We start from the raw sequence: 144,179 nt of genomic DNA on the forward strand, positions 1-144,179 counted from the left end.
CCTTTATCCCAAATAACAGAATCGCTAAGAAAACTGAGGCATACATACAATTTTCTCAGAATGATTTAGGAGAAACTAAAATGAGGCAAAGGTAAACCGTGATCCATCCATATTTAAAACCCTATGCTCTGTTCTGTGCCTTCCCACATTGTCTTCTCTCTTCAGAGAAACAAAAACATGAACAACAAAGCAATTATAAGAGAAAGAAGAGCATAAGCTTTATGAAGCAATAAATGTCATCAAAAGAAAATCCAAACAAAAAACAAATGGAAAGAAAAAATGAAACAGATTCAATGTGGATATTTGCCAGCACCACATGACTTGACATTTTGAATTATGACTACTTACAGGAAGTATTAGAAACTTTCCAAGAAAGGGATAGTTCACATAAATGATGGATCTAGTACATTTTGCTTATTTCTTAGCTTTGCCTATAAGTTTATATAATATTTTTTGGCCCTGATAATTTCTGATTTTTACAGACACAAAATACTATGCTGAGGTGAGAGCCCATAAAACATCTCTGGTAAAAGCATATTGGTGAGAAATATTTCCAAATACAGATCCAGTTGTTTCCTTCTAACCCTCAAGATATAGGTTCATTCCTCCAGAGCAGTTTTCTGCCTTACCAATATATCCCTCAGGGTGAACAAGGATATCTTTTTTTAAAATTTCTGTTCTTTAAATATGCTAAACAGTTTAGTTACTAATTGAATTGCATTTTTTAAAGATTAAGATATTTTGTATACATGCTTGAATCTCAGATCATTTCCTTTACAGTAGCCATATTTTATAAAAGCCCTATTTTATTTAAAAGGGAGTCTTTCAGTGAATCTGGGGTTTTCTTCTACTTCTTGTTTATTAGAGTAAAGAAAATGAAAGGGCACAGAAGTCACCTGCTCTTTGGAAATCCAAGCTTCTCCCTCTCAAGTATATTCACGGAATATACAGCATCTCACTATGTTTACTGTACCTTCCAATAATAAATAATAAATGTTTTAATAATAATAAATGTTTTAAATATATAATTTATAAATATTCCAATAATAAATGTTTTGAAACCCCCAACCTTTTTTTTTTTATCATTTTGGATATAGTAATAGGAGTATCACCAGAGATTTACCTTGCGATTATGTACTTTTATCTCCTAAGGTCAAAGCTGACCCGAAAGACAGAAAGCCACTAAGTGAATTCATATCATTGCCCATCCTGTCACAAAGACTATGTTAGCCAGAGCCAGATCAAAGAATCTGAGTCAAAGATGCTATTGAAGTATCCCCCAAAGTGGCATTAATGGACAATAATTTGTCATGGTATGGGGGAAAATATAAGAACTTTATATTTTATCTACACAACAAGAAAGTAAGTTTTATAACACAAATCAACACCACTTCCTTCATTCAGTCTGTATGTCAGAGCCCTCTGCCACATACAGTGAGGAAGGTATCTGGAAAAGAGAGAAGCCATTTGAAAACATGTCAGGGGTAACAGTGATATACTGCCTCATGGGCTTGTTTCCAGTGGGTTCTACTATGTTGTACTTTCTGTGGATCCAACTAAATGGGTTAACCAATTAATGGGTTTAAAATGAAATTACCCTTACAAAATGTCAAGTGGATTAAAAAGTTTCTACAAATAATCCACAGATCAAAAATGCGAGTAATTTAAACACAAAGCAAACCCCTAGAAAAATGGCAAAACTAATGTCTTAACTCCTAGTTCACATTTTTGCCAACCATATTATACACTTAAAAAGTCATCTAGTCATGTATAAAAGGATCTCAGTCTGAAAACTTCAAAATTAATCAAGAATACTATTTGCAATACGAATTTACCTTCACTATTTTTAACAATGAACAGCCATAACTTTTATCAATGAGAGCACAATGTACCATAAGATAGTAACTCATGATTATAAGAAGCAAGCTAAGATTTTAATAGAAGCATGTAAAATACAGCATAGTCATTTTATTCCAGCGGTGTTTAAAACCATGCTACACTCAAGCCAGCAATTTAAAACATTTTACCAAATGGAGTGATAAATATTTAGGAATCACTTCTGTGTTTCCTTAGTTAATAATGCAAGACACATCCCATTGGAGAAACTCTCTTCATAGTAAAAAATATCTGCTCTAATTTATAAAAGTCAGTGTACTGACTTTATCAACAAGTAGATTTAGACAGTACATTAAAAATAGCTGAAGATTTGGCAAAACAAGTATTAGATCAAATTATCAAGTATGTGAGGTTTGCTATAAGTTGGATGAACACAGTGATGTCCCCACATGTCTCCATTTATGGCATCTGTCAGATTTCATTTAGGTGAAATGCACAAAGAACTGCTTTATTCATCAGTTTTCAAAGAAGAGATGAAACAAAGAAGGTAGGTCCTCAACAGTATAAAAATTCTTTACTAAAATAATGCGTTACACAACTATGTAATATAACCATTGCTACAACCAGCATATTGACAAGACTATAAGAAATGGATTCAAAGTTAAGCTTACAGAGATAGCACCCTACAAGGGACGGCTTCCTGCATCACTCAGAGGCCAAGCAGGTAGGAAAGAAGTCAAAGCCAGAGATGCCCTTCAGGCCATAGGATGTCAATATTACGACAAGTTTTATAGAGTTGAGACCTTAAAAAACAGTAGAATATTTAGAATATTCTGAATTGGGTAGAAAAAGATCAGGAAAATTGTACCTCAAAGTTGTGCTGGTTAGCTCATGGCAAAGTTCTTAAAGAGAACTATTGAGCTTGGAGGTAGAATACATTTCTTTTAATTGTGCAAAATTTGCCAATCTTTGTAGTGCAGTTATAATAACTGCCCATAGTATCCTCCCAAGAAGAATTTTTTTAAAAAATATAAACACATCTAAGTCCTCTTTCGGATTTAAAGTCAGATGTTTCAACAATGAGTGTGAATGGCTACTTTTCCAAAGCAAGTCTTGCAATGGAGTGGCATTTTGAAAAAGAAATTTGAAACTGTTTCTACTCTTAAAGGATTTTGTTGCTAAATAAATAAATAAATAAATGTGTCTATTTTTTAAATTTCCCTAGATCTTTCCTTTACCCTTATGCTTATCAGACTGAAAATGGTATTGTCCATTCTATTTAAAGTCCTTCCAAACAGAATTTTCAGCAAGTTTCTCTTTTAAGATTTACTTTTATTTTAGAGAGAGAAAGAGAGAGTGAGCAAGGGAAGGGGCAAAGGGAGAGGGAAAGAGAATCCTCAAGCAGAATACCTGCTGAATATGGAACCTAAAGATAATTAATCCCAGGACCCTGGGATCATGACCTGATCCAAATCAAGAGTCATATGCTTAACTGAATGAGCCATGCAGGTGCCCCAATAAGTTCTAATTCCTGTTGAAAATGTTAAAATAGGGGCACCTGGGTGGCTCAGTTGGTAAAGCATCTGCCTTCAGCTTAGGTCATGATCCCAAGGTCCAGATCAAGCCCCCCGTGGGGCTCCCTGCTCAGTGGAGAGCCTGCTTCTCCCTCCCCCTCTGTTGCTCCCCCTGCTTGTGCTCTCTCTCCATCAAATAAATAGTATTTTTAGAATGTTAAAATATAACACTTCATTAGTTTGCAAGAACTTAACTAATGTCACAGAATACAGAAATACACCAAATTTCATTAAAAGATTATATAATTGGAGAATGCTATGTAAAACACAAGTATCCTATTTAGATAGCACAGCCAAATGTACTTCCTCCACGTGGAACCGTGTACCATCACGAAGTATCTTTTTCTACTCTAACAGCCATTAAATCTACCAGATTTAGCAGGCATTAAAAGCATCAGAAGTAACTTCAACTTGGAAGCCGACTATGGAAAAATCACTTCATTGCAAAGGGTTAAACCAAGATTTTCAAACATTAATGAAAAAGTTGATAGTAACCTTCAGGAAACCCAAACCTGTGCAGTCTCTTTAACTGTCAATGCCCAAATGCTTGTGAGGCTCTCAGGGCTTGCTTTGGTTTATTGGAAATCATTAAAATGGTGCATTCTCCCCAGCTGATATTAATAAGACCACACCATTCTTGCTGCCTGCAGCGCCTCTGTGTAATTCGCGGCTGCCCCCAATTATCTGTGGGCGATCTGCAGGCCTGTGGAGGGGGTTCCACACCGGCAGGCGCTTAATGAACAGACCGGCTTATAAACACAGGCTAATCTCTCCCACATGAGCACCTGAGGAGGATCACAAGTGACAGCTGTTTAAATTTTCAGGGAAATTAATGACCCCTAAAGAGGCAGCGCTTATCAGGCTCGGAGCAGGTTTGATAGAGGAGAGTCACCACGGGGCAAAATGTTTATAATCGTCCATAAGTGCCTCATTCAATGGCTTCATCTTGAGAACTTTTATTGACACAGTCCCCTCTATTAATGCTTGTGTTGGCAGAGTGACTTGGTTCAATCTGTTCCTGATATTGGTCTCCTACGGCCGCTAATGAGCATCTCCCTATCCTCAGATCACAAGGCATTTAAAATGATCAGGACTGTAGTTGGCATCCTGACCGCTTAGGGAAAATCCCATCAGACACATACATTGTTTGGTCCACAAGGCATTTGTAATGCATCAGCTCAGCCCCAGAGCTGGCCTCACAGAGGGAATGGGAATAGACAGGCCACACTGCTGGCCGTCTGGGGTATAGAACAGGAACAGGTAATTAAGTGCAGATTGGCCAAGGGGCCAGAAGTGACAGATCTGCAGAGAAACAGCACATGGCAAAACTCACCACCCTCTTCTCCCACTCGTACCCCCTCCTCTGCTCTGGTGTTTTATGGCTTTTGTGTGTCATTATAAGAGGACACACTACCTTGTTCTTGGTTGTCTTTACATTCTATATACCCCAGGATCACTTAACAGGAAGTGTTCTCATTTGCAAGGGGCTTTGCAGAGTCTAGTGTCATGTGAAAGGAGATATAATAGAGACACAGAGAGAGAGAGATGAGGAATAGACATGCTGGCAAGCAAATAGTATTAGAAAGGGAAGTCTTGAGCTAAACGAAAATAGAGGCTAGCAGTGTAAGGTGACAAAACAGAAGAATATTGTAAACGTCTTCTCGGGTATTTGTTTCAGGAGATAGAAGAGACAATAATATTAGAGAAGATGAGGTTAAGTTTCTCTTTAAAATCTATAAAACACTAGTTTTATTTTTGAATTTTTTTATTTTTTTAAAGATTTTATATATTTGAGAGAGAGAGAGAGAGAGAGCATGAGTGGGGTGGGGAGGGAGCCGGAGAAGCAGATTCCCCACTGAGCAGGGAGCCCAATGAAGGACTCTGATCCTAGGATCCTGAGATGATGCCCCGAGCCAAAAGCAGATGCTTAACCAACTCAGCCACCCTGTGCCCCTATGCTATATTTTTCATAAACAGCTTTCTTACATGGTTAAATAGTCAAATGCTCTGCAGAGATATGTAAATATATTCAAATTCAGGATCCATGGCAGAGAGTGGAGATTATCCTGCTTGGGTAAGATGCTCATATGTCTCTCTAGATGATTTCAGTGGGAATCTCCTATATTTAGCTGAGATTTAAACATGCCAGAATTCTGGAATACCAAAGCATGACAGTGCCATTCAGAAGGGGCAACCTGCTCTCTACAGTATATTTCTCTTCCCATGACTCTCCAAGGAGAATGGCACATTTGCCTGTTTTTTTTTTTTTTTTCCATGAAGCAACCACTGAAGCCCAGGTTAAGCCCCTATTGCAGAACTATGTTAGTCCTCTGTGAGTTTTTGTTAATTGCTATATAGCATATACCTAAGGATAAATATTTAAAAATAAATAAATGACTATTGTACACTTTGGCCCATTGAAAATATACATTTTTAAAGTATGAATTCAGATCTAAAAAAGAAAAAGTATGCTGGCGGTGAATAAGCTCATATATGCAAACAATTTCTTCAGCATTACTTTATTTTACTGAACATTATTTATTCTTTTTCTATCTCTAGTGAAAATATGTCCCAGATATATTATTCAATTACTGTAATATCTGCATTCCTAAAATAGGCAACAAACTCCATTTGATAAACATTTTATGTAGGAGTAATTATAATTCATCTCTATTTGTTATCATGGAAAGAAAAGTAAGAAAATTAATGTGAGCATAGAAGATAATGTTAGCAGATAATATGACTAATTTGGTGAAATATTAATGTTTATAAAATGTTCACTGACTATATACCAAATCATATCCTTAAATAATTGAGATTGGGATTAGCCAGATTTATATAGTTCTTTGCTTAAAATTCTATCTTTTGAAATAAAGTATTTTCTAATAATTGACAAAATAAATCCTAGTAAGTCATGTCAAAATTACAAATTTATTTTATACATTATTCAAAAGCCAATACATGATTAATAAAAGCACACACCTTCCCACTCTTCCTCCCCTTGTCTCATGGTTAAAAATAATTAACTTTTTTTGATTTATTGTATTATATAAATTCTGGTTTTGAATTTGATTTTCATAGAAGTCTAAAGGAACTAAGAGTTTCAGAGATCATTATTCATCATGTTCTTAAACTTGTTCAATGCTCCAAAGTGACACTACCCAAGGAAATGTCTTTCTCATTGAAAAGTCAAAAGCATAACAGACTCGAGAAACAATCATGAGAACAATCAGAAAAACCTTTAATAAGATCTGCTTTGTTTAAAACTTATGTTTTAGGAAAACATTTGGCTACACAGGCTTGACAAAACCATTCTTTATCTACAGTGTTCATTGATATAAGGAGAGGGTAGAAATAAACTTTTTCAAACAAACAAAGAGCAAGAGAGTCTGCTGGTATATCATGCCCATATATCTGGCCATGGTATATGGTATATCCGGACTTGGTCTTCCTGGAAAAAAAAAAAAAAAGGCTCCAATTACATTTGCTGGGAGAAAAACTCTGGCTAGTGCAGTAGTCAGCTTCACCACTCTCCTCTGAGAACAAAAGCAATAACAGAAACATAGTTAACGATTTGTTCCCAGAATTCCCATGACTCTTTAGGTCACAATGTAGACAAAGAAGGATAACATAGCGCTCTTGGTCGGGGAGGGAAAGGCAAACTTCCCAGATTCAAACTCTGGCTCTCCTATTTTCAAACAAGTTGCTTTTCTCTGTGTGCCTTTTTATTCATTTGTAATTGGGAATTATAAATGTGGTAGTCCAATATTTCATCTAATCACCAACATTCTGATTCTCCTATCAGGCATCAGGCATACATCTCTGCCTCTTGTTGTTAAACACAGCCACGTGACTTACTTTGCCCAGGTGAATGACTTCTGACAGAAGCATTTAAAAACCAAAACGTGATTCTCCATCATCTAAAATTTTACAAATCATGCATTTATGTGAATTTTGTAAGATGGGCATTAGGAGTGACAGGTGGCAGCTGTGTATGTAGGAGCTCAGACCATCTAGCAAACAATGTTGTAAAGATGACTGGTTCTTCTGGGAAAGCTATGACAGTAGTTGTACTCTCTGGTTCTTAGCATCTTCAAGGCCATGAGATCTCTGCTAGAACAGCCAATGTTGTACTGCTGGTAGTTTCCCTTTGTTGTAGTGTTTCCTGATGCAATAATTGTAGAATAATGTGGTAAGATGGGCATCTGACCTGGATAACTGAGTAACTACTATGAGGCCTCCCACTTGTTAACCATAATTGTACATGAAGCATAAGCAAGAAACAAACCTTCGTTGAGGTCATCTTAAGCCACTGGATTTAGGGTTTATCTGTTACCACAGCATTGCTTAGCTTATCCTAACTGACAGATCTATACCTACCTGCCTCATAGTATTTTTGTAAGGAAAAAATAAGTATAAACCACTTAGAATAATACCAAGAACATTATAAATGCTTCATTTATTCATTATTCAACAAATATTTATTGAGCTCCTACTATATACCAAATCCTATGCCAGATGGAAGGAATTTAATGTGAGTAAAAACAGAAAGTTCCCGTTCATGTGATATGGACCATGTAGTGGGAAAGGCCGTCATTAATCAAATGATGAAACAAATATAAAATTGCAACTCTGCAAACTAGAATCCCTAAAGGGCAAATGCCGCAAGAAAGCATATGAGATAATTGGCCAAGACAGGAAGGTCAGCAAAGGCCTCCTTAAGGATGTGCTGATTTACCTTAGATCTGGAGGTCACAGAGTAACGTTAACTAGGGAAGAAAGAGCCTTCCTTGAAGAAACTATCTTGTACACAAAGACCAGTTGTAACAAGCATGGCACCTACAAGAGACTAAAATTCTCCAACTGGAGTGCTTACAAAAGGCAAAAAAAAAAAAAAGTAAAATTAGGATAGAGAGTTAGGTAGGGGCAAGACTTTGTCAGCTTGGGATGATTTTCGTCTTTATCTAAAAAGTAATGGGGAACTATTGAATATTTTAACTTGGAGAGCATTACACACGAAAAAGATCATTCAGGCTGAAGAGTAGAGAACTAGTCATAAGGGAGCATGGTGGATGCAGAGATTAACCAGCTAAGAGGCTATTTATTGCTAGAGCACTTGGGACACATAATGATACCTTGTAACAGGATGGTTGTAATGACGGTGGTGGAAATGGAGAAGAAATGGTAGACTGGTTGGCCCTTAAAATATGCATCCATCCACCTAATCTAGTGTAAGGAGGATATATACATATCCAACAGAATTTCTAGAAGGGTCAAATCACCAAGATGGAATACTCCATAGCTAGAAACACTACAACAAAGGGAAACTACCAGCAGTACAACATTGGCTGTTCTAGCAGAGATCTCATGGCCTTGAAGATGCTAAGAACCAGAGAGTACAACTACTGTCATAGCTTTCCCAGAAGAACCAGTCATCTTTACAACATTGCTTGCTAGATGGTCTGAGCTCCTACATACACAGCTGCCACCTGTCACTCCTAATGCCCATCTTACAAAATTCACACAAATGCATGTATTTCACAGAACCTAAGTCTCATGAGAAACCTTAGCTACAAAAAATAAATAAATAAATAAATGTTATCTTCAGATTTTCAGCTTTGAAAGTATAAGGAAGGTATATTTGATAGAGTAGAGTAGATGTTGAGTGAATTGGACTGAAGTACCTGCCACAAATAAGTGAAATGAACTAGAATTTTGATGGATTAAGATTTAAAATTTGATGATGAGAGATAAATCTAGAAAAGGTATCAAAAGCTCCTAAGTTTTTTGCTTCCCAACTTTGGGGATGATAAATGCTACTTACTGAACTTGGCTTAAAAGTTATGAACATGAACTGAAAATGAAGTACCTTCATGAAGTCAAATAGACAGTTAGATATGCAAGGGAAGGTCTTGCTGGAAATATAAATTTATGAGTCATCTGGTGATAATTGAAGTCATGCTGTATTAGTTTTCTATTGCTGCATCATGAATTACTACAATTTAGCAGCTTGAAACAACACCCATCCATTATGTCAGTTTCCATGAGTCAGGAGTCCAGCCAGGGATAAACTGGGTCCTGTGCTCAGGGTTTCACAAGGCTGCAATCAAAGTGTCAGCCAGGACTGCAATCTAATCTGAGGTTAAGGGTCCTCTTCCAGACTCACTGACTGTTGGCAGAATTCAGTTCTTTGTAATCATACGACTGAGGCCCTCAGCTCTTAGAGGCCACCCACCATTCCCTACTATGTGACCTCTCCAGGATATGGCAGTTTACTTCTATATGTTCAATAAGAGAGTTTCCGATCTCTCTTGTTTCAAAACTCTTTCAGTTTGAATCTCTAGACCCTCTTTTAAAAGGCTCACTCAATTTGGTCATGCCCAATCAGGATAATAACCCTTTAGATTGTCAACAAAAAAGTTGTATTGTTAGGTATCTAAATTATATCTGCAAAATTCTTTAATCCCTGCCATTCAACATAACTTAATCATAGGAGTGAAATCCTCCTGTCATGTTCACAAGTGTCACCTACACTAAGGGGTGAGGATTACAGAGCATGTGTGTATGAACAGGTGGGACCTTGGAGGACAATTGGACTTCTGTTTATCACATATGTCTAAATAAGAAGATATCCTATAGACAAGACGATAGTGTCTAAAAAAAAAAAAAAAAAAAAAAAAACAGCCATGAAGATTTCCAGTATTTAATGATAGAAGTATTGGGGATTGAGATAGAGAAGTAGAAGCTCTGTTATTTTTACTATCACAGTTTTACAGTTCAATATGCTCAGCCATAATATACCCAAGTATTTGAAATAATTGATCTATTGTAGACTTCGCAGCTTAATAAAGAAGTGTGATGGAACCTGACAAGTTTATCAATATTTCAGACTCAATGCAGTAAAGGTTGTAGGTAGAGCAGATGTCAGAAATTATCTGGTAAAACTTCCATATTTTACCAATGATGGTAGAGATGACAGTGACTTTGCCAAAGTCATTCAGCCAGTGAATGGCTGAACCACAGACCTCTGGACTCTGAAATCCGTTTTGGTTTTTTTTTTTTTTTCTTCAACTATTAAGTCTGTTTCATGAGATTAAGGTTGGTCATGATGCTTTTGGCAAAAAATTATCATCAACAAAATTAATAAAATTTAAGAGACACGATTCTATCCCTTCTTTTATCCATATCTTAGGATACAGCAAGAAAGCCTTAGTATGCTCTATTTTCTAGAGACAATCCTCATAAAATCCCCTCTTCAAGTGGCATGCAAGGGGTCATATAAATATACAATGTTAAACCATTTTGTGGAGTTGTTAACATACTCTAAATTGACAATTTGAAAACATTGAAGATCTTTTTCTTTACTGCTCCAGGAACTTTCTCTCAGTAATTTCTTTTATATTCCCATCCAAGGGGCCATAAACATCAGTTGATGTTATATTGTTTGATTCTATCACAAGCATATTGTCTCCATTTCTGCTGAAAACTCTTGAGCTATGCTATAAATTCCTTCCTGTTGCAAGGATATTGTTTCTATTGCTGGTCAAAACACTTGAATAATGTTTTGAATTATCTATATTAGTCTTTCCCTACAAGTCCTTTGTGTAAACTGGCACTCAGTAGTTATTTATGTTGCTCATTCGTGAAGAATCAGAATGCTTCTTGGCTTGGGAACACAGAGAGTAGGTTTGCACCCAGCCCCTATTACATATCAACTGTGTAATTTTTGAGAAATTGTTTCACTGGATCTCTGTTTTATCTACTAAATACATATAGGAATACCTACCATCTTGTTTTTTTGATAACTTGATGAGGTAACACGTGAGGTAAATGTACCTCATACAGTACAGCATAGATTCTCGGTGTGTTGGCCACTTTTCTCACATTACTTCTTAGCTCCTTCATGGGCATTTCTACCCTTTAGTTATCCTTGCAGCATTGTTTTTTTAAGTGATGGAGCCATGTTGTCTTTGTTTGCATTATATATGCTTTGGTTTCCATATAAATTACTCCATTTTTTCATTGAAGAAGAATGAGCTCTCTTATTCCGTGTGAATCTGTTATCAGCTTTTATTAAAATTCTGTACATCTGAGGAACATGATACATTCCCATCGGTAACTATTGTTCCCTTATTGAGATTCTCATCTGAGAGTGGGACTTGGCATGGGAAAATATGCTCCCTAGAAAAGCATATGAGAAACTCCAAAAAGATTCTGAAAGCACCTTGAGTAATTTGAAAAGTCCTCCTAGGGATTTGGAGATCTATCCCTAAGTATAAGGCTGCTGCCTCTTCTTTTCCTCTTCCTCGCTGAGATCCCTAAATACTATTAGTAAATGTTCTGATGTATGTATTACTGAGAGTAAAATAAACTCCAGAGTACTTTTTCTTCTTTGTGGCAAATCATCACTCACCAACCATCCTTTGTTTCTTTTAAAATTGGCCTAAGCTGCTTTTCTTTTTCTATATTCAATCTTACAATGGTCTGACCTCATTTACTTTTTGAGCCAGAAAGATTTATTTTTCTAATTCTTTAATCAATGTCTTTAGTTTAAGCTTAATGTTCATTTTATGCACTTTGTATTCAAAATGTTCATCTTCGGTCAGACTTGTTGTGACAATAACTGTAATGATGACATTCTATTTTTCAGCCCTTTGGTATCACTTACTAATGTAATGCACTTGCTGGCAAACAAAAACATGTTCAGTTGTTCTTCAGTAATTCTGATTCTTATTTGCAAACTGAGTTAACACACACTGGCTACAGCATGGTCCTAAATACAGCAGCTTCAGTGAGATACCCCTTTACTTTACTTCTAAAGAAATGTGTGTGAAATATTTAACCGGCCTCTTGACAATTACAATGCTTTAGCCACCAACTCAAATTTTTTTTGAGTTTTACAAAAAAGGAATTTAATGGTCCATGAGAAGCTCAGAAATTTGAAAGAGTCAAAGGTACTGAAACTGTGCAATCTTCAGCGACTAGCTCTACTCCATGCTCCTTGCCCTGCCCCTTCCTTATCCACCCATCTTTCATCTCTGCTCATCTTTGAATGACTTTAGTTTTTTTTAAGATTTTATTTATTTATTTGACAGACAAAGATCCCAAGTAGGCAGAGAGGCAGGCAGAGAGAGAGGAGGAAGCAGGCTCCCTGGCTGAGTAGAGAGTCTGGTGCAGGGCTCAATCCCAGGACCCCGGGATCATGACCTGAGCCGAAGTCAGAAGCTTTAACCCACTGAGCCACCCAGTCCCTTTGAGTGGCTTTAGTCTCTTCTACTGGAATTAGTATCATCTTACTCTCTGATTGACCTTCCACCAGCTTCATGGCCCAGATGCAAAGAATCTTCACATGAAGCTCCATACAGAAGAATTCCCAGGAGCCCTCTGTTTAGCTCAGCCTGGGTCCCTTACCCTCCTTTGCACTAAATCATTTTACACTGGGGAATACAGCAAAAACAATTGGTCATGTGCTCACCAATGTGGGGACAAAATAGAGTATCACAGGAACAAAAGTTCTACCAGAATCACTTGATTAGAAGTGGGGAGAATCAATTCTCAAAGGAAGAAGAATCTACATTGGGAGACAACACTGCAGATCTTAAACATCATGGATGTGAAAGTTAACATTAAATTATATGGCATGAGGCCTTCAGCTTCTCCTGCCAAGAAGAACTAGAGAGACAAGAATACTTGGCTAAAATATACTGTTTTTATTTGCATCTTATTTCTTCATGGAAACAATTTCTACTTTGTTATACTCGAGTTACAAGTGTAGGTGTTTTCCAAATCAAAACAGAGTTTCATTCAAAGTTATGCTAAATTAAGGTGAATTTCCCTCAAAGAAATGACGAGTGGTCAAATATTCTCTCATCAACAAGGTAATCAGAACCTATTCACAAACAGCAGTGTGCTTTGAAGGAAGCCTATGCTTTAGTCTGGAGACAAGATCCAAGGGAGGCCTGGAGAGTTCCTTAAGTATTAGGAGTTCTGAACCAGCAACACTAGGCAAGTAACACACTGCAGATTAAAATTGGTTTCTCCACCAGTGTTATGAGCAAAAATATGATATGTTTTGAGGATTAGATGATTAGACACAGCCAGGCTTCATGTGATTCTTTCCACACACTAACCTTATAAGACACTGAGAATAAGATTAATAAAAGAACAGCTTTTGTGCTATGAACTAACATGGAGCAACCTAAATCTGGCTATTCATTGTGGTCCACAGACTGGTAGCATCGACGTTTCCTGCGAGTTTGATAGAAATGGAGAATCTCGGGCCCTAAAGACAGGATTCCCAAAAACAGTTACGTTTGGGAAGCACCGTCCTGGAGTAAAACTATGAGCACCAACTCAAAGGGAGGCTAGGTTATCACGTCAAGCAATATAGACTACATGCAAATACTGGAGATCAGATTTGGCCAGCCTAACAGGGAAATAATCAGCAGAATGGCATTTTCTAAGTGGGAGTGCAAGTCTTAAAAGGCAGAGTTCTAAACAGAAACAAATCCCCAAAAGAATAACAGTGGTCATGATTACTAAGACAGTTATTTTTATGGGGACACACCTCCAGACTGAAATGGGGAACCCTCGTTAATAACAGTATCTTTGAGTGGGAAGCTCGATTCCTGGATGTCCCTATGGACACATTCTCACATTCTCACATGTGATGCACATCTGAGTTTGTTATCCGTATGTCTGTCTGAGGTTTCTGCCACCTTCCTTTAGTGTTTCCCATCCACACCTCCTCGACGTTCTCCATAACTGTCTTCTCATGGTAACTTCCTTTTCGACCTCTCCTGACAGAATGAAATAGAGCCAAGGCTGGGTGGCTAAGCAATAGGGCTTCAGTTTAGACTTTATTACACTCAGGGAAAGAGGATAGGTGTTTTCCAAATCAAAACACAGTCCAATTGATTACAGTTCAAACCAAAGTTATGATAAATGAAGATAAATTTCCCTTAGAGACTAGTAGAAAATCACCTTTAAAATCTCATGCTCTCTTATCTGAATTTTTATTTTAATCTGGTTTTTTCACCCTTGGAGATCAAGAAAATGAAAAATGACCAAGTCTTTCTATTGTATCCCCTCTCCATAAATGCACTTATTTCAAATTTGTGTCTCTGTTCAAATCTAAACTGGGGTCCAAATACACTAGCATTAAAAGATACTGCTAATTACAATTTCAAAATAGGGTTACATCATTCATTTAAAAATACATATATATTTACTAAATTTCCTTAGATGCCTTTAGTTAAAAAAAAAAAGAAAGAAACCTACATATACTGAAAGGAAGGAGAAAATCGTCCCTAGTTATAAATATTTCATAGCAAACATTAACAAATATTCAATTACCGTGAAGATTCTATTGAAAGGTCAACAGGTTAGATATCTAGACCTGCCCCACTTGCTAACTAATCCCTGGCTCACACAGGTGTTGCTATGGCTATAGGCAAAAGATATAATATAAGATAATGTACATTAGTTAGTACATAGGACTCATGGTACTCCATAACATTGGCAGAAGTTTCCCTCAATCAACACCCAAGAAAATGAAATTTGGCCACTACAAGACAAGTCTGGGCTCTTGCCAATCTGTCCTATTAAATTGTGACTGACCTACGGTATCAAGATCTAATAGAAGGGAACACACACATGTAAGTACAGATAGGATGATTTTATAACTTTCAACCTTGTCACTGCCCTCTAAAGTAAGTCTCAGAGCTAAGCGAACTGTGTCTATCAGGATAGCCTACAGTGAAAGGAGAAACTGAAAAGATATAATGCCCATAGACCTTCTAGTATATACAGTAACTTCTCATTAGCCATGGTTGGGAGGAAGAGCCATAGTCTAATGGCAGAGAATGAGGATCTGGTCCTGAATTCTTTTATCAAACTGGCAAGCAATGCACCTCACAGATGGGGGCTTTGCCACTTCTCTAGCACCTTTATGTAGTAACAGCTGAGCTGATGCATCCTGCACTTGCACCTGCCCCAGCTTCTGGAGAAGGTTCCGAAGAAGGCCAGAGAATAGTAAATTATAGCTGACTAGCTAAAAGAAAAGGAAGATGTTTATAATCTCTTTAATGGTAGGAAAATAATATCCCATTGAAACTTCCTCTTTAACACATAGTTGTTTCTTCAATGCCTATTAGCTTATAAAGGAAAATAATAAGAAATAGTCTTCTTGAGCATGGAGACAAACCTCAGAAATTGTTATTTTTTGCTTGCTTTTTGGTTGTTGTAATATTTTTGCTCTACAAGCTCATTCTAGAAAAATTGGAACTATCAATGTGCTAAAACAAAACCATATTATCCCACCACCTAGAAATAAATACATTGTATTGGACAACTTTGTAAACTTTTTATCTACGCATAGATTTTTAATAGATCATAATATACATAATGTATTGTAATATGGTTTTTAATATTTGATAGTATACATCTACAATATCATATTAATGGCTGACTGATATGCCGTTGAGTAGCATATACTTTATTTGTTCATGTATAGATAGATATTTAGATCACTTTCAATAACTTACTATCAATAATTTACAATAACATTGTAATGAACTTGTTGTACATACAGTTTTGCATCCTCTGTCTTGGGGGTGGAATTGCTAAATGAATGGGAACTGATATTTCAAAGCTTTTGAGATGTCCTAGTGCAAGTTGGTTTTGAGGTAAGCCTTTCCTTATCACTATATATAAGTTGCTTTTCACTGCCCAAGACATGGATTGCTCTTAACCAGTGATGACCAGGGTGGGCTGAAGTTGTAAAAAATTTTCTAGTACATTTGGAGGGTCTCATATAAAAGGCTACACCTTCATAGATATGTTACTCACCGTTTTTGAATCGTTCTAATACTCTTAAAATGCTTAGGGAAAATCCAAGTAATCTGCCCTAACTTTGGAAATGGTATAAAGGGTAAGTCTTGTGCAGTACCAGCTAAATAATTTACAAGATACACGTGGGGGCCCTTGTTAAAAAAATGATTGTGAATGTCAAGATGTCAACAGCAGAGCATTAAACCAAGCCTGAGGTACTGTTGAATATGGTGCCCTGTGCAAGTGGAAAGTCTGAGGTGCAGGGTAAGGTCCTGGTTTCATGCTCACCCAGAAGGTATCTTCCATGATCACTCGGTCATACATCATACACCACCAGTTTTCAGATCTATTGGTTTATTGCTCAGACGTCCTTATTCATGTTGAAGAGTAGGCAAAATCCTTTATGTCCCTGCTGATAGAACCATCTGTTACTTTTCATTAATTATGTCCAACCACATTATCCTTATACTTCATATGGGGTGGGGGGAATATCACTCTAATTCTATAAGCAAATAATGTATTCATCTGTCAGTGAACAGTTCAAATTCACAGCAAATACATTCAACCTAGAAAAGAGGAAGCTTCCATAAAAATAACATTGAAACATAAACCTCATTCACAAATGCTATTTTTCCACACCCTGCAAGTTTGTGTATGTTCATAAGTACATGTTTTAAATCAACAAACACAGTATACTAAAAAAAAATATTTTTGTTATTTAAAAAAATCCTGGCTTGTGTGTTCACATCGAATTAAAGAAATCAACACAAAACTAAAGGGAAATCAGGCAATGGTCTGAAATTTGGCAACCAAGAGACATTTCTATACAATGCCTTCTTTTTCTATTGCCTTTGGGTTGGTTTCCATGGAAATGTATATTTGCTGCAAGCCAAGGTTTTCTGTGGTCTCAGCTACAAGAAAAAAGTGGAAATAAATGCAGATCGGTAGTCAGAAGAAATATTGATTTTAAATATGGGAGAGGCACACTCAAGCCTTAGAAAGTGAATGAATTCTGAGGGATCATTAAGTCCAGAACACTGCGAGTAAATGGTAGCAACAATATGCTGACACAGGCATCAGGTGTAATCCAGGGCTTTGATTATTTATTCATTAAACAGATCTTTATTGAGCACCTACTGCATACCAGACACCATGTTACGTGCCAGGGTTATAGAGTTTAGGTTAGTTCATTTCTGTGGCTGGCAAAAAGGTTGAAGAATGGTAACTTATTTAGCATTCAGCTAGCAATCACAGGGCATCTTCTCCATATTGGACTCAAGGGAATACACAAAGAGAAAAAAGAAATAAGGTTGTTCCTATGGGATATAAAATGGACTGGTGGAGGGGGATGTTGAGCCTCCCTAATAATTACAATTTAATTCAATATAATGAGGCTCCATTGAATAGGCTCCAAGTTTCCCAAGGGACATGCCACGCTGTCAAATACAGAATATAAAAGTACTCTATATTGGATTTTAATTATGGGAAGCCAAAAAAGATATAACTGAATCACGTGACAAAGGAATCTAAGAGGAAATGACAAAACAAAAGGGGCACACAAGTAATTCAGAGGAAAAAGAAAAGAAAAGAGAAAATATAAGGAAACAATGCTAGGAGAAGGGCAAGAAGAAGAAAAGGAATAAGGAGAAAGGGACCATGATATAAACTATCATGAGGACCAAAGAGATAGAGGGGCCAAACGCCTCCAGAAAGGAAGAGATGGAGAAAGAGGTCTGTGAAATATCATTTGAACAAAAACAGCACAGCAGGCTTATTCTATAATTTCCTGGGTCCATTGTGTCATTGGTAGAATTAAGCCCAATCCACAGGAAAGGACATCTGTGGAAACGCTCTCCCGTTCTTGGAAGGCAATGGTCCCATATGGAGTAAGCACGATGACGGCACATAGAACAGGCAGCGTGTAGGACAGACATTCTAAAGATCGCATTCCTTCCAGCTGCCAACTCTTCTACCTTTGCTTTATCTCAGGAAAGTAATCTGTCCAGAGAGTGCTTTAGAATAAAATTAATGTCAAATGTTCCCTATTAGGATTTTCTTTTTACTAACAGAAGCACATTTGAAACATAACCTTCATTATTTAAAAATCAATGGCCAATATTCAACACTTTTATGATAAGTGCTGTTGTAGCTATCCCAGAAGTAAAGAAGCACTTGTCTATGGACCAAATAGTTACCAAGGAGATTGAATCAATAAATATATCATTTGTTAATGATGCCAAGATTTCTTATGGAATAGGATATTGGCAGGCAGCTCATTTTGGATTGTTACTTGGGTTTGCATTTAAAACCACGTTAGCAGACAGATCTTCACAATCCCTGTCTAAACACTCCCCACTCTCAATGTTTCAAAAATACGTGTTTGTATCATTATCTTAAAATCAGTGCTTCACTGGGGAGACCTATTCCTTGTCAGAAAAATCAGGACAAGCCAATGATGAGTCAGTCTTTATTACTATATGTTAGACCAGATTGAAGATTTAAACACTCAAGAGTAATGTTTTATCACTATATGTTGCTTAGCAGTAAACTCATAACTAGGTATAAACTCCAGAAATTAAAATATGGTGGTGAGGTTTTCAAAGTTTTCTGACATGGTATTTTAAAATAACTTAACACTGTTGTTCTCTGCATGAGAAGAAGGTAAACATTAAGGTCAGAGAATATTCTGGTAATGACAGGCTAGCACACAATGTGGTTATCTTTCCAATTTCTGCCAGCCACACACATACCCAGTCTGCTGCCACACTGCCACCATCACTGCCCTTTGCTAGTTCTAGTTTGTCTTTGGTTTATAGCGGATTAGCTTCCCATAAGACATATCCATGTGGTCACTGTTTTCACTGAAATAAAGTTCTGTTCTGTGACAAACCAAATTCTGTAATTTATAACACACTTCAAGAGCCCTGGAGGAGTCTAACACATTTGGACTCAGAAAGCAATTTCGAATTGTTCCAGCTTGGGAGTGCAGAAAATGTGAACATTGGGGTGTGTATCTGATCTTTGACCAAAGCAAACATGATCTTTTGGGACATTCAAAAAGCAGCCCTCAGAGCCTCAGGCCTAAAGGTTGCAGAAAAAGAATCTCCCAGAGCATCTTTTGTCTAAATACAGAACTCAAACGGAAAGTGTGTCATCCCACATAGACACATGGATGCTTCCCCCACAGTGGCTTTCCTAGACGGCAGGTCCTCGTGACATCAGGTACTGCGACAGCATATTTGAAGTGCTCAGCCTTCAAGTCCTTTGCTGACTCTGTGCTCACATCTGTTTTTGAAACGCTGTGAAGCCATTTTTGTTCCCAGCTGCACACCAATTATTTAATGGATGTCCAGTTGTGCGAACTTGCTATAGAAAGCCATCCTTCGTTTCTCCTCCTGGAACTCAAAGTACTTTAAAGTCCTACTAGTATTATTGCCACTGGATCCAAAAGCACAAACGTTTTAAACATGAGGATGGTGAGTGAGCTGGAGGGTGGAGGTCAGGGAGAGGCTCCTTTCTGAGTAGTTTTAACTACACACATCAAGATTCTCGGAGGTCGCGGCACTTAAATTTTGGAAGGAAATGCTGTTGTGTTCTTCTCCTTCATGATGATGATTTGAAGCATTAACTGTAGAGATCTTTCACCCTGGAAAAATGTCCCTAAGGGCTTCTCAAAGAAAAACAGCTTACAAAAGCCAGGAGTTCGTTCTTTTTTTTTTTTTTTTTCCCACCATATCTCTACCCATAATGCAGAAAGGTCTCACGTTTGGTTTGCAAATTGCATTTGCTGAATTTCTGTGGCAGCCTGTCAGACAAAGAAAGAAGGGGTTTTGTACACTGAGATTAACTAAATAGTGTGGTCTAATCCTGCCCAGTTTGTGTTTATGCATGCTTCACTGTAGGATTTACAGCCTTGGCTCATGGAAAGAGAATAAACGTAGTGAACACAAAGAATTCAGGCTTTGTGTTACTGAGATCAGAATCAGGCTCAGGTGGGAATCCATCAGCCGATTTATCTGAAAACAAGATACCGAAATAGAGAACAGTAGAAAAATCAAACTTTCTCTTAGCTTTCATGAAGACCCATTAAAAATTTCCTCAAAAAAGAGGAATATCCTTGCATATACGATCACAGTAAGAACAGAGACACTGACCAATTTCTTTTGACCGAAAGCAGTCTCAGCCTTGTTCTTTCCCTACAATGGTTTCCTCCTTTTCTGACCCTAAGTTCCTGCCACCAGAAGCACCACTCCTGTGTCAGAGGTCTATTTTTTTCCTCTGCCATGCATCTGGAAGATTCTTGTACTTATAACCCATCAGGCTTGTCAATGAAGAGATGGCAGTAATTGACAGAGGGCAGTGACTGTGTCCTGAAAGGTTAAGAGTAGAATGTGAGCTATGTCTAAAATGTTCCCACCAAGTCGATTCTGCCTTATTAAGTTGTTTCAAAGACTGCATTCATTCTTCTCCACTCCAGATCAAGTTGACTGATAAGGAGCTTTTATTATTTCTTCTCACCTGGATAAGAAAGGGTCTACTTGTTAAGAGAGGCCCTTTTGTTAGACTGGTATATGTCCTTTGTGTTCATGTTTTCTTTGGTCCTTCATTGCCTCCTGGATTTTATGAGCTTTCACCTTGGGACAGCTGAGGGCAGCTGTGGAGCAGGACTGGGATACCTCTAATCACACAAAAGTGATGGGATACGACATTCAGAGGAAAGAAGTCCAAGTAAGAAAAACCCGAGAATCTGTGGTTTTATCCACATCCCTATCTCATAAATGAACTTCTCAGTAATATAATAAGGCTGATTTATGTGGAAGGAAACAACCAGAAGCAGGTCTGCTTTGTTTAATATAGTGAAAATAGTACCTAAAAGAAAATCTGAGGAACTTACAGAAATCTTAGGGATTGGGCACTAGAAATTGTACTGTTAACCTTCCATAACGGGAAATATTATGTAGCCTTTAAAATGTGTGGTAAACAAAGACATGCAACACTATGGAAAATGTTCCTATTTCATGATTAAGTAAAAAAATATAAATTAGGAAACAGTTTGCCAACTCTGAATGAAATATAGCAGTCTGAGAAATTCATTTATCTTTGTTCCAAAGTGAAATCCCATTCAACTTACAATGAAGCTTTTTTCTAAGACATAAATCCAAAAAGACAAAGCAAAACAACTAAGTAGAGATGTCCACAAATGCTGGAACTTGTAAGTGGACATTGGAGCAATACCTGGCCAGGTAGAACAGTGGGGGTAGAAATTCAAGTGACTACAGAGAACGGTGGCCAGGATCATCCAATTTTAAGGTGTGTCAAATTAAATAGATGTGATGTTAACAGATATTGATTGAATGATAGATGCACAATTCAACATAGTTTATATGGTAAATGTCAAAATTTTTGGCTAGTATATTCCATAAAATAATTCGAAAAATTATGTATCCTCTCACGTTTTTAAGTTGACATTTAACATTTTTATTGCCAGTTTCAAAGTAAATAATAGAAAAAACAAAGAAAAAAGTAGATAATAGAATATTATAAATATTTACATTATTTTTTAAAATTTTGCTCCAATTTTGACTATATGCAGTGGAATTTTAATACTTTATAATACTTTAATACTTTTTATTAATAAAGTATTTATAATACTTTCATACTTTATAATATATAGACATAGATAATTTTATAGCCACAGTCATCCATTTTAAAGCTTCATTAACAAGTTCTTTCTTAATAATTGTTCTTTTCTCCCTTGAATTTATATTTCTATTATGCCTCCTTCACAGCTATTGTAATGAATGTAATACTTTTATGCTTGAAAATCTTTTACTGATCTTCTGTCATACTTCTTGGCAACAAATATATATTAAACATTTTAAATTTTAAAATTAATTATCTGTTACCACAAAACAGCTCTAAGTAATCAAAATATCTTCTAGTTGAGTTTTAAGTCAAATATTATTACTACATAATTAATTAACCAAAATATCATAAAATTTTAAATTGTTATAAAATTTGATCATTATTAAACATAAAAAAGTAAAATTTTATTGTAAATGTAGTTCTAAGATAGATAAATGAGAGCTTGGTTTTGGTGCAATTAAAGGAGGCTTCTTGATTACACCTTAAGCAATGAATCAAATATTGGTAATATTTGGAACTGATGTGAGTGGTAAATCACTCCTTGGCCAAGAGAAAATAAAGTGATTTTTAAAAGAGGAGGTAGATGGGGCACTTGGGTGGCTCAGTCAGTTAAGCATGCCTTTGGCTCAGGTGGTGATCCCCGGGCCCTGGGATTGAGACCCGCCTAGGGCTCCCTGATCAGCTGGGAGTCTGCTTCTCCCTCTGCCTCTGCCCTTCCCCCCAACCTCATTCTTGTTCTCCCCCTCTCTCAGTCTCAACTAAATAAAGCCCAAGAAAGAAAGGAAGAAGAAAAGGAGAAGAGAGGAGAGGAGAAAAGAGAGGGAAAAAAAGAAGGGGGAAAGGAGAACCACCACACCATTGTCATTTCATGTGGGTTTTTTTTTTTTTTAAGATTTTTTATTTATTTATTTGGCAGAGAGAAATCACAAGTAGGCAGAGAGGCAGGCAGAGAGAGAGAGAGGAGGAAGCAGGCTCTCTGCTGAGCAGAGAGCCCAATGCGGGACTTGATCCCGGGACCCCGAGCCTCATGACCTGAGCCGAAGGCAGCGGCTTAACCCACTGAGCCACCCAGGTGCCCCTTTCATGTGGGTTTTAAAGGCCAATCAGTTTTAGGAAATTGTATTCAGAGAAGCTGAAAACTCAGAAATTGATTTCTTTAAAGCTAGCCTTGCCTATTTACCCCATGCAAAGCCCATGATTCTTCAGGCTACTGGCAATTAGTCTGAAAACCACTGGTTTAAATAATCAGATAATTTATCCCACTGGGCAAAAAGAGCAAAGATAAACTTTGTCTAGGTTGGTTAATTCAGCAACCTAATAATGTCATCAAAGATTCAAGTTATTTCTACCTTTCTGCTCTCAAGTTAGCATCCCCCCCCCCAATAACCCTCCAGTCCCCCCACCCTTGGCTGCAAGATGAGAACTATACTTACAGGCCACACAGAGAGAATGTTCCAAAAAGAAAGCCATCTCTTCCTGTGTGTCTCTCTTAGCAAAGGCAACCCTTTCTTTGAGGTTTCAAACAACTCCCTTTAGTGTCTCCTTCGTCAGGGTTCCATTGCATGTCTAAGCCAATCACCAGCAGGGGAAACAACCATGCCTGGCATAGATGACTCAAGATTTGCTAGTGGGGCTGATGATAGTGTCAGTCCCTCCCTCCAAAATAATGACCATGGAAGTGGGGGAAGCATCTTAACGTACTTGAGATTCTGAAGGAAGAATAAAGACAACTGGGGATGAACACTGGACAAAAAATCAACAGTGTCTCCAGAAATATACATTTCTAAGGCTTAGAAGGAAAAACACCAGGTTTACATCTGTGAGTGGCTTTTACATTCTTCCTTGTGCTTATTTCTCTTAATTTTTTTCTTAAAATTAGTAATAAGAAACAAAAGATGATAAAAAAAATTGCCAAAATACTTGATACATGACATTATCATGACAATATGTGAATATAAGCAAAACAGCAATTTATGTGTGACCATTTTAACAGGACAAAAGAAGATGATATTTATATTCTTTTCCCCTCCCTTCATCATGATTTAAATAAATTTTTACTAACCATTCAAAGAAACTTGTTTCTATTAAAAATAAAAACATGAACTTTTAAGGGAGAAAGAGATTTTCCAGAAGCCTAATGAGGTTGTGTGTAGCTTGAATAAATTATGAGATAATTAGCTTTCACTAAGAGTTTTTAAATATCACAAGTGAACAGGTAAATTAGGGTCACTGCCCTATGCCTGTGATCAAACACTCCAGTAAGTAAGTTTTTGCAGACCTGGTACAAAGTATACACCTATCTTTTATAAGGAAAACAAACAGCTTTGTTAATATTGATTCACAGAGCTGGAAACAACTGTGAAAAGTCACACAGTCCACAACCCAATCAACATTCAGGTCTAAATAAGTCCAGAGAAATAACAAATAAGTGAATTTTTAAAGTTGTCTGGAGCGTATTCCAAAGTTTGGTTGTCCATCTTAGGTTCTCAAATCTGTACAATCTGTTAATTCTGTTAATGTATCTGTGAATCAGTGAATAGTAGGGCTTGAAATGCATAAGGTAAGGTCTCAGTGAGTGTGCAAGAGTAGCCGGGGCACCTGGGTGGCTCAATGGGTTAAACCGCTGCCTTTGGCTCAGGTCATGATCTCAGGGTCCTGGGATCCAGTCCCGCATCAGGCTCTCTACTCAGCAGGGAGCCTGCTTCCTCCTCTCTCTCTCTTTCTCTCTGCTTGCTTCTCTGCCTTCTTGTGATCTCTCTCTGTCAAATAAATAAATAAAATCTTTAAAAAAAAAAAAAGAGTAACCAAATGTACGTAGAAATAATTGCCATACAAATGATCAGTGATCTGTACCATCAGTGAAATGGCAAGAAGCACAAAGGAGAGAGTTACCACTCGATATAAAGAGCTAGGGAAGGTTTGAGTCCTAATGTTTCCACTGCCTGGGAAAAAAGTCCTTAATATTAGGCATCAAAGCAAACAGACAATAAAAAAAGAAAAATACCATAAAAACAAACAAACAAACAAAAAACCCAGCTATCCTTTACAAAGTGCAAGCACCAAGTTTAGGTACATAAACTCATTTTGCCAAGCACCATAGTTTAGGTACATAAACTCATTCGATCCCCCACCCCCACCCCAAACCCTGAGGTGATGAAACTGAAGCAAAGGAAAGGTTAGGGGTGCCTGGGTAGCTCAGTCGGTTAAGCATCTGACTCTTGATTTCAGCTCAGGTCATGATCTCATCAGGGTCCTGAGATCCAGCCCTGCACCAGGCTCTCTCACTCAGCACAGAATCTGCTTGTCCTTCTCCCTGTGTTTCTTCCCCCACCCTCTCTTTCTCTCTCTCTCTCAAATACATAAATAAAATCTTGAAATAAAGACAGAAGGAAGGTAAGAAGAGGTTAAATGACTCCTAAGATCATGCAGCAGGTCTGCATCAGAATTGAGATTGGAACCCAGGCACTGTTCATGTCTCTTAAATGCTACAACACACGGCCTCAACCATGCTAGGATATTAGATATACACAGGCAATGTGGTACACTAAGCAAAAGTGATTTAATGACTAGGTGCACCAGGTTTTGGCACCAGGCTGTATCACTTATGACCTTGAACTATTCTCCTAATCTCTCCAAGAATGTAGTTTTACTCCTTGATAAAATAGAACAATAAAAACTACTTGAGGAAAACCTTCTAAGGTTTAGAGACTATGGCCTCCAATGAACTAATGCAAAAGCCTGACCCAGAGAAGACACCAATGAGCAACTCTACAAGAAGCACTTGAAATAATATAGTCCTGAGTGGATGAGCACTATAGAAATACAGATGGGATTCAATAGGATGTCAGCTACCACACAAGCTCTTCCATATGCGGGAACCTTTAACAAAAGTGATTTAAAAGATAAAGTGCTTACTGGGTATTTACCCCAAAGATACAAATGTAGTGAAAAAGGCCATATGCACCCCAATGTTCATAGCAGCAATGGCCACAGTCGCCAAACTATGGAAAGAGCCAAGACGCCCTTCAACAGACGATTGGATAAAAAAGATGTGGTCCATATACACAATGGAATATTATGCCTCCATCAGAAAGGATGAATACCCAATTTTTGTATCAACGTGAATGGTACTGGAGGACATTATGCTGAGTGACATAAGTCAAGCAGAGAAAATCAATTATCATAGGGTTTCACTTACTTGTGAGCATAAGGAATAACATGGAGAACATTAGGAGAAGGAAAGAAAAAGTGAATTGGGGTAAGTCGGAGAGGGAGACGAAGCAGGAGAGACTGTGGACTCTGAGAAACAAACTCAGAAAGAGTTGGAGGAGGGGGGGATGGAGGGATGGGTGAGTCTGGTGGTGGGTATTCAGGAGGGCACATATTGCATGGAGCACTGGGTGTGGTGCATGAACAATGAATCTTGGAACACTGAAAAAAATAAAATTAAGATGTCAAAAAAATAAAATAAAATAAACAGTGTTGTGCAATCAGTAAAAACATAATACAGTTGTCTATATCCCATTAACGATAATCATAAAAGGTATCCATGAATACCAAACAGTAAAAATAAATAATGAATCTTTTGAGAGGCCAGTGGGAATTTCAGATTATTATATGATAAAGTACTCTACATGAACTTATCTTGTAAATCTATCTAGTATGCCACCCTACCAGAACTACCCCAATCCTGCCCAGTCACAAAACGAAAACCGAAGAGTCAATGATGAGAACCACAGGCAAACTAAAATCAGTTTCACATCTATGAGCCATACAAAGAATAGAAACCTCAGGACCTGATGCAGATACCTGGGGCCTCCTTTTTCTTAGCTCAGGGAAACGATTAAGTAATCATTTTTTGATTTTCTGGAAAATTTTATCGGGAAACATTTGAATAACTAAAGCCAGAGAATGTTCATGGATTTATTTTTTTAAAGAAATACACTTTGCCTACAAAATTGACAAAGGTTATCTAGTGGTTTCACCATCATCTTCTTTAGGGATCTGCAGTATCCTTAATCATACTGATAAAGGAAAATTAAAAAGAAAACACAAATATGTCTTTGTGAGCGTATATGGACATAAAATCAAACACAATGAAAAGTCTATATTATAAATGTTCCATTTCAGGGACATTCTACTTAAGCTCCACTCAGACTTTTTGTATTCAAAACCAGTAATTTCTGATTTCTTCTTTTCCTGGTAAATATCATAGCAGCGAGCGCTGACATTCTTCATTGTTCCAATGACTTTCAAATTACATTCAAAATTAAGGACATCTTTCTCAAAAAACTTCATTGCCTATTTGATGTGCTTCCCAAAGTCTTTGAATGGGAAATGTTGGCAGAGAAACATTTTTCATGGTTATTTCTCCAATTTTCTTTTCCTACAAAATTACACACACACACACACACACACACACACACACACACACTACAAAGCTCTGAGAAAGAGACATCGGTCCTCACCAGAGCTGCAGACTGATTTAGCTGAGTAGCCATGGGTTTTGCCTGCTGGTCAGTTTTACCACGTATGAGGCACTCCAAATCAGTCATCCTCAAGTAACCTACTTCTTTACACGCTTATTCCTCTTATGTTGTGTTCCTTCCTCTGCCATGGCCACCTCATTCTGTACTAAGAAGTTCCTTTCTTTGAAGGATTAAAGAGCCTATCTTTACTACCTAAGTTAATTTAAGAACTGCCCATGCCCTAATGTTTCCATCGCACTTATCCCATTGTATTGTAAGAGTATTGGTTGGCATCCCCAGTACGTTATGAGCTTCTTAAAGGACCAAGTCTTACATGTTTATATGTTCAGTGTCTAGCAAAGTGCCTTGAACTTGGTAAAGTTCCCAAACTCTGCTTGTTCAGTGAGTGAATGAAGGCCAGGAATGACACACATGGGCAGACCACGAAGCTCCAGAATGTCCGTTCTTGCTTCCTGGCACATTTCTTAAATGACAGGCAGCCTTCCTCTCTACACCCTTTCCTTCTCTGGCTCATAGAGGCTTCTTCCTTGGCAAAGTCTCCCTTTTCAGGCCTCTCTCTTTTCAAGAGGCTAACTTACATCTCAGGAAAAAATCCAATCCTCACGTTCCTTCCCATACTCCTGTAGGATGTCTGTAATTGTAAAGATAAAGCAGCCGAATCTCAAAAACATGAAGTCATTTGTTTACGTGATGAAAAAGCCACAATAAAGCCAGTAATAGACTAACAGAACCAGAGCTGCTGTGCATACAAATCCAAAGCCACTCACACCACTTCCTAGTACAATGTGTCCCTAGGTGAACATTTATGGTTTTGTTTAGTCAGTCCTTAAATGTCCATCTGTGGCCTTGCAGAAAAAAAATACCTGAGTGAATGAGATGGAATTGGCCAACTCTGTGTGACTTTTTCTTTTTGGTAGAGAAAATGCCAAGAGAGAAAATCATCTGATAAATAATATATTATAATCATCAAAAATAAAATTACTATATTCGGAGAAGTATCATCTGGTTTTCTGGGACTGTATCAATTTCCATAGGCACACTTAATATTCCAAGAGGCTTTATTCATTTCTCATTCTGGTAAAATTGAGAGACTTAGTTTTCTTTAACTAATAAGCTTTGAACATTAATTGAGAGGCACAAGTTTTTCCTGGGAATTTACTTCTGTTTTAGTAGTGAATGTGCCTCTGACAGGCTACCAACCTCTAAGTACTCAACAAACTGCCTCAACTGTTAAGTGTCCTGCTCAGTTGGCCTTACCTAAGACTCTAATACTAATGAGAAAGCAACTTTAGTTAATAAGATTTGCAATTTAGTGAGTACTTACCATATGTAAAACATGCCCTGAGCACCTTCCATATGAAACCTAATTAAATCTGCACCACTGCCTATCATTATACAAAAGGTAATTGGGACCCATAGAAGGTAAGGGTGAGCAAACCAGCCTGCGTTCACCTGATTGCATTCAACTAAGCTGAACTCCGTCTGATCCCACAGTATTTCTTAACTCCTTCACCAAATCACCTTTTCAATCTTTAGGCTCTCAAAAGCTCTCTAAACAAGTAAATAAGTAAAATGTCAGGGTTTACAACTCCTATGACTTTCTTTCCTTAATCACACAGAAATAGAGAAGTGGTTGACTTTACTCTTTTATTTTCCACATTTCAAGTTAATGAGAGAGAACAGCTACCTGATTTAAATATAAGAGCTAGAGTTATTTAATGCCTTTCCTCAACTATAAAAGTAGCATTGATTCCAAGAAACCCCTTGGTGAGAAGATCAATTAAGTTGAAGTTGTCAGACTCATTTTGAAATTGTTGGTAAGATAACACATGTGTTTGGAGATCAAGGAAAAATGGTAAAAACTCTACCTATGCGGTGGATAACTTCATAAGGCCTCAGTTCATAAACCACCTCTGTGCTCCTTGAAGGCAAGAATTTTGTTTTAATCATTGTGAACTCTAAATATATCATTGCTAGATAAGCACATGAATGAGTAAACATTTTCTAGATTAAATTTTATCCAAAATCAAATCATTTGAACAGAATTTAACATGAACAGAAATTTAAACTAGTATCACAATAGTAGCAGTTGCTCCACATTGTTACCAATTTATAATTTGGGAAATGCCAAACTTTTTTATTTTATCCATACTAGTGGGTGTTAAATGATTTTTCATCATGGTTTTAAGTTAAATTTTCTAATTACTAACAATTTTAAGCCCCTTTTATATGTTTATTGGTCATTTTTATATCTTCTTTTGTGAAGTGCTTGTTCAAGGCTTTTGCCCATTTTCTATTGAGTAGACTTCTCATTTCAATTTATAGGAAATCTTCATCTATACTGCATGTGAGTCCATTGTCAGATATATGAATTGTGAATACTTTCTGCTGGTCTGTGGCTTACTTCTTCATTTTTTCTTTTTTTCTTTCTTTCTTTCTTTTTTTTTTTTTTTTTTTTTTTTTTTTTTTTTTTTTGGTGGTGGTGTCTTGAGTTAAACAGACTTAATTTTGAAGAAGTGTATTTTAGAAATTTTTTTCTTTCATAATTTGTGCTTTTTGTGTCATAAGAAATCTTTGATTATCTCAAGGCTGCAAAGACATTCTCCTATGTTTTCTTCTAGGTGATTCATGGTTCTAACTTTTACATGTATTCTATGATCCATCTCTTACTCGTTTTTATTTATAATATGAGGTAAAAGTTGAAGTTCACATTTTCCATATAAATAACCAATTGTTCTATCACCATTTGGTGAACAGACTTTCCTTTGCCTGATGAATTCCCCACTGACTGGGTGTCTGAAGGATCAGCAATTGATGGTATATGTGCAAGTCTATTTCTGGGCTTCAGTGACTTTACTCTTCACTTAGAGGTAAATCTTCATTACCAAATAAATATTTCAGCACAAATCTAAGCTATCTGCATAACATTTTGAATAGAGAACCCCCAAAATACCTCTCCTACTGACCTACCCCATTTTCTCCTACTTTTTGAACTACAACAACTATAATTAGAATCGTTCCTTTGAATTATAACATTGTTCCTCAAATTTCAGTGAGCCATGAAGAAGGAAATAATTTCAGGGACTCATGTTGATATTGAATATACTTAATGTTGTTTAAATATGTGTAAACATAAAGCAGTTGTAAGTATTTTAGAATTCATGAAAATATAGAGCCAAATAACATTACAACTAATATTAAGTTAAATGAAATAATAAACCAGTAAAAATCAAAGTTACAACATTAATTTCAAAGGACAGATGCGAATTGATAGCAACAACATCAATATCGTATTGAATCCTGTGGCATGTGTTCTTTTAAGTGCAGATGCCTAAAGTATAGGTCACTGAACAGTGATGCAATTTCTCCACCATTTATGTCCACATGAAGTACTGTGAAATCTTCTGTAGAAAATATTTATCTTCATCTATCATAACAAATATGCTAGAAATCAAAATTTTTCATTTCTATATCTTAAATTATTCTCTGACTCTAAGCCCCAGTTCCACCAGGATGAACATACAAGTAAACCTCAAACTTCCAGGAGGTCACTTCCCACCCCCAGAACTGTGCCACAGGGTGTGTTCTCATGCCACCTCATCAGGGAGTGAGGGAGGGGCCCAGCTCTCTAACATCTGTCCTCACAGATTGCCACTGGAATGTCCATCACTCCTTTGTCCTTGATCCCTGATTAGCTACTATCCCTGTGTCCTGCTTTGAGGCAAGGGAGTGCTTTCTGAGGCTCCCTGTAGCTCTACTTTCCCTACCTACTATGCCTCCTCTCAGTTCTCCACAGCAACTCTACCAAAGATCCAGGAACAATTCTCTCCCACTCTTAGAACCCACAAGTCCCACAGAAATCCTCCCCCAACACCTACTGGGCCTATAAACTTTCTCGGCTATTTTCCAATTCAGTGGGTCAAAAAGGGTATGAATTCTCACCTGGAGGAAGCACTGAGAATAAGATACATAGAGAAAGAAAGGTCAGAGAGATGAATGACTGAAACCCCAGGAAACAGGCAGCCTGAAGTCTGTATCCCATCTCTACGATATTGGTTGTGTGACTTGCCATTGAGCTTCCGGGTCTTCACCTTCAACATGAGAAACAATAAATGAGATAATGTACATATTGTTATGTAGCACAGTGTATCAGTTCAAAAATTTCTAACTATTATCAGTATTATACTCGACTTCAAAGTGAGAACATTGTCACCTAAGCTCCTAAAAGCTTCAGTGACTAATATTTATTACGCTGTGGTGAATTCCAGCCAGATACAGAATAGTTACATACTAGATACATAGAATGCTCTCCTTGCCTTCAAGTACTTCATTCAAAGAGGAAATCTAGACTATTTAAATTACAATTTTTGAGATGTGTAGAAAGAACTAGAAATCAAAAGACCTGGGTTCTTGCCCCAGTTTGTGCCACATGTTTGCTGTGGTTCATAAGCTAATTACTTGACGGCTCTGAATCCCCTATTCCTCCTTTTTAAGGCAGAGAGAATGTTTTCTATTATGCCTACTTCAAAGACTATTATAAAGCCAAATGAGATGTGTTAGGGCACTAGCAAATATAAGAGGTTACAAGTGATTTTTAAAAACAAAGTAACATCTCATTGTGTCCTCATTTTACAGATGGCAAAACAGGGCCCTAGAGAGGTTTCATGATTATCTAACAAGATCCCAGTCAGAGCCAGGATTTGCACTGAGAACTACAGATGTCTCTCTCCCAGCTTATTGGGATCAGTCCCCACCCACCCCACCATCTCCCTATCTTCTCACTGTCACTCTCTCCCTCTCATTAAAAGACAAAGCACCATGTAAAGACTAAGAATTAATCTAGAGTTCTTGTTTAAAACCCGGAGATGCTAGAGTAGGAAAGTAATGAGTGTTTAGGGGCAGGGAAGGTTTCACAGAGATGAGTGCACAGAGCAGGTGGTCTGTAGCCCACAGGACCTCATTTCAATTCCCTGTCTAGTGCCATTGTTTATGAGCATGGCAGTAAACTTCCCCAGCACTTAGCACTCCCTGGGACCTCTTTAAAGGGCTCCCCACTCTCCTATGTTACCCAAGAAGGCTAATTAATGAGCCTATCTCAGATCTTTTACTCATAGATCTCAGAGAGCTGCATACTTTGTGGACCTATCCCTTGTTTCCTACTTTTCATGAGGTGGCTCGTTTGCGTCAACACAACACCCTGACACCTCTGCCTACTCATGAAAACTCTTACCCCAGCTGGCTCAGGCGTTGTTTACAGGAGAAAGTTTTTACTCTCAGTACTTTTGACTTGGAGCCCTATTTGGAAAGACTCAGCTCATAAAGTCTTACAGTTCCTTTGTTGGCCTTATCATGACCTGATCATTTTGTTAACAAAGCACCCTGTTAATGTTTTGACCATAAGGACTAATGTGCTTGGGGCTGATGGTGTTGCCAAAGTGGTGCTTGCTCCTAAAAAGGGAAAGTTTTAATTCTATTTTCAAAATAAGTCATCTTACCCCTGCTATATTAGGAAATGTCATAAATCAGTTCAAGAAGTCTGCAGTGTGAGGGGGAGTAGTGTTGGGAGGGGGAGGGGTGTGTGAATTCCTTTGTTGTTAAGGCTTCCTAGTGACACCAACCTCACCTCCCTGTTGGGGGGTAGGTAAAGTGTCACTTGTACAGAGTACAACAGCCCCAGTTAAAAATGTGTTTGAAGTTGGGCTTTTTAATTACAGAATATACAAAGTCATTCTCAATAGGTGCAGCTGGGCTGATACCTAGTGACTAGGCAGAAACTACAAACAACAAAGGAGATCTGAGGGTCTAAAGACACGGGCAATGATTTGGTTCATGTCATCAAGACAGCCCCAGAGCCCTGAGAGTCCTAATAATGACTCTTCTAAGAGTGAATTTTTTTTTTATAATTTTTTATTTTTTATAAACATATATTTTTATCCCCAGGGGTACAGGTCTGTGAATCACCAGGTTTACACACTTCACAGCACTCACCAAAGCACATACCCTCCCCAATGTCCATAATCCCACCCCCTTTTCCCCAACCCCCTCCCCCCAGCAACCCTCAGTTTGTTTTGTGAGATTAAGAGTCACTTATGGTTTGTCTCCCTCCCAATCCCATTTTCTTTCATTTATTCTTCTCATACCCACTTAAGCCCCCATGTTGCATCACCACTTCCTCATATCAGGGAGATCATATGATAGTTGTCTTTCTCCGCTTGACTTATTTCGCTAAGCATGAATTTTTAAAGCTGTCTGCCCACCTGTACCAGGAGTGAAGGCAGAGATCTCACCTCAGGAGGAAAAGTATTGCCACATCATAGGTGCTCAAGAGAAAGAGCCTAAATCCTCAGCAGGGAGCCATAGTCCTGGTTGGGGTGGGGGCTCAAGCCAGGAGAGACTCTCATCTTCCCACAGGGGAAGATGACAAGAAGTGATTCAAAAGAGATTGCTGGAGGCTTCAACAATTAAACCCCATTAGCCCACATGAAGGCAAAACAATTCTGTGCCAGATCCCCTTGAGCGGTAGGAAGGACCCCAATTTTCTTAAAGATAAGACCACCAGAAAGTGGAGGGAAATAAGAAGAAAGGCTGCCCAAGCAAGTCTCTTGAGCACAGATAAGCTTCCTTACCCTTCCACTCTTTGGTCATCTCAGGATACTCCTGCCCCTCTAAAGAACACTTTTTCCTCCCTGCCCCACCTCAAACTCTTCCCCAAACCTGAAAAATCACACTTTTCCTCTCTTTTGTAGAAACTTTCTCAACCTCAGTCTGCTTTGATGAATGCATGAGTTCTAGAGTTTATGTCAGTATGTAATACTTCATTCTATAAAGTTACAAATGTTTTCATGTTTTATGTGCTTTATTTATGAGTCCGTTGTCTCTTCTCTTATCTCTACCAGTTTGTAAATTCACTGATAGTAGAAACTGTCTACAATTTCTTCTAAATTTCCCTCCTTACCCCAAGGAGTTCACTCTTAAAGTATCTGTTTTCTGACAGGATGACTTGGTACATTTTTAGCAGATCATATTGCTTGCCTCAGAGTGTTGACAAGAAGTCATTAAAATAAAGGAATCAGTGAAGAAAAGACATGTAGTAAGCACTTTGGCTCAGGAAGCCATCTCAGTGCCTCAGTTCTGCAAACAGGCCTAATCCCAGGACGCTCTCAACTCACAGGACACCAATGTCAATCCCAGTCTTGGGGAACACTCCATTCCCATCCCCAGGGCCAACATGGCTGACAATCTTTTCTATTAACCACATAATCACAAACCCATGGGAACAATGGTGCCCTTCTCTTTTAGGTCAGAGTTCACATTGGTCAATTTACATTCCTATTCCTGAACCTTTTAAAGTTAAATCTCCTTGCTTCATGGTCCAACCCACAAAACACTTTCATAGGTAGGAATCTGTATTAAGGTGAAAATAGCTGGTAATGAACCAAGCACAACCCCACATGCCTAAAATTGACATAAATTTCTCCCTTACTGGAAGGAGCCACAAAGAAGTTGAGCAACAAACACTTAGAAAGTTTACCGTCAGAAGAATTCAAAACTAGGGACAGAAATGAGACTATAGGTCATCATGTACACTACCAAATACTAAGGTTTGAGATTATGAATGTTTTGAACAAAAAGGAGATAAAGAATTTGGGCAACATATTTCTACTAGTTTGGTAATTAAGCCATAAGGAAATTTTAGCCAGACACAAAATCTAAATTCAAATTAGTAATTCCAAGCTATAACTGGAGTTGAAAACATTCCTATCATTAACCTTACAGAAAAGATTTGAAAAATAATCTAGGGCAAGATTCCAGAAACATCAAGAACTAAACGAGTTTCATGTTTTGAGCCAGAGGTAATCACTAAAATATTTCTTTTAAAAAAACTCATCTTTCTAAATGTGTGTCCTATTTATGGAACAATGAGCAGTTTAAATCTTGAGAAAATTGTGTTCTTATAAACACTTATTACGTAAATAATAAAACATAAAGTAAAATATAATTTGTTTAAAATTTCCCAAACAAAAGATTTTACTGCTTAGGGAATGCTCTTTGCGCTTTAAACTATTAAATTAAGTTTTATAATTAGTTGGGCTTTGTCATTAAAGCCATTTTCTATTACATGAAAAGACAATAGGACAGAGCTTTAGCGGTCAGATTAAGACAAGCAATTCCCATGACTCGTAAGCCATAGAACTTTGTAGACAAGTAACCGAAGCATCTGCACCTGTCTTAGGCTCAGACTGCTGCACGCATATACAATTTCTGAAGAAAAATAGTCAACTATTCATTTTACAATTGTATTGGAAGCATATGTATCATTCCTACTTCTTTATGTTGTAACTCTGGCCTAAATTTGTTATGTTCTCTAAAGTAATCAATCCAAGGATTTAACTAGTTTTAAGAAATATTTTGTTTATAACTAATATTAAATTTTCCTTGCTGAATGCTTCCTTGGTAAACATGGTAAACTATCCAATGAGTGAAAGCAATACCAGGTTCACCTAGTTAATGGCTACAAATACTGTGTTTTGGATTTTAAGGAAAAAAGTATTTACTAATTGTGCATAATACCTAGCTCTCTGGAAGAAATTCCAATTTGAAAAATATAAAATATACTCACGTATATTTTAAATTTCTGATTCATATTCACAATAGGTAATCTGTGTAGATTATCTAAAATGACCAAATTTACTATTTCTGAAAATGTGATTTCGTAGGCCAATGATCAAGAAATATAATCACTTAAGTTTTTCTATAAAATTGTAGTTTTCCTATTTTGTTTATTCCAAATTATCTTTAGTCATTTTACCAGACAGTATAGTCTTTTTTGAAAAAAGCAGGTTTAAAGTTTTATTAGTGATTCAAGCATATGGATTCTTATTTATTACAGAGTTTACAAAAATGCTGTTGCCCAGAAAATGGTTTTGACAAAGTTCTATAATCCACAGAAATAGTCTAAACTGAAAAGAAACTCAAGAAAAGCATGAATCTCCATTTGTTAATTTTTTTAAAAATTTCTTCCTTAATTATTAGGGCTTTGTAAATTAAAATGTGTTCATGTTTTTCAAGCATTTGCAATTCACAATAATATTTCAGAAAAGGAGAAATTTTAAACCCTTTCCCACTTGCTTGAGTCTTAAATAAATATCTTCAAAAATGTATGTGTTTTGCTTTCGTTTGTGAATTGTCTTACAGTTATTCTTTGTGATGTGTGAAATTTCATCTTCCAGCTATGTCATCTAAAGATTCCTGTTCTGGTATTAGCTCATAATTTTTTTTAAACTGTCATTTTGAGTTTCTTTTTATACTCTTTGGAGAAATAAGAGATTAAAATCCAGCCTGTAAGACTGAACAGCCCCACAAAGTCGGAAGAAATCAGGCAAATGTGTTGTCGTGGAAGCCAACAAGAATGTGTTTCTAAAACAGAAGACAGGATCAACGTTGCCACATGCCACTGATTCAGTATAGTAAGAGTACTCTGATTCAAATTAGTTTAAGCAAAGCTCGTGTGTATACCCATTCCCTTACTTAAATCACAATAAAGAAATAAAAATGAGATCTGAACGCACATAAACAAAGAGGATGAAAGCGGACCACAGCAGGTGAATGATACCAACAAAATGTTGAAAGATGAAAAGTAAAAGGAGAAGGAGCAAGTGACTTTGCTCCAAGCCTTTGCAGGGAGGAAGCCCACAAGAACACAATTCAAAGCCACAGCACAGTTCCTACTGCAGATCCCTAGAAGGAAGCAAGTATTGGAGATGTGCCTCTGAAGGGTGGGGCGCCTGATAACAAAGGAACTGGGTGACAATTTTTACAAGGAAAAGATAACATGGCCCAAATCACTTTCCAATTCCGCACACCCTGAGGTTACCCCTCCCACACCCTAGTAGAGAACACAAGTAAAAAGAATTCCCCATAGAGTTCAAAACAGAAGTTTGGTAGGTTTGCCAAGCAGAGTTGAAATTGGGGCTGAGATTCCAAACTAAAAATCTAGACTATTATGTAAAAATGTTTCTACAAACAGTGGGACCCCTAGAGAATTCTCCCGCTAGATCCCAGAAAGAGGCTGATCAGGTTTATGTTCTCCAAGCAGGAGAAAGGAGGAAACTGCCTGGGGCCAAGAGAAAAGATGTATGGACACCAAAGAAAGAGCAATTTCCTGATTTTTTCTACCTGGTGACCCTAAGAACACAGGTAGCACACATACTTAAGTTTCTAGTCAATTTCTCTTTCAAATGAGTTTGAATCAAAAACCGTTAGCATGGAAGTCAAAGCCTAAAAGGAATAAACAGAAGAAAGGTAACAGGAGAAACAAATAAATTGCATAAAAAAAAAAGAACAATCCCAGCTCTGTTTCCCTGGAAGCAGACTGTCAGATGGAGTTTACTTGGAAGTGTCCTTAAATGGCACAAAAGCAGGAAAGGGCATGGGGAGAAGTCAAACCGCAGGGGCTGTCCCTTGGTAGGCTCAGCCTCTGTCTCTGCAGCTAGAACCTCTCAGAGTTGACCCAGTGGAGCCAACATGGCCCAGAATACACGTCCCACACAGAACACTCACTGGATGTGGGTCATCCCAGAAAGGAGGGGATCTTCGGTCAAGGCAGTGCTCTGAAACTGAGACAATACACAATTCTCTGCCCATAGCACCTCTAGTAGTGGGGGCACCACGCCTTTCCTTTAAGGTGGACCTGGGTGGTGTCTCCCAGCGTTCATCACAAAAACTTCAGAGAAACTATAATAAATGTCTTCAGAGAGCTAAAAGAAAGTTTTGTTATCTGGTGAAACACAAAAGAATGCTATCTAGGTTTGGTTTGCTTTGGAGTTTTTTGTTTGTTTTTGGACATGGAGTAATCTGAGGACATAAAAGAACTCTTGAAATTTAGATTTTAAAGCAAAAAATAAACAATAATTCCACAGAAGGGGTGGAAGGTAAAAGTGGAAAAGATAATCCAGAAAATGAAACAAAAAGAAAAATTGGGGAAATAGCTTTAGTAAAAGGAATGTGGAAAATGGGAGAAACCATTCAGGTTTCATATCTGAATAATGGGAGTTCTAGAAAGAACAGAAAACATGAAGCGAAAAAATAATCAAGTAACTAATATACAAAAAAAAAAAAAAGAAAGAAAGAAAAATCCCAAAAAGCATGCGTTTCCAAATTGAAAAGTCCCATTAACTCTCCAATAAAATAAATGAGAGGAGAAATGACATCATGCTTTGTGAAATTTCAAAACTCCAGAAATAAAGCAAAGATTCTAAAAGCTGTCAGAGGGAAAAGTAGATCCCATATGCAAGATTAGGAATTCAAATAGCATCGGACTTCATAACAACAAAATGGAAGATAAAAACTAATGGAACTACATCTTTAGAAATCCAAGGAAAAATAATTCCCATCCAAAGTGCCAAGCCAAACCTTAATGGAATATGAAGGTAGAAAAAGATGTTTTCCTCTCATTCAACTTTCCTTGGGAACAGTTTGAGAATGAACTCCAGAAAAGGGGGAGAATAAACCAGGAAAGGCATGTGATTGAGGAAAGAGAAGCAATGACAGGAGAGGATAAAGAAAATCCAGTTTGATAGTGAAGGGAAGACCCAGGACAAGAATTGAGTAGTAGGCATAAGAAACACCTATGGTAGGGTGTCTGGGTTGCTCAGTGGGTTGTCTTCCTTCAGCTCAGGTCATGATCTCAGGGTCCTTGGATTGAGCCAGTGTTGGGCTCCCTGCTCAGCAGGGAGTCTGCTTCTCCCTCTCCCTCTGGCCCTCACCCCAACTCATGTGCTCTCTCTCTCAAATAAATTAAAAAAAAAAAAAAGCATCTGTGATGTGAGGGACTAGGGACATTATATGTGAACGCATTGAGAGGCGTTGTGTAGCTCTTTGAGATCTAAGGGATGAATCAGTCCGAAGTATATATAAATAAGCTAATGATGGGGTGCCTGGGCAGCTTAGTCTATCAAGCACCTGACCTACTCAGGCCCTGATCTCAGGGTCCTAAGACCAAGCACCACATTGGGATCCATACTCAGCACAGTCTGCTTAAGTTTCTCTTTCCCTCTGCCCCTCCCTATGTAACCACCTCCCACTCACATGTTTACTCTCTCTCTTTCAAATGAAAAAAAATCTTTAAAAAAATAAAAAAATAAAAATCAGTTAATGAAAAAAAGCATGCAATTTTTCATTTAGGAAAACAATTTCATTAGGAAAAAGAGAGATCAAATCACCCTGCTAAGCTCAGCTGTATACAGCATTTATTTAATCATAATCAAGTTAACATGGAACATAGGTTAAATTAAAATGATGACTGAACTGTATTTAGAGCATGAGGTAATAACATGGCAAGTAGTATGGGGATGGTGGCTAGGGCTGGATTCCTTTCTCCTATAAGTGGAATCAATAGAATGTATCTGAGGCTTACTCCACACATATAAGAAAGAACAGTATAAACAGGTTATTGAGACATTTGGAGAGATAGGCCAAAAGAAATAGCTAAACAAACTGGAAGTGTCTTTGTTTGTGCTGCAAGAGTTGGGAGATGACAAGTGGTAAGGCAGAATACTGCTGTTTTTCGTTATATATTTTATACGATTTGACTCTAGAGTATATATATTGGTACTAAATTTAGCAAAAAATAAAATATTAATTTAAAATTTCTATTTCTATAATAATTTGAAAAGTTTGACTTTATAATGCCACCCTTCAATCCATAAGCAATGAACCACACTTAAGCATATCCTATCATACCTGGGAAAAAAGAAATTCAGTGAACGGATGGTGTTTACAGCTAGGGTTGGCTTTAATGATTTAATTTCCCTTGGCTCTGATGAAGTACAATGGTTTTGCTGGAATTGACCTATTTTACCCTTCATCTCAGCTAACTTTTCTTCAGCCACCCTTAAACAAGAAGAAACAGCTGTTGGGAGTTTAAGTAAATGTAACTTTAATTTTGATTTCTTTCCAAATTCTACATTTAATCTGGGTGAGTGAATGCAATGTTGATGGATCATCACATTCTCATGTTATAATTTATGTTCATGTCAGGCAAGCGAACACTGTTCATATATCAATGTGTCAGGTATTGTCACCTTAATAAAGTAAACAATTAAAAAGAAGAATTGTAACAACCATTTTAATGGGCTTCTCGTTCATCTATTTCGTAGGAAAAAACTAAAACTGATTTGTGAAAATAAACTACCCATACTTCACCCCGTCTTTCTTTTTAAAGTGATCCATCAACTAGACCATAACAAGTGTTTAATAAATCTATTTTATTCCTCTCATTTTAATAGGAAAATTAGAGAATGGATCCAAGTAGAGAAAAGGCCATTGTCTGGGTTCTTGTGATCTCTTCTCCACAGGTCACAGATTTTCAAAGTTCTTTAAATTGCACATTATTAAAAATGAACTGGGTTCCTTTTTCCAAATAAGATAACCCACCACCTCCCTCAAGTGGTCAGTTGGATTAGTTTTCTCTTTCCAAAGCTGAGTTGGTTTACTTCCAAGAACTGCAGAGCCATGTATAATGGCTGGCCTAGATGGATTTTTTTTCTTGAATAAATTATTTGGTCTTTGGAGTGAAGGAGTGAAGGAAGCAGATTAGATTGAATTGTGCTGATATTTTAACTTCACTAGGCCAAGATAAAAAGATGCTTATCCTGGGCTAGCAATTGTTCATGATGCTTGCCAACTCAAGGTTGCTCTCCCTCCAGACCTCTCTTTTCCTGCCTACGGGCTTAACCAAACCTCATCATTTCTAGTTATTTAAGGCCTTGTACCATTTTTTTTTTAATTCACTCAAGTAGAGGTGCTAATTCCTGCTTCCTGAACTGGGCCTTTCAGTGATTATACAACACCTAGCAAAACTTATTTAGTAATGTTATTTCCTAACTAAAACTAAATACTTCTTAAAATGTTTCCTCAGTTAATCTGATTGGGAAAGGGGAAGGAAAGGAGACCAAGACTGTCTTTCTGATTAGCAATAAGGAGCAAATTTTCATGAATACCTATAGTCAAATCATTTCAGGGCATTTAGTACCAAAACTTCAATTCAAGAGACACATATAAAAGTCATGTCTCTAAGTCATTAGGCCAATTTCAGTTCTAACAATCCCCCAGAATAAAATATGCCAACAAGATGTCTGTGGGGTATTTACTTGAATAAAAATATATGAGTCGCTGTTACCACTTAGCTACCATCCGAAAACATGAACATTGCTGTTCTTGTTTTCAGATGGTAACTAAGTGAAATTCTTTTTTTATTATGTTCACTCCTCAGGTTTCTGGAAGGATTGAAAGGATCTGTGAAAGCAGTCAGTCTGGGAGTCAGGTATAAGAGTAGACACAACTGAATAGAGTTTTGTTGCCTTTATTGTCTAAATAATGCTTATCCAAAGTTTTCAAATTGATTTGCATAAACTAGCAATCAGCTAAATCTGATTTTTTGAGGGCATTTCTAAGCTTTTTCTCTTTGGGCCCCAATTACGAAATAAACAAACTCCTATGACAAAAATGGTAAGCCTCTTTGGTAATTTGGCTCCTCAACTGACTTCTCCATTGAGCCAAAAACTCAGGAATGAAAAAATGCCCACACGTGCACATGAAATTTACCAAACCTATGTTAACAAAAACAAACAAAAAAAAAGTATGTAGGAGTAGAATAGAGAGGATTCTAAAAACTCTAATCCCAAAATAGACCAAGCCATACCAAGGTCTTGTGCTTCTCTACCTTGGTCTACTTCTAAAAAAAAAAGCATCAATTATTCTTGAGTGGAAGACATAGGTTCATTCTTGCCACAAAGAGTTTGAGACAGTAAAGTTGACAGAAACAGGAAAAGTAGTCAATGATATAAAATATTGATATATTGACTGAAGGTATATGTGAATATCACAATTGTATAGTTTGAAACCAGCCCGAGAAAGCTGCATCATCCTTGCACATAACAGACTCCTTTTGAGACCATGTTCTGCAAGGAATCAATGATCTGTGCTCCCATCCCTACCACCAAGAGATGTGGTTGGGACTCACAGGGGCTTTATTCAGCTCATTCACTCTGTTTCTCACTCTCACGCTTCTCAATTCACTCTTGTTCTCGCATCCTTCTGAAAACCCAAGAAACACAATTATAGCATGAAAGTTGCCAGGGTGGCTCTACCTTTCACCCACAAAGAACTAAAAGGGCAGGACTGTATATAAGATACGCCATGAATTCTTACAATGTTCTCACTACTCGTATACTTGGCCAACTACCAACAGGTGAGGATATACACTGAAGAGGAGGAAATGTCTTCGGCTGGATAAAACCTTAACTGAAAAGTTTTGACTCCTACTCAAGAGATTTGTGATAATCAAAGGGACTGAATATTGTTCCTCTTTTATAAGAAGGAAACTTCATTTATATTAACTTTCGGAGAACCAATATCTTGGTTTATGTTTTTGTGTAAAATGCTATATAGGAAAGTGTGGTTGGGGATAGTATTGCTTTAGGGGCTTGGGGTTGAGACAAACACCAGCGTTTTCCTCATTATATGGGTAGAATGCCATAATGAAGTTTCCATATTTTGGTAAATTGAAGGTCATCCAGCCAAACAGATGTCAGGAAATACAGATTCAAAATTCACACCCTAAAATGTCTAAGGGCTTTTTTGTGGCCTTCCTGAGGTTTAACCAGCAAAGACTCTAGATCAGTGTGAAATGAAACCATTTCTTTGTTCTTTGTGACTCAGACTCTTCTGGGTTTGGAGTCCCAGTTTAGTAAAGAACTGAGTGTTGTGGCCTATTACCTCAAACAGGACCCACCAACACCATTCTTGAGGGTAGCCTATGAGGAACAAGAGACAGTGGGAGTGAGGCGTACTGAAAGAGAGGCAGGAAAATGCATTACCTAGGCCAGTGCTCCGAATTTAATCTCCTGATTCTGAGGTGGTTGTGGGGATCTGAGACCTGCATGTTCCCAACTAGCCAGGACCACATTTTGAGTGGTGAGTTGTGCATCAGGGCTTCTCACACTCTCTGTTGATAAAGAATATTTCACCCACTCACCCAATCCCAGGTAGAACTTCGCTCTGATTTTTCCCTGGTATTCTCCTGGGCCAGAGAAAGAGTCCACAGTGACACGCTAATCCCTTTGGCAGCATACCAAGGACAAGATGCACAGCCAGAATTCTGCTGGGCTCCAGGCGGGTGTTTGAGAAAGAAGACAGAGTGAACTTCTTGCTTCATTCCTTGAGGCCACACAATCTCCCTAACACATTGGGGAATGCTGGCTTCCTTTGGTTTTCCTGAAAACAGCCACTGATGCTAGCTTTGTATTTAGAGTCAGATTTAAAATCCATCCACAACCTATTCTTTTTAAAGAACCAAGTCATGAATTTGACTTTCCATATGCTTCTCATCTGTGGGGTCTGGTCACCAATTGACTCCTCATAGTGTGTTTGCCCCTGATGCCTTGCAGTCTCTGCACATGAAATTTGAGAATTCTCTGGTAACTGTAGCAGAACAACTCCTCAGACCAATGACTTTCCAAATAACCTCCTCAATTCTCTCATGTTCAGAGAATGGGAAAGAATTCCAGAGAGCTATGTGAGGGTGAACAAGGGGCCAGAACTGTCGTTTATATCTATGACTGGACAGAAAGGTGGAAATGGATAGAATGTAATTCAATGCTTTCTTTTTCCCCACTGTCCTAACCTCTTCTCAAGAATGTTTTGCCAAGACAAATAATATGTTTTACCCAAAGCATCTCCCATTTAAACTTCTTTACCATAAACAGGCACTTCAAACTTAATGAGAGCTGGAAAATCTTTTACTAAACTGTGATCTCCTTGAAGGCAGGAATTCTGTTACTTTATTTACTGCTGTATCTTTAGCACCCAGAATAATGCCTGGCACATATTAGGTGCTCATTAAATATCTATTGGTATTTGGGCAACCATAAGATTAGTGAAGGTAAACTCATTCATTTCCACGGGTCTCTTGTTGAGCAGCTCCAGCTCCTGTCATCACTGCCCCTCCGCCCCTGCCACCCCCGCAAGGCTTTGCCACTGCCAAAGCCACCTGCAGCGACTTGTTGCACCTGATTCTCTCCACTTTGTTCCCCACCAACCGCAACCATTGACGCCATGTCGAGTGACAGAGACCACAGCCAGGATCGAGGGTTTGGTGTACCTCGGTTTGGGGGAAGTAGGGCAGGGCCCCTATCTGGAAAGAAATTTGGAAACCCTGGGGAGAAACTAGTTAAAAAGAAGTGGAATCTCGATGAGCTGCCCAAATTTGAGAAGAATTTTTATCAAGAACACCCTGATTTGGTTAGGTGAACGGCACAAGAGGTGGAGACATACAGAAGAAATAAGGAAATTACAGTTAGAGGTCACAACTGCCCAAAGCCAGTTCTGAATTTTTACAAAGCAAACTTCTCTGCAAATGTCATGGATGTGATTGCAAGACAGAATTTTACTGAACCCACTGCTATTCAGGCTCAGGGATGGCCTGTTGCTCTAAGTGGATTGGATATGGTTGGAATAACACAGACTGGGTCTGGGAAAACATTGTCTTACTTGCTGCCTGCTATTATCCACATCAACCATCAGCCATTCCTAGAGAGAGGTGATGGGTCTATCTGCTTGGTGCTGGCACCAACTCGGGAACTGGCCCAACAGGTACAGCAAGTAGCTGCCGAATACTACAGAGTGTGTCGATTGAAGTCCACTTGGATCTATGGTGGTGCTCCCAAAGGACCACAGATTCATGATTTGGAGAGAAGTGGGAAATTTGTATTGCAACACCTGGAAGACTGATTGACTTTTTAAAGTGTGGGAAAACCAATCTGAGAAGAACTACCTACCTTGCCTTGATGAAGCAGATAGAATGCTTGATATGGGCTTTGAACCTCAAATAAGGAAGACTGTGGATCAGATTAGACCTGATAGGCAAACCCTAATGTGGAGTGCAACTTGGCCAAAAGAAGTAAGACAGCTTGCTAAAGATTTCCTGAAAGACTACATTCATATAAACATTGGTGCACTAGAACTGAGTGCAAACCACAACATTGTTCAGATTGTGGATGTATGTCATGATGTAGAAAAGGATAAAAAACTTATTCATCTAATGGAAGAGATCATGAGTGAGAAGGAGAATAAAACCATTGGTTTTGGTGAAACCAAAAAAGATGTAATGAGCTTACTAGAAAAATGAGGAGAGATGGGTGGACCACCATGGGTGTCCATGGTGACAAGAGTCAACAGGAGGGTGATTGGGTTCTAAATGAATTCAAACATGGAAAAGCTGCTATTCTGATTGCTACAGATGTGGCCTCCAGAGGGCTAGATGTGGAAGATATGAAATTTGTCATCAATTATGACTCCCCTACTCCTCAGAGGATTATATTCATCGAATTGGAAGAACTGCTCACAGTACCAAAACAGGCACAGCATACACTTTCTTTACACCTAATAACATAAAGCAAGTGAGAGACCTTATCTCTGTGCTTCGGGAAGCTAATCAAGCAATTAATCCCAAGCTGCTTCAGTTGGTCAAATACAGAGATTCAAATTCAGGTCATTCCAGGGGTAGAGGAGGCATGAAGGATGACTGTCAGGACAGATATACTCTGTGGACAAAAGGGGTGGATTTAATACTTTTAGAGACAGGGGAAATTATGACAGAGGTTACTCTAGTCTGCTTAAGAGAGATTTGGGGGCAAAAACTCAGAATGTCAGCACTGTTTACAGTGCTGCAAATTATACCAATGGGAGCTTTGGAAGTAATTTTGTGTCTGCTCGCATACAGACCAATTTTAAGACTGGTAATCCAACAGGGACTTACCAGAATGGTTACGATAGCACTCAGCAATATGGGAGTGACATTCCAAATATGCACAATGGTATGAACCAACAGGCATATGCATATCCTGCTACTGCAGCTGTGCCTCTGATTGGTTATCCAATGCCATCAGGATATTCTCAATAAGACTTTAAAGTATATGTAAATGTCTGTTTTTCATAACTGCTCTTTATATTGTATGTTATCAGACAAGATAATTTTTTAAGAAACATGGGAAATGCAGAAATGATGGCAGTACAGCAGTAATTATGGTGTACTTTTTCACTATTTAAGCTGGATATTTCTCTACATTCCTGAAACAATTTTTAGGGGTTTTTTTTGTACTAGACAATGCAGGCAGTGTTTTCACAAAAGTAAATGTACAGTGATTTGAAATAGAATAAAGGAAGGCAATGCATGGTCTTCCAATAAAAAATATTTGAAGACTGAAAATAAAAAGATTAGTGAAGGTACTAATTAGTGAGAACTCACAGTGTATCTACATACTACACACATGCTTATCAGATACATCTTCCCTACTGCTAGCTTCTCTGACTCTGCTCACATTTTATCAACTCCCTTCTCTTCTGCACAGATTTATTTCCACCTTAGTATCCTCAACTCTCCTGTATCCTTCCTTTGTTCTGCATTTTCCCCGATCTTGCATTTATCAGAAACCAATTTGAAGCACAAGTTTAGAAAAAGTGTACAGTTATGGTACCGCTATCCTTTCTAAGGATATCATGTCAAGCCACTGAAGGATCCTTTGTCTCCAGCAGGACAAACTAATTTAAAGACTGACTGAAGCAAAACCAACAAACACCTACTGATTCACTCTACCCATTCCCCATGTTAATGAAACCATAGAAAATCAAACTTTGTCTCAGAAGTTACTGCTTTATATTCATGATACCCACAATTACTCATCTATTTCATTAACACAGGATTTTTCCAAAATCTGACAGACACCCAATTATACCCCAGCTCAGAACCACTTCTGTAAGTGTCATAAGGAAGTCCTTATCATAGGTGAAGAACATGATACTTCCATGATGTATCAGAGCAGAGAAAGGATTGGGAATCACTCATTCTAAAAACGGGCTTCTGGGGTACTCACGGGCTGCCCATTCCCCGCTCTGACTACATACAAAGGGCAGATAGCATCCCATGTTTTGGTCTCTCCCTTTCACTCCACAGGCAAAATATACCTCTCCTGTGTGTGTTCGTTCCCTTCCTACAGAGCTCTTTCTAAGAGCAAAATAATCCAATCTATTAGTCCATGAACAAAAAAGTATTTGGCTCCTCAATCTTTTTGCACATTGTCAATGACACTAACTAGAAGTAAGGGCACTATAAGATGGGACTCTTAGGCCCTGTGGAATGGATGGGGGTAGAGGGACTGTATTGCTGTTTTCACTGTCTTCAATAGCACTAGGTAGTGCTAAGTAGCGTTTCTTTTCTATCCCAAGTGCAAGGAGCTTCTGAACATGGGAAAAGCTCATCCTGACGTGCCCGATAGGCTTTTTACTGGAGCAGAACTTCCTTGTTCAGATACAGAGTCAGAAGACTGTCCATCCTCTCTGCCAGCTCTGGTGCTAACAGTTCAGGCAACTCAATTATTCTGAATCTGACAACCAGACAAAAGATAAGCCTTTAGTTTCATGCTTTGGTTCCATTATTTCCTATTTCCCTCTGCAATCTGGAAATAGTGAGAAAATCCCACCAGCCAGTGGGGAAACTTGTTGAACTGGAGTAGTGGGTAGAGATTTCATTACCCCATAGCAAATTCCAAATACTCTCAGGAGAAATCACATTCTAACCAGCATCAAGCCTACTTCTGTTGTTCTTTAAAATTTCCACAGTACTAACAAGGGTATGAGAATTTTCATAAGTCTGGAGTATGTTCTAGCTGAAGTGGTCACACCACAACTTAGCAACAGCATCCAAAAAAAAAAAAAAAAAGGCCCTATGAGTAATTTCTATTGCACAAATCAGTGGATCAAACGATATTTGCTACATGCCGACATATAGGCTGAATCAAAAGCTATGAATATGAATGTGGAAGGTTCTAATAATTCAGAACCACAAAGATTTCATGAAAAAGTAATTTTTGAGAAGTCCTGCTGTTAAAATATGTAAATATTTTAAGATGAATATATATAAAGATAAAGGTAAGATGGAATTATCTGTGCTTTTTTTTTATGGAGCTAAATTTTAACATCACATAAAATACTTTCATCTGACATCATGGTTTCAAGGAGTAAGAACGAGGAGCACCTGGGTAACTCAGTAGGTTAAGTGTCCAACCCTTGGTTTCAGCTCAGGTCATCATCTCATGCGTTGTGGAATCAGCTTGGAAATTGGCAGGGAGCCTGCTTGGGGATTCTCTCCTTCTGCGCCTCCACCTTATGCACGCACGCTCGCTCTCTCTCTCTCTCTCTTTTTCTCTCTCTCACAAATAAATGAAACTTAAAAAAAAAAAAAAAGAGTATGGGGCGCCTGGGAGGCTCAGTGGGTTAAAGCCTCTGCCTTTGGCTCAGGTCATGATCCCAGAGTCCTGGGATCAAGCCCCACATCGCGTTCTCTGCTAGGCAGGGAACCTGGTTCCCTTCCTCTCTCTCTCTGCCTGCCTCTCTGCCTACTTGTGATCTCTCTGTGTCAATCTCTGTCAAATAAATAAATAAATAAAACCTTTTAAAAAAAGGTAAGAAAGATACAAAATGATTGAAGTTAAAAGATGCAAAAGGACTAAAGTAAGGAAAATGACTATTTCTGATTGGTTTGATTTCCAAGCTTAATCAATATTTCTGTACCACTCATCACTCAGTTACCCCCAATACCACCGCCCATTCATCGTATCCAGTGAAACCCTGGAAAAGACATTTCCTATTTGAAAAGTTCTAAGGAAAGGGAAAAACTGACACTTCTTTTCAGCTTTAGAATACAGATTGTTTTCTTTAAAGATGAGTGGTGAGCTTCAAGAAATATTCTGGGAATTTTTTTTTCTCCAAAAATCAAACAAAATATCAATACTAAAATGTCCCAATCAAGTTTTTGATGGGAAGTTTTCCTTTTAAATATTTATTTATTTGAAAGAGAGAGCGTGTGCACATGTATATATGCACAAGCAGGGGGAGGAGCAGAGAGAGAGGGAGAGAGAATCCTCAAGCAGACTCCCGGCTGAGTGCAGAGCCCAACATCAGTCTCCATCCCAGGACCCCGAATCATAACTTGAGCCAGAATCAAGAGTCAGCTCCTTAACCAACTGAGCCACCCAGGCACCCTGAAAGGAAGATTTTCAACTTCAACTTCCTCCCTTTTACAAAAGACTTAAGAAAGCTGAGAGGATGTAGCAAACATTGCAAAAAAAAAAAAAAAAAAAAAGATAACTTGTTAATAAGAAAAATATATCAGTTTAGTGATTTCTTTATCCAGGAAAAAAATGCATAATAGAGTGACTTGAAGAAGTTATTGCAAAGATACCATACATAGGTAGCAGCTATGAGTGGGGCAGAGATGGGAGCACAAGGGACAAAAATAGTACCAACAATAAGTAAAAAAGTTTCAATGAGAGAAAGACAGCAATTAGAGAGGAAGTTTCCTACTTCATAATGCTGACCAGGGCTAGAATAATTTCGGAGGACATATTTTTTGAGTCTTCATGTGATTTTGAGCAATGTGTGAAGAAAGACTCACATAACTTCTAGAGACTCTCTGCACACCTGATGAAATGAGGCCATGGCCCATCCCCAACTAAAGATTCTGCACAGGGATTCTGCTACACAGTGGGAAAGACAGATGTCCAGCCAGATTGATGTTTCTCTGCTCACATAACTTCTTGGACTAACACTCAAGTAACAGACCAAGGTGACATCTTATTCTAAATATCTCTCTTCTTCAATGTGACACCCCAGAAACCCCCTGCAATGACAGACTTTTGGCTCCTCAGCTAAACTTAATGATGCAGAAATAATTCAGGACATGGAAACGGAGAAAGAAAGTGCTGTACTAAGCAAAAAAAATATATATTTAAAAATGTTTAAGTAAAATACACTTTTTATTTATTTTAATCAAATAATTCAATCACACCAAAATGTAATCATTTGATTGTATTCTCATTAAGACTGAAGGAAAAATATTTAACCTTAAGAAAAAAAGCAAAGTTAATCTTTAAAGACACAGTTTCTTAAGCTCTGACTTGAAAAACTATAACATGAAAGCATTTCCCCATAGTGGTATTGTCACATCATATACTCTTGTGACAAACTCTCCTCTTACTATTCCTTCTCCAGTCCTCACAGTAAAGATACTATAATGGAAGTTTTAGAAAAAAATTCTGTTGGTTTCAATTTTTCTTAAATCAGCTACAGTTCAACAACCTGAAATACTTAAAAATAAATTGGAACTTAATGTTTGGTAACTCAATCATAGCATGTGCTCACCCAGTCAACATGAGCACCAAGTTGTGATGAAATGAAACCATCCCGCTAGAATATCCACCCCCCACTCCCCAGGACTCTCAGGATGCGATGTCATATCTATCACTCGCCAGGGGTTACTTCCTTCTTGTTACCACAAACACTCCCATTGTCAGAGGTCTGAGTGATACTTAAGTCAAAAAAAGGACTAAACCTTGCTTTTGCTCCCAAAATGCAATAAAAATACATACAGTCACCTTCAATAATTATCTCTTTACACATTTATCCTTCCCCAGAATAATTTTTGGTGGTTTTAAGTAGGTAAAATAGTTTTGACTTCCTCTCTTTCCACAGTAATGATTCACCTTACATCCAAAGAAAGCAGTGCTGATAGCATCAGAAAAGGAGGTAAAAGTTCAAATAGTATACCTGAGTGCTTTCTCAGTCCACTCATTAAAAATTAACTAGGATATGAGAAAAAAAATACAATCCCTGGAGCATCTCAATTAGTTGTTCTAAGGGAGGACCCAAAGTTGCTGGCATTTTATCAAAGATTTTGGGATGATTTTACCATGGCATATGAGCAAGGCAGTTTTCACTTTAGTTTTTCACTCACTTTCACTTATTAAGTTTTTTGCTACGTTCAGCAAAATTAAAGCTGGAAAAAATCTTGGAGATCATCTAGTTTGTGCTTCTCAAGCTTAGATAAGCATGCAAAGCACCCGGGGATCTTGTAAAATCTGTAGATTCTGTGTCTGGAAGGGTGAGGGGAAGACCTGACCTAACAAGCTCTCAGCTGACTTTGATGTGGCAGGTCTAAAGACCAGACTTTGAGCAGCAAGGAAGTTCTTCCCCCTTAGCTGTGAGAAAATAAGAAACTGAGATCCAGAGACACTCTTTTTTAAGGTAAGAGAGCCAGAAAATGACCAAAATGGCACCAGAATCTACATAATGACTTCTAGTCCAGCAGCTACTACATGGAAGAAAACTTTATTTCTTTAAAAAAAATTAAGAAAAATATTTGAATTTTCTGTAGAAAACTGGGAGCCGGGGTGGGGGGGGACTAAAGTTTGTTATAATGGGATTTTGGCAATTTAGAATATAAAAATGATTTATGGTGTGTGGTTATTGTAAAGAAATTAGGGAGATTTCTACAATTAACCAGTAAGAGTTCATTTTGTGTTTTTTGCTTGTGTGTTTGTATGCAGGAGGCCTAAATATATGGTAAGAGAAAAAAACAAACTGAGAGAGAAATAAACAGACCATGTACAATAGCACAAGAAAGCACCAAGAGGGAGAAAAGGAAACAATAACAGAAAATAAAAGAGACCAGGCTGACAAAAGAAAAATAGGAATAAAAGCAGAGAGCTAGAAAATTAAACACAGATTCTAGTATAAAAGGAAAACATAGCAGCAAAGAAGGAAAAAAAAAAAAAAAGAAGGAAAGAAAGGAAAACCCAATGGGATAGAAGGATTCCTGGAAAAAGACCATATAAAATAAATCATAGGAGAATAGCAATCATGGGAAGATAGGACACTTAAGAGAAACACAAATATATATAGAAAAATATCTGTCTTATTTGGTATTAAAAACCAAAAAAGAGATTATATTTCACTTATCATGGTTTTTATATTTTTTTATTATATTTCCAAAATAACAAATACCAGTTTCTCTATAACCAATTGGAACCTGAAAGATGGCCATGGTCTTAGACAAGGAAGCAAGAACTCTGGAAGAAGAAATCCTACAGGTAGAAGAAATTGAAGAGAGGACAAGGTTTAACTAAGTCCCAAAGCATTCCATTCTCCTTACCCAGAAACTTTCTTCCTAGCCAGGTGACCATATGTTTTACCATACAGTTCAGGATACAGTCTCCCTGAAAGACATAGTTCCAGCTTAACAGAATGCTCCAGGCAGTCAAGACCAACAGTACTGACCTTCTCCGGAAAGCATCTCCCCTTGACATGTATCTATGGAAATAAACACACCCTCCTTGCCTAGTACTGCCTATTCCGTCAGTCTTTCAGACATGGGCAACTCTGAACCCAGTTACTGTAGGAAGTATTCAGGTTGTGGTTCTCGGGAAGTCCATTGACTTATTTTCACCGGCCATTTCCATTCCCTGGCTGTGGCTCATTTCTAGACAAAAACAAAACTTGTAATCTCAAGGAAGAAAATTAAAATTGTTGAAGCTTGCTTGTGTATAAATCAGACATTGCTAATTCAAATGTCTACAAGGACAGGGAAGGTCCTGTCCATGAGTAAAGCTGGCCTACATTAAGAAGAACACCTGCCAGGGCACCTGGGTGGTTCAGTGGGTTAAGCCTCTGCCTTTGGTTCAGGTCATGATCTCAGGGTCCTAGGATCGAGCCCAGCGTTGGGCTGTCTGCTCAGCGGGGAGCCTGCTTCCTCCTCTCTCTGTCTGCCTCTCTGCCTGCTTGTGATCTCTGCCTGTCAAATAAATAAATAAATAAAATCTTCAAAAAAAAAAAAAAAGAAGAAGAAGAAGAAGAAGAACACCTCCTCCATGTGAACATGGCTCCATGCATCTGGCTCCAGTGGGTTCTGCCATGCAGAAATGCAGGCCCACTGCTGCCCCAGGTACCTGTTTTACAAGAGATACAAGAAATGCTGATTCCTATGGGTAATCTCCTGATTTCTAAATGTTGATAACTCATTCAACTTTGTGTTGCTGTTATTTGAAAAGAATGTTTGCAATCTTGTTTTAGAACCTGCTTTTTTTTTTTTTTTTTTTTTTTTTTTTAAGAAGATGGGGGTTGCCTGGGTGGCCCAGTGGGTTAAAGCCTCTGCCCTTGGTTCAGGTCATGATCTCAGGGTCCTGGGATCAAGCCCCGCATCAGGCTCTCTGCTCCACAGGGAGCCTGCTTCCCCATCTCTCTCTGCCTGCCTCTCTTCCTACTTGCGATCTCTCTCTATGTGTCAAATAAATAAATAAATAAAATCTTAAAAAAAAAAAAAAAACATTTTAAGGAAGATGGAACGTTATCTGCGGGGATCAAAAGATAAAGGGGGGGCGCCCAGGTGGCTCAGTTGGTTAAGCAGGTGCCTTCAGCTCGGGTCATGATTCCAGGGTCCTGGGATCGAGCCCCCCACATCAGGCTCCCTGCTCCGCAGAGAGCCTGCTTCTCTCTCTCCCCCTCTCCCTGACGCTCTGCTTACTTGTGTTCTCTCTCTAACTCTGTCAAATAAATAAAATATTTAAAAAAAAAAAAAGATAAAGGGGTAAACATGATGGTAGGAGACAAGTGGACTCACCACCAGTAGATCTCCCCCCGGAAGCAAGCATGCTTCGCACTATTAGAAGACATCGTTGCCTCCTAGGAAAGTGGCAGGACGGCAGTTCTCACAGGAAGGCTTGCATGATGAGATGCATACTGCAGACAATAAGGTAAGCTCCCTGCTAGCACTCGTTCTTGTACCTTTACATACTGGGAGCCTTTTCTTTCCTTTCACTTATCTGTCATTCATGTCATTTACAAGACTAAGTTTGGTTCTTGGATTTTGACTTGAAATCCCCTGGGTGACCCTTTCTCCCAGGAGTCAAAGCCTGATGGAGAAGCCACAGAAAAGTGCCTACCACCCTGGCACAGGTTTTAACTGTGCAGATTGCCTGGGAGGGGCAAGACTGCCTGTGGAGGGGGAAGATTTCCACGGCCTCGGTATTCAGCATTAATCTTCACTGATTAAGAGATATGTTTCTTCACACGATAATCTGCTCCTTGAGTTTCCTGAATGCCCTGCTGTGGCTGACTATCGTAAGGTCCGTGTCAGTCTTCCAAAACACATCTGAAACCATCCAGGACACATTCCAGCTGTAAATGGGAGGCACTGACCCAAGTCCAAACAAAAACAAAAATCATCCAAAACCTCCTTTCTTTCCAACATCACAGGCCTCTGAATGATATGTTTAGATTCTCCCAGGCTGGAGTTCTTCCAGACGGGGCTGCAACCAAAGTTACAGTGAATATCTCTGCTGATTGATTACAAATCAGTAAACCTACCTGGAAACACATGTCAGAGGTAGGAGGAAGAAGGCCGGCCTATAAGCATATGACAACAAAGAAATGAATTTTTGTGCTGATCACTTGCGTAAATTTAAGAAACAAAGTTAATGATTAAAAACAAGAAACATTAATGATGGTTGAACACAAACAGATACACACATGAATATCCCCTTTTCAAAATTCACTGATTCCTATTTTTCCTTTTTGATTTAGGCTGTCCATGGAAGAACAAATTAGTGGTTTAAGACTAAAATAACAAGTTTACCAGGTGGTGGCTGCCAAGGTATACCATACATAGATAAAAACTCCATCTTTAGACTCACCTTGGTTTATAACTCTGTTTCAAAATTTCCCTTGAAGGTAATTGCCTATGTCAGTTTCCTGACAGACAATTTTCAACCAGCTACTTCTGTTATGGTTCCCCTAAAAAAAATCTGTTGGTTGGAGATGGAGAAGTTGTTGTAATTATCATTTGTCATTAACACCTTTTATAGTTTAGTAGAAGGACAGCAAGCAGGGGTGTCTGTTGTGTTCCGGTTAGGATTAAGCATGTCTGGTCCTGTCTGTAGGGGGTGGTAGCAGAAGGGTCAGGAGAAAAGGAAGTGGTTCTGCCAAGAGTCCAGGTGACTAATGAGCCTTCTGGAAAAAGTTTATGTGGAGGGGACTGAGAAGAAATGCAGCTCTGCGGCCCCATGAACAGCAGGTAGAGCAGTGCTCAGGCACCCAGCCTGTCCATTGCTGAGATGGTTGTTATTTCTTAGCTTCCCTCACTACTCTGGTTTCTGTCTAGCCCCTGTGGCATGGAGCATGATTTCTACAAAGATGATGGCTCTTCTTTCAAGTGAAGAAGCTGTTTCACACACACCACACACATAATTCTGAGACACATCAAGTGAGATATGAAGGTGTGAAAAATACATTTTCCCCAATGAAGAACAGCACGCCACTGGAATATTGAGAATCCAGTGGGCCTCGGTAATAACCAAACTCTTCCCCAAGAATGAATAATAGCTTTTTGTTCATTGAATTGTATATCCCAAAAGATATGTTGAAGTCATAATCCCCGGTACCTGTGAATGTGACCTTATTTGGAAATAGGGTTTTGTAGATGTAATTCAGATGTAAATTATGGCGAGGTCCTGAATCCAGTATGACTACTGTCCTTATTGGAGAGGAAAGACACAGAGACAAACACATGGGAACAACGCCACATGTCAGTAGAGGTGGAGATCGGGATGTTAGAGCTTCAAGCCAAGACGCTGATGGCCACAACCTGACACTAGGAAGAGGCAGGGAGCCCCCCGCTCCACCCTTCCAGGTTTCAGAAGAAGCACAGTCCTGCCTACATTTGGACTTCTAGCCTCCAGAATTGTAAGATGATGAATTTCCATTATTTTAAGCCATCCAGTTTGTAGTTCTTTGTTATGGCAGTCCTAGGTAACTAATTTACAAATCAAAACCAATAAAAGTTGGTTCCTCCCTCATATAATAGCTGAAGGTGGGTTCCTAGTTGACAGGATCTAAGAACTTTCCATCTTGTGGCTCTGCCATCTGCTGGGGTAGCTGCCAACAAACTACATCCCTGTGCTTTTTTTTTTTTTTCCCCACACACATTGTTACATTAGTTTCAGGTGATTCAACAAGTTTATACATTATGCTATGTTTACCACAAGTGTAGCTACCCTCTGTCCTGTTACAATATCATTGACTGCATTCCCATGCCTCTCTTTTAAAATAAATTGTAAAGGGAACACTGAGGAATTTAGGCATTTACCCACTGTTCATGCCTGCTTTTATACAACAGCTGAACGGAGTACGTGGAACAAAGGACCACATGACCCTCAAGACCCACCATATTTACAGTCTTGCTCTTTCCAGAAGAAATTTACAGATACCTGCCCCAGAGCATCATCATCATTTGCATCTGACCAGCAGATAGGAGAAGAGAGTATGGAGGGGGCAAAGCTGTCCTTCCCAGCAACGGCACATTTCATACCCAAATAGCTAGCATTGTCTAGAAATTAATTACACAGTTCAAACAAATTGCAAGAATGGCTGAAAACGTAATAGAGTTATATATCCAAGAGGAAGAGAAAATGTATATTTGAGGGAACAACTGGCAGACTCAGCCCCTGGGCATCGATGAAAGATGTCACCTACATCAGTGCAGTGGCAGCAGCCATAAGGGCCACCTGTATGAGGTTTCATGGAGTCCAGAAGTTTTAATGAGGACATCACCAAAGGAAGTCAAAGCTAGTACAGGCACTGAGGGAAGAGACAGAAAGATGCCCCATTGTAGCCGAGAATGCTGTTTTCCAGAGCATACAGGCCACACTCCCTGGGGACTTCCAGTAGTAACTGATAAGAGAAAGCAGCCTTTCTGCTGAGAAGTTCCACATTAGCAGGTGGGGGATAAAGCCAGAGAAATTGTAAAACACATTTACAAGTTTTGAAAGTTACCATACCATTTGGGAAAACTCATCTCCGTTTTACCCACTGTTTTCTCAATCTTGCTTATATACTAAGGATCCAGAGTATAAAAGTAGTGCTAAAGAATCTACGATGTAATCCACTTGGGCACTAAACATCAACAATTGCTAAGATCACTAAAAAACAGACAATGAGATATCATGTGCCTCCTAATCATAGAGTCTAACTCTGATTTGCCTGGAATCTTCCCCTAACTTTCCCACATCCTCTTAATCCATGGAGTTCCTTGCTTCAAGAAAAGGGCAACACACAGCCAAGAATGGCAATCATCAGTCAGCTTACAGTTTTACAATACAAGATTTTAAACCCATAGCAAGACTGTTGCCTGAATGCTAAGGCTTTTGATTTAGCAGAAGTCAGGCTTTCTGGAGGAAGAAAGGGGCTTTGCTGAAACTTCCCAAGGCTGAGCATTTTGCATATAAAGCCAAACGCAAGGACTCAGAGCAATAGTTAAATGTCCTAGAGTAGAAAAGAAAGAAGATAGGGCCACAGTCATTTCTTAGAGGACAGGAATTAGAAAGGAAAAAACATTTCTGTGCTAGAGTAAGTAGCAAGAGCAAGAGAGGGTCAAGGTAACAGCCATGAGGGGTCTACTTCCCTCCTCTCCATCCAGGGTTCCAATCTCAGGGACAGAGAGGTCAGCCAGTAAGAGAAGCACCCAGAGAAGTTTAGGAGGATCTGAGGAGCCATTGTTGATGCTATGCTTTCCTGGGCAGAGACAGAGCCCATCATAAATCTTCCTGGGAAGTTCTGCATTTGGAATGGCACAGCATCCAAAATGGCAGCCAGAGGAGCTATGGACTACAGTCTCCACAGCTAAGGAAGGTGCCTCAGTGTGAGCTGAAGGACCAGCTCCCCAGAGGTTCACACACTCCAGTGAGGTGTGGAGCTCAAAACCAAAAGTCCTCATGGGCTCTAATGTGTAATGCCAAGGTGTTCAGAACCTGAGTCCTAAAGGGACCTGCAACACTGATGAGGAGTCTCAGAATCAAAGGGACACAAGCTTCAGTTATAGCAATTAGCAGGATGCTGAAAAGACGAGTCATGGACGGGGACAGGCAAGCCAGGCACTGCATGGTGAGATCCACAGGACCAAGAGGACAACAAATAAATCACTGCCAAGCCCCCATGCTACTGCCCTGATTGGACCTCCCACCTTGCTCCCAGATGCCACTGACAGAAATGGGAAGAAATCCCTCTGGACACCCTTTTTCAAAAAGTGATCAACCTTTGAAATGATAGATAACTAAGATATTTAATTTTTCAAAAAAAAATCATTGGATCGAATTGAGGCTACTGGGGTGGAAGAAATTAAGTTATCCTTTCTAGGCAGAGAGGAGGCCTGAAGAGTAAAACTGAGACCAATTCAAAAAAAAAAAAAAATCACATATCTGCCTTCCTAAATAGTGTATAAATTTCAATCTGCTATAATAGATAAAAATTTCCATACGTGGGTTAAAGCTGTCACCTGTCAAAAGCCACTTCACCTACTATTTAAACTTCTACTACACATATGCACACATGCGCAAGCTTTGCTACCCTTTCATACTGATATCTGACACTATCTGGACACCCACATGATCATAAAAATTGCTAAGACAATGAAATATGACACTTACAGAAATTCTTAATCTCCCAAGTTTTAGAATTCCATGTGTGAGATAATAATACATCACAAAAGTTGAAAGCTCATTTGACAAATGGAAAGATCTGGTTTTACTTAAAATTCCAAAATTTGATTCCAAAATGAGGGGGCTTTCAAGAAGAGGTGAATATCAAGAGAAAAGTTTAATTGCCAGGAACCTACGAGTGGTGTACACTCCTCCCTCGTGCTAGTCAGTGGTACCAATGTGGAATCAGCGTGCTAGGCATCTACCAGGCTGCCTCAAAGACATGAAATCGCATATGGGAGCTCCAGTGTCATTGAAGCCAGAATGACTCACTGACAGTAGCCCAGCCTGAGTATGTCACTGGAAAAGGATTTCTGGTCGCACATCGGGTCTTTTCAGCCCCACCCACACACATGGTTTACAATCATCATTCAGCACATCATTTAAAAATACAACGTGCAAAACATGCACCGTGGAATACAATGCTGAAAAAGTTAAATTAGACATTAATAAGACTGAGGTGGTGAGTGGATGCAGACTGACAATTTGAGTGGTCTTTTCCCACTCTATTATCTGTGATGTGGTTGTGTGCAGATTTGGTTTAACAAGTTTATAAACAAATCAATCTGCCCTTAGCAACCAAGAGATTAACCCAGCTAAATAAAGAAAGCACAACCACTAAGAATGTTTCCTAGTTGTTTTTTTTAATTTAATTTTTTTTCAATGTTCCAAAACTCATTGTTTATGCACCACACCCCGTGTCCCATGCAATATATGCCCTCCATAATACCCACTACCAGGCTCAACCCATCCCCTCCAAAACCCTCAGTTTGTTTCTCAGAGTCCACAGTCTTTCATGGTTTGTCTCCCCCTCTGTTTTCCTCCAACTCACTTCTATACATCTCCCAATGTCTTCTGTGTTATTCCTTATGCCCCGCAAGTAAGTGAAACCATATGATAATTGACTCTCTCTGCTTGACTTATTTCACTCAGCATAATCTCTTCCAGTCCCATCCATGTTGATACAAAAGATGGGTATTCATCCTTTCTGATGGAGACATAATACTCCATTGTATATATGGACCACATCTTCCTTATCCATTTGTCCGTTGAAGGGCATCTTGTCTCTTTCCACAGTTTGGCGACTGTGACCATTGCTGCTATGAACATTGGGATACAGATGGCCCTTCTATTCACTACATCTGTGTCTTTGGGGGTAAATACCCAGTAGTGCAATTGCAGAGTCATAGGGTATCTCTATTTTTAATTTTTTGAGGAATCTCCACACTGTTTTCCAAAGTGGCTATACCAACTTGCATTCCCAACAACAGTGTAAGAGGTCCCCTTACCCCCACATCCTCTCCAACACATGTTGTTTACTGGCTTATTGATTTTGGCCATTCTAGCTGGTATAAGGTGGTATTTCAATGTGGTTTTGATTTGAAAATCTCTGATTGCTAATGATGATGAACATTTTTTCATGTGTTTGTTAGCCATTTGCATGTCTTTTTGGAGCAGTATCTGTTCATGTGTTCTGCCCATTTTTTGACATGATTATCTGTTTTGTGCGTGTTGAGTTTGAGGAGTTCTTTATAGATCTTGGATATCAGCCCTTTGTCGGTAGTGTCATTTGTGAATATCTTCTCCCATTCTGTGGGTCTTTGTTTTGTTGACTGTTTCCTCTGCTGTGCAGAAGCTTTTGATCTTGATAAAGTCCCAAAAGTTCACTTTTGCTTTTGTTTCCTTTGCCTTTGGAGACATGTCTTGACAGAAGTTGCTGTGGCCAATGTTGAAAAGGTTACTGCCTATGTTCTCCTCTACAATTTTGATAGATTCCTGCCTCTCGTTCAGGTCTTCTATTCATTTCGAGTTTATCTTTGTGTATGGTGTAAGAGAATGGTCGAGTTTCATTCTTCCACACATAGCTGTCCAATTTTCCCAGCACCACTTATTGAAAATACTGTCTTTTTTCTACTGTATATTTTTTCTTGCTTTGTCAAAGATTATTGGACCATAGAGTTGAGGGTGCATATCTGGCCTCTCTATTCTGTTCCACTGGTCTATGTGTCTGTTTTTGTGACAGTACTATGTTGTCTTGATGATCAAATTTTTGTAGTAAAGCTTGAAATCAGGCAACATGATGCCCCCAGTTTTTTTTTTTTTCTTTTTCAATATGCCCTTAGTAATTCAGGGTCTCTTCTGGTTCCATACAAATTTTAGGATTGTTTGTTCCAGCTCTTTGAAAAATGCCAGTGGAATTTTGATTGGGATGGAAAACTTCTAGACTCTTTTTATGAAGCCAGCATTACCTTGATCTCCAAATCAGGCAAAGACCCCACCAAAAAAGATAATTTTAGACCAATATCCCTGATGAATATGGTTGCCAAGATTCTCAACAAGACCCTAGGTAAGAGGAACAAATAGCACATTAAAAAAATTATCCACCATGACCAGGGGGGATTTATCAATGGGATGCAAGGGTTGTTCAACATTCACAAATCAATCAACGTGATAGAACAAATCAATAAGAGAAGAGAGAAGAATCACATGGTCCTCTCAATTGATACAGAAAAAGCATTTGACAAGATACAGCATCCGTTCCTGATTAAAACAATTCAAATATAGGGATAGAGGAAACATTCCTCAGCTTCATAAAATCTATCTATGAAAAACCCACTGCAAATATCATCCTCAATGGGGAAAAGCTGACAGCCTTCCCTTTGAGATCAGGAACAAGGATGCCCACTCTTACTGTTCTTGTTCAACATAGTACTAGAAGTCCTAGCAACAGCAATTATTCAAATTGGCAATGAAGAAGTCAAACTCTCTCTCTTCACAGATGACATGATAATTTATATGGAAACTCAAAAGACTCCACCCCCAAACTACTAGAACTCATACAGCAATTCAGTAATGTGGCAGGATACAAAAATCAATCTACAGAAATCAGTTTCGTTCTTATACACTAACAATGAAAAAATAGAAAGGGAAATTAGAGAATCAATTCCATTTACTATAGCACCAGGAACTATAAGATACCTGGGAATAAATCTAACCAAAGAGGTAAAGGATCTGTATTCGAAGAACTACAGGACACTCACGAAAGAAATTGAAGAAGACACAAAAAGATAGAAGAGGATTCCATGCTCGTGGATCAGAAGAATAAACATTGTTAAAATGTCTATACTGCCTAGAACCATCTATACTTCTAATGCCATCCCGATCAAAATTCCCTAGCGTTTTTTAAAGAAAGACTAAAGTGACAGTATCCTGTTAGTTACATTTCTATATTATAAATAATAGTAAAATGTATAATTTTAATCTTACATTGAGTGTCAATACATAATCAAAATGTGGAGTTACTCTTACAGGAGTTCTGGAACTAAATAAAATACCTCAGATGAAACTATCAGACATCATTTCAGTTTATTTCAATGTCAAGAGTTTCACCTATTGGTTCCCACAAATGAGCAACATTTGGACTAAAACACACTTTAGGGAAATGTTTAAATGTTTTGTGTTTTTTTTGTGTGTGGTTTTTTTTTAAAGATTTTATTTATTTATTTGACAGAGAGAAATCACAAGTAGATGGAGAGGCAGGCAGAGAGAGAGAGAGGGAAGCAGGCTCCCTGTTGAGCAGAGAGCCCAACGCGGACTCAGGACCCTGAGTTCATGACCTGAGCCGAAGGCAGCGGCTTAACCCACTGAGCCACCCAGGCGCCCCAAAATGTTTTATGTTTTATATGTAAATTTGTTTTATTATTCTTAAGTAAATAATTATTGGCCCTTTTAAAATAGAGTCCCAATAAAGTGTCTGAATCTCATAAATGTTACAGCCTTAATGAAAAAAAATTCACAAACTCTCATCTGATATTTCCAAAATATAAAACCATTGAACAGTTGAATGAATTCCCAATGCTTCCAATTAATATGCTTGCAAATCTTTGATAGATACCTGTATTTTTAGCAACATCTAAAATTGTGAACATTCTCTAGCATCTTTCCCTCCATTTTCCAGGTGAAGTATCTGAGGATCTGAGAAAGTCACTCATATTATTTGGATCACAACTGGGTTTAGACTCCAGGTCTCTGAAAACTGGTGGAGGGACCTTGTACCTTCTTCCACAGCTTCCTCAGGTACAATTTCTACACCAGCTTCCACTATTTGAACTACAAGAGCAGCGACCAAGGAAGGGCAGCAAATGAATGTATTCAGACAACAAATCAAGACTGAGGTTGAAACAGCATCTAAATCAACACAACGCCATTTTGTCTCCTGAGACTACTGTGTAGAACCCAACGTTTTGGGGGCCAAGATTGGCAAGAATATACAGAAGCAACTCTGGCTCCAGCACCGCTCCACACTTGAGCCTGAGAAATAGTTGTTCTCATTTCTTTTGTAAAGTATTCAACCCTGGAAAAACAGTTAATACCACCCTCTATTCATTGTAATCTCTTAATTCCCATTGTCTTCTTCAAGCCTGAGGCATGTGTGTTTCAGTAATCCTTCCATTTAGTCACCATAATCTGCAATCTCTCCTCCTAATGCTAGTAATCCTTGGGTTCTACTCGAAGTGGAGGGCAAAAACTTCCCAAGTTAATGTCTTGTCTTTTTTTCAAACACATTATCAAGTTAAAGACAATTCTCTTTGGCCATCAGAGGGTGAAGTGCATTTGTGTCCATTGTCCTCTTCCTTGTTACACATTTTCTTTAAATGGTTTCAACAACTATAAGCATGTTGATTGATTTTTTTTCCAGCCACTTGATGAAATGCATTAATTCAAAATGAGCCAGCACAGCACAACCTAATTTGCATTTCAGAAAGTCATAAAGTTTCATTCAGCTAGCAGTCTTAAACTTTTCTGTGTGTAGACACACATTTTGCTACCACCCTTGCCTCACCTGTCCCCCCAGAAAAAGAGAGAGAAAACAAAACAAACAAAACCAGCACACATGGTGTCTACAGCAGGAAGGGGGAAAAAAACATGCTTTAATGAGAAAGGGTTATAATAATGAATAAAAGAGTAGGTGAAGAAAGAAGAAGGTAGACAAAAGTGGTCATTTTGTGTTTTTTTTTTTTTCCAAGAAATTGAAGGAGGGTATTAAGAATGTGGGAAACAAGGGGTGCCTGGGTGGCTCAGTTGTTAAGCCTCTGCTTTCAGCTCAGGTCATGATCCTAGGATCCTGGGATCGAGCCCCGTACCAGGCTCCTTGCTCAGCAGGAAACCTGCTTCTTCCTCTCCCACTCCCCCTGCTTGTGTTCCACCTCTCACTCTGTCTTTCTCTGTCAAATAAATAAATAAAATGTTAAAAAAAAAAAAAAAAGAGTAAAACTGAGGTGAGAGAGAGAGTGAGCAGCTTCCATGGCTCATCTAACCTACCTTAATCATCTACACTTGGCTCTACCCTGCCCTGCCCTCTTAGTCTAAGGTAATAATTATAACAAGAAAGTTGGCAGTTTCATGTCAGATGTGGAAGAAAGTAAATAATGAAGTCCCTTGAGAAAAAGAAAGAAAGTAAAAAGTAAAGGACAGGGAGAGAGGAAAGGAACGAGGGAGCAAGGAAGGAAGGAAGGGGAGGATGCTAAAGCCAAATAACTAAAGATCAAGAATGTTTGGTTCTTATTTTAAACCCCCAGCTTACTTGCCAAGGGACCTTAGGCAAGTCACATGACAACTGAAATCTCATAAATAAGATGGAAAATTACATAGTTCTTTCTCAAAGGCTTCTGAAGTATTATAATTAGTCATTTAAAAGTACCAGGGCACAAAACAAACTGAGGGTTGCTGGGGGGAGGGGGTTTGGGAGAAGAGGGTGGGATTATGGACATTGGGGAGGGTATGTGCTTTGGTGAGTGCTGTGAAGTGTGTAAACCTGGTGATTCACAGACCTGTACCCCTGGGGATAAAAATATATGTTTATAAAAAATAAAAATTTATAGATACTTGAAAAAAAAAAAAAAAAGTACCAGGGCATGGGATGCCTGGGTGGCTCACTCGGTTAAACGTCAAACTCTTGGTTTCCACTCTCAGGATCGTGAGATCCAGTTCTCCATCCAGCTCTGAGCTTAGAGCAGAGAATTCCTCAGACCCTTTCCCTCTGCCCCCCACCTCCACCTCATGTTCTCTCTTTCTCTCAAATAAATAAATCTTTGGAAAAAAAAAAAAAAAGAAAAAGTACAAGTGCCGCCTACATAAATCCTAAGAAAGAGGAAAATAACCCTAATATATAGACGAATGCCATGAGGGAAAAATAAGTAATATTTCAAAGTTCAGTGGGCAGAAAATGACAACTAACAATTGTGATGAATTCAAGTGCCACCTTGGAAAATCAGCTAACTGTTTTGTAATACAGATCCTGGCTCTGGCAACAGCCACATCACTCAAAGTGCCCAAAGGGGAAAACGGAGTGACACCCTAAGGGAGCTAAAGTGGAAACTAATCTTTGTGAGGTACCAGTTGTTTGGGCCAGATTCCAAAAGCTGAACTTCCCTTCCTAGAAGATTGCTGGTGACCAAGTGAGAACCCTAAACTATCAGAGCATCTGTGAGTCAGGAAAGGAGCAAAAATTCATGCAGCACACTTAATGACCATCAAACTCTCATGTGTTGGTTGATTGGTTGGTTGGTTGGTTGGTTGGTTGGTTTTTTCAGCCAAGCTGAGGTATCTGCTTCTGTTTACTTGTGAAGCCGTGAGGAAGTGCAGTGAGCACAAATAAATCCAAGATTTTAAGCTTGTTTTCTGGGCTTTATACATAGTAGAGAACCTTTATATTAATAAGTGTTACTTGAGCACCTACTATTAACCAGATTCTATGCTGGCCCCACAGAACCAGCAGTGAACAAAATGGAGTCCACACTCACATCTGTATGGTTTGGGATACAGAGATTAGTAAGTTGTGCAAGGGTTATGAAGAGCATATAAACAAAACACCTGATGAGAAACAAGAGTCTTACTTGGGAAGTGAAAGCTGAGTTTTTCTACACTGTAGAAAGATGTATGTGAGTGAAAACTACAAAAATATAACCACGAACCCACCACAGCCCCTTTTACCACTTCAGAAGAAATAGCTAGAGACATTTCTGAATCACCTAAGTCCCTTGTCTGAGATCACAGCTGGCATTTCGGGTGGGACAAGTCTCCAATCTTACCATCCAGAATGCCACAAAACATTTGATATCCATGGTCTCCACCTCCCAAATCTAGCATCACCTCCTCACCACCATTACTGTGATCGCCCAGAGTTTCCCCATTCACTTTCTTTCTTTTTTTTTTTTTTCCCTCCATCCACTTTCAAACCCTCCTTAGGGAAGCAACCCCACTCTCCCCAGAGAAGCACTCCCTTTGATGCCCTTCTACACTTGCACTTAAGCCATACCCGCATTAGCCCTTTCTCTACAATTGCACTTAAGCAATACCTGCATCAGGGAGCTAGTGCCGTGGAAAGAACAGATGTACCTTTGGTTTGGTAAAGACTTTCATCCCAGCTCTACCGTTTATCATTAGGCAAGTTAGTGAAGCACCTGTAACACAGGTGATAAGGCACACTCCAGGGGATGATTATAAGCATAGTATTAAATGATACAGGTACAAGGCCTCATAAAACGTCTGACCCAATGTGGATGCCCAGTGAGATTATCCCAATAAAGTTACAGAAGAAGAAGAAAAGAAAGAAAAAATATTCCTTAGCAAAGTAATTCTCTTAGATGATGACAAACTCTGTAATTACGTGGTAGGTACCAGAGCGCTAAAGCTACACCGGCTGGGCCCAGCAAAGGAAACAGGATCAGAGGCTGCTTGGCCAAGCCTTTCAGGACACAGCACCCTGCTCCATTGCAAATCCTCCATCCATTGCAAATCCTCCATCTGGCTCTCCAGAAACGCGGGCCCTAACTTCTAGAAGGCTAGCACTCACCAAAACTCTGTGTTGCTCGTTCCGGTTGTATATATTAAAGTCAGAAGTGCTACCAGACATCAGCTACTTGTTTCTATCTTTGCCATAATTATTATTGTGTGGTCTGTCAAACACAGGCATAACCCCATCTCTCAGGTAAATCTGGGTGTAGCTCACATCATCGGCCGGTAGGTAATATTATCCTCGCGTGACCGCTCAGGGAACTGACAAAGTTAACCAAATCAAACGCTATGATAACAATTGTAGTAGTAGCTACAGTAGCTATTTTCCATGTTAATCATCATATTTATTAAAGAGTGTGTTAACAATAGAAGTATAGTATTACACTTATCATTAATAGTCACATTTATTATTAATACATTGGTTACTGATTAATAATCAATCTCACTTAATGGTGATTCACTATGTATCAATCACTCCACTAAGTGACCTAAACACACTTTCTTTTACTTTATTTTTTTAAAAGCTGCAATAAATACTATTATTATCCCTATTTTATCAGGGAGCAAACAATAACTTAAATAACTTGCTCCCAATCATACAGCTAATAAATGATGAAGACAGAATTTCAACCCACATCTGTTTAGTTTCAAACACACTAAGCTATATTGTCTTTCCTGATATGCTTCCAAGTGATGCTCAAATACAGTGGACAACAGAGTCTTTCAATACAGGGGCTTTCACGGAAAATAAAATGCTTTGGGAAAGAATGCATGTAATTAAATAGATCACGTAAACTTCCCCTACATTTAATTAAGGGCTTAAGGTAAAAAATGGGTGGACAGTCTGGGCCTTGAAAGCAGCCACGTTGCCTTTGCCCAGTGAGGCAATGTTGGTCAGGACCCTGTGGCCTGGCCAGTCAGTCACTGGCCATAGACCAGGCCAACGAACAGACCAGCTGGGCAATATCAGGAACAGTAATAAATGATATTTGTAGAGAGTAAGAACTAAATGAGTACATCACTACATACAGTTTAATTTCACCTCTCTCTAAATTTTATTATACAGAGCATCATACAATCTCGGGATTTTTTTTAAAAAACCAACCTTCCATTTATAGTCACGGTGAAATTCTGGGTTATATTTTTAACCTGTTTCAACTGTAGAGTCCTTAGCACCCCTTGACTTCCTGGGTGATTCCACTTCACCTAAGTCCCCACCTCTAAAGCATCGTACACAGTTGGGACTGGGAGAGTGCAGAGGACAAGAGGTGGCTGCAGGGACCATGCCCTCCAGTAGCACTGTCTCTTATGACAGTAGACCACTCAATATGATCTCTCTAGTAAATGGACAAACAACCAACATAGACATGAGATGGTGTTTACTAGTTGTTGAAATGCAATGCTTTTCTTGGAAATTTCATGTTGGCTCTAGGAATATCAACACTTTCAATTTGCCTAAAATATATACAATCTTGCAAACATAGCTCCCTAGAATTAATTCCAAAATGATATTCTTTCAAAGCAACAGCTCAATACTAAACTAACCAAGATTCATAAGGATTTTAAATGGCATGATACTATGAGCATATTTATTATTTTGGTGCAGGTCACAGCTAAAAAGAAAAAAAAAAACTTAATTTAATAATAGGGCACCGATAGGAAGATAAAAAGAGAGAATAACTGCTGGACAAATAACCCAGAAAAACAGCTCTGAAACCCTACCCTTTTTTTCATTTTGTGCTTACTCACACATTTCTCCCTGACTTCCTATCTCTTAAACCTTAAATTCCCTTTTGTATGTTTTAAATTCTATCTGCTCGTCAAGGCCCAATTCAGTTCTTACCTCTTTAGGGACACCTTCTCTCCCCCATCAGCTGGCCCACATAAATCTTTCCTTCATTCGAGTGCCTGCAATTGAAAATATAGCTATTATCTTACAGCTTAACTTTCAAATATCCGCTAAGTGATTAATGTCTGCTCATTTTAACCCCTAAATAGCATATAAGGATTTGAAGTTATGGCTAATAGTTGTTATTAATATAAACAATGATAACGAACCAGCACTTATTACTTACAGAGGACTTACCATGTACTGAGCACTTATAAAACATTACTGAGTCACCACCACAACTCTATGAGACAAATATTATTATATCCTCCTTAAACATATGAGGAAACAAAATTCTAGTCAGAAAATCATTTTTCCAGAAGACAGAGCCACCATTCGAATCCACCACCTAATCCGGCTCTGTCTTTTCCCTCTGGAGCAAATAGGCCAATGTGTTACACAAACTCTAGCTCATGATGAGGACACTGTCTTTACTACAGCTGGATGACTACTGCTGGGAAAGGTGGAAAACTCCCAAATGCTGGATTATGGATGAGGATGAATTCATAAGAACAATGGGCAACTGTTATAATTCATTTGGAAAAATGCCCAAAGTCCAAATTACCCCAAAGATCACTGGAAGATGCACATTGAGTATCCAAACTTAGTCATTGACACAGAAGAAAGCAACCATCTGTTCTTTTGGTGAATGATAGGTTCTTCAGGATTCAGTGAAAAAACCATCTTCAGACATCCTCATGAAATAAAATGTACAGTATAACAAAAAAACAAATCATGTGGGATATCTGCCATTGAAATACTAAGACCACAGAGATGGTAGGTTAATATAAACCCTCAGTCAGAATGAAGATTTGCTTTTACAAAATCAGAAGGTTTTGACCTAGAATCTATAAGGATTGAACAAAAAACATGATAGCATTTTACAGCATAGTTAGAAAAGATTTTGAATAAATTTTTAGAGGACCACACTTAGCTAAATAAAAGGAAGAAATGGAGAGCTAGAGATGCCCAACTATACCAAACACAAAATGGAAACCAAAAGAGAGTAATAAACAAAAAAGTTAAAGTGACAAGGCTGTAATCTAACCTGAAATTGACTAAGGGTGCTGACCATGAAAGCCTTTCCTGACCTTCCCTCCCACCCACCCCCCACCTCCCCTCACATTCCTGGGTAGCCCCTTCTTCTGGGAACAAAATGCCTGGCAGCAGGAAAAGCAGCACAGCCAGGTTTATGACAAGGATAAATTGCATTTTCTCCACTGGGTGCCTGGTGCTAAATGGAATGTTGGCTGTAAATATCCCGACGCCCCTCCCTTTTCCTCTCTTAAGGCTTCTTCCCAACATGCTAGCCCAGCATTCTCCTTCTCTCTTGTCCAATTTGGCTCCTGCACCTTATCGTCTACCATTTTCCGGTTCTCTCTTCAGTTTTCCACTTCCCTCCTCTGTCCTGCGGACTGTGGGGAAGTGAATGACAGTCTAAGAAGATTCAGAATCCCAGTACTCCCAGCACTCAGACATTCAATTTCCAAAGTACTAATTCACACTTAGTGTAAGTGGAGTGTTCAGTTTGTTCTAAAGTCTGTTGATTCATACCAGAAGGTAATTTCTTTTGACTTTTTTAAGCTTATTGGTTCCCATTTCTCTTTTCCAGAAGGCCTTTAGTAATGGTGTTTATGTGATCTTACACTAGTTTTGAATCACTTCTATTTTCTTTCTATAGCCATCCTAAAGCCCAGGACCATAAACATGCAATACTTTTTCTGGCAGTCTTTGATAATTATCACGGAGGTCTATATTTTTTGCCATAAAAAATGTCTTTAAATTAAGTGGAAAATTATTTTAAGGCATAACTATATAAAAATTATCATATATTAAAGAATACAATTACATAGAAAAATCAGGAAGTCTATTTTGAAATTCTGAAAGTCTCTAATTGCTGCAAACTTGACTGATTTTTTTCTTCTTTTTCTATGTTTCTTTAAAAAAGAAAAAGAAAAGCTGAAAAAAAATATATACATGCATAGCTTGATTGACCAAAACAATCAAACAAAAGAGAAGGCAAAAACTGTGAGCCTTTACTACCTTCCTGACAAGGAAAAGTGACTGAGAATTGGATGGGCACATGGGAAAAGGAGTAGAGGAATGTAGACACCTATCTGCCAGTGACATAAGGAGTTGGTGACAAAGCTTGAGTAGAAACTAGGGATGTTATCGTTGTCTGGAAAGCTCTGGAGAGAAGTAAATTTATTATTGAGAAAAGCTTTTTAGTCCTAACAGCCACTCCAGTCATAGGAACTGCTTCCTTGCAACCTCATTAGGTGGTTCTAAATAATTTAGATAATCCAAAAAGGAGAGAAGGGAAAGTCTGAGCTCTAACCAGGACAGGGCTGAAACCGCTCTTCACAAGGAGTAGTATGGAGCTTGTCTCAGCGAAAAAAATGAATTGATGACGAACCTCCAATTTGGATGTTAGCCCCTTGGAAGTGATAATAACCCCATCAAATTCCCAAGAGGAAACAGCCATAGAAATAAAAGGAAAACACCACTACAATGTTTAAAGCTGAAGAGCACAAAAACACTGGGCAGAGCCTTACAAAATGGAACAATAGTCCAAGTAAAACCTGAACGGCAGGAGCGCCAGACCGTGAAATGGAGAAACAATGCGTGCCGAAGTGGGATTTAAGACTCAAAAGCCGCTATTAATTCAAGTAAGATCAAAACAGAAATCAATCTATTCATGTGACTTCCAAAAGATCATTAAAAACTAATTACTTTCTGTCTACCTCAATCGCTTTGTTGCTTTAGCTGGTAAATTGTTCTTCCTCACTCTGGGTCTAGCTGGCTGTGGAATAAAGCAGTGTGTTCCAACTCAGATCACAGTGAGTCAAGTGGCCCCTTCATAGAGCCCAGACTCCAAAGTACTTCTAAGCATTATCACAGACTCTCCACTTATCAGCACAAAGCTTATGTATGCAACTGGATTGACACCTAATTACATAAAGCAATGTCATGCGTTATTCCAGTTTCAAAAAAAAAAAAAATCAAACCCTTCTTTGCTAGGGCTACGGTCAGTGATTTGAAAAGTTGGTATACCCATTCTCTTGGGCAGAAAGAGACTCCATGACAGTAACAGGGCTCATTCTTATTTCTTTTCCAAATCTGATGCAATTATCAAAAAGTCAAACAAGAAGAGAAGAAAATTGGCTACTCAAGTGAATTTATTCTGTCAAGTGGCAGTTTCTTCAAGATGGGTATTATTGCTAAAAACAAAACAAAACTTCTAAAAATATTTATTTTCATTGGCCTTGATCAATAATCTCATTTCTCATTCAACCTAAATTTGTTGACTTACTTTCCTTCAAAATAAAACTCCCGATCTTCCTGCCATTATATGTATATATTTTCTAGGAGAAGATTCCATATATAAATTATTTCTGAGGAAATGAAGTGGCTTCCAGTGTCCCACAATCATATTTGTAAAAGAATAAATATCGATAGTCAGAAAAAAAAATCATTTTTTAGAATCTTATTTGCAGATGAACTTAGAAAATGACCCAGAATAAATGTGGTAAAATATGATCTTAGATATTAAGACTTGCTCTTTCCTGAATGCTTGTTTATTGTGCTTTTGTGATCATATACAATATATGCATTTCAGTGCCTGAATTAATATTTACTTTTAAAGAGGATGGTTTATATTTCCTAAGTACTTACAATTTTCAAATTTTATTGCATATTACTTTCTCATTTGAAAGTCACAAAATTTCTATGAAACAGATCTTTCATTTGGGAAGATATTTCTTCCAACTTTATAATATATGGGAATCACCATGGTCATATAATTTGTAAGAAATAGAGACTAGAATAGAACAGTCTCCTCGCTCCCAGCACTGTTAACATAGCTACTGAGGAAAAGAGGAATTAATATCAAAAGTCTTCTACGCACCAGGCCTCACTCATGCTTTATGAACATTTCATTTTGTCTTTCTGACAGCTCTATGAGATGGATATTATCTTTCCCACTGATGTGTATACCAAAATTCAACAATTATGAATGCTTTCATCAAATTTACTCAGCTAAAATATGGCAGAGTTAGAGTTCCAATGTGGGTTTTCTAACTACACAATCCATGTTCCTTCTCTATCTTTATGCCATTTCTACTTACAAATTGGAAGCTACAGGCTTTGTTGCATAAAATTCAAGTTTAGTCAACTGGAAAATTCCACTCATTTAAAAGTAAAGTAGATGATATTGATGTTCAGAAATTATAACTTAATACAATCACAATCAAAGCCAAATGCCAACATGCAATCACAACAACCCCCCCCCCTTAAAGAAATGTCTCTCAAGAACATGGCATAGTTGGGCTAAAAAGTGTGCCCTTACTCCATACAGCAATGCAAGCATGATTTGCGTAACAATCATCCCTCCCCTCCTTTCTCCAATATACTATTTCTTCTCACTATGTATCACCTACCTATTTTTCCCCCAGGGATGAGGAGTTGATGATAAATAGAAATCTCCTCAACACAAAAAGGTCAGGAACCCCCACTAATAAAAAAGCAGATTTATTGCTAGAGGGTACAGTCTAACTCTCTTGAAGAGCATAATGCAAGGAAGCATTAAAAAAACACAAACTTCTAACCATGTATTTGTATGTCTTAGCTCTGGAAATTTAGGGCTGTAGGAAAAGTGGTCCGCTAGGAGAAAGTGGGAGGTTTTTTCCTGGTAGGGTATAACAGAGAAAGGAATACTCAAGTTGACAGGAAAATTAAGACAGAAAGAATCTTAATTTCCTTAATCTTAAGGCAATGCTAACAGAAAGAAAAAACTAATTAATTAATGAGACTGGGTTTCACTCATTCTTAGTATAAAAGAAATTTATCTTATTAAGAAGATAAAAGATAAAGGGTAAAACCCAGAGTTGCTGGGACCAAATGTTGTTGAGCTGCCCTGAATATACACCATAAACATACCTTTTACAAAATAATGATTTAAGTTAGTTAACTCTGCATCCCAAACTGAATAGAACTTCTAATTTAGTTTCTTTACCTCTTCTCCTGAACTTTTCTACTCATGTCACCTTCACTGCCCTGCCAGCTTGGCAAGCATAGAGTGAAGAAATTTCTCCCCATGCCAAATGGCATCTTAAGTTTTGCAACAGCACAAAAAAAAAAAAGAAAGAAACTAGAGATTTATGCCTGCACAACATCTTTAGACCTGCTACTTTCATGGAATCTCTACTAAGTCAGCAAAATCATTCTCACTGATTTACTGTGTGTGAAAACATGACTAATTTTGACTACTTAACTTACTTGACTGATTACATTGATTAGAAGCACAATTAATTAAGTATAATTGCTTTTTATTTGCTTTGCTTTTAATTACATTTGATAACTCAAATTAGACAAAGTAGTCAACTTTTTTTATACTGCTATTTAATTAGGATGATTAGACAACAGTCCAAAACTCCAGATTCAATTTCAATTACTTATCCATTGAGAAAAACTCTTTTATATAAATACATAGTTTATCCTAAGTACATTTTCTTTAAAGCAAAGGGTATCTATCTTTAGAAAAAAAAAAACTATTCCTATAATTTAATACATACAAACTCTGGGTAGAGATTAGTAGAGTCATTATATGCTTTAATATAGCTACTACCTCTGTAAGATAGCAAGATTTTTTTTTCAATTTTATTGATGAGGAAACGTGCAGAGTTTAAGAAAATTGGAAGTATCATGGAATTTTCTGATTCTTGAATCTGGAGTTGGAGGTGGCATTATTTAAACGCAATACCACTTGGTTTAAAAAAAAAATAAAAGGCAGAATTTCCTACAGTTATTTTCTACACCAAAATAACTAATTTCATGGTAGACATCACAAAAACTGGAGTAGCATATACTTTGTCTTGCTGGTACAAAAGTTAAAAATTAACTTGGCAAGAAAAGCAATTCCTCTACTCTTAACCTGAGAGGTAAGAAAGAAATGCTACAGCTTTTATTTTTAGGTGGAAAATTTAGTATAACTAGATGAACCCATAGCTGAAATGGACAAATTTTCCAGAAAAAAATATGTGGCTCACCAAAACTGGCTCAAAGAAAAGCTTGAAAGATTCACACAAAGGAATAACCACTGAAGAAATTAAAATAATTATCAAAATGTTATACTTCAAAAGGCACCCAATCTAAGTTTTCACTTGGAAATTTTATCACACCCTTAGAAAATAGATAATTCCCCTATTATATAAACTTTTCAGAGCAAAGAAAAAGATGGGAAGTCATGTGACCCACTCTGCTGAGCAAATATAGCACTGATACCAAAACAAAACAAAGCATAAGAAACTGGGGCCCAATCACATTTACAAATTAAGACACATACATATTAAATAAAACATTAGCAAATAAAATTTATAGATGTATTTTTTTAATTAAATATCAAGATCAAATTTTATTTATCCCAGGAATGCAAGGATGGTTCAATAGTAGAAACTCCATCAATTCTTTGTATTAAAAGACAAAAGACAAAAGCTAAATAATGTAGACATTGGATGAAATTTAACACCTGATTTTTTTATCTTAGCAAACTAGGAATAGAAGGAAAATTTTACCTTAATAATTAGAGTGTCAGTAGTTGAATTATGTAAGCACCATACTTAATGGATGAAATATTAGAAGCAGTATATAAGTAAGGAATAATAAAAGATACTGAAATTATCATTATCTATTCAGTTCTTACTTCTAAACTTATCTATCCAAGAAAAAAAAAAAGAGATATAAGGATCAAAAAGGAAGAGACAAAATTATCATTATTTAAATATGATATTACCATCTACTCCCAAAAATCTGAGAAAATCACCTTATAAGTTTTTATAGTTCATTACAAAGTTTATCAAGGTGGTCAAATAGAAACTGCAGAATAATATATATATATATAATATAATGTATATTTAAAACACACATTTTTTTTAAAGTGCTGTAGATAGCATAGGGCCATAAAAAATATCTCACATAAGTAAAGATAAAATGGTCTGGAAAGATACACATCAAATTAAACATTGTTGGTACTTCTCAAAAAAGGATCAGGATCGATGCTGATGATCAAAGGAGAGTATAGCTTTATATATAACACAGATATATTATATATAACACAGATATATTATCTATAACACAGATATATTGCAGGTTCAGCTCCAGACCCCTGCAGTAAAGCCAATACCACAGTAAAGTGAGTCAAATGAATTTTTTATTTTCCTAGTGCTTATAAAAGTTATGTTTCCAGTATACTGTAGTCTATAGGATATACAGCAGCATCATGTCTAAAAAAAAAAAACCACTGTACATAACTTAATTTAAAAATACTTCACTGCTAAAAAATGTTAACCATCATCTGAGCTTCCAGTGAATTGTAGTCTTTGACCATAGTCCACCATAATAAATCATAATAATAATGAAAAAGTTTGAAATATTGTGAGAATTACCAAAACGTGACACGGCGACACAAAGTGAGCAAACACTTTTGTAAAAATGGCACCAACAGACTTGTTCACTGCAGGTTTGCCACAAACGTTCAATCTATAAAAAATTCAGTATCTGTGAAGCACAATAAAGTGAAGTCCAATAAGATGAGGTATGCCTGCATTGCTTTTATGGCCTAAATATATTTATTAAATATTAATAAATGAAATTGAAAATACGCAAGAAAGAGTTTTAACTATTTCTATATTTCATACTATTTTTAAAGTTTGCATTATTATTAACTCAAGGATAGCATCAGGAAAATAAAGGAGCATAACATATATAAGCTCATAAAAGCTAACTTAGCTGCTAAGTATGCTTTATTATTGAGTTAATATCTTTGAGAACTGGTTTACTGACATTTTAAAATTTTGATAAATACAATTCAAGAATATTAAGGTCAAGGACTGAAAAACATTTTTACTTATTGTGAAAAAACATTGAAAGTTATTATTCAAGATTATGACAATTAAATTTTTTAATACTATTTTTCAGAAGAGACTACTCTATCATTGAATTTCTTTTTCTCTCTCATAGATATTAAACATCTGGTAACCAGGTTCCTTTATGTACTTGTGAGAGGCTTGAAAAGTTCAGAATGATGGATATCTGTTCCCAAATCAAATAGTCACCTTAAAAAATGATACTGAACTTTTCAAGAATTCCATGTAGACTGACAACTTACTTCTTTATGGACAGTACACCTAACTGTCAAGGGCAATCTTGGTGTGAGCTTCAGATGATAAATATACTCTGAATTCAGTGTTGAGAGAAAAGAGCATATGTTCATTCTAAAAGGAAAGATATAAAAAGTACACAAAACTGCCCTATCAAACTCATTATACCCATTAATATTGCATAACAAATTTGATTCCTTATAGTAAAAACTAGCCTTTGGAGAAATATAATTTACTCTCAGGTGTTCAGATTGTTAAGATCCAGAAGATTTTTATTTATATCAACTGATATTAACCTAATCATAACATACATTTTTGTATTTCACTATCAATATAAAAATCATGCTCATTTTTATTCACATCTTCTCTAATTGAAAAAGATCATGGGGTATCTGGGTGGCTCAGTCAGTTGAGCAACCAACTCTTAATTTAGGTTCAGGTCATGAAATCAAGGCTGGCATCAGACTGTGTGCTCAGTGGGGGAGTCTGTTTGAGATTCGCTCGTTCTCCCTCTGCCCCTTCCCATGTGCACTCTCTTCTCTCTCAAATGAATAAATACATCTTTAAAAAAAAAAAAGAAAACGATTTTTATTTTTGTCTACTCACACATGAGAAGGAAGAGTATCAACAATTCTATGCACTCTAGAAATCTTTCTCAATCAATTCTGAGGCATGTGAATGAAACTGAGTTGTAGAACATTTTTTTGTTGTTGTTATTAATTTCTTAATGAAAAGGCCATTCTTTTTCATTGGATATTGAAGCTCAATGGGCAAAACTTATTTCAGAGGTGCTCAACTTCCCTTAGACGATGAGATTATAACTTTAGGTCATTACTGACTTCAGAAGCTTTTCAGCCTCACAACTCTGCAGAGCCACTGTCTATGTGTACTCTATGTAAAACATGTACTGATTTTCTGGAGTTCTCTCCAGGAACGTCTTCAGAACCTGAACCTCTGGGGGTAATACTAGACAGATGGGAAATCCACTATATGTTTCATAAGTGCCCTAGGGTCATCTCTAACCAGCAGGAAAATCTGAGGATCCTGGAGGTGCAGAGGATATAACACAGTGAGATCCTGGGCGGCAACCGCTCCTTACCTCCCTGCAATGCAGCAGAAAGAACTTTGAAGGAAAGGGCAGGCAGAACTGTATAGAAATACTGGTGGGAACAGCAAAGGAAGGCACCCTCAAAGTCCAAGTTTACAGCTCCACATTCACCTCTAAAGGAGTTTAGAGTTCACTTGTATTCTTAGTTTTTGAACTTGTTTTTATCCTTTACACTAAAGAACACATTCTGGGCAATAAGCATTCAGACATTTAACTGTGAAAGAAAGATTTAATAGATGATCAAATTTAGCATCCTGGCTAAAGCATATCAGCACTTAGAAGAAATAACTAAAAAACTGCAAGAGGATAACATAGTTTTCTAAGTAAATTTTGGTGGCTCTCAAAAATCTTGTACATTCTCAATTTTCATCCGAACTTAATTATTTTGTGGGTTCAATTTCTGTTTCCAGCAAAACACAACTTCCTAGTACTGCGGAAGAAAAGACTTATAAAATGGGCTTCGTGGAGCTCAAATAGCTCTTAAAAACAATATCTTGATGAGTTAAGTGTAAATGAGCCAAAACATATGGATTAAATGTCCCTTTAAATACACATGGCTTTAAAAATTAAGGGAAAAAAGGTTTTGGCAAAATGTGTTTCAGATTTGGTTGAAAGAAAACATTTGAAAGGAATAGTTTGAGGGACTGAACTAACCCAAAACATACCTGAGCTCTTCCAACCTCATAGAGTACAACCAATTCTAAAACATATGGCTTTTATACTATAATTCCCCTACCACACCCACCCTGAGTTCTGAGCTCTTAGTTTTTCTTCCTATGTTGGAAGTCATTAAAAACAGTCATGGTGTCAGTACTGTGTTGAAGAGACCATAACCTACTACTGCGATCAGTTTAAGTCAAATAGAATGGATGGCTTATTGATCATCACTCCACACAAATAAAAATAGATTTTGTTTCAAACTTGTATATTTCTCACTAGCAACCCCCATCAGACAGTGAGACTACCTCATAGATAGACATTGAGATAGATACAAGACCTGGCCAGAATTTGAAATGACAAGATACGCATGTTGTGACTCCCTACTTAACCAAAGTCTAGTAACAGACAAAAGGTCAACAGGAGAACACCAAAGCACAACCTGAACAATGTCAGATAATCCTGACCTGCTTGGAACAGTTCAAAATGTACTTATTCAATGCAGATGACCAAAAACAAAAGCAAATGGCCAGTCCACCAACTGGCAGGTTCTAAGGTACGACCGGTGCCTTATGTTTGTCTTCAAAGTTACCACCCCCCCAAAACATACACACACAGATGGTAATGTTATCATTAAACTCTACAAGCAATGAGATCTATTTCTAACATGTGATCGGGGATAAAATTAATACAAATTTTAAGTGTTACATAGATAAGTCACTAGCTTTATGAATTTGTGAAATTATCTGTATTGCTATGTTTTCCACATGAACCCAAGGAATCTCACCATCTCTACTGAAGCGGGTAGAATGGTTACTTACTGTTGCTCTCTCCCAGATTACATTTGAAAAACAAGCAGTAACATAAATAAATGACGCTAGTTATGGTGCCACCAAATTGTCCTAATGAGCATGTACTCTAGTTTTTATGCCACAAAGGTATTATTGTATTTCTTCAAAGACTGATGGTTTTTCTGGTTTTCCCCCCAGTTTCACTGAGATATATAAAAGACATACAGCACTGCATAAGATTAAGGTATATAGCATAGTGATTTTAGCTTACATATATTGTGAAATGATGACCACAATAAGTTTAGTTAACATCCATCATCTCAAAGAGATGCAAAAAAAAGAAAAAAAAAAAAGTTTTTTCCTTGTGAAAAGAACGGTTAGGATTTACTCTTAACAACTCTCATGTATCCCCTGCCACAGTGTTAACTATAGTCATCACCATACATCACATTCCTAGTACTTTCCTTATTCATTTAAGTGGGAGTTCATACCTGTTGACCACTTTCCTCCATTTCCTTCACCCCTCACTTGTGACAACCACAAATCTGATTACCTTTTGTATGACTTTGGGTTTTTGTTTTGTTATTTTTAGATTCCACACTGAGATCATACAGTATTTGTCTTTCTCTGCCTGACTTATTTCATGGAGCATAATGTCCTCAAGGTCCATCCATGTTTCACAAATGGCAGCATTTTTTTACAGTTCCATTTATAGCTGAATATTATTCCATTACATGGATATAAGCATAGATATCACACTGTTTTCATTCGTCTATCCATGGACACTTAGGTTGTTTTCATGTCATGGCTTTTGTCCATAATGCCGCTCTAAATGGGACACAGGTATCTCTTCAACATAGCGTTTTCATATCCTTCAGACGGACTCCCAGAGGTGGAACAGCGGGATAATATGGCACCTCCAGCAACTTCCTGAGAAACCTCCATACAGTTTTCCACAGGGGCTGTATCAGTGTGCATTCCTACCAAGAGATGCTAGGGCTCCCTTTCTTCTACATCCTCCCCAGCATTTGTTGCCGCTTGTCAAAGACTGAGGTTTTGTCTTAAACTCTCCAGATTGAATCTACCTTCCTAAGACCATTACTGAGGACATTTTTTTTTTTTTAAAAAGGGACATGATGACTCAGCGTTTAAAAATTTGTCATAAGAAGAGTTATGAAATGAATCAATTTGCTGGAGAAACCATGTCTAAAGAAACACATAGCACATTGCTATACTGCCTCACACCGATGTGGTAGTGGGGTGAGTGGGAGGGGAGGTGAACCGCTCTCAGTGAAAGGAAAGCCTCTTTAACATGTGACTGAAATGGACTGACAGGGCAATTGAAGAGATAAACGGTGGATGAAGGTCAGTCTGGCCTCATTCCCGTGCTCTAATTTCCTTTTAAAGGCGTGGTGTAACTGCAGCTTTATGTGTTGAGTTGAGGATTTACTTGAAATATACTTAGACATACTGCTTCTACACAAGGGAATTGATGCAAGTTCTTAAAATTCCTGCAGTTCTCTCCTTGCGGAGCAAACACTCTAGAGCTAAATCCCATAATGCACCACCTTGCCAATATTGCTAAGCCCCAGATCAGTTATCTCCTCTGTGGACTGGGGTCTGTGGGGGTGGAAGTTTAAAACCTAAGAGTTATCCAGACTGTGACAAGGTCAAAATTTGCTGTAACAGCAATTCTCTTGTCCAGGACAAAATAATTCCTTTATATTTTATGCCTGTCTGTTGTCTTCCGTCAAGGAAGCTATTATTATCCTTTCTGTGGTAGATTTTTAAAAATATATTCTGCTCTGTCTGTCCGCAGACTTGAACTATTTTTCAAAAATGTCTCTGTCCATGTCTGCCAAAGGAATAAATAGAAATATCTATGAAGATCAATGTACACAGACTTCATCTCAAGATACAACACTTCTCACTGCATGCTAAAGAACTACAACAATTTTCCTGAAGGCTAAGAGATAATGACCAAAAGTGTTCAGATGACGTCTCTCAAACAATCATAGAGAATATTCTGATGGTGGTTTCCTCTTGTGGAGGAATAAAGGTTCATATTTACCTCAGATTTGAGCATTCGTTCAGAGAGTCATTTGTCACTGCTAATGTTTTCCCATGGAGTTGGACTGCATGTGGGGAGAAAAATCTCTCTACTCTCCCAGAGGAAATCTTAAGAGTTGGCTTCTGTGTGGTTAGCCGGGAGATTGTGGTAAATATTGAGAACCACCATCTCATAATCATATGCTTCAAGCTTTAAATCATGACTCTGTCAAAAATTCAAAGTTGGAAAATTGTGGACCACTTTGGACAATCAGAGATGTTGCTACAGCCTAACAATACTAAAACAAACAAAATGTACAAGGAGCTTCTTCATTTTATCCAAGATTTATTTGGCAGAAACAGCATCACCTTCTCTTCTCTGAACACTCTAGAGCATACACTGTAGAGTCAGAAGACCCAAGTCCACATTCTGGTTTGGCTACCCGCTGGCACATTATTTAACCTCTCTGAAATTCAGTTGGCCCTTAGAATTAAAAAATCAAATAAGAGTGGTAAGGATTAAAGGGTATTACATATACAAAAGGATTTGTATACAATGAGTTTCTTTGTGTCAGCAACATCTTCTAAATTATTGCACTCAGAATACCTAAAGCACCACATTAAATAACAGCACAAACTCCTTAAGACTCAAGACCCCCACTGTGGTTTCCTTCATATCTTTCTCTCTCATACCTTCATGGGATATATTTCCTCACATCCACAAAATTTGAACAGAACTTATTGCAGATCAAAATGCTAAATAGTTATAATTAAACTTCTAATATACTGACCTGAAATGATTCACCTACCAGTCATCAATGTAACACCCTGCCCAGGCCAAAATAAAAATTCTAGAAGGACTGAAGCACCCTGACGCTGAGCCTTCCATTAGAATATTAGACTCAGATATCCCTAGACAACATCTCTGTGTGCCAGTTGTCTCCACATACTAATGATGAGCTCTGTGAACATGGAAATGCAAGGTCAAAGTCTCTCCATGGTCTCAGGACATGGGACAATGAGACAGAAGCCAAAGATCAGCTGTGTAAAAACAAACACACTGAGAATTACATGGGACAAGTTAAGGATAGCAAATTGGGGACCAGAGTAAGTGAGTGATCAAGATATTCTGAATACAACTTTATATAATGCTACTTGAAAGAAGAATAGAAAATAGCTTTAAAACCAGTATTGGGTATCCTCTCTATGCCAGGCAACACGTCAGGTATTAGTTTGTAATTTTAACAACAGGGGATGGACTGACTGACATATTTTCAGCAAAGTAGCAAAATAAAAGAACCAACATTAAGTTGGTTTGCCTCTGCACCAGACGCTGTTTAAACACTTCACATGCAGCAACCCATTTGATCCTGATCACAGCACTAAGAAATAGGTGTCCCCACTTTGTAAGTTAGGAAGCAGAGCCACTCAGAGGCTAAATAACTTGTCTGAAGTTGCGCACCTTATAAGGAGTAGAAGCAAAGGGTACAATGTCAGAGATAGGGGGACTCTCTCAGTTTACTGTCAAGGAATATTAGAGCTGGTAGAAGCTGCAAATCCAGTGAATTGTACTTCCTTGTTTTACAGATGAAGAAATGGAGACCAGAAAGACCCTGCACTTGGTGCAACATCACAATGCTGGTTGGTGGTAAATCTGGAATGAGATCCAAGTGTCCTCTTCTCTTTTACAACTCAGTCTAAGCACTGGGAAATAGTGGCTCCAGACCACAGGAAAAGGCCATCCCCATTTAAATGCGATGGGTGTTGGGTTTTTTTTTTTTTTAACTGTCAAATGCATTTTCTTTTCTGCCATGTTCTTATACACTCAGAGCCACCAGGTCTGTGGTCTTCTCACATAATGGTAATGACCTCTAACTTCCAAGACAAGTTCATCACATTCTTATAGAGGATATTTAATGAGTGCTAGCATATTAACTGCTAAACCAAACTTGTGGCAAAGAAACAGAATGAGTTTATGATAGAAATCATTTGAAACTACAAACATTTACTGAGAATCACTTTATGCAGAAGAGGGGAATAGATGGTGTGGAAATTACAAAAATGTACAAGACAAGATTCCTTTTTGGCATCCATAGGGAAAAACAAATACGTTCACAAATGACCAATCTCTAGTCAAAACACAGGAAATGGTCCAGGGACAAAGAAATAAATGGAGAGGACTCAGACTGAGAAGAGAAAGTAAGTCTATGGGGAGAGAAATTAATAAAGCTGAGTGAAGTTCAGCCCATATGAAAGAAATGAGACTAAATTATTCAGTAATAGGTCCTCCTAACTGGAGTTTCCAGATCTACTATATTCTTAACTGTCAGTGATACTATCTATATCATTTTTCTACTAATTTGGAAGGAGCAAAGAAAAAGGGAAAATAGATAAATATTTTTAGCCCAGAAACTGGGGCCGAAACTGACATTTGTTAAGCTCTTATCTTAATTGAGCCCAAGTGATTAATTTGGGGAAAAAGCAGCCAGTTTTATTTCAACAATATTCAATAGCACTTGTTCACCAAAAAAGAGCTATATGAGTAAACAGAACATATCCATACATTAATATGTCATTAACCATTATAATAGAAATAACTTATTCCTAGATTATCTAAAAACGTGCATTGTATCATGATTTTAGTTTTTAAAAAAAGTGCTGGAATCTCCTGTCATGACAATTTCAAATACTCCAGAATCTCAGGATAAAAGGAAACCTTAAAATCATCTGGTCAGAGCATCCCATCAATGAGTCAATCCCTTCTACAACATCCCCACCAAGTGGTCATCCACTTTATGCTTGGTCGCCTAGAGGTCCAGAATATTCTCCCTGAGCAGCATATTTTGGCTATGAACTATTCTTTTTTTAAAAAAGAGCCCTTCGTGTCTTTCTGGGCCCCACTGAGTCACCTTCAATCCCTTGGAGTTATCTCTTCCTTCTTCCACACGACGATTTGGTGATTCTGATGAAAACTGCATTCCTTGTCCTCCCTCAACCACTCCAAGCCTTCTCTTCTCCAAACTTCCTCTTCCCAGACTTCTCAATCTCTCTTTATATAATACAGCTTTGCATTCCTACAACCCACCCTGAAGGTTCTCCTCTAGACAGCCTCTAGCTTCTCTGTATCTCCTTCATTTGGTGAGTGCATAGGTCGAAACACAAGGTTCAGAAGTGGACCAAATACTGCAAGGAAGAACGAGACCATCCGTCCACCTTCTCCTACAATGCCCAAGAATCATATTTATTCTTATTAACCTCGTGTCTTTTGAAGGAATCAGGCAAAATATAGGGCACCATATAGTATCCAAAAAACAAAGATTTATTGTTTTCTTTCTTAAGTAGGGGAGGAAAATCTTTCCTTGTTCATCGGTTTCCATAGATGGAAGCCAATTGTAAAGTTCATTTCAAATGTTCAAATCAATCTTGATCTCTTATGAGTGTTCTGCTCAATATGATAACTATCACAAGACCCTAAGTTTTCAGGATGTCTGAACCCCCTTTTTTGATCTTGGGAGAGGTGGGCCTCAGGAGGGCTAGACCAGCCCAAGGTCTGCAGAGATGCAGGGCAAGGTAAACAGTTCTGTTAAACCACCGAAATTAATCGGAGGCATGAGGACTGAAAGAATAAGCCAGGCTGGAGTCTTCAAGGGATAGCTACAGCCCAAACACCATGGAGAGCGAATAGGAAGTTTGGTTTTGAAGGGAGAGCACAAGGTTGGATAAATGAGTCATGAGTTCAGAACTCTGTGGAGACTAAATGAAAATGAAAACAGGGAAAGACAACTATCATATGATCTCCCTGATATGAGGAAGTGGTGATGCAACATGGGGGCTTAAGTGGGTAGGAGAAGAATCAATGAAACAAGATGGGATTGGGAGGGAGACAAACCATAAGTGACTCTTAATCTCACAAAACAAACTGAGGGTTGCTGGGGGGAGGGGGTTTGGGAGAAGGGGGTGGGATTATGGACATTGGGGAGGGTATGTGCTTTGGTTTTAAAAAATTAAAGAAAATGAAAACAGGTCAGAAACAATTTAGAGAAGGCTGAAGACCAGGGTAATTGGGTACAAGGATATTGCAAAAAGGGCTAGAAATCAGAAAGATGAGGGACTTCATTAAATAATTAATTAAATAATTAAATTAATTATTAAATACCTACAAAGGCATTTAATAATTAAATACCTAAGAAGACCAAAAATCTGTTCAGAATCTGCAACCCAGTCATTTAACAAATACTGGTGAAACATTGAAATACATTTAAAAATAGGAAATACATTAAAATATACTTATTAAATATATTCATATTTAGGGATATCTGATTAATAATGGAAAAGGAACATTACCTGGGGAAAGAATTAGGATATCTCATATATTTTAGACTTGTAGTTTTACTAAATATGCCTTAAGAATATTTTTAAAATAAGATTCCAATATCCTGATCTCTAGAGCAGATGGAAAAACTCAAATGGATATGAGGACGGACAAATAATGCAAACGTGTAAAACAACCAGCTCTACTACAAGGGGAAGTGGTGGAAACTCGGCAAATGGGTCAGACCATGCTCCATCTAAAGAATTCAGGCCTGGAGAAACTGGCAAGGAGAAGCTCCAGAAATACTACATAAACATTGGTCTGGGCTTCAGGATGCCACTGAGGGCACTTCTATTGGCAAGAAATTCTCCTTCTCTGGTAATGTCTTTATCCGAGGTGGATTCTGTCTGGTGTGGTGACCAAAGTGAAAATGCAGAGGACCACTGTCGTCTACAAAAACTACCTCTTCTAAATCCAAAAGTACAACTGCTTCAAGAAATGCCACAAGAACATGTCTGTGTACCTGTCCTCCTGCTTCAGGGATGGAAAGTTTGGTGATGTTGTCACAGTGAGTCCCAGCCCTTGAGTGAAACTGTGCACTTCAGTGTGTTCAAGGTCACCAAGGTCACTGACACCAAAAACCAATTTCAGAATTTCTCAGACTAGACATCTTCCCATCAAACAAAACAAAGTTATTTTCCCAGGAAGAAGAGGAGGAGGAGGAGGGGAGGAGAGGGGTAGAGGGATGGGAAAGAGGAGGAGGAGGAAGAAGTAGTCACTGACAGGTGGAGAGAACATGCCAAAATTCACAAGGCTTTTGAAGTCCAAGGCTTGGAATTGACATACTGTCAATTCTGCCATATCCTGTTGCCCAAAGTAAGTAACAAAGCAGCCTGAATTTAAGAGAACAAGACTCTACTCTGAGGTGAGAGGAACCATAGTCCTACAGCAAAGAGCCTCCGGGGAGACATGAAGAACTGACGCTCCTTCGTCAAGCCATCACATGTGTCCTAAAAAAGAGGGTGATTCAGTGAAAGTCTGTATCCTGAGCAGTGAGACTCCCACATCCCACACCCACACTGGGCTCTGAGAATACTGGTATCTGACTTTATACCTCTCACATGCTCTAAAATCCTCCCCAGAAACGGGCCCAAGAAAGAACTAACGTTCAGGTATTTGGGGGACCTTGTCCCATGAGAAATCTGACTTACCCCCTTGGTAATCTTCTGTGAGGCACAATGCCAGTACCTTTTTTGTGCCTCACTTATAATTATGAATAAACAACCTAGGTTTGCCAGACATTTGAGGAAATCTAACACAAAAGGCAGAAAACAAACAAACAAAAAGCCAAGAAAGAAGAGACAGTGAAGGGAGAAGAGGAAAACTTAAATACCTATTAAATCATCTGTCAAATTATAAACTATTATAGCTGAAGTAGATATTCAAAGGATTAGAAGGTTAGGTTTTAAAAAAAAAAAAACTCGAAAAAGGACAAAAGAGATGGAATGTAAGGAAAGAAAGAAGAAAAAATCTAATAGATCATAGACTAAATTACAGAATAGATCACACATTTCATTTATTTCTTAATATCAGATCATCTAATTATTAGATTACTCATTCAGGCACGCCATTTCATTTCTACTGTATTAAATACCCATGTTGTGAACAGAGGTAGAAATTACACAGGAAAATAAAGACATTCCATTATCAGGAAGTTCCTGTGTTTGTTTATATGGTCAGCAGCAACTGGAAAAAAAAAAAAATCTGTGGTGTCAAAGTTGAAGGACAAGATTTCTTAGGCAGAGCCATCGCTTCCCTTGTCTGTTTGCAGGGAGTGTTCAAGCCTGTCACTGCTCACAGGACGCTCCTTATCTCGTTTGGCGTCTGGCAATTTTTTTCAGCACACTGTGTTCCTTGACTAGTGCTGTTAACAAATCCAAACCACTGTGCGGCACAAGTCTCCAAAGTATATGCTCCTTCCTCCCCACAAAGATGGCACCAGGACTAAAATAAGAGCTTCACTTCTTTATCGGAATACTTGGCTCCACATGGTCCTTGAAGAGCTCCACCTTCTAAAATCAATTTATTAGGAGTTGTTAGCTTTGTTCCACGGCTGACTGTGTGCCAGGCACTATTCTCAGTATTCAGCAGACGTAAGCTGTATTGAATAAGCTGCTCAGAGCAGCTCTACAGGGCAGATAGTACGATTATCGTTATTATTCGTATCATTATCATTATCATCATTCCAAGTTTAGGTAAGAACCTCTCTCGGAAACAGAGAGATTAAGGATAGCAGAGAATTTTTAACCCAAGCAGTGTAGCTCTGGAGCCCACTAACTCTCCTGCTTTGATACATAAAAGAGTCATAGATTATATACTTATATTCAAACAAGCTTTTACTGCAGAAATTTATTCAATAATCCAGCTTGGTGTTCCCTCAAAATTTTCAAAGGAGCCACTGTTTGGGGGACTGTGTTCCACAAATAGGTCAGTGATTTCAGAGCAACAGACCAGAAATAAAGCAAATACTGCCCTGCAAAGTCTAGGGTGCTTGGCCCTGGCTTTCTCAGAGGGCATAAATTGTCCAGGATATGACTAACTGATCTTCTGTCCTCGTGAGCCCAGAGACTTAAATCTGTGTGCCAGACACTATGTGAAGTGTCTTCAAACATCGTTTCATATAATCCTCACAACAATGCTGGGAGACAGCCATTAATTAATTCCACATATTACAAATGAAGAAACTGAGGCATGGAGAAGAGAAATCATTTACCCAAAATCCCACTGCCAGCCAATATCAAGGTTGGGCTTAAGGGCTAGTGCCAGTTCTCTCTAGCACTAAAGCCCACATGGTTCTTTCACACTACTCAAGTTAAATAAACCATGGTGGAGAGCCCAGGTAATTCAAACCATGAATAGTTGTAGTTCTGTGTTCTGTGTTTTCCATCTGTTAATAGTTTACTCTAGAAAGTTACCCCATTGAGAAGTTTTGAAAAATTGACTGTTACCCTTACTTATAGTGATCTTTTTGAGCTAAATGATAGGAATCATATCTAAGCTGCATGAAGAAAGGGAGGCAGACTGTGGGCTGGCCAAATTAACATGTGATTCATTAAATAAATAAGCTCAGTTCTGCCCACATGGGCAAGACATGGGAGAGAAAAGACATAGCAGCCCTTATGCTTAAGAAACTGGCAATCTCCTTTTCTGCCTGTGGACGCCGCCGAGTAAGCATCGTTAAAGTCTCCCCTCCCACCGCCGTCATGTCTAAGTCAGTCTCCCAAAGAGCCTGAACAGCTGCGGAAGCTCTTCATCGGAGGTCTGAGCTTTGAAACAACCGATGAGAGTCTGAGGAGCCATTTTGAGCAATGGGGAACACTTACGGACTGTGTGGTAATGAGAGATCCGAACACCAAGCGCTCCAGAGGCTTTGGGTTTGTCACCTATGCCACTGTGGAGGAGGTGGATGCAGCCATGAATGCAAGGCCACACAAGGTGGATGGAAGAGTTGTGGAACCAAAGAGGGCTGTCTCAAGAGAAGATTCTCAAAGACCTGGTGCCCACTTAACTGTGAAAAAGATTTTTGTTGGTGGCATTAAAGAAGACACTGAAGAACATCATCTAAGAGAGTATTTTGAACAGTATGGGAAAATCGAAGTGATTGAGATCATGACTGACCGAGGCAGTGGCAAAAAGAGGGGTTTTGCTTTTGTAACATTTGATGACCATGATTCTGTAGACAAGATTGTCATTCAAAAATACCATACTGTGAATGGCCACAACTGTGAAGTAAGGAAAGCGCTCTCTAAGCAAGAGATGGCTAGTGCTTCATCCAGCCAAAGAGGTCGAAGTGGTTCTGGAAACTTCGGTGGTGGTCGTGGAGGTGGTTTTGGTGGGAATGACAACTTTGGTCGCGGAGGAAACTTCAGTGGTCGAGGTGGCTTTGGCGGCAGTCGAGGTGGTGGTGGATATGGTGGCAGTGGGGATGGCTATAACGGATTTGGTAATGATGGAAGCAACTTTGGAGGTGGCGGAAGCTATAATGATTTTGGCAATTACAACAATCAATCCTCAAATTTTGGACCCATGAAAGGAGGCAATTTTGGAGGCAGAAGCTCTGGCCCTTATGGTGGTGGAGGCCAATACTTCGCCAAACCACGAAACCAAGGTGGCTATGGTGGTTCCAGCAGCAGCAGCAGCTATGGCAGTGGCAGAAGGTTTTAATTCCTGCCAGGAAACAAAGCTTAGCAGGAGAGGAGAGCCAGAGAAGTGACAGGGAAGCTACAGGTTACAACAGATTTGTGAACTCAGCCAAGCACAGTGGTGGCAGGGCCTAGCTGCTACAAAGAAGACATGTTTTAGACAATACTCATGTGTATGGGCAAAAAAACTCGAGGACTGTATTTGTGACTAATTGTATAACAGGTTATTTTAGTTTCTGTTCTGTGGAAAGTGTAAAGCATTCCAACAAAGGGTTTTAATGTAGATTTTTTTTTTTTTTTGCACCCATGCTGTTGATTGCTAAATGTAATAGTCTGATCATGACGCTGAATAAATGTGTCTTTTTAAAAAAAAAAAAAAAAAGAAAAAAGAAACTGGCAATCTAACAGAAAGGGGGGATGTAAAAAATACCATATGTGTGTGTGCCATGGAGGTTCAAAGGAGGGGGAGATCACACTTTCTGACGGCAACAGTAGCGGCTTCAAGGAGCAACTTCCATTTGACATGGGCCAAAAGACATGAGAGGAGGTAAGTGGAGAATGCATTCCAGGTGGAGGGAAGACCAGGAAAATGGTGCCATGGCAGTGAGTCCAGATCCCTTCTTCTTAGATAGGCCAGATATAATATGGAAAGCAAACCAAATTTAGGAAAAGGAGCTTGATGACCCAGATCTGTGTCCAGTAAGGAGACAGAACTGTTACATGTTACTATGGGCTAAGAGGGACTTGTATCAAGGCATCCTCTGTCTTCTGCATGTGGCTGCCACTGTCCAATTCTAAGAGAAAGGCTTAGAACACATCTCCCTTTGCTAAACTCCATCCAATTTGTTTTTTCTCTCAGATTTGGACACAGCAAGCTACAATCCTACCCAAAATCAAACACCAGGTGCCAAATTTCATCCTTTGTAGACATCTTTATGTAGAATTAAAGCCCTTAACCGTAAAAGACCCATACATAAGGAAAGTCTGACAGATCTTTAATTATCCACTGGGAAATTGCTAAACAGCAATAGTCCACCTCTTCAGAGGACACCCATAATTTAGGCTTATAACCTTCACCTAAACATTTGCCCTTGGATGCATTTTTTAATAAGTTTTTTCTGTATCTGAATGTAATAAATGACTACTGTGGAAAATTGGAAAATACATAAAGGAATAAAGAAAAATAACCATTTACTGACAATCACTAATTAAAATTCCATGATCTATACATACATATTTTATATGCTTGAAATCATATTATTTATATATTTTATATACTGTTTTAGTCACTTTTATAGCATAAATTCATTCCCATAGTATTAATGCTCCTACCAATAAACATTTCACTTGTTTCATTATTTTTGCCATTATAAATAATGTCCCACTGAACTTCTTTGGGTCCAAATTTGCTCATCGCTGATTATTATTTTAGGAAAAAGTCCTGCAATTGAAGTTTTTGGTTCTCTCTCTATAAGTACTCTTTATTGCCTTGATAAATATTTCCAGTTTGTTTTTCCAGAAAGATATTCTCCATTTACACTCAGCTGGGGGCTTGTGGGAACATTCCAAAAGCTAACACAGCACACAGACACACTGAATCTGCACTTATAAGTGGAACCGAGCTGACTCTCATTGGCACACTGGCTCTTCATCTTCCATTGTGTGCCTCATTTTTCTTTTTTCAACACGTTTTCCCTGCCAGTTACCTAGTCTTCTCATCCTACTCTGCTTCTTTTGTCAAAGGAAAAAGGATCTTATAAAGTCAAACACACCAAAGTATTAGGACTTTTCCCAGGGCAATGGCCATATTTTAAAGAGAATGGCCTGGGAAGATTTCACCCACAGGAGTGATACACTATTAGTGAAAATGTAAGGCTCAACAGGGGAAATATCCAGGACAAAAAGCTTAAGGTTTCTCAAATCACACCACGCAGGCAGCCATGTGCTTCTGAGGAAAACTGGTCCGGTTCTTACTGTAAAGGACAAGCCTCTCGTTGGGGAGCTTTCATTTTGCAAACAGCCCACAGTCACATGCTTATCTCATGACTAATGGCTACTCTGAAAGTCTCATCAGAAAGGACTCTCTTGGGCCAGCCTTCAGAGAGATCACACAACCAAAGGTAGAGGTGAATAACATATATTTTGACCTAGGGATCTGGATCCAGAGCTCTGTGGAAATAAAGCAAAAGTCCATTTCTGTCAACTTGGCCCTTTGGGAAAGTGCATAAAAATCCCACCCACCTAAGAAAATGTTTATAAAGAGATCTGGCAGTCTAAATAGTTGTCATTCTGCTTATTAATGAATAGTGATACATGCAATTTAGAAAGAGGAAAAAGATGTCCCCCCAGTGAATAGCTGTTGAAATATGATAACAAGCTCTTCCTCCGAGTTTTGTCTTATATACAAAGTACCTTCTACAATTTTTATTTGGTAATTTCTTGATAGCCGAAATTTCTATTAAGGGAGAGTCTAAGGGATGTTTTCAAACTCTCCTTAAAGAATCGAAAAGAAAATAAGAAACAACGTCAGAAAACAGTCCATGAGAGCCAAATTCAATTTTTGAGTCATATGTTTGAAAATTGGTCATTTCTTTAAGAGATAGGAAGAAAGGAAGTAAATTTCTTCCACCTCCCAAGAAACTAATGTTCATTTTTTAAATGTAATTGCTTCACTGGCCTTTTACTCCAAACCTGCTGGACACCCCCATGGCCATAACTATCTACTCTATTCTGATTACAGGCTTCATTAGACTTGTGCATCCCTGTTTGATCTGTATTGTTTTGGAGAATTTTGTTGTTGTGGGCAATTGGATTGTTTTTTTTTTAATAAAGGATGTGCATTTTTTTTTCTACCAGGAACATTTAGAACTCTTAGAAGATAAGGTAGCATCCCCCAAACTACTAGAAATTACTGAGGACTGACAGCCACTTAGAGTGTTATCATTTTCTGAGAGGGCCTGCTGCTGGTTCTGTGGGTACTATCTCCACAGTAGCAGGCACTTAGTCGTTCAATGTTATTTGAAGAGGTTTAAGAGGTGCTACAGCTTCTGCATCTCACGGTTCTATTTTTAATTGAGATGAACTTAACTGGGGTCTGAATCTTTTCAGGAGAGAGATTCTCAGGAAACATTTATGGTAAATCTACTGACAGCAGCAGAATATAAAGATAACTCAATAATCAAATCCTCTAAGAATAAACACTTTTCCAGAAAGTCAACCTGAACAGAAGAGTTGGGGAATTTCCAGGCTCTAAAGAGTTCATCTGCAGGGTGGACACAACGCATAAAAACTTACATTTTGCATTGTAGGATGGGAAACAAAGGTTCAGAGAGGCTAAGTGACACACCCATGGTCACAAAGTTAATAAGGGGTAGTATTGTAACTAGAATCCACATTTCCTGAGTTCATTTTCAGTGATTTTTTGCCTATTTATTGCTTTCTGGTGACATACATTTTGAAGGGCTTTATTTTGTTTTTTGTTTTGTCATTGTTTTGTTTTGTTTTCAAAACAGATGGTAGGATTACAGGTGGCTATTCATATTCCTTTTTAAGTTAAGGAATAGATCTGGGTCCTACTGAATATCAGGGGGATGAAATTCAAATCACTTTTAGAGGCTCAACCTCTGCAAGATCCTTGGGAGCAGAACTATGTCTGCATAAATCATCATTGTATCTTGTGTGCCTCATAGACGGTCTGGCACGTAACACCCAGTAGGTGCGGATTTTATTCATTAGTGAATGAATGAATGAATGAATGAATTCTAGTTTGGCTATAAAACCAATACAATCTCTCATGCATATGCTAACCTGAACTTATGTTTTTTAGAATCACATGGAATTCAGATCTAGATTTCTTCATGCTCAGCATCTGCTTCTACCTTCACACTGAAGCTAAACTACGAGGAACAACTGCCAGCAATTCTCACTACCATCCACCAAGAAAAGTGGTACAGGAGACTTAGAATAATCAAATCTGGGTTTGGATCTTTTTTTTTTTTCTTTTCAGATACTTAGTCAACTCCTTTGGGGAGTTATTTTAAAATTTAAATGATTGAAGAGAAATGCTTTTAATAACTCATACTACTGTTGAGCTTATTTACTAAAAAATACAAATGGGCTAGAGCAAAGGACTGTCACCCTACATTTGATGTGATCTGAAAATCTATAAGCACTACTGCTGATAAAAAAGGGGAACAAAGGGGCGCCTGGGCAGCTCAGTGGGTTAAGCCTCTGCCTTCGGCTCAGGTCATGATCTCAGGGTCCTGGGATCGAGCCCCATATCGGGCTTTCTGTTCAGCAAGGAGCCTGCTTGCTTCCTCCTCTCTCTCTGCCTGCCTCTCTGCCTACTTGTGATCTCTCTCTCTCTCTCTCTCCCTCTCTCTGTCAAATAAATAAATAAAATCTTAAAAACAAAAAAAAAAGTGGGGGGGAAACAAGATCAGGAACCTATTCTCCTGCCTCAACCACTCACGTAAAGCCAGCAACACAAAACTTCTTGATAAATTGAAATGTAATTGTCCCCAGATCAAACAAACCTCATATGTTGGTTCTTGACTTGTAAAAAGGAACTATGCAATTTACCATCTAACGGAAACACCAAGAGTGAAAGAAGGCCCTAGTGATAAACCGGCACTGTCCAGCAGAGATAAATTGTTACTCTAGAAGAAATCAAGCTACTACAGCTTGCTTCAGGTACAAATAAGACACCATTGCACCCCAAAAGTCACTGTGTTTATCCTTTAGTTCCAGCAATAAGGACATTGTACCATGGTTGTTTATTTAGATGCCCAGCTTCCCAGCTGGAATGTGAGCTCCCAGAGGGCAGGGACAGGGTTTCCCTTGTGTCTCCAGTCACCAGCCTGCAGCCCGACCAGTCCATCGGGTCCTAAGTTCAACAAGGGTGTATGAAATTGATTCGGTAGTCTAGAAACCCCAAACCTATCTCTGTAATAGGCTCTCTGGACTAGCAGACATCAAAACACAGAAGACATGGAAAGACACTCATGATTCAGTTTCTCTTCCTTACCAGTGAGAAGGGCATTAAGTCTCTCGTTCAGTGAAAAATCAGAGCAAAAGCCAGGGGCTCGGAGAAACATGGTGATACAGAGGGAAGTGGGCAGCTAGAGATCAGTCGAGGATTTGTGGTAGAAATGACAGATGAAGGCATACGAAGAGATAGAGTCTAGACGGAGTTGCCAACAGCCAAGCAGGATAATTAATAAAGTTCATGTTTTTAGACAACTAATTATGCACCCCGTGATTGTTATTATTACTACAACAAATGATCACTGAAGATAGCAAGGCCAGACTATCTGTAACCTATCCCACAGCCAAAATATCCTGGAGGAACTCTTAGCTGGCATCTGGCCAAGCCACGTCAGTTGAGGGAAGCTCTATATCTTCACTACGTCAGAACAGGACTGGCTGTTTGAGGTGAAACAGCATCCAAGTAAAACCCTTGGAAAAAAGAAAAAAAAGAAGAAGAAGAAGGGACAGGAAGAATTTATAGATCCAGGGCCCTGAGTAGTTATGTAACCACAGGAATTATTTCACATAGAGGGATTGATCACTCCTGCCATTCCTAATAAATACCAATAAAGGGTTGCTGAATGACACAAGTTTATTCAAACCCAGTTTAGGGATCCAGCAAAGAGCCCAGTTCTCCAATAAGCAGGTGGTGGCACCCCCTCACCAACCAAGGGGAGACCGGAGAATAGGTTAACATTGGGCAAAACGAAGCTCCCATAACACAGCAAATCCCCTAGCAGAAGAGGTCTAGCTGGAGTTTCTTATTCTGGATTTACAGCAAGCCTGGTAGGAATGCCATCTTTTATGCCTTTTATGCCTTCTCACTTAAGAGTTTAGAAAGCATGAAATGGAGTAGAAAGAAACTAAGAACCATCATTCAGTAGCAACTGACCCCATGCCAAGTACCATCTCGTTATCACCTCAGTGAAGATTCAGAGCCACGCCAGAAATTAGAACTCATTATCCCTAATTCATATACAGAGAACCAAGACACAGAGAAGTTACTTGCAGAAAATCCCGTATACTCAGGAATTTGCTGTGTCCGGTGTCAGTCTGAACTTGGGTCATTTTGGCCTCAAAACTCCATTCAAAGCTTCCCAAGTGGTCACATGGTCAGGTGATAGGGAAAGCCCAACTCACTCCACACTCTCTTGGGATAATGTGTCCTTCAACCTAGATGGCAAACTCCCTGGGTGAGCTGCAGCAATAACATGTGATTCCTTTGGAAACCTGTCATTAATTATTTCTGTCTTACTCTTAAGCATATGGTGGCCACAGCAGTTGGAAACAAATGGGAGGTGATCTGGTCCTGGGAAAGTGAGCAACCATGTAATTAGCAAAGTTAATATTGTGCAGTTTCCATAAATAACCTGCAGCTTACTTTTGTTATTGAGACATTCAATATTAAAAAGTGTAGGGGGTATTTGAAGTAGGGGAAAAAAGGGGATGATCTGGGACACATGTCAAGGGGAGGGGAATAACTTAGTCTAAGAAATTACATCTTTATTTTTGAATGACCTTTACATCTTTAAAAGAAAAATCCCCTCAGGGTTTCCTTCGAAGCTCGAGGATTTGATTATTTGTTGCATTGGTTATGCAAGTGGTAGAGTAAAACTTCCCCTTGAAAATTTGCCTACACAGAGGGTCTCTTGTTATTATTATCCAGAACTGGGAGTCACCTCATCAAGATTCCTCCCCATGGGGTCTGCCCTGTGGCAGAGGAGGATTAAAGGGTTAGATCATGCAGCCTCCATGGTCCCTCCCAGGGTTCTTGGAAATGGCTGCAAACCATCCTTAAGTTAGACACGTAAGTCTTCTCACACTTTCCTCATTTATCACTGCCTGGGTCAAACTCCTTTTCTCCTTACCTACTTTTTCTGGGAATGCATTAGTCAATATTTCTGTTTTAGAAGTATTATCTTTTTCCATTTTGTGGCTTTGCTATCTAATTTCAAGCATAAATCCACCAAGCAGTGTTGACTTCTAATGCCAGGGTCTGTCTGGGGGACCACAGACTTGTAGTAAATGTTAAATCATGATGACAAAAACAATAGACTCAAATAGCAATGTGATCACAATAAAACACTCCATTTTCCCAATTCCATGAGCTCTGCAAAGCTTTGACCTTAAAACAGCTTTATACAAACACACACACACACACACACACACACACACACACACACACAATCTCTACGGTTTCTGTTACTATAGGAAGGGTTTCTATTCTGCCCCATTGTATGTTTATACAACACCTCATTGCCATGATCTATAGGAACATTGCTTAAATTAAACAAATAGGAAATGTCATGGGAAAAGAAAGGGATTACAATAGGAAGCTGAAAAGGAAGAGAATTACAGACGGTAAGAATAGGTGATGATTTTTAAAGGCAATTTTTTGGCAAAAAGTCCTATTGTGGCAGAGTTCTTTAATAATACCTATTTTTTAAAAGAGTTTATTTATTTATTTGAGAGAAAGAGACAAAGACAGCAACAAAGAGCATGAACAGGGAGGAGAGGGAGAAGCAGGCTCCCCGCTGAGCAGGGAGCCTGACATGGGGCTCAATCCCAGGTGTCTGGGATCATCACCCAAGCCAATGGCAAATGCTTAACTGACTGAGCCACCCAGGCACCCAACAATACCTATTTTATTGAACATTCTGATTTTCTCCTTTCACATCCACCCAACTCACCCACCCAATATGGAAAGGAAACCCTATTTCTCAGTTATTTCTTAGAAGGGTATGAAGCTCAGACCAAATCATGCTATGTAGTTCTCAGCCCCAACAGTGCTGCACAAGTGATATATGACTGAAGAACAACTTTGGAAGAGAGAAATTTTCACCTCCCCAATAATATTGTGACCCTATGGTGAGTGTGGCTTGGATGAGGTAAGTAGAGCCGCCCACGCTGATTGCATCGTTGTTGATTATGAACGGACCTCAGATCTTTAACAGCATAAGCTGGTCATGCTTGGTCCACAGATCCTGTACCCTGCTTCTCCCCCAAGTGGAGTTCTTGATTCTCTTCCTTAACCTCTAAGATTAGTCCAGATTTTAGGCTAAAAATTTCACTAATTCTCTGGCCTCACTCACAAAAGCCTCCTTCAAGTCACACTTGGTACCAGCCCAAACTTGGTCTTATACTGCAACTCTGTAATCTTCTTATTTGCTCCCTTGGGTTAGAGCACCAGTCTGTGCACCTGCTTAATGACCAACCCTTTTATGACTGGGTCCTCACCTGTATTTCCTCTTCTAAATTTCTTCTCTATCTGTACTATCCCCACTTACACACCTTCCCATAACAGAGAAAACCCAAGTGCGTGCATGTGCACGCATGTGGGCACACACACACACACACACATACACATACACACAGGTAGACTGAGGGTGAATCCAACTTCCTGCTACCTGGACACATGCCTCCTCCATCACTTAATGTAATCACCAAATGTTCACAAATAATAGTACCCCTCCACTCGAGGGGAATGATGCAACTTCAGGTTCCAGCATTTCCAACTTGGCTCAGTCCATCTACCTCCTTCTCCAACAACAGCACAAAGCTAATTTGACCACACCCTCCATTTTCTCCCCAAGAGCAATTGCTCTAGAAATGGCTCTGTTCACCCATAAACTGAATCAATAATAAAAATCATTATTTTGTTTTGACATAGAAATATTTTGATATTCCATTTATCTCATTAAAGTTTCAGCAAATATCAAGACATTTTTCTACGTATAAACATTTTCCTAAGAACACTACTTGGAGATTCTGGTGATAGAGATAAGACCTAGGTTATCGTCACTTTCCACTGCTCTGGTTCTGGGGTTTATAGGTCAGGAAGCTAGCTCTTCCAGAATACTCAAAGTTGCGGGGGTGATGGGCCTGCTTTGAACCAAATTCCCAGGCACCTGGCATCTAAATCAAATTTCAAGTTTAATCTACTGAAACATTGTAACTTTATAGTAGAAAAACTTGTTACTATTAGGGGCAATGCAACAAATTAGCATCATGTGCCTCCTGACCTGATATGCTGAGAAGAGCACAACATTGCTTTGGTGTTATTCCTGCCCAAAGTATCTAACTTCAATCCCATCAGGAGGAAACATCAAACAAACACAAATGGAAAGTGTACAAAAGAGCTGCCCAGACCCTTTAAAAAATGTCAAAGCAAAAAAAAAGACAAAGACAGAAACGGTTGCAGTCTAAGAAACTATAGAGAAGCAACAACTCAATGCTACATGCGACCCCAGATGGGTCCCTGAATACATCTCCCAAAATATTTTTATTGGAGTGATTGGTGAAATAGAAATAAGATCTGTAGATAATATATCAGTGCTGAATCAGTGTTAATTTCCTAAAGGTAAGGATTTCTGAAGGTAATTATGTGGTTATGTAAGGGAATTTACTTATTCTTAGAAAATGAACACCAAAGGGCCCAGAAAATGATGAGTATCTATTGAGAGAGAAAAATGACCCCTCAAAAATGTGGTAAAATGTTAATGAGTAGGAAAAGTCCAGGTGAAGTCATATGGGAGTTCTTTGTACTTCACTGTAACTTCTTTCGGGGTATAAATTATTTCAAAACAAAAAATTACAAAAAAAAAAATAAAATCTGTAATCTGTAGTGAAAGATCATCCTTTCCCAGTTCTCAGAATGGCTGGGTGGCCCACCCTGCATCACTTCCTATTAACAAGGTACCTAAGAAGACAATTCAATTAAATTCAACAGGAGCCAATTGTGGGTCTAAGATCTCTGCTCCACTGCTGGTAAAAACTCCACGTTATGCCTCTTTCTACACTCACCCTTCTTTCTTCCCATCCTCTTCCCGTCTCTTCTGTTACACTCATGCTGTCTAAGGCAGCACATTCAATGAACTGTAAGTCAGTGTTGGAGAGACAGCAGTACAGTGGTTAAAGCCGATGGCTGGGATGTGGTTCCCAGCTCTTCTGTTCAATTAGCAGTGACTCCCGGGAAGATCTTCTTTTCATCTCCAAGATAAAGGTGATAATAGTGCTTACCACATGGTGTTATTATGATGATAGAATAAAATCCAAATGTAAGGTGCATGGCACCCAGGAAGCACCCAGCAAATGTCAGCTATTGGTCTTATTAGGACTAATATATTGAGAACCTTCAAGAAACAAGAAAATTGAAATCTAATACATAAATAAGTTGGCACTATCCATGCATGTGTTCACATCATTAGGATGCCGTGAGCTAGAATTCAAAAGGAAATGTGAATTCAAGCAACTATATAGCCATGACTGAATTAAGAAATGCCCCAAATTCAAAATAATGGAAGACATGAGCAAAAATAAGCAACTTAATTCCATTTTAGGACTGTGACAAATTTAAAACAAAGTGGGAATTACAGGCAACAGCTTAAGGAAAAATGAAACCCAAAAAATGGTACTTTGCCTCCCAGTGGGAGACTTTAAAAAGACGGGGAAGAATATTTGCTCATGAGACAAAAACATGTGTAACTTTCTCATTTCCTGCTCACGAGATGCTCTGGCTGCCTTTATTTAAACTGCTGTGTTGAGGACATATAATAAGAGACGAAGCAGATATGAATGTTCAACAGGACGATACTTTATGGCTCCTTGGCACCCCATGCCAAACATTAATAAGGTTTACGAGAAGCCAGCGAGCACTGTAAATTGCTCTCCTTCTAATTTGAATCATGCTGCAGACCTCATTTGTTTCCTGCATGCTGATCTGACAATGAGAGATAAATCTGATAAAGTTCTCTAACTTGGAAAGAGATTTGTTTTCTGTCCATGGAATCTATCTCTATGAGGAAAAGGTTATTGGGCCCGGAGCCACAAGCAAGAATATGTGTACCTGAATCACCCCTTTGATATTCGGGGTCTTGTCACACAGGATACTTTGCTTATTCAGGCTTTTTAAATGGTCCTGAAGGAATGTTTTTGTGCAACACACCCCGACCCCCGCCAGCCGCAAACTCGCCTGCAGTGAAGTGATTTAGGACTGAAATGTCATTAAGTGAGCTATATTTTACCAGTAAGGGCTGGGTGGCCATCGCTTTAGAGCCTCTGTCACCCCAAACTTCATTTTTTATTTACATTTTTCAATGTTTGGGAGTAAACAGTTCCAAACCACATGGTCCAGTTCATCCCTTGCCAGGATATCCCACAGACAGGTCAAAGAAAAGAAACTGACTTCACCTTGATTTTCAAGTATTTCAGACTGTTTTGCATTTTGACCCTGGTGACAGTCTTGGTGAAATGGAACTGTGTTATATTACCATCGCACGAAGGCAAAGTTATAACTGACAACTGCCAGGGAGGAAATTTTCCATCTTGTGGAAAAAAGGAGATACCAGACCCTTCTTTTACAGCACTATATTCTCCTTCGTAATCGCAAAAACTATTTCAGAGTAAAAAGATAAACAATGTGGTGAGGTTCCTTACTAAGTATCAGTGACACACTTTTCTTTTAGTGCAAGGAACTCAAAATATGCCCTGAAGAGCTAAAGAAACAGTTAAGATAAAACTATAATAAATTTTACATAGGATAATAGTTACATTGCCACAGCAGAATCTGAATTTTAACACAAAAGTAAAAACCGCTGCAATTACTGATGTATACACCAATCTGACTAAGCATAATTAAAGTAAGTCATAGCTACCATTATTTGACTATTTACTCTATGCCAACACTGGGCTAAGCAGTTGACACAGATGACCTCTTTGAATCCTCACGTCTTCCCCAGGAGATAAGGAAAGTATGACCCCCTCATTGCTCAGATAAAGAGAGTGGAGCTTTGGGGGAGGGAAATATTCCACCCAAGGTCTTTTAAGTGCTTTTGAGATGTACAGCCCAGGTCTCTTTGCAGAGCTCAAGCTAAGCCAATTTGCCATAGTCCCGCATCTTCTAATTCTAGCCTGTTCCTCCAGCAGCAAAACTTTTTCTAAGACTGAGTACTAGTGATGTCATAAAGCGAGCAATTTCTGGAGTCCTAGTGAGGAGAAAATACTGGGATACAAAAATAAAGATGTCAGCTGGAGAGGGAATGCACACGGGGAAACTCCAATATCTCAATGATAGCAAGCAAACCATTTCTTAGAAATTCAGCAAATATGAATTAAGCACCTACTGTGTGTGTGTAGCAACTGTTTGGGGCACTTGAAATTATGGGATAACACAGCTCTGGATTCTCTGGATTCATTCAATGCTTTTATCAGAAACCCAGGAACTAGGTTCGGTACTAGGAATCAGGGTTTCCAAGTTAAATAAGATATAATCCCTGGTTTCCAAGACCTCACAGTCCAGAACAAACCTAGCAGAAAAAAATCAAGACTGCTTTGTTTCTTTACTACGATTGTGCTTTCTCTCTTTTCCCCTAAAAATGAAAAATAACTGTCTATGTCCAAAATAGCACATTAAACTTTTGAGATATATCCTGTCAGTTTCCTAATTACCCTTTAAAAGAAGCAACATGCTAAGAACCATCTTCAATTCATAGAATCAGAATGTACAAGAGCTAAAAGGAACCTTTGAGATTACCCATCTGACCCTATAAGTGAGGGAACTGAGGCCTGGCTCTCACAGGAAACCACTGGCAGATCCGAGGCTGTAACCCATGTCATCTGGCTCCAAGGACATTGTTCTTGCCCCGGTGCATCACACTGAGCCACCTCCTGTGTAATCAACCCATGTCCCTTTGCCTGCCAGAAGAAAATGAGAAGCTTTATTGTTCCCAATTTTGGATAAATTGCAATATTGTGGATTCATATAAATTCACTCACAAATTATACTCAATAAACCCCAGGGAGCAATTTAAAGGCACGATACCTCCACTGCCCCCCCCCCTTGCTGGGAGGGCAAGGTGATGATGGAGCAGGAGGGAGGAGAATGGGGGATGCTCATAAATTATGAGAAGCAAAGGAGTGATTTCATCAAAGTGCCAAGCTCAGTCCATGGAATGTTTCAATTGTATAAAATTTATAGTTTTCTGAGGAGGATGATTTACGAGCCCTAATTTTCCACAATAAAAAGCTCAGTGGGGATTCTGTGAATGAAATATCTTTTTAAAAATAAATAAAAAATGTAATTCAAAATGAGGGTCAATGGTGCCACGTCTGGAGAATAACTCCTTCTCGGATCAGCTCCAAAAATGAGTCACGGGAGAAAGACCCCATAAAACCTGCGTTATTTTAAAAGGCATAGGAAGTTGTATAATAAATAAGCAATATGCAAAAAATGCATATTTGATCCAATTTGTTCAATTGATAGAGTTGTATCTTTATCATAAGGCTTCAAAGAGAAAAGAATAACTGGAAAGAAATCTAAGGATTCTAATGAAAGCTAAAGTATTTCAAGAACAGGGGGAGAAGAGGAAAGAAGATAGAAAAAGGAAAGTCTTACTGAAAATAATTAAGGAAATGTGCCTTTCATTCAGAAAAGAACAAAATGTAAATATGTATTGCTTCTCATAAATTTGATCACCATGGAATCAGAGCCTAGATTTCTTGAGATAATTTTTAGTCCCTTTCCTCAGTGAGGCCTTCATCAGGGAGAACATTAGGAACCTTTCCTCTGCCCATACATGTAACCAAATGCTATTCCAGTGAATGAGGGACAGGCATGCTCAGTCAGAATCTGACTGCAGCTGCATGTTGCTGGTCCATTTTTCATTGCTGTGGCTCCATCTCAGTTTCCCGCTAGAGACTGAATCTCCCGCTGAGCTCTATCTCTGCCTTTCCAGGCTGGGGTCCTGACAAACTACCTGGACCTTTCCAACTTCTCTCTCTGGAGGACCTAAAGAGCCTAAACCTAATATACCCAGGTTTTTGCCAACCACTCTTGGCTAGACAGCCTTGCATCTCAACTCAGTTTCTGAGTTGACCATACCACTTTGAACAGTGACTATTCATAGCAAGTTATCTCCCTCAACACATATCATAGCTGATACATCCCTAGGCTCCATCTCCACTGGCAAGAACTTGCTGTGTAGCCAAGGCCATCTCACTATTGATGGTGATTATTTAGAAATTAGGACAAAAGGATCAGAATCGGGTTTCTGAATTCTATTTCAAGTACTAGTATTGATTTGCTAAATGAACTTGGTAAGGCGTCAAATATTTGGGCATTTCCTGCTTTTCTCATCATGGCAGATAGACTCTAAGGAGGTCTTCTCATGATCCTGACTCTTATGCTTCAAGCCCTTGCAGAGTTCTGTCTCCTTGAAAGTAAGCAGAATGTATACCTTGTTTTTAACTAACAGACTATGGCAAAGTGATTCCACATTACTAACAGACTCATTCTAGACATCCTCTGTGGTTGACTCTAAGGAAGGAAGCTGTGATTTGGGAATAGGGCCTGTGAGATAGAACTATGTAGCACAGAACAAGGGCAGGCTCTAGGAGCTAAAGCAGGCTCCCTCTGAGAGCTGACAAAAAGCTGGAGCCCTCACTTTTATAATAACAAGAAAACTACTTCTGCCAGTGACCTGAGTGAGCTTGGAAGCAGATCCATCACCACTTAGGCCGCCGGATGAGAACAGAACCTCAGCTGACACCTCAGTTATAACTTTGCAGATGATCCAGTTAAGACCTGCCCAACTCCTGATCCACAGAAATGATAATATAACATGTGTTTTGTTTTAAGCAGCAATAGATAACCAGTACCACTTTAATTCAAATAAGTACCAAAAAATTGACCATAATGTACACTGCCGTGGATGCTATAGAAGACTTATTTTTACTCTCTAAGACAAATCGACCAACATGAAGAATTACATTATGTATAGGAGGATTAAACAATATAATGTGATAAGCAAGAGTTAGCTAGAGCAGTTCATAATCAACTGTCAAATAAATGAGGTGCACCTTAGTGCTCCAGGTGCACTGTGGGAAGATAGTTGACAGGGTCCCAGAAAGAGTTTGTGATGGAAATAGAGACAGTCTCACAGTTCCTGCAGCATAGATAGGGCTTGCTTTGGCGCTTATCACACAAGTACACCTCCATTAGAAAACAATTCACATACCCCAGTCTCTGTAAATTAAAATGCAATTCTCTGCAGGATCAAACAATTTATGACCCTACAATTATATGATCTTGGCAAGTTATGTTATCTTCTAAACCTCAGTTCCCTCTACTGTAATACAGGAATAAAAATGGTTATCTTTCAGGTGCCTGGTTGGCTCAGTGGGCTAAAGCCTCTGCCTTCAGCTCAGGTCATGATCTCGGGGTCCTGGGATTAAGCCCCACATCAGGGCTCTCTGCTTGGCAGGGAGCCTACTTACCCCTCTCTCTCGCTCTCTGCCTCTTCTGCCTACTTGTGATCATTCTCTCTCTCTGTCAAATAAATAAATAAATTTTTTTTTAAATGGTTATCGTTCCTCATTAGGAGGTTTTGAAAGTCAAACGAGAAAAATAATTAAAGTGCTTGGCACCTGTAAACACCTGAAAAATGTCGGTTCTTATTATTACCAGTGCAACTGTTAATTCTTGCTAGAAGAGAGAGTGGTTCTACAGAGAGCTCCCTGTTTGCCAGATCCTTCGGCCAGCTCAGAGGCAAGCTAAGAGTCTTAACCTCTCTCCCAACCCTGGGCCATTCCAAAGAAATTTTGCCTTCCACTCCTGCTTTCTTGATTAAGTATGTTGATAACCATGGAGATTTCCTGTACTAACCCATGAGTGACCTGAGGACAGAGGCCTGTCTGTTTCATCTTCTTAACTGTCACCAGGCCCAAAACAAAGCTTGGCATATAATAAATCCTCCTGAAGTGGTTTTGGTTTGTGTTTTGGCTTTTTTAATGAGGATTAGGCCAGCATCTCCGGAGGCTGGGGGGCAGACAGAGAGAGTATGTGGAAATGTATCTCAAAACTCTAGCCTTTCTCTGATACCCTTGAAATGTTTTGCTTGAGGTTCTAGAATTTAATTCCCTCAAGGGATTTTCCTAGATCAGTTGGTATAGATGGTTCAACTTTTTTTTTTTTTAACATATCCATTACCTACTATTTATACATACTTCTTTTCTTTCAGGATCCATCTTGAGAAATGGTTCTTGTTTGCAGATTTCTTCACAATAACCAACTGCTGTGAACAATAATAACAGCAATAAGCTAAGACGATTCCATCAATTTGTATTTTTGCAATTTGCCACTGCCTCAATGGGGAGAGCATATAACACCTCTATCATACTAAAAAGTCAAATTTAGAATATATTACATCTATTGGATATTTATAAATGAGACATATGTGAGTCTTGTGGTTAGCTGATGGAATTTATAGTCTTCCTGCTGTTCAGCATTGACACTGGAACATAAGTTCCCAGGAGTTTATTGGAATATTCACATATGGTCAAATATTACACATACATCTGGCATCTTGGTATATTTGAGAAGCAGTGTGTCTACAGACAGACAATTGGCATCTGGCTTGAATGCTGAAAAGTATGGAGGGAAGCAGAGATGCCAATAGAAAATCAAAGGAAAAGAGGAGCACAGAGAATGGCTTTTCTCCTAAGAAAAGAGAAATGGAAACACTGCCATCTCCATCAGATGATCAGCTCTTCAAGTCTGAAATTTCAGCATGACTTCAGGCTGCTTTTACTTAAAATTAATCCAGAATGTTGTTTCCTTCAAATAAATGAGAGAGACCTAAACAACAGAATCGGGTTTATTTTAAAGATTTTATTTATTCATTTATTTGAGAGAGAAAGAAGGGGTGCAAATGGGAGGAAGGGCAGAGACAAAGAACCTCAAGCAGACTCTCCACTGAGCATGGTGCCAGAGGTAGGGCTTGATCCCAGGACCCATGAGATCATGACCTGAGCCAAAACCAAGAGCCAGAGTCTTAACCAGTTGGCCACTCAGGAACCTCCAGAGTCCATTTATTTTAAAAACTGAAGTCGCTAGGGGGAAGATGTCATAGAAAAGGCTTGAGTTCCGTCCTCATAACTTACCAGCTGTGTGTCCTTGGGCAAACTGTGTAACCTCTCTGTACATCAGTTTCCATACCTATAGAATGAGAAGAGGCATACCTGCTGCTTGACGGCAAGTAGTTATGATTTAAAACAAAGTCATGTAATTATATAGTCTTAGAAAATATTTTTATTATGAGCTTCATTGAACCATTTTGTAAATAAGTTGAGCATACATTATAATTAATTTCAAAATCATTATTAACGGTAGTAAACTTTTTTTTTTTTTTTTTTGGTCTACCAAAGAGTACACCTTCTGGGAACTATCACCTCACTTTCCCTCTGCCACTCCCCCAGCCCAGACTTCACTGGTATTATGGGAGCCACCATGTTAGATAGTATCAGTTCACCCTGGTCAACAGATGATTGGGACAACTGGGACAATGTTCCCGAGGTTTAGCCACCTTCCTGCCCTCATAAAATGTGAAGTACCCCACATATGGCTCCACCCCTATATAGCAAATTCCATACATATTTTTAAATATAGCTGATGGAATTTATAGTCTTCCTGCTGTTCAGCATTGACATATATAAATACATATACATTTTTTTAATTATTTTTCCCCCTCAAGCTTGTTCAAATTGGGTTTCTTTCACCTGCCAGAAGAAAACTTTCCAAAATCAAAAGGGAGGCAGTAATGACTTAGGGTACAAAGACATGTAGAAAATAATACCACAAAGAAAGAAAAGTAACGGATAAGAAGAAATGAGACTGCCTAAGAGATCCAGTTACAGCTAAGGAAATCTCAGCATTGTGACTTCCTAGTCATGTGACATGGAGCAAATCACATTCTTACCCCTAATCCATAAAATGGAATTGGTTTGAAATGTTTATAACACACGGGGTACAAATAGGATCCTGTCTCTTATTTCACCAAATATTAAATAAAACTAACTCAAGAATCTTATACTGGCTTAGTCTTCCACTTCTCTTCTCCAGTGCCATCTCAGAAGACCCAAGAGGCTTAAGCACACCAAAGATGAAGTTCACCTCACTTGAATCCAAAGTATGCAAAAGGTGCCATGTGGCTTGGCCCCTGGAAAGTGGAGACTACTGCCAGCAGCACTGTTCCCTGACCACTCCACTCCACCCAGACTGCCCAAACCTGCCAGGCACATTCTCAGGAAGTCCCTTCCAATCCTTAGTGCCCCGCAGGCTCCATGCCCAGACTGGTGCAGATGTCCAGCCCTTCCAGGGCCCACAACCACATCATTCTTTCCAATCCCAAAGATCACCTCAGAAGTCTGATTGCTTTCCTTTTCAATCTCTGGAATTAAAAACAAAAGCAAAACAAATAAGACAAAACAAAAACAAAGAAAACTACAACAACCAAAAACAAACAAACAAAAAAAACCCTACTCCACTTCTTTCCTTGATTCCGGAGCTCCCCATGCACTACCCTCCCTCAACCCACCTCTTTCCCAGAGTAGCTACCTGGTCTGTCTTCCCTCCTTGAAGTGCCTCCACTTGAAGTCTTAAGCCTAATTATCTGCCCTGGAGACCAAGAGTTGGAAACTGTTATCATAGCTCAGATCTTGAGATGTATTCCCTTTCTAGGCCATAAGCTCCTTGAAAACTGGAAGAGCATTTTTATTTTTTGTGTATCAAACCAAACTCACCACCACCAGCATCCAACACATTTAGCTCTTCAAAGTGTCAAATTTGAAGCTGAGAAATCTTTACCAAAGAAGAGAGCCTATTTGGCTCTGACATTTCCCTTGCTATCTCCCACATCATGCCACAGTGGGGCGCAGTCTGTCCAGGCAGAGGTCAGACCTCTTTTTGACCTCAGAGAGGTGAAGTACACTGCCTCCCCTTGCATTTTTTTTTTTTTTTCATCATGAGCACAAAGAAATATGAAATAGTATGGTGGGCTTATGTGAAGAGGAATGTCTATTCACATCAGGATTTTCAAGTAGAATTAGAAAGGACAACTTCTGTGCCTCCTTTTTGATAACATATTTTGCACTCAGGCTCTATGCTCCATGGACCTATTTCATCCACTACTTTAACCCAAGCCAACTCTGTTATCTTATCTTTGGCCTTGGTGTCTTCACTGCAAGCAAAGAACTTAAGATAAAATATTGCATCATATGGACCTTATCTGATCCCTTGGACCTGATACAAAGTTTCCACATTATTTTGTATCTGTAAGTCCCTGTGGTTATGCTTAAGAAGTGAAAACTCTAAAAACTTTAATATACACATAAATATAAACAAAAGTTTTGTTTTTCCTCTGAAACCATTCTTCAGAAATTAAAGAATCACTGCATACTAAAGTCTTTACAAAGTCTCTTAATTACAGGGCCCTTCCTTGATTGTTTTAATTTGGACAACAAAGTAGTATTGACTGAAATTACATCAGAGTATGTTTCTAGAGGTCACCTGGAAGAATTGTTGTTGTTTTTTTTAATTAGATAGGAGGCAAAGGAACTTGATACAGATTTAGCATTATAAGCAGGCCTTATGCAAATAAGTTTAGTGTAATTGGACATAATGCAAAAATCACAAATAGAATATCAGTTTCAGTGTCAGCATCATACACCAAATCAAACAATGTTATAACTCAAGCAGTAAGGCAGAGGTAAAGATTCTATTGTGTAGGGAAATTTAATAGGTGATTAAAAAAACTCTTCTAGTGATAAAAAAGACACTAAGGTTGAAGATTTATGTGACACATTTAAGCGAAATTGTTTCATGAAATGTAAGGGTGGAAAAAAGAGGTACTTCTTAATATATGATTTTATTTTTTTATTTTTTATTATGTTATGTTAGTCACCATACAGAACATATTACTTTATACGAATATACTGATGCTAAGATCAATATATTATTGTATTTCAAATATGCATAAAAAACTAATTAATCAATCATATTATAAGTACCAATTACCTGTTTCATCTATCCCTAAAAGGGCAGATGTAACCAAATTGGCCACAAAACTTTTATTATCCTCTCATTGGAAAAATGGGAAATGGCCTCATGCTGGGGGTTACTTTATATTCAGATAAGCAGAATATAGCAAAGTGAAGAAATATTTAATAATATCTATATCTGTTTTACTAAGGTCTAATCCCCGCCCCCTTCATTTTTCACTCAGTGTTGCAAGGATGTGGGGGAGGATTTCATAATCCTAAGTGTTTCATTTTCTTCTTTCTTCTCAAAATTTATCCCCCCCCAAAAATCTCTTATTGTACCTTCATTATGTCTCAGGTGCCAAAGAAGAATCTGATTTTGCTAACATTTCCAAATATATCTGCTAAGTTTGACTTATCATTATTGCTTAATCTAAGTTTCTACTTCCTCAAATGCAAATTATGAGAAATAAATGGAACCATACTCATAAGGATGGCATAGGATTAAATAAGATACTACATATAAGACCTGCCCATTTGACTTCTGTACATTCTAACTGCTATTCTTACAGGAAAGTACACAGATCCATTTTGCCATTCATGAAGTTAATCAAAATTATCTGGAAGATCTCAGCATTAAGTCAATGCACAGAAAAGTCAATTATCTGTATCTGTTAGCTCTCATATCAAAACATAAGTATGTGGACAAATTTTGAGCACTGCATAAAAGTTGTTTTCATCTTAACAGGGCATATTCAGAGCAAGATATCTAGACAGAGTTTTGCTGAACAGGTGATGTGATTGGATATAGAAAATGTGTACATGTGAGCTTAACACTGCATTAAAGAGTATGGGTTTATTGCAGTTGGGGGAAATTTTCCCTCCCAAACTCAAAACATAACACATTTGAAGCAGTATACACAAAAACAGTATATCCCTGAAGGACAATCAAATGGTAGAAGCTAACTATCAACAATTTAAAAATGCCACCCAGGTTTAACAATGAGAAGTGACTGCCAAATGAGGGAGATTGGAAAACCACTCCTCTGTGGATTTAATCCTAGGTGAGCAGCTGCCTAATTTCTTTCTTTCCATATCAACCGTATCTGACACATAGCTGGTACTCAATACATGTTTGTGGACTTAATGAATATTGAACGTCTACATTTTCTAAGTCAGTTGGTATTTTTAAACCCATGATTTCTTACTCATTCTTTTTTTTTAAGATTTTTTTTTTTTTTTTTTTTTTTTGGACAGAGATCACAAGTAGGCAGAGACACAGGCAGAGAGAGAGGAGGCAGCAGACTCCCCGCCGAAGTCAAATGGGCAGGTCTTATATGTAGTATCTCATGGTCTTATATGTAGTATCCCAGTATGAGGCCATTTCCCATTTTTCCAATGAGAGGATAATAAAAGTTTTGTGGCCAATTTGGTTACATCAACCCTTTTAGGGATAGATGAAACAGGTAATTGGTACTTATAAAGTGATTGATTAATTAGTTTTTTATGCATATTTGAAATACAATAATATATTGATCTTAGCATCAGTATATTCATATAAAGTAAAATGTTCTGTATGGTCACTAACATAACATAATAAAAAATAAAATCATATATTGATTAAGAAGTACCTCTTTTTTCCACCCTTACATTTCATGAAATAATTTCGCTTAAATGTGTCACATAAATCTTCAACCTTAGTGTCTTTTTTATCACTAGAAGAGTTTTTTAATCACCTATTAAATTTCCCTACACAATAGAATCTTTACCTCTGCCTTACTGCTTGAGTTATAACATTGTTTGATTTGGTGTATGATGCTGACACTGAAACTGATATTCTATTTGTGATTTTTGCATTATGTCCAATTACACTAAACTTATTTGCATAAGGCCTGCTTATAATGCTAAATCTGTATCAAGTTCCTTTGCCTCCTATCTAATTAAAAAAAACAACAACAGTTCTTTCAAGTGACCTCTAGAAACATACTCGGGTGTAATTTCAGTCAATATTACTTTGTTGTCCAAATTAAAACAATCAAGGAAGGCGTTGATTTTCACTCCCCGCCGAGCAGAGAGCCCAATGCGGGGCTTGATCCCAGACCCCTGGGATCATGACCTGAGCCGAAGGCAGAGGCTTTAACCCACTGAGCCACCCAGGTGCCCCTTTCTTAAGCATTCTTAAAACGCACACACATTTGGAAACTTCTTAAACTACTGGCACATGAAAGCAAAATGCTATTAGCTTCTGTTTGTGTGGGCCCATGAGACAAATAGAGAAACTGATCCTCAAGTGATCACTAGACTGAAGGACTGACAGATATTAATATTAATATTCCTGAGCAGGCTTCTATTAACTACTAACCATTTTCCAGGCTGTGATGCCCTAACTCCTCCAACCTTGTTGTGAAGACTTCTAGCAAGAAGGACAAAGGCAAAAAGGTCCCTGCAACCACGTCAGGGAGGAAAGACAGAGAACTGCTACTGGGGAGAGAAGCAGGTTGGGGTAGGACTGTAGAACAGTTAGACACAGCTGTGGCCTCCATGGAGTGATAGAAGGCCCATTTTTAAGAAGCTCAGACCATTGTAGGACTGAGGGAACCACCCTTCCCCTATTCGCATTACCATCATGCGTCTGAAGCAGACACTTAATTAAAAGGCAAATATGTCTAAGAGAAACATACATGATTCACACTGAATAACTGTACTGAATGTAAACAGCACAAGGAGATACACATACAGACAAGGAGAACACAAACTGCAGAGAGGGTGAGAAAGTCTGACACGGGTGGGACTGGCCGGACGCTTTATAGAAAGGGCTGGAAGGAATGCTTGTCTGATGGCTGTGCGGCACCTGACTGAGGAAATAAGGCAGCGGCAAAGACAGGGAGGGCAACAGATGGAGGGGGAGAGTGGACACCAAATTCAATAGCCAGTTACCTCAAATTATAGGTTCGAGGGCAGGGGAGGCAGTGGAGAGAAGAGAGCTATGTGGCTCTTCAAGGAGAGGAAACAAGGATGTCTTCTCTGGGGTGGCCAGCTGAGTCTAGAGGCATGAACCATCCAGAAAAGCAGTGCAGAAACTCCAGACTAGACCACATGCCCTTCCATTTAGTGTTCTGAAAGAAATTTTGAATAATTCTTCAGGTCATTAAAATCCAGGGAAAATTTCAGGGAAATTATCCTGCCCAGCACTTTGCAAAACCACTTACCATAAGAATAAACAAAGAGTTTGGAGATGTTTCTGTAAAAGGGTAAGAGGCATTTTTAAGTGCTTTTCTCCACTTCCTCTCCTTACTGCCCACACCCTCCACACACAAGCCTTTGCCCTGAGAACACACACATACTGAAATGCAAAGAAAAGGAAAAGTTCAGACATAAAGAGCTTCAACAAATTTTAGTCTTCATAAGGCAACTAAATCTCCTGAGGCAAAAGAAGTAAAAATGAGATGAAGAAATCTTGGTTTTCAAGTTCAGATTTTTTAAAAATTTCAATTGATTAAAAAGCTGGAGACCACCTAGGATGTAGAGAGTAAGGAAGCAAGCAAGCTAGTTTCCTGAATCAGGCTTCATAACCATTAAAAATATAGGAAAGTTTCACACTCAACATGCATGCAATCAAATAAAAATTATGTTACATTTTTCCGACAAGCACCATAATATACTATTGCCCTAAGGTAAGGAAAGCTAAAATTATATAAAGTGCCTCTTTTATTCATCACTTGGCACACTGTATTCTCTAGAAGTTTGCCTTTCCCATGAATATTACTTAAAATAATTAGCATTTATTACTACATGGCCTTCTTGATATACAATGTAGATCCTCTAATGTAAGCATTATTTATAGCCTAGTAGCTAGTGGGACACCAATAGTGCTAACAACAACAGAAGCTGAGGCCGGAAGGTTATCGTCCCAAGAAGGAAAATCATTTTCCAAACCAGGTGTTCTATTAGAACCCTGAGGTTAATAACCTCTCCTCTAACAACACCATGAGAACATTCTCCTGTTTAACAGTCATCACCCTCAAATCACACATTTTTGGGGAAATATAAACCCATTCATTTCTGTATCTAGTCACCTTTAGTTTTGATACATTAACACCCAAGAAAAGTTTTATATTGTTTGGGAGGGGGAAAAGCGTCTGCAAGTTGGAGAAGTCTGACGAAATAAGTAACATTCCCTGTAATGACAAATGATTCCAGCCATTGACTGTGGTTGTAAACCCCAAGCTTATATCTGCAACAGTGACTCACAGCCTTGAATTCTGTTCTCCAAAATTTAGCCTTTCATAGCTCTGATACAACAAGCCTGTTCTTAAGGAAATTCTCCAAGAAAGTGGGATCAACTTAAATCAATTTCGTATTAATGGCTAATGCAAGATAGCAAAAGATAGATTCCAGATACAACACAAAAATTCTTTATAGGAGAAATCTGATTGTGAAGTCATCATTCACTGAATAGGTACTAAGCTCCTACCGCATGCATAAGACCATTCTAGGCATGATGGGAGAATATAAAGATGAAGAAAACCCATTCCAATTTACAGAGGTTTAAAGAGAAAGCCACAAAAATAGCACCAGTGCCCTAATGCCTATTATCATCATGCTACCACGTATTTGATTCTCAAAAGAATGAAATTAAAATCTAATTTATCCAGGCATTTGAAATCAGAGAGATATCCAGTGATGTAACCAATTGGCTAGGACTGAGAGATCTGGAGTCTAGCCTCAATCTCCAGCTTAGAGTTGAAGAGGAGCTGATTACAGATGTAGGTAACATCATATAGGGATCCACTAAATGGTATTCCATTGTGTGAATATAGAAAATACAGTTTTCTGGAATGCTACAGAACTGATCAGGCCCCCTGAAACTATTAAGACTTAAAATGGACAGAATAGCAAGCTAGAACATCACTTTACCAATTTGCACTAACAAATCAGGTTAGTTGCCAATAAACCTAGAATTCTATAGGTCTACTGGCCCCAAAGAAAGACTACACCAAAAGACACAATACTCTACTCTGCAGTCAAGAGTTAATTTCAGGGGCGCCTGGGTGGCTCAGTGGGTTAAGCTGCTGCCTTCGGCTCAGGTCATGATCTCAGGGTCCTGGGATCGAGTCCCACATCGGGCTCTCTGCTCAGCAGGGAGCCTGCTTCCTTCTCTCTCTCTCTCTGCCTGCCTCTCAGTGTACTTGTAATTTCTCTTTGTCAAATAAATAAATAAAATCTTTAAAAAAAAAAAAAAGAGTTAATTTCAAAGAGAACCAGAATTCTTTTACTGGTTACACATGGCAAACTCTTCTCTCTTTGCTGGCTCATCATTTTGCACAGAAAAAAGTTGGCCTGATCATCAAAGTCACTGGATGTTTGATGTCAGCTTGCCTCCGGTTTTATCTCTCTCTCTCACATGCCTGACCATAATCCACTCCCCACTCCAATCTCCAATCACACATAATCTGCAATTCTTTCCTCAATAAGCCATGCTTTCATATGCCTCCATGCCTTAACTAGTGGCTGAGACCAATTAGAAAGTTCTCCCCTTATCTCCTTGTACTGTAAGACTTGGATTGAGTGTCTTCTTCCATGTGAAATATTTTCTGACTCCTTCCTCTTTCCCACTTAAAACTGGGCCCAGGAGACTTAATTGTTCCCATTACAATATGCTCGTATCTCTGTTAGAGCAGGTATCCCACTCAAATGATTTTTGATATTTGGTTTCTCTCCACTTCTCCTACCCCCACTGGACCATGAGCCCCACAATGACAAGAATGGAGACCACATTTCTCAACTCTGAATGTATACATCTAGCACTTGACATCCTCAAAATATTTGCTGACTGAATAAAGTGAGTCTATACTGAAAGCCAAGTTGGTGTCAGAAGGTTACACGGCAAACAAAGAGAAAACAAAAAAACAAAAAACAAGGGAATCAAATATTTCTAATGAACATGGTCATCCAGCAGTTCTAGCATGATGCAGTCAACTCCATTGTAGGACATGACCTCCCACAACTAGTGTAGCCACAGCTGCCTCTCCCTTAGACTAGGTTTGAAGCTTTGACAAGTTCCTACAAATAATTCAACTCTTCATCAATCTTGAGTAGACAATGTAACTGAAGAGATTAGTTTCCAGGTCTGTACTCCTCAGCAAAGACTTGATGTTTGAATGATCACACTGGAGGGCCAGTCTCATCCACCACATGCTGATTATTATCAGCATTCATTTCCAAATATTACTAGTATGTGACATTCTAAGCAAGTCATCCCTAAAATCTAGAGGTGAATTCTATAAGCTTAGAGCCAGCCCTAACTACCTGGAAAAGTATGATCTTGAAGAAATAACTTACCTCTGTGTTTTTATGAATTTATGTAGAGTGAGAACAATGAGTTTTAGAATAATCTCATTTTTTTTTAAGATTTTATTTATTTATTTCAGAGACAGAACATGAGAGAGCAGAGAACACAAGCCAGGAGGGTTGGGCAGAGAGAGAGGGAGAAGCAGACTCCTGTTGAGCAGGGCTCTTGATGTGGGGCTCGATCTCAGGACTCTGAGAACATGACCTGCGCTAAAGGCAGACCTTAACCAACTGGGCCACCTAGGAGCCCCAGAATCATCTTTTTTTTTTTCCTTTCCTTTTATTTTTTTTTAAGCTATATAATAAACATTTATTAGACAAAATTACTAGCAAGCTGCAGAAAAAACGTTCATACTGTTTGGTATACTCAGTGAAATTCCAGTTTTGTGTTTCTTTAGATGCACTAACTTTTACATCAAAGGCTCTCTCCAGGCAGTTGCCACAATACCTTGGAGGCATAATTTTTACCTGTAGTCTACAATAGGCAATTAAAATCTTCCAAAATCATTCCCGGATTTCACTCAAAATGCCATTCTAAAGGGAGAGGGTGTAGAGTTCACCAGATCTATGCCCTGTTTCTTTTTTTTTTTTTTTTTTTTAATATTTATTTATTTATTGGAGAGAGAGAGAGAGAGAGAGAAAGGAAGAGAGCATGAGAGGGGTAAGGGTCAGAGGGAGAAGCAGACTCCCTGCTGAGCAGGGAGCCCGATGTGGGACTTGATCCCTGGATGCCAGGATCATGACCTGAGCCGAAGGCAGATGCTCAACCAACTGAGCCACCCAGGTGCCCCCTATGCCCTGTTTCTAAGGGAGGGGAATATCCTCAAAATATTTAGGCAATTCACACGTATCAAATGTCACCAATTTCAACAAGCACCCATTTCTAACATCTGTTACATAAAGGAATATCTGTTATACAATAGGATTAGCTTCGGAAGGGCTTCTAGTAACTGCTTTGGGAGTGTGGCCTTTCTGATTAAACACCAGCTGATCACTTACAGAATGTAAATTCTTACTAACATTTAAATAAATAGAAGAACGTAAGTTCCATGAAGGCAAGGACTTTTGTCCTTTTTGCTAACTACTGTACCTCTCCCAGAATAAGTGCTCAAATATTTGTTGAAATGATTCTGCTGATGTATTTAAGGTTATTAAAAAACATTATCAAAAAACAAACAAGCAAACATGTTCTGGCCACAAGCATTCTTTTTTTTTCTTTTAAAAAAATTTTTTTAATTTTAATAAACATATAATGTATTTTTATCCCCAGGGGTACAAGTCTGTGAATTGCCAGGTTTACACACTTCACAGCACTCACCATAGCACATACCCTCCCCAATGTCCATAACCCCACCCCCTCCCCCCAGCAACCCTCAGTTTGTTTTGTGAGATTAAGAGTCACTTATGATTTGTCTCCCTCCCAATCCCATCTTGTTCCATTGTTCTTCTCCTACCCCCTTTACCCCCCATGTTGCATCTCCACTTCCTTATATCAGGGAGATCATTTGACAGTTGTCTTTCTCCGATTGACTTATTCCGCTAAGCATGATACCCTCTATTTCCATCCACGTCATCGCAAATGGCAAGATTTCATTTCTTTTGATGGCTGCATAATATTCCATTGTGTATATATACCACCTCTTCTTTATCCATTCGTCTGTTGATGGACATCTAGGTTCCTTCCATAGTTTGGCTATTGTAGACATTGCTGCTATAAACATTCAGGTGCACGTGCCTCTTCCAATCACTACATTTGTATCTTTAGGGTAAATACCCAGGAGTGCAATTGCTGGGTCATAGGGTAGTTCTATTTTCAACATTTTGAGGAACCTCCATGCTGTTTTCCAGAGTGGTTGCACCAGCCTGCATTCCCACCAACAGTGTAGGAGGGTTCCCCTTTCTCCGCATCCTTGCCAGCATCTGTCAATTTCTGACTTGTTAATTTTAGCCATTCTGACTGGTGTGAGTTGGGCCACAAGCATTCTTAATGCAGCCATAATAATAAAAAATAAATTTCAAACATAGTCTTATTTTAGGGGAGTTCAAGAACTTAAAACAAAGTGAGGGAAGCATCCAGGTAAGAGGACATGCATGCTAAATTTCCAATGCTGGATATTACATGCTTTCTTTGAGATTGTGTCAATCCAGCAACCATAACAGACACCCACTTAATCTAAAAATTAAACTGATACTTACAGCCAATACATTGTGGATCTACATTTTCTGTATAGCTCTTAACTCCTTTTTCTCAAAATCCTTCCCTTGCTCTTGAGTAATTTATTTTTAAATACTTCACCTTAATATTTCACCACAAATTTACAAAATACTAAACCCTAGCTAGCCCTTAAAATGTTGAAGGCAAGACATTACCAGATTTCTTAAAGAATACAGTAAACCTTTATGTATAAATGTTTTAATACTCAGCCTCTGTAAAGCTATCAGATGTTTGAAAAGTTTTTAAACATGAATCAAAGAGTCTACTTTTAAGAACTGAGCCATATATGAATGGGTGAGATCATCACTCATTTAATATAGTCCCCAAAAGGAGTAACAAGAGTATGTAAAATGAAAGAAAAGTCCCTCAGAGTTTGAAATTCTGTTGCACAATCTTGTCTTCTTTGTTCGAGAAGTCTGTAGTCATTTTCAGAATCCACTCCAGGAGCCAACTTGTTAAAATCTAGACATCAGGCAACCCCTTCATGGTAAAAAAATATATGAAGATAAACAACACCATGTCAGAGGATGAAGAGCCAGAGATCCAACTGGTAGGAATGTTTTTGAAAACCCGTTGGCCCTGAATTGAGACCCCACTTCATGGTCATGCTGCTGCTGCCTCCCAGCTTCACCCAAGCCCAGGTGCTCCCCGGGGACTGGCCCGACCATCTTCCACAGCTGCACCCACCCCCATCTCATACCAGTCACCCCACCACATTCCCAGACTCATCTTATGTTTAAACATGAGAAAATGGAGGCCAATAAAGTAGTTATTAGTATCTATATCTGATTCTTCATCCAGGCTTCTTTCACTAAAGGCAGAGCCCTACCTGCCTCACAAAATCACTGTGAAGGTAAAATAAGGCAGAAAGTATTGGCAGAGTAGACACATGTGAGAGTTCTTTGAAAAGACTCCATGTAATATACTTGTTATTAACTAAGTAGAAAATAGACCACAGTTCATGTGACCTGCAGTGTTCACCCTAAGAATGTTCTTGAACATTCACTCCACATACTAATGAAAAACTACAAAAAAGGGGCCATTGTCTTTTTCATTCTACATTTAAACTCAGGCCCGGCCTAGATGAGATCCCTGGCATTCTCCATGCCTGCCAACCAGGGAATAATGTCTCTTCTGACATGTCTATTATGTCCCCAGATTTGGGCACAAGAGCCTTTGCAAGACACACAGATGAGAAGCTTTCTGTTTCTCAATGGCAAAGTCACAAGAATCAAATCCAGGTAACCAGAGCAGTAGTTCCAAAGATCCTTGAGACTATGGTCAACACTGACACATAAATTTTCCATACATAAAATAGTCCCATATAAAATTTTATATGGAGAATACAATTTTAAAGGAACATTCCTCTCCACCCTACTGGACATAGGCTTTCTTTGACAAAGTTCCTAACTCCACAAAGGATTTAAGGACACTACCATGTTCAAAATTACACATGAGATTTTAAGAAGCACAAACAAAATTAAATGACTATGGATATGAAAATAGTCACCCCCAAGGTATACGTCACCAAAAAAAAAAAAAAATAGTCAGGGCCAAGTTTAATAAGCCAGCTCTACTGTTTTGTTTGCTGATGTCCTATGTGTACTATCATTAACTAAATTGTACTAAATTAACTTTCTAGTTCTAGGAGATATATATGTCATGTAGGCCTTAACACTATTCAAGTGCCTGATTGAATGTACTCTCCATTAACATGTGTTAATTCCATAATTAATTCTCTAAGAGAGTTAACTTAATTTTCTATTTCTAAGTTCTTGAGCAAGTTCCAGCATCCAACTAATCAGCCAGAAGCTGAACAAAAATATGTCCTATTATATGCACTAATGTATCAAATGAAACAATTTTGGTCAGTATACTGAAGACTGAAGCAGCATCACCCTAATCTGTCTGGAACCCTATTATATTCATAAGAAGAAGAAATTACAAGTCCCCTCTACCAGTCCTCCATACTTACGTTGCAGTTATCTTTACAGTCAATTTATCTTAACATTCCAAATACATAGTAAGCAGAGAGCATGAAGAGATGAAGGAGGAAAGCCAGTATAGAAATCAGGAAGAATCAAGTGTATTCTTCTGCCTCTTAGTTGTCTGAAGTTCAAACTAACCAATGTGATAGAGTCAACATGTTAGAAGAAATTGCTAATTTGCAGTGTGTTTTTGTTTTACCCACATAACTCAAGATTTATGATCGACTAAATGTGAAGATAACTTATAAAACTCTCAAAATTATACTTGGACTTGTAAGGAAATAATTTAATACCTTCCTAGGAAAATATCTCCTTCTTTCCACCTCCATTAAATAAGCAATGTGGAAAATATTTCATAAGCAAGAAACAGTTCATGGGACAGGTTAAAATTAAGATTCCTTTTCACACAAACCCTCACATGTAAGAGATTTGAGGGAAGGGCCCAGAGTACTTCGAGATAAACTTGGAAATTCTGCATGGTTGCTAGAACTGTGTCATTTGGCTCCAACAAGATTGGCAGAGCTCACATACTTTCTGAGTCACAACTTAAGAGCGTCATTTTTACTTATTTGTAACAATTCCCATCCAGTTGATTAGCTAGCAAATAAATCTTTAGAAGCAGGACCACTGGATTGGTCAACGATTCAAAAACTTCCAGAAATCACCAAGACAAATGCTGGCATTCACAGTTGCCATGACTCCAAATATCAGAACAAAAATAAACAAACATATGGACCAACCACTGAGAAGAGCAAAAAGCTCCAAACTGTATTCGCTGTACTCCCCAGCTCCGTCTTCTAACAAAGTTAGAAAACCAGGTGTGGTACTTGAGTTAAAATTAAAACTAAAACAAAATCTACACAGAGAATTCAACCACTATGAGCAAGTAATTATGATTAATCATACCAAATAAAGTTTTTACTAGACTAAACCTGAATAACTACTTTAACTGGCCATTTCATATTTCTTGCACAGCCTCTAAAATTTTGAAATCATACAATTGCATATAAATGTTTCTTAAGGCTTGTAAAGGTAGGTGATGAATTATTTTTAACTCCTCTCTTCTGGGTAATTTAAACACATGGGATATGTATTAACAAGGTAAGAAGTTAGAATCTGAGAAAATTGAAAAGTTCTCAAGAAATTGAATGAATTTCCATATGGTCATTTTAAGACCTTAAAATACTGAAGGAAATCAATCAGTGTGTTATCAAGATGCACAACATTCTTCAGACTGAGAGATAACTGTTTGAGTGTCACCATTTCCGCAAGAGAAGGTAACCAGTTCTTCTTAGGCTTTTATATAAACAAGTTGCCACTCTACATCACCATGCCCTTCAGGGTTGAACTACACAGTGCCAGGCAAATGGAACCTGACCTCATGCATCCAACAGACATTGCCCCAAAATATCTCTCTTCAGTATGAGAGAACAAATCTGTTTCAAAGAAAAGCATTCAGAAATGAGGCTACATTGAGATGTTGTTTCCCATATTGGCCAGTAATGGCCAGCAATCCCTCCGCAGACAGATGAAACATTACTCCAGACTTTGCTGTGAAGAAGACAAGGCAAGGGGTCAAAGCTCAGAGATGAAGACCCTTACTCTTCTTTGCTCCTGCCTTCATGTGTCCTTCCAGATAATCATAAATCTTTATCACTGTTTCTCAAGCACATGATGTGTGCCAAGGGGTCTTACTAGAACGAGCAGCATCTGTTTTCGGGGAAAGATATGATATGCTGATCTGCATGTTCTATGAGGTCTGCTAAATATAGCCTAAGGGACAATGTATACATCTCTTAGATCACAGGGAGGCTGTTTGGGCTAAGAAAGCTTCAAGAAGGCAACTCCCCACATTCCTACAGCAGAGTGGTCATGCAGGCTGCAGCATTCCAAAGGTCCACGCCCTTTTCCAAAACCTTCCCTCTCCTCCAACAGCCTCTGTGGTACATTTTAGAAATCCAAATTTTATGGACGATTTCATGCTGTACCTGAACCCCAACACATATTAATAGACTAACACCTATACCCCACATGTATGGATTAATTCTTTCTGAAAGTGTTGTTTTAGTCACAGACGCCCCACAGATAAATGTCTGGATGAACCAATCTTATGTACTAGAGTAAACAGTGATATTACAATGTCTTGGTATATTTAATTTTAATATTACATAGAATATCAGAATTTCAAGAGAGAGAAACTGTCTACATGAGACTTACATTCATACACACACATTCATAAACATGTTATCAATGGTACTGTAAATCAACTAACTGCTTTCACAGAAGGCTTTATCTTTGTTTAACAGTAAAGGGGTTTACCTAGAAAAGTGCAAGATGGCAGAGGAGTAGGAGACCTAAATTTCATTTGGTCCCAGGAATCCACCTAGAGAGTTATCAAACCATCCTGAACACCTATACACTCAACAGAAGAGTGAAGAAAAGAATAGCAACAATTATATAAACAGAAAAGCGACCACTTTCTGGAAGGTATGACATGCAGAGAAGTGAATCTGAGGCAATATACAGGAAGACAGACCGCAGGGGGAAGAGGCAGCTCCCAGCAAGTGGTAGAGCAGTGGAGCCCAAAATTGGGACTTTTAGAAGTCTGCTCCACTGAGGGACATCACTCCAAAGGCTAAGTGAGAAGCATAGCACTCACAAGGTCAGTGTGATCTCAGGACCCGAGCGGTCACAGGAAGACCAGGGGTGCCTCAGTGCTCCCAGGTATCGAAGTGGGGGAAGCCAGCTGCAGAGATGGAGCCGAAGAGGGGGCTCTCAGCTCAGGGTTACCTTAAACCATGATCCAAGGCACAGTCGGACCACTGCTCTTCGAGCAGGGACCCCACAAGCAGCAGATCCAGGAGACTCACCTTCCTCCTCCGGGAGAAGCTACGCTGGAGCATGAAGCAGGAATCTGCTGGGTTTGGAGATTCCAAACAGAGCCATGCACCAGAGACAGAAACACTTGCTCACAAGCCAAGTGACCTCAAAGTGCAGCTGGAGACCAGGGAGAAAAGAGTGATTGACTGTATTTCTCTGAGGGTGCACTAAGGAGTGGGGACCCAAGCTCTCAGATCCTACAGGGCTGGAGATTGGGAGGCCGCCATCTCCATTCCTGTCCTCCAAAGCTCTACAGAAAATATTCAGGGAACAAAAGCTACTGAGAGTGAACCCGAGCAGATTATCTAGCGTGGCCCCTGGCAAGGGTGGTACAATTCTGCATCGGGCCAAGATAGTTGAGAATCACAGCAACAGGCCTCTCCCCGAGAAGAACAATAAGAAAATCCAGGCAAGACCATGTTCACCAATCAATGAGAACTGTGAAACACCAGTGCTAGGGGAATATAGCACACAGAATTCATGATTTTATTCCCCATGATTCTTTAGTCTTTCAAAGTTAAATTTTTTAAATTTTCGTTATTTTTTCTTTCTCTATTTTTTTGAATGTTTCCTCTTCACTATTTTTAACCTATTTTAACTATTTTATCTTATCAATACCTTTTTAAAAATCCTTTTTTAATTTTCATTTTTATAGTCATATTCTATCCTTTCATTGTATTTAACCTTAATTTTTTATATACATATAAGTTTCTTTTTCTTTAAAACTTTGGGATATAGTTTCTTCTAACAGACCAAAATATACCCTAAATCTAGCATATAGCTTTGTTCTAATCTCTAGCCTGATCACATTCTCTCCTTTTTTTTCGACCAACTTCTTATCAATTCCTCTTTAAAATCTTTTTTAATTTTCATCTTTAGTTATATTCCATCCCTTTGTGTTTATATCTATATTTCATCCCTTCATTGTGTTTATATATATATTTATATCTGTATCATTTATCTATATCTATATATGTATCTATATATCTATATCTATATCATTTATATCTATATCTATCATTCATATCTATATCTATATTTCATCCCTTCATCATGTTTATATATATAAATATATATTTCTTTAAAATTTTGGGAGGCAGTTTCTTCTAACAGACAAAATACACCCAGAATCTAATGTGGCTCTGTTCTATTCACCAGCCTGATCATACTTTTTTTCCCTTTCTTCTCCCCACAGCCCCCCCCCCCCCTTTTCAGGTCTCTTCTGATTTGGTTAGTGTATATTATTCTGGAGTCGTTGTTACCCTTTTAGCATTTTGTTCTCTCATTCATCTATTCTTTATATTTTTTATATTTCTTTCTATATTTTATATATATATATATATATATAAAATATATATAATTCTTTATATATATTTTTTTAATTTAAATTTTTAAAATTTGGGGAGGCAGTTTCTTCTAACAGACAAAATACACCCAGAATCTAATGTGTCTCTGTTCTATTCATCAGCCTGATCACACTTTTTTTTTCCCCTTTCTTCTCCCCACACCCCACCCCCCTTTTCAGGTCCCTTCTGATTTGGTTAGTGTATATTATTCTGAAGTCGTTGTTACCCTTTTAGCATTTTGTTCTCTCATTCATCTATTCTTCTCTGGACAAAATGACAAGGCCAAAAAAAAGACCTCAAAAAATAAAAAAGAACAAGAGGCTGTACCGACAGCTAGGGACCTAATCAATACAGACATTAGGAAGATGCCAGAACCAGAGGTCAGAATGACAATTATAAAGATGCTGCTAGGCTTGAAAAAAAACATAGAAGATACTAGAGAATCCCTTTCTGGGGAAATAAAATCCCTTCCTGGATAAAAAGAACTAAAATATAACCAAGTTGAAAACAGAAAAGCTATTAACCAGTTTCAATCAAAAATGGTGGCTCTCACTGCTAGGATAAATGAGGCAGAAGACAGAATTAGCAATATAGAAGATTAAATGCTGGACAATAAAGAATAAAGAGATAAAGAACTACTGGACCACAAAGGGAGAATTCATGAGATAGGTATTACCATAAGACGAAACAATCTTAGAATAATTGGGATCTCAGAAGAAGAAGAAAGAGAGGGAGGGACAGAAGGTATATTAGAGCAAATTATAGCAAAGCATTTCCCTAATTTGGCAAAGAGAACAAGCATCAAAATCCAGGAGGCACAGAGAACGCCCCTCAAATTAAATAAATAAATAAATAAATAAATAAATAAATAAAAATAGGCTAAAACCAAGTCATCTAATAGTAAAACTTACAAGTCTCAGACACAAAGAGAAAACCCTGAAAGCAGCTTGGGACAAGAGGTCATAACATACAATGGTAAAAATATTAGATTGGCAGCAGACTTATCCACAGAGACCTGTTGGGCCAGAAAGAACTGGCATGATATATTCTGAGCACTAAAAGAGAAAAATATGCAGCCAAGAATACTATATCCAGTTATCTGTCATTGAAAATAGAAAGAGAAATTAAAAATTTCCAGGACAAAAAACAAACAAACAAACACTAAAAGAACTTGCAAACACCAAACAAGCCCTACAGAAAATATTGAAAGGGGTCCTCTAAGTAAAGAGAGAGCCTAAAAGTAACATAGACCAGAAAGGAACAAAGATAATATACAGTAACAGTCACCTTACAGGCAATACAATGGCACTAAATTCATATTTTTCAGTAGTTACCCTGAATGTAAATGGGCTAACTGGCCCAATCAAAAGACACAGGATATCAGAATGGGTTATAAAAAAAAAAAAAAGACCCATCAATATGCTGTCTGAAAGAAACTCACTTTATACCCAAAGATACCTCTGGATTTCAAACGAGGGGGCAGAAAACAATTTATCATGCTAATAGACATCAAAAGAAAGCTGGGTGACAATCTATATATCAGAAAATTTAGATTTGAAGCTAAAGACTATAGTAAGAGATGAAGAAGGAAACTATATCATACTTAAAGGGTCTGTCCAACAAGAAGGTCTAACAATTTTAAATATCTATGTCCCTAACATGGGAGCAGCCAATTATATAAATCAATTAATAACAAAATCAAAGAAATACATCGACAATAATACAATAATAGTAGGGGACGTTAACACCCTCCTTACTGAAATGCACATATCATTGAAGCAAAAGATCAACAAGGAAATAAAGGCTTTAAATGACAAACTGGACCAGATGGACATCACAGATATATTAGAACATTCTATCCCAAAGCAATAGAACACACACTCTTCTCTGGTGCACATGGAATATTCTCCAGAATAGATCACATCCTGGGTCACAAATCAGATTTCAGCTGGTACCAAAAGACTGGGATTGTTCCCTGCATATTTTTGGACCACAGTGTTTTGAAACTAAAACTCAACCACAAGAGGAAAGTTGGACAGAACTCAAATACATGGAGGCTAAAGGGCATCCTACTAAAGAATGAATGGGTCAATCAGAAAATTAAAGAAGAATTTTAAAAATTCATGGAAACAAATGAAAATGAAAACACAACTGTTCAAAATCTTCGGGATGCAGCAAAGGCAGTCGTGAAAGAAAGCATATAGGAATAGAAGCCTTTCTCAAGAAAAAAGAAAAGTCTCAAGTATACAACCCAACCCTACACCTAAAAAAGCTGGAGAAAGAATAAGAAATATAGCCTAAACCCAGCAGGAGAAGAGAAATAATAAAGATTAGAGCAGAAATCAATGAAATAGAAACCAAAAGAAAGGTAGAACAGATAAATGAAACTATGAGTTGGTTCTTTGAAATAGTTAACAAGATTAATAAACCCCTGGCCAGACTTACCAAAAAGAAAAGAGAAAGGACCCAAATTAATAAAATCATGAATGAAAGAGGAGAGATCACAACCAACACCAGAGAAATACAAACAATTATAAGAACATATTATGAGCAACACTATGCCAGCAAATTTGACAATCTGGAAGAAATGGATGCATTCCCAGAGACCTATAAACTACCACAACTGAACCAGGAAGAAATAGAAAACCTAAACAGACCCATAACCAGTAAGGAGATTGAAGCAATCATCAAAAATCTCCCAAAAAACAAGAGCCCAGGGCCAGACAGCTTCCCAGATGAATTCTACCAAACATTTAAAGAAGAATTAATACCTATTCTCCTGAAACTATTCCAAAAAATAGAAATGGAAGGAAAACTCCCAAACTCATTTATGAGGCCAGCATTACCTTGTTCCCAAAACCTGACAAAGACCCTGTCAAAAGGAGAATTACAAACCAATATCCCTGATTGACATGGATGCAAATATTTGCACCAAAATACTAGCCAGTAGGATCTAACAGTACATTAAAAGAATTATTCACCACGACCAAGTGGGATTTATTCTAGGGCTACAAGGTTGGTTCAGCATCTGCAAATCAATCAATGTGATACAACACATTAATAAAAGAAAGAACAAGAACTATCTGATACTCTCAAAAGATGATGAAAAAGTATTTGACAAAGTACAGCATCCTTTCTTGATCAAAACTCTTCACAGTGTAGGGATAGAGGGCACATACCTCAATATCATCAAAGCCATCTATGAAAAACCCACAGCAAATATCATTCTGAATGAGGAAAAACTGAGGGCTTTTCCCCTAAGGTCAGGAACACGGCAGGGCTGTCCACTATCACCGCTGCTATTCAACATAGTACTAGAAGTCCTAGCCTCAGCAATCAGACAACAAAAAGAAACTAAGGCATCCAAATCGGCAAAGAGTTCAAACTATCACTCTTTGCAGATGATATGATACTTTGTGTGGAAAACCCATAAGACTCCACTCCAAAGCTGCTACAACTCATACAGGAATTCAGTGAAGTGTCAGGATATAAAATCAATGCCCAGAAATCAGTTGCATTTCTATACACCAACAGCAAGACAGAAGAAAGTGAAATTAAGGAGTCAATCCCATTTGCAACTGCACCCAAAACCATAAGATACCTAGCAATAAACCTAACCAAAGAGGCAAAGAATTTGTACTCAGAAAATTATAGAATACTCATGAAAGAAGTTGAGGAAGACACAAAGAAATGATAAAATGTTCCATGCTCATGGATTGGAAGAACAAATACTGTGAAAATGTCTATGCTACCTAGAGCAATCTACACATTTAATGCAATCCCTATCAAAATACCTGCAACTTTTTTCAAAAATATGGAACAAATAACCCTAAGATTTATACAAAACCAGAAAAGTTATTCCCCGAATAACCAGAGGAATGTTGGAAAAGAAAACCAAAGTTGGCAGCATCCTAATTTCAGACTTTGAGCTCTATTACAAAGCTGTCATCATCAAGACAGTATGGTACTGGCACAAAAACAGACACATAGATTAATGGAGCAGAATAGAGAGCCCAGAAATAGACCCTCAACTCTATGGACAACTAATCTTCAACAAAACAGGAAAGAATGTCCAACGGAAAAAAGTCTGTTCAAGAAGTGGTGTTGGGAAAATTGCACATCCACATTCAGAAGAATGAAATGACCATTTCCTTACACCACACACAAAAATAGACTCAAAATGGATAAAAGACCTCAATATGAGACAGGAATTGATCAAAATCCTTGAGGAGAACACAGGCAGTAACCTCTTTGACCTCAGCTGCAGCAACTTCTTTCTAGAAACATCGCCAAAGGCAAGGGAAGCAAGGGCAAAAATGAACTATTGGGATCTCATCAAGATCAAAGACTTTCGCACAGAAAAGGAAACAGTCAACAAAACCAAAAGACAGCTGACAGAATGGGAGAAGATATTTGCAAATGACATATCAGATAAAGGGCTAGTACCCAAAAATCTATAAAGAACTTACCAAACTCAACACCCAAAGAACAAATAATCCAATCAAGAAATGGGCAGAGGACATGAACAGACATTTCTGCAAATGAGACATCCAAATGGCCAAAAGACACACGAAAAAGTGTTAACATCACTTGGCATCAGGGAAATACAAATCAAAACCTCAATGACATTCCACCTCACACCAAGCAAAATGGCTAAAATCAACCAGTCAGGAAATGACAGGTGTTGGTGAGTATGCAGAGAAAGGGAAACCCTCCTACACTGTTGGTGGGAATGCAAGCTGGTGCAGCCACTCTGGAAAACAGTATGGAGGTTCCTCAAAAAAGTTGAAAATAGAGCTACCCTATGACCCAGCAATTGCACTACTGGGTATACACCCTAAAGATACAAATGTAGTGATCTGAAGGGGCACATGGCCCTGAATGTTTACAGCATCAATGTCCACAATAGCCAGACTATGGAAAGAACCTAGATGTTCATTAACAGATGAATGGATAAAGATAGATAGAGATAAAGATATAAATACCATGTAGCCATCAAAAAGAACAAAATCTTGCCATTTGTAATAATGCAGATGGAAGTAGAGAATATTATGCTAAGCGAAATAAGTCAGCAAAGAAGGACAATTATCATATGATTTCCCTGATATGAGGAATTTGAGAAACAAGACAGAGGATCATAGGGGCAGGGAGGGAAAAATGAAACAAGATGGGATTGGGGAGGGATATAAACCATAAGAGACTCTTAATCTCAGGAAACAAACTGAGGGTTGTTGGAGGGAAGAGGGGTGAGAGGAGTAGGGTGCCTGGGTGATGGACACTGGAAAGGGTATGTGCTATGGTGAGTGCTGTGAATTGTGTAAAACTGATGATTCACAGACCCGTACCCGTGAAACAAATAATACATTATATGTCAATTTAACAAATAAATAAATAAATAAAACATTTAACGTCTTTTTTTTTAAAGATTTTATTTATTTGACAGAGAGAGAGCGATCACAAATAGGCATAGAGGTAGGCAGAGAGAGAGGGGGAAGCAGGTTCCCCACTGAGCAGAGAACCCAACTCGTGGCTCCATCCCAGGACCCTGAGATCATGACCTAATCTGAAGGCAGAGGCTTAACTCACTGAGCTACCCAGGTGCCCCGAAAACATTTAACATCTTAAAAAAAAAAAAAAAAAACTCAGGGAGGGAGACTTGGGTGGCTCAGTAGGTTTACTGGTTAAGCATCTGCCTTCAGCTCAGGTCATGATCCCAGAGTCCTGGGACTGAGTCCTACATTGGGCTCCCTGCTCAGCGGGGAGTCTACTTCTCCCTCTGCCTGCTGCTTCCCCAGCTTGTGCACTCCCTAGGGCTCTCTGTCTGACAAATAAATAAAATCTTTAAAAAAAAAAATCTCTGAGGGTGACAGGTTGTCAAGTGGAATAGAGATCTAATCAAATCCCGATGAAAGTTTTGCTCAATGTTCACAGCATGGTCTGTCAGGTAAATTCCAATTTGTTTAATAATTCATTCAAAAATTCAACCAACTGTCTATTGAGCACATGCTATGTTCTAAGCACTGGGGATACAGGATCAATAAAGAATCTTGCCCCAAAGAAGCTTCCAGCCTCAGAGAAGGGACAGGTGAGAAAGGATCGACACAAGAGCTACAGAAACTGTCATAGAACACCATAAAGGAATAGCCTGCGTGGGAAGACAAAGGAAAAAAGCTATTGAAGCCTCAGCGTGGGAAAGAGACATGGGTAGTGGAAACTGTTCAACAAGAGGAAAAATGTTGGAGCATCTTAAAAGCGTGGCTGGAATGTGGCCGGTAGATATGACTGCAATGGGGTGGCGGAACGTGTAGGTAGAGCCGAGAGCACGTGCATTCACAGGGGCGGAGAGAGCACAGCACAGAACTGTCACAGAACTGGGAGTTGAACCATCATTAGAGTTCAACGCAGAACAGTTGTGTGAATATATTCTATAATTTCCTTATAATAAAGAAAACATGCATTACAGCCACATTGCTGCCCTTCCCCATCTTTTAATATGGAAAAAAGAAAAAAAGATCCCATGAATTTTCTTTGAAATTTTACAAGATCCTCCAAAACACAGTCTCGTGGAAAGTTACAAACACGGCTACAGTAGACAGTAGACATAAATTCATAAGTGACTTACAGTTGAACTTAAATGAAGAGGAAACCCACCACAATTTATGTCTTTTCCATCACCCTTGCATTTCAGGTTAAGCATTTCATTTAGGATTTTACTCAGCAGCACCAGGTGGTAGAAGTTATTCCTGGAGCTCGTGCGAAGGTTAAGATCTTTGGCCTGCAAGGATCTGAGTTTGAATCCCACCTTTATTTCTCAGTAGCTATGTGACTCTGGGATACTTTTTCATCTCCTTGAGCCTGAATTTCCTTATGTATAAAACAGATGTTATACAAGCACATGTTTCAAATGGATAATATCATCATTAAATCAGATTATATGTAAAGAGCTTTGCAGAGAGTCTGGCTTGTATGAGCTCTCAATAAATAATTTAAAAATAAGAACAAAACAATACAATACTGGTCTATAAATGCAACCAAAACAGGGTGCCTGTGTGGCTCATTTGGTTAAGTGACTGCCTTCGGCTCAGGTCATGATCCCAGAGTCACCAGATCAAGTCCTGCCCTGGGCTCCCAGCTCCGCAGGAAGTCTGCTTCTCCTTCTGACCTTTTCTCCTCTCATGCTCGCTCTCTCTCTCTCTCTCAAATTAATAAATAAATAAAATCTTTATAAATGCAAGCAAACTAGTAGTATGCAATTGTCCAAATAGGAATTCTCTTTCTTGTGAAAAAAAAAATAGCTATTTTTGATATGAAAAATATGTGGGCTTCAGATGAAAATGGTTTGGGATTTGATTTTTCTAGCAAAGTAAGCCAATGCTCTTTTTTCCTCTAAATGTATAGAAGCAACCTATACTTCTTGGACTTGGATTATCCCATTGTATTCTCTAGTTAAAAGCTGCCTGGGTATTTACCCCAAAGATACAGATGTCATGAAAAGAAGGGCATCTGTACCCCAATGTTTATAGCAGCAATGGCCACGGTCGCCAAAGAGTGGAAAGAACCAAGATGCCCTTCAACGGACGAATGGATAAGGAAGATGTGGTCCATATACACTATGGAGTATTATGCCTCCATCAGAAAGGATGAATACCCAACTTCTGTAGCAACATGGACGGGACTGGAAGAGATTATGCTGAGTGAAATAAGTCAAGCAGAGAGAGTCAATTATCATATGGTTTCACTTATTTGTGGAGCATAACAAATATCGTGGAGGATAAGGGGTGTTAGAGAGGAAAAGGGAGTTGGGGTAAATTGGAAGGGGAGGTGAATCATGAGAGACTATGGACTCTGAAAAACAATCTGAGGGGTTTGAAGTGGCGGGGGTCTGGGAGGTTGGGGTACCAGGTGGTGGGTATTATAGAGGGCACGGATTGCATGGAGCACTGGGTGTGGTGAAAAAATAATGAATACTGTTTTTCTGACAATAAATAAATTGAAAAAATTAATTTAAAAAAAAGCTGCCATAGTGTTTATTATAAATAGATGAGTGAACTAAAAGTACCCAAAGAAAGGGATATTAGTATATTTGGGAAGCTGAAAACCTCATGAACAGCAAGGCACACTTGCTACTTAGAAGCCCCCAGAAGCAGCTTCCAGGGGCTCCCAGATGGAGTAGACTGTGGGTTGACTGACTCAACCATTGTTGGGATAGCACAGTGCTCTCCAGCTGTGGCTATTAAAATCACCTGGGGAAATCCTTTTGCTCTCCCTTGTGTTTTCTGTCTAAATTGGTCTCAGTAGCAGCCCTGGCATGTATTTTTTAAATTCTTCACGTGATTCACCTGCACATACGGGATTGAAAACCACTGGAGTGGCATCAGGCCCACTTATAATCTGGAAAACGAGAAAGAAAAGAAAATACTTGGTATGTACAGGAACACTTAAAATGGTCACACTCTGATTTTTGTTTCTGCAAATAATTTTGCAAGGGGAAAACCATCTCTGTCATGAAGTATCTTTTGTTCAATTTAATTTGATGTAACTGTCACATTCACAGAGAGCACACAGAGCTTGCTATGCGCACTGTACACTGTGCTCATAACTGTCAGGAATGTGTTTTGAAAGTCAGAGACAATTGTTGGCAGAGGGAATAATCTGATTAGGGAGCCAATGTTTACACACAAAAACATAATCAGTGATAACTCTAATTCAATAATATCAACAACTGAATAGTCTGAATCTAAAGGTCTTGCAGAGGTCAGCAGAAATGGGCACCGTGGCTGAATCTCTGGGGAGTGCTTCGATGAAGCTGGGAGAAACTGAGACAGGTCTCAGAATGCTAAGATTTGTAAAAACAGGGAAGAAGGAATTTCACTTCTTTGGGGGGATGTATGCTGGGAAGAATCCAGTTTTCTATTCATCTTTCTAGCTGGGCCTATTTATCATGACCTAGTTTAAAAGCATGTCCAGTCTGCCTTGGCCTCCCAGGGGACTCTGCTTCATAATTTGGTGCTTGTGTAGTATGTGAACACGGGCCACGATAAAATGACAGCCACAGCCTCTTTCTACAAAGGAAAGTCTCTGAGATCAGCTTATAGGAAAAAACAAAACCAAAAACGATGAAGCAAGCCCATAGAAGTGAGACATTTTTAAACTTTTAAATTTATTTCATTTTCATTCATTGCCCAAATGGGTTTCCTGATACTCTATTTTCTTGGCTAATGTCCTTTAGTTTATCATTTGTCTTCATTCTAAAGTCTTGGTCTCTGGATTTGGTTGTGTCCTCTCTTCAAAATGTTGGCAGTATTTAAAGTAGATTTTAATATTGGTTGAGTATTTTTCTTCTTTAATTTGTGGTTGGGAAATGATCTGCTTTTTGTTTCAGGTTGTTTAATGTTTTCCAGTATAATATTCCTTCTTGTACCCCAGTGGGTTCATTTACAAAACATTTAATGTCATTTGTGTCTTTGAAGAACAGTGTATTCAGTTAGAACAAAAGTGAGTTCCTGCACAGAACTTGGGACAGTTTATAATTGGTAAACTATTAACTTGACTAGGTTTGTGAACTAATAAAGAGCAAGAAACTTTTGGATGGTTACTGTTTTCTTTTTACTCATTAATTTATTCATTTGATGAATGTTTACAGAAACATCCTCTGTGCCAGGCACCAGGCTAGGCACAGGTAAGTCTCAGCTCCTGTTTCCAGTAACTTACAATTCTCTGGTGAGTGGAGACGAGAGAGAAAAATAAAGAGAACTAAAACACAATGTGAATAATGCCATGAGAAAGGTAAGCATGGGGAGCTATGTCAACCTCAGAGGAGAAGGAGCCCCAACTCCAAGTGGTGCCTCTACTATAATAAAAGCAAAGGATTTTAGCTGCACAAAGAAGAGAGAAAGGTCACTGCAAGCAGAGGAAGCAGAGCTATCATGAAGTCAAGAGCTATCATGAAGATAGGGTATGGAAGATGTGAGTAACACGGTAACACAGTAAGACTGAAGGCTAAGTCTGGAAGACCTAGAATGTGGTGACAAGAAGGAGGAACCTAATCATATAGAAAACAATGAAGAAAGATTGGAGCAGTTTAAGTATGAGATGCACAATCTGGCTTAATAGGGCTGTGATTTGGAAAACAGTGAGGACAAGGAGAACAGAGAAGCAGATGCAGTCGTCTGTGTAAGAAATAAGACTATGGACCACGGTGGTAGAAATTCATATGCACTGGAGAGCCTGCTGGCAATAGAACTGACAGGATACATGGAATGCTTTGATGAGGACGGATATGGGAATGGAGAAAGGCAGTCAAGGATGGTGTCTGGGTTTCTAGCTTTAGCAACTACATGGATGCAATGCCACCAACTATTCTTCTCTTAAACTCATTTGTGGCTTAAATCATTTTTGCCCAGAACCAAGTTAAATAAATATGCTTAAGTGATAATGGGAAGTTTAAGCAATTCATTCACAATTCAAGAATAAAATGGGCAAAATTTCATTTGTGGTTATATGTGTATGATGTCTAAATTGAGCACTTCTGATTTTTTTTTTATTTCTTTTCAGCGTTTCAGAATTCATTGTTTATGCACCACACCCAGTTCTCCTTGCAACATGTGCCCTCCATAATACCCACCACCAGGTTCACCCAACCTCCCACCCCCTCCCCTCCAAAAGCCTCAGATTGTTTTTCAGAGTCTATAGTCTCCAATGGTTCATCTCCCCCTCCAATTTCCCCAATTTCCTTCTCCTCTTCAGCTCCCCATGTCCTCCATATTAATCCTTATGCTCCACAAGTAAGTGAAACCATATATTAATTGACTCTCTCTGTTGACTTATTTCACTCAGCATGTTGATACAAAAGTTGGGTATTCATCCTTTCTGATGGAGACATAATACTCCATAATATATATGGACCACATCTTCCTTATCCATTCGTCCGTTGAAGGGCATCTTGGTTCTTTCCATGGTTTGGCGACCATGGCCATTGCTGCTATGAACATTGGGGTAGAGATGGCCCTTCTTTTCACTACATCTGTATCTCTGGGGAAAATACCCAGTAGTGCAATTGCAGGGTCATAGGGAAGCTCTATTTTTAATTTCTTAAGGAATCTCCACACTGTTTTCCAAAGTGGCTATGCCAAGTTGCATTCCCAACAACAGTATAAGAGGGTTCTCCTTTCTCCATAACCTCTCCAACACACATTATTTACTGTCTTGTTAATTTTGGCCATTCTAACTGGTGTAAGGTGGTATCTCAATGTGGTTTTTATTTGAATCTCCCTGATGGCTAGTGATGATGAATTTTTTCATATGTCTGATAGCCATTTGTATGTCTTCATTGGAGAAGTGTCTGTTCATGTGTTCTGCCCATTTTTTGACAGGATTATCTGTTTTGTGCGTGTTGAGTTTGAGGAGTTCTTTATAGATCCTGGATATCAGCCCTTTCTCTGAATTGTCATTTGCGAATATCTTCTCCCATTCTGTGGGTCGCCTCTTTGTTTTGTTGACTGTTTCCTTTGCTGTGCAGAAGTTTTTGATCTTGATAAAGTCCCAAAAATTCATTTTTGCTTTTGTTTCCTTTGTCTATGGAAACATATCTTGAAAGAAGTTGCTATGACTGATGTCGAAGAGGTTACTACCTATGTTCTCTTCTAGGATTCTGATACCCACTCTCACCACTCTTGTTCAACATAGTATTAGAAGTCCTAGCAACAGCGATCAGACAACGAAGATAAATAAAAGGTATTCAAATTGGCAATGAAGACTCTCCCTTCGCAGATGGCATGATACTTTATATGGAAAACCCAAAAGACTCCACCCCCAAACTACCAGAACTCATATAGCAATTCAATAATGTGGCAGGATACAGAATCAATGTACAGAAATCAGTTGCTTTCTTATACACTAATAATTAAAATACAGAAAGGGAAATTAGAGAATCAATTCCATTTACTATAGCACCAAGAACGATAAGATACCTGGGAATAGGGGTGCCTGGGTGGCTCAGTGGATTAAGCCGCTGCCTTCGGCTCAGGTCATGATCTCAGTGTCCTGGGATCGAGCCCCGCATCGGGCTCTTTGCTCAGCAGGAGCCTGCTTCTCTCTCTCTCTCTCTCTGCCTGACTCTCCGCCTACTTGTGATCTCTCTCTCTGTCAAATAAATAAATAAAATCTTAAAAAAAAAAAAAAGATACCTGGGAATAAACCTAACCAAAGAGGTAAAGGATCTGTACTCGAGGAACTACAGAACACTTAAGAAAGAAACTGAAGAAGACACAAAAAGATGGAAAACCATTCCATGCTCATGGATCGGAAGAATAAACATTGTCAAAATGTCTATACTGCCTAGAGCAATCTATACTTTCAATGTCTTTCGAATTAAAATTCCACCAGCATTTCTCAAAGAACTAGAACAAACAATCCTAAAATTTGTATGGAATCAGAAGAGACCCCAAATTGGTGAGAAGTGTTGAAAAAGAAAAACAAAACTGGGGGCATCACGTTGCCTGACTTCAAGCTTTACTACAAAGCTGTGATTACCAAGGCAGCATGGTACTGGCATAAAAACAGACACATAGACCAGTGGAACAGTGTAGAGAACCCAGATAAGGACCCTCAACTCTATGGTCAAATGATCTTCAAAAAAGCATGAAAAAATATACGGTGGAAAAAAGACAAGTCTCTTCAATAAATGATGCTGCGAAAATTGGACAGCTATGTGTAGGAGAATGAAACTCGACCATTCTATTACACCATACACAAAGATAAACTTGAAGTGGATAAAAGCACTTCTGAATTTAAATCTGTTACTTTTAAGTCAGTCAGCACAGACATTAGAGACTAGATAAGGTACCCTTCCAAGGTGAGTGATTTAAGGATATTTAATAAGACCACAGTTAATAAGACCACAGACCTCTGATATCACTTCTCATCCATTTGTTCAGTTAATAAGACCACAGACCCCTGATATCACTTCTCATCCATTTGTTCAACCTCTGAGTCTAGAACAGAGACAACAGGAAGGCATCACCTTGAACATAACCACAATGTCAACTGACTGAATTATTCCACTGTGCCAAGGAGTGGCCTATTGTAACACACTGATGCTGTAGGCCTTCATGAGTACAGGAAACACTGAGGTGTACTGAAGTTCACAGGGAGCAGACTTTCTCATATTGAATATGGTTTTTCAAAAAGATTTTATTTATTTATTTGAGCACGAGTGGGGGGAGGGGCAAAGAGAAAGGGAAAAACAGTCTCTCTGCTAAGCGCAGAGCCAGACATAGGGCTCAATTCCAGGACTCTGGGATCATGACCTGAGCCAAAGGCAGAGGCTTAACCAACTAAGAAACCCAGGTTTCTTCTCATTGGATCAAATCATCAAAATATTATGTAGAGGACCAGTGTGATGTTTCATACAAGGTAACAACAGTCAATTTCTCTGCAAACTACATTCCAGAAAACAGAATTGGCATAGCCCTGACTCAAGAGTGTGAAGGTCTTACTATCTGTGTGTGAATAACTGTTGGCTATTTCAAACAAAAGCAAACTGCTTCTGTCAGTCCTTGCAAACTGGTCTGGAATAAAAGGTATTACTCAGGTTCACAGCTGGATTTCAAGTTCCAGGGCCTGTGTTTATTTGGTCCAGGAAAGATAGCATATTTGTGAGAGCAGATGTAATTCGAGTTACCACCTGCTTATTCTCCAAGACCCAGCCAATGTCTTCTCAGAGCAAACAGGGGATTTCAGTGGGCATGTGATAAGTATTATTCTGCACTTTTCATGTCTTTGATAGTACACTAGCCTCTGCAATTTCCCCCACAGGTGTGATATTGCTTTTAGTTTACCATATTTGTAGGGACGGGACGTTCCAAGAGCTTCCACTTTGCCCCTCCTACCATAATGGCCCATCCTCCATGGGTTAGAGAGTCAATGTGGAGAGTCTGAATGTTGCCTATTATACATTCAGGAACTGGGGAAATCGTCACAGGATAGTTCAATTGACCAAATGGGCTCACTGTGAATGAAACTTGGGCTCAGCCTTCATCCGGCTCCCCATCACTAACAACTCCCATTTTAACTGATGGTCTATTATGGATAGTTTAGGTCATAGGAATTAACATAAATGAGAAGCAGTGTCTAGCAATTCCCAAAAGATCTAGATATCTCTTTTTCCACAGTACACATTCTATCACATGGCAGCAGGTTCCTTTTAAAAAAGACAAGCAGAACGATTTATGGTATTTGCTTGAGGTAACAAATGGGTTCCTCCTCAAGGGGATCTGGCCTTTCCTTCAGTCAAGAGGCTCTGGATCTGTGACTTGCCTTGGGTCAGGAGATTTGGTAAATGTTCCTTACTCATAGCAACTCAAGTCAGGTTTTGGGCCACCAGAACTAGAGTCTTCCTATGTTATACATAAAGCAGTATTCTAGTAGGCTACCCATCTGTTTCATTCCTAGGGACACCGTGGAATGAAACAGATGGGACATCTGTTTGGTGGTGGGACAGCCACCACCAAAGATCTCTGCAGCACAACACACTCTGATGATTACCATGTCCTGCTGCCCTTGACATAAACTTATTACCTCAGTGAAAAAAAAAAAAAAAGAACCAACAACAATAGCAATACACACACACACATACACACACACACATGTTATCATGGGGGAGAAACAAAACAAAAACAAAAACAAGGAATTTACCCGTAATGTCCTGGGATTTTCATGGTAAAAATGATTGTCCCTGGAGAATCTGTGACATCGGGCTACCTCACACAGGTTTGAGGTTCTGATTAATTACACCTTTATGGTCCAGGGACTCCCCAGTTAAGAAATTAACAAGCGGGGCGCCTGGGTGGCTCAGTGGGTTAAAGCCTCTGCCTTCGTCTCGGGTCATGAATCCCAAAGTCCTGGGATCGAGCCCCGCCGGGATCTGCTCAGCAGAGAGCCTGCTTCCCTCTCTCTGCCTGTCTCTCTGCCTGATTGTGATCTCTGTCTGTCAAATAAATAAACAAAATCTTAAAAAAAAAAAAAAAAAGAAATTAACAAGCAACTATAGCTCTCTAAGGTCTTAGTTTGCTCACCTGAAAGAGATAAATAATAACATTGACCTCCCTCAAAGGGTTGTGGTGACAATGCATAAAAGCACATTGCATAATGCAGAGCATGTAGAACATTCTTGGTGACTATTAGCTGTTACTAGTCTTCTATTCGAGAATACTACCATGCAACCATTCTATGGACGAAAGTGCATCTCGGCCACCACACTGTCCAGAGTAGCAGGTCAAGAGCACGCAAACTTCAAGATGTCCCAAGGTCAGTTTCTGACTCTTGGCTTCCTTGAAGCAGCTGCTCTCCCTCACGTCGGCCGAAGCTGTGTGCATGCCCTTGCTGCTGCCCGAGCTTGTCTTCAAAGCAGCGTGACTCGCTAACCTTCAGTAAACCCAGCCATCGAGGGCCTCTGACAAATGCACAGGAAGGACGACGTTACCACAGAGGAGCTGCTTGATTTATTGTGCCTTATGAAATAGAAACCTCCTCACATCATGGGAATTAGTGATGGAATTTTAAAAAGAATAACAAAATGAAATCAGGAACAGAAAAAAAAAAATGCCCGGGTCCAACTAAAAAAAAAAACACCAAAAAACAAAAAACAAAAAACAAAAAAAAAACAACCCAACCCCCCCACACACACACAAAACACACCAAAAAATTTCTAATAAAAAATGCAAACCAGATGCAGTTAGAGATGACTGATAATTAAGGGTGATAAATGACTAATGTTTTCTATTGAATTATCCAGTGCACACTATTGTTTCTACATGAGGGAACAATTTACATATGGCTGCTGGGCTATCTTTTTACCTAAATTTGATTTCACAGGCAATTTTCATAATCCCAAAGTGCTCCCTCCATCACTGAGTCCTACACTTCCCTCAGGAAAGTGACTATCTTACTTTTCTGAGATCTCTTTTTTAAGAATAAGGAAGGATGGGATACATTATGGATAAACATTCTTTCCAATGAGCAAAACATCTATTCAACAAAGCTACAGTAAGTGGGATATAAATGCTGTTTCCTCAGTGGGGACTATGCATTAGCACGGAGCTACCCGTATTCCCAAACCAGTCTGTCTTGGGACTAAGGATGTGTGTTTTTCAGGCACACATAGGGGTTGAGGTGTGATCTGTGATTAAACCTTTCTTATATCTGTGATTAAACCTTTCTTAAATCCCAGAACAATCCCTCACTCTCGCTGTGGAATCAGAGCCTGTCTCCTGAGTTCCTAGAGAGTTTTTGTCTATACCACACAACATAGTATTAATGGTATGCTGCCTTTTGCTGGTAACCACGTTTAATCTACACTGGTATTATCCTACCAGCTACTCTGTGAACAAGGTAGGGACTGTTTTTTTGTTTTGTTTTGTTTTGTTTTGTTTTGTTTGACAGACAGAGATCACAAGTAGGCAGAGAGGCAGGCAGAGAGAGAGGAGGAAGCAGGCTCCCCACTGAGCAGAGAGCCCGATGCGGGGCTCAATCCCAGGACCCTGAGATCACGACCTGAGCCAAAGGCAGAGGCTTTAACCCACTGAGCCACCCAGGTGTCCCAAGGTAGGGACTCTTGATACCATGTGAGCATGAAGAGTATCTTCAACAAATACTCACTGAAGATTCAAGAAAGGATGTTTACTCCATCGTGAGGATTACACTAATATTCAACTGAGACCACTCGTTTCAACCCAGACTTGGTTTATGTTAATTCCAGGATTTTTTAGACACAAGGTGATTGTGTTAACCATACAAGGAGGGTCTCAATAAAGGACAAGCTAACAGTCAAATGAGCAACCTCTTTCTATCCCTGGACTCCTACTTAAAGCTCAACAGTAGTCCTTCCCAGCCAAAGCTGCTATGTGTCAATCACTGTCGTTTGAAATTGTCAACTGAATCGTTACATCTTCTGTCTAATGTAGAGAAGAAAACTGTTTATATATGTGGAGGGGAAAATAGCCCCAATCTTGGAAGAAAGGAAATATCTTCTAAAAGGAAACTTGATGCCTCCCACCCAACCCTCTGGGACCAGTAACATTTTCTCTCTACTCTGTAAGAGGATTTCAGTTCAATTCACCTTATTAATCTGAAGATATTCTATGGAGAGGGATTTAGAGGATTTTTCATCGCCCATTCTTTTTTTTTTTTTTTAAGATTTTTTATTTATTTATTTGGCAGAGACAGAGATCACAAATAGGCAGAGAAGCAGGCAGAGAGAGAGAAGGTGGGGGGAAAGGGCTCCCCACTGAGCAGAGAGCCCGATGCGGGGCTCGATCCCAGGACCCTGAGATCATGCCTGAGCCGAAGGCAGAGACTTAACCCCTGAGCCACCCAGGCGCCCCACAGAGGATTTTTCATATGGATTCTCATTCAGTTCATTTAATTATCACGGACAATAAAACTTTCCTTACATTTGTTGCCTTGCTTGTAAAAGAGGAGGAACTCTGCTTTCCAGATAGAGGTTTCTAGCAAACTTTGAATCAGATAAAAGAAACGACATAGGAAGGGAAAGTGATCTGCTGGAGCTCCTTCTCTCGTTTTGGATGTCCACGTGTGTCATTTGATTTCCTAATCACACTCCTCAAAGCCCAGATGTTGCACATCTGGAACAGAGCAGGTTGGACACTGTGGTGATGACGATGTTAAAGAAGGATCCTTCGGTACCACGTCAGAGAGCCAAATGCTCTGTTGGTTTTCAATTTAAAAATTGGCCCCAGCTGCTCAATTTCTTTTGGCTTCTGATATAGAACACTAAATAAAGACACATAATTAGTCAGCCTATTGGAAAGAAAGTAAGCAAATACGTGATTTAGACACTGAGGTTACACCAGTTTGAATCACCAGAACGTTGCTGTGTATCTTCTTTTCAAAAAGTGTTGGGTTAAATAGGGCAATTGAGCCAAATCCCTCCACACACTCTGCAAAGCTGGGGTCTGACTGTGGGATCCATATCCTTTCGGTTCCAGGGCCTCCAAAAACATAACTCAGATTTACTTGAGATACTTGCAAAACATCCAATTGACAGATAATCTGATTTTTGTGGCAGTGACAGGGATGAAGAGGTGTTTCTCCTTTAATATTCTTGAAGCTGATTTAAACATCTGACTTCGTACAAGTGTTAATGATTAACAGGCAAAATTAAATCCATTCTGCTTCAGATAGTAATCAGTCAGCCAACTGGTAATTATAAAAGCTACTAAGAGTTGAACTAGGATTAGAAGAAATGCATATAGGACAATTAGTCACTCCTCCTTTATATGGTATTATATTACAAAAGTAACAGTCCTGCCATGTAAATGGAGAGATGACAATCACCACCACGTTCTTAGGCAACCTCTAGTTATTCGGGTTACAATACCAAAGGGTCTAAGAACGCCATTTTGAAGTTTTATCGTTATTTGGGTTTAAAGGCAAAGGGGTATGAGGATGCCAGCTCTTCCCTTTGAGTTGCGAGTTACAGAAGCACAATTCATCCTAGTTCAGACTCAGAGAACATGTGGCTTACATCACTAGGGAAATCAAGGCAGGAACTGGCCATTTGTTCCCCAGGTCCTATCAATGGCATACAAATCCTGTTTTCTCTTAGATCTAAAGTCTCTCTTTTTGGCTTCATTTTCAAGCAGAGAGATCCACTGGTGGCACCAGACTGGCCCAGCTACAGACATTTGAGGCATCCACAGCCCTTGAAGCGAGGGAGTCCCGAAGGAAGGGCTCTCCGGTCTCACGGCTGTCTCTGCTTTGTCAGCCTCAAGCACATGCTCAACTCTGAAGGAAAAGGAAAGGTCAGGCCAGAACTATATGAACCAAAAGTGGGAGACAGATGGTTCTCATAAGGAAATGTGCGTTCTGCTACCAGAAGAGATAGTACATATCTGCTACATATGTCCTCTTGTCCTCAGTTTCTCCCCACCCCGTCAACTTCAGTAGCACACTGGCAGGCAGGAAAAGGGGGTGAGTGAAATGCCATTTCCCAGGAGACTGGCAGGAGCCGTTAATGCGTGCCAGCCTCCCGCATGTTCACATGCAGGTCTCAGCCTTCCCTGCAGATTTCTTGGACCCTGGGACTGGGCTTGGCTGACGGACTGAACCACAATGACGTGTCTCACTTCTAGACCAAGACCATTAAGGGCCATATGCTTTCTTCATCTTCTTCCTCTTTTGCAACATTGGTCCTGGAGACTCTATGGTTTGAGTGAGATGACCAGCTACCGGAAGGAGGAGGACGCTCCGGCCCAACTGGACTCCATGGGAGCAAGAAACAAGCTTTCTTACATCAAGTTGCTGAGACTTGGGGCGTTACCTGATGGAGCTGCTAGAGGTAATTAGCCTGCAAATACACTATTTACTTCTCAGTACCAGAAATAGCAGTTAAATAAAGCCTTACTGATGGATCTCACATAGTCATTTACTCTGACTTCCTTCGCATGGGAATTTGCAAGTTCCTTTAGTTAGAGACTGAAAAGGAGTTGTATGATTGTTGACAGTGTTTTCTTTATACAGAGCACAAAATTGGCATTTAAGATTTAAAGAACCTTGATTCCCTAAATAGGATGTTCTATTTACATTAAAAATTTTTTTTGGAATTTTTATTGAGAGCCTTTCTAAAATGTACCATTTCTGTTATCAGTCATTATTTTTTTAAATTAAAAAATTTTTGATGGGGGCACCTGGGTGGCTCAGTTGGATAAGCAACTGCCTTTGGCTCAGGACATGATCCTGGAGTCCCAAGATCGAGCCCCACATCATCGGACTCTCTGCTGGGCAGGG

At 38.7% G+C, this 144,179-nt stretch overlaps 1 long non-coding RNA gene and 2 pseudogenes across 3 annotated transcripts; 2 read left to right on the forward strand and 1 right to left on the reverse strand.

Moving 5' to 3' along the window:
* Positions 1–6,746: 6,746 nt before the first annotated feature.
* LOC309864450 lies at positions 6,747–108,006 on the reverse strand. The gene is made up of 6 exons (XR_014311530.1): positions 107,974–108,006; positions 106,720–106,774; positions 105,784–105,851; positions 102,357–102,474; positions 68,435–68,499; positions 6,747–6,861 (listed from the first exon to the last, which is right to left on the reverse strand). It is a non-coding gene; the product is annotated as an uncharacterized lncRNA (long non-coding RNA).
* Positions 44,334–46,337, forward strand: LOC309864447 (putative ATP-dependent RNA helicase DDX5 pseudogene; annotated as a pseudogene). The gene has a single exon. The product of its transcript is annotated as a putative ATP-dependent RNA helicase DDX5 pseudogene (transcript).
* LOC309864448 (heterogeneous nuclear ribonucleoprotein A1 pseudogene) lies at positions 88,719–90,147 on the forward strand (annotated as a pseudogene). The gene has a single exon. The product of its transcript is annotated as a heterogeneous nuclear ribonucleoprotein A1 pseudogene (transcript).
* Positions 108,007–144,179: the final 36,173 nt, after the last annotated feature.

The sequence above is a fragment of the Mustela nivalis genome (assembly GCF_964662115.1).
Source record: "Mustela nivalis genome assembly, chromosome: 5".
NCBI classification, from domain to species: Eukaryota; Metazoa; Chordata; class Mammalia; order Carnivora; family Mustelidae; genus Mustela; species Mustela nivalis.